Here is a 130285-nt window from a genome sequence, read left to right on the forward strand (position 1 = left end):
TCACCTTTTTGTGCTTCAGTACATAGATTGACACAGACATTTGCCATGTACATTAAATTCTTTACAGTCAGCCATGTAGTTTACAGCAGCTTGATGATTAAAAGAGAAACACAACATGGCATGTTGTATAACCTGATAAGTTGCTATCACTCTGTGTATGTATGTATGTATGTATGTATGTATGTATGTATGTATGTATGTATGTATGTGTGTATGTATATATCTATATATATACATACATACATATATATATGTGTGTATATATAGATACACACACATATACATTATATATACACACATATACATACATATATACATGCATACATATATACATATATACATATATACATAAATATTATGAGAGGAAAAAAGGGGACGTAACTACATTTCCCGACAAGCCTGTTTCGTGAATCGCTTCACTCTTCAGGGGTTTAATTTTAAACCCCTGAAGAGTGAAGCGATTCACGAAACAGGCTTGTTGGGAAATGTAGTTACGTCCCCTTTTTTCCTCTCATAATATTTATCCTGCTCTGCTTCAATGTATTGAGCACTGTTCCACGCGAAAATCGACTTGCAGACTTCCTACATATATACATATATACATATATACATATATACATATATACATATATACATATATACATATATACATATATACATATATACATATATATACTTTTTGGCAAGGCAGGTCTGTTTGTGGCAACCCAAGGGCTGGTGTGAACCTGCAATAAATGTCCTATAAGTCGCTTAAATTAGATTATTTACAATTTACAGTCTTAACATGATTAAAAACAAGGCTGCCCTAAAACTATTGAAAATATGTGAAGACAGGATCTTTCCACCAAATTAATTACAGCTATGACTTGCCATAAAATTCCATTTCAGGGTAGTCCATTTGGGTACAGTCCACGATCAGTGCTTTGTCCATCACCCTTAAAGGAGTTTCTCATCATTCATTTGATGTTTGTTCGGACAATTTTCGTCCACCGCTTTATAAAACTTCTTCTCTTCATCTAATGATCGTCTCCTCTCTTTTCGACGACTATGACAGGAAGACAAAAGATCATCTCTAGTAAGATGATTTATCTGCATGAATACTTTCTTTCCAAACCTAAATTGTTATCTGAAAAGACTTTTTCAGTCGTGTTTCATATACAATTAGATTTGTCTCTATATACATGCTGAGAAGTTAATGGTATTGCACTAATTAATCTATCATTTACCAAAACTCACCAAATCGCATGCAGACACAAGCAGTTTACCACCAGAGAAACAAAAAAACAAACCCCAAGGATGACAGCAGCTCTTAGATTCCAAGAACCTACATGTGACCAAAATTAAGGGACAAGAAAAAATATCAAATTTTAAATGCTTTGTAAAGATAGATTCAATAGTGGACAGACAGCAGCAATTTAACATATTAAGTATAGGGTGCTTAAAAAAAAGCATATCTATGTACCTACCACCCTGTCTGTCTGACTGCCTGTCTATCTGTCCTCCTGTCTCTCTGTCTGTCCGTCTTATTCTTGTTTTTCTTTTTACCCTGTTCCCACCAATAGTGTAGCTCTATCTGCTGCATATAACTCACACACACAACCCAAAATTCCTCTATTTGCTCGGATGAAGGGCTTTTGCTCAAAACATAAGCTTTAAAACTCTTACAGTGGCCAATTTACATTATTAACCCAGTTGATAAAACCAAATTATCTTGTCTGTCTGTCTCTGTCCTGTCAGTATCTTTTTGTCTCTTCATTAGTTCATTGGTTAGTCCATCTGTCTATCAGCCATTTTTTTTCCTTTCATGGTCCATCATAATTTTTTTTACATTTATTTAACAGACAAGAAAAAGTCTAAAGATAAGGATGAAGCCTAAATTAATGAACTTAAAGATCACTAACCCCAAAAAGGTGATGCCCTAGGTACTTGTGTTCCTACAGCACCAGGCATGGGTGTACTCACAGAAGTGGTAACCTCAGTAGATACTGTAGTAGTATCATTGGATGCTTCTTTACACTCTGGATCTAAAATGCAATAACAATAACCAAGTTAAAATTAGAGCAACTTTTGTATCCTTTTTACATAAAACATGGAGCTCCAAGCCTGATTTTTTTCAAAATTATCATTAGGGGACCAAAATTGTAAACAGGTCAGGAATGAGATAATTTTTCTTTCCAGAAAAAAAAAGCACTTAATTTGTGCAACTGTACACAAAACTTGTCACTTGTTCTGGGAATTATAGCTTGCATTTGTTTTTGGAGATTCACCCAACATCTCAAGGCATATACCAAGAAATTGATGAGAAAGAGGGAAATTTTATTGCAAGAAAACAAAGTTCTTGACTAATATATCATGAAAACTTTTATCAGACCATAAAAATGTAACTGTAAAACCTTTCAACTTGCTCCAATGACCGCTGACCACAAGTTGCCAAATTGACGACTGACACTGCTAACATTGTGGCCAAAATTTCTCTAGTCATCATGGCAACCAAGGCGGTCATAGCCTGGAGAGCTGAAACAACACTTTTAACACTAGTGATCTTAGAAGTACATACTAGATGAATGAATAAAGGGGTAAGTTTCTAAAGAAACCGTGGTGCTGCGTAAGTGGGAGAGTATAGCAGGCAATTTAGTGTTAACAACTGGGTTGAAAACGCAAATTAGCCATCATAAAGGGTAAAAAAGCTGACGTTACGAGCGTTAGCCCTTTGTCAGAGTGATTATAATCGCTCTGACAAAGGGCTAACGCTCGAAACATCAGCTTTTTTACCCTCTACGGTGGCTAATTTACGTTTTCAACCCATACTAGATGAATGTTTGATTCTTTAGGAGGCACTCTGATTTTTTTTCTTTCCCCTCCGTTTTAGCAAAAATCAATACCAGTAGCATCTATCTTTGGAAGTCAAGATATTGAAAAAATAGCAATAAAAGATTCTGTGTTCCCAAAAACACTGCATCCAAAAATCAGCCAATTGTTTCTTAGTAATTTCAATGATAAATTTTTACGTTTCTTCACAAATCATTCAGGAAAATTTAATTTGAATACAGTTGTATTTTACCCTCAGTTCCTTTACAGACATATATTTCCAGTTTCATGTTTGCTGTGTGACAGTGTCCATTTCTGTTATTTGTCAGAGAACTGAGGGACCCATTAGAAGTAGCTGTAAATACAAAGTGGAGAAAAATTAGTTTTCTTGGTCAAAATACTTTGAAAAAGCATTAGGGTCACATTACGTATGATTTTTGATGGACAACAACATGGAGAGGGGAGGGGGGTGTCATGCTCACCCTGAAAAATTTTAAGCAAATGAAGGAGGGTTTGCACCGTTGAAAAGAGTTCAAAGTGAGATCAAAGCACACAAGGAGTAAATCATAATTAGGATTTTAAATTCATTTTATAGGGACCTGACTATAGCAGTAGTTTACCATCTCAAAATTAACAGTTTAAATCCAAAATCTTAAAGGAGTGAGAAGTAATGGCTTCAGCCTGAGAGCGTAAGATTGAATTTGTTAACAAAGTCTCATGCTCGATGCATGAGACTTGAAAGCTCTGCAAGCATAACACAAGATGTAAACGGTTCGAGCCTGAGAGTAATATCATGTAATATGATTGCATTCCCAGGCAAGGGTAGAATAAGAGCAATAGTAGGCTAATGGTAGGCCAAATTCTTTCTGTTCCAATAGTCAACAACCATCAAAACATTGACAAGAGGTTATTGTAAAGTGAGTCTGTCAACCATCAGATAACCAGTCTGGTCGCTACCAGGTACTTTTGCTACCGGTCTAATCGCTACCCATGACGAAGTCCGACCGCTATCACTGGGAATAACCAACAAAAAACATCAATGAAACTTAGAAAAAGCCACAAAGATTTATAAAATAAAATTTCTGTTGCATTTTAGAACATATATTGTACGATCATTTCACAATACGATCGATCAAGACGAAACATCGTGCTCACTGGCTTCCATACCAAGTCCGTTTCTACCAATTTGGCTTTAACGAATCTACTTCTTCAAAGACAAACCAGTATAAAAATGCATGTTAAGGAGTTGTCGCTAGCTTTATCATTTCTAACTTGTCACAGATTAGAATACCTTACATTTAAAAATCGATCAACACAGCGACGCCATATTGCTTTCATGAAATTAACAACCTCCATGTCAAGTCGTTTGCACACGTTTTCTTCATTTACAGTCTTTTCACAACAATTTAAAACAAATTTATTTAGTACCTTAACCTGAAATAAATTGGAAACAGTTTTCTCATATAAACGTCAAAAACAAAACAAATGAGCAAATGAATCGAACTCGACCCAGATATACTCAATTAGCCAAGAGTCCGTTCGCTACCACTTAAGTTTTAGTCTCAGCAAAGTTGGTTGTATGATATCACAATTTTATAACTTCTTTGAAGCCAAATCAGTGTAAAAATGTTTATATAGGAGTTGTCGCTTAACTTTGTCATTTCAAAGACAAAAATAAATAAACAAAAAAAAGGCCCTTATAACAGCCAACACATCACTAAACTCAATGACCTACGAATTATGCATTGAAAGGTATGGTTAACTTTGCTTCTTTATTTATTTTGAGTCCCTCGAAAACCCGGTATCGAACGGGGTTGATTCTTTAGCTCATTCGTTTAGTTTTGGACGTTTAAATGACACAACTGTATCCAATTTATTTCAGATTAGGGTACTTAATCATTTCGTTTTAAATTTTTTGTGAGAAGAAAAAAGAAAACGTGAGCAAACGATTTTTCACGGAGGTTGTTGATTCCTTGAAAACAATATGGCGTCGCGTGTCGATCGATTTCTAAATGTAAGGTATGAAAGCTAAGCGACAACTCCTTAACATACATTTTTATACTGGTTTGGCTATGCAGAAATAGATTCATCAAAGCCAAGGGGGTAAGTTTCTAGAAAAACTGTGGTGCTGCGTCGGTGGGAAGGTATAACAGGGTAATTTAGTGTTATCAACCGAGTTGAAAACGTAAATTAACTACCGTAAAGAGTTTAAAGGCTGACGTTTCGAGCGTTAGCCTAACGTTCGAAACATCAACCTTCAAATTCTTTATGGTGGCCAATTTACGTTTTCAACTCAGTTGGTAACACTAAATTATCTTGTTAGGTTCATCAGGGCCAAGTTGGTAGAGATGGATTTGGTATGGAAGCTAGTAAGCACAGTGTTTGTTCGCGAATGGATTTTCGTCTCGATCGATCGTAATTTGAAATGATCACTCAAGATATACTCTTTTTTCTCTATACTCGATTTTCTTTGTAAATCTTTGTGGCTTTTTACTAAGTTTCATCGATGTTTTGTTGGTGATTCCCAGTAGTAGCGATCGGAGAGTCGTTAGTAGCGGTCCAACTGATAGCGAAAGTACATAGTACCGACCGGACCGTACACATGAGCCACGCGACACGGTGAATTTGATTTACGGCATAAAATGAAAAGATAATATAGAACCCCGACATTCTGGTGTTTTCGTTACTGGCACCATAAACCCTGGTGTTAGTTTTGGTTGGGTAAAGACTTCAATTTATTTGATTTGGGAAACTATTCATGTCTCTTGGGATGTTAGAAGTTTGGCCAATCTGAATAATATTTTTGCAGACAGATGTATTTTGAAACAAAATATCACAAAATTGGTTTCCTGATGAAAGGCAACCCATTTAGTGTCTACGGTTTCTGTGGTGGCAAGATCTCAATGTGATTGGTTACTAGACAATCGACTTTCCAGGCATATTTTAGATGTTCACAGTCTCTAGATTTATGGTTGGTAATAATGTTGATAAATTATCTGTTAATATATCAACCAATAAATCTACTATGAAAAGTTACCATGAGTACACATGATCAATTCTGACAGGACCACAGCTAATGAAAAATGATATTCTTCTACTCACCAACTACAGACCTCCACCGCAAAACCCTTTACCAGATAATTACAAGATGCAATCAAAACATCACACACTTACAAATAAAATAATAGGTGCTTCCTGGCTCAAATACCAGGGAATTAACAGCACTGAAACGCTGAAAGACTACTGTGGTAAATTGAATCTTTCGAGGATCAGCACACTTTAGTACCATCTTGTTCTCTGCTACGGTAGTATTAACCTCACAAGTCTGGTAGCTTGTGTTGTCAACTCTCCAAACGTTTTCATAATAGAGCATGCTATCTGTGTCATCCATCTCTACAAAGGATACTGCTACATGAGGGCAGATCAGGTTCAGTTTTGAACCTGGCAGGACACTAAAATGCAACTTTCCCTCTTGAAATCTAAAGGAGAGGTTAGATACAAAACAGATCTAAATGACTGTAAGGTTCTGGAAAGTACCACTGTTACAGTTTCTCATATATCCCTAGAAGTAATTAATAGTCACCATTAAGCAAGTGCTGATACATACGTTCAGAAGTGATTAGCAACTACTTTTTTTATTTCCCAGCAACTAATAGATAAATTTATACATCACAAGGTTAATTTCTGACCACTTTGTGGTAAATTGGCTGAAATAAACTATTTTTTTTGGTTTCAGTGTGGTATATACTAAGACAATGATTCACCTTAGCATTGATGAAAATGGTAGACATTTATTTTGCCACATTGTGGCTCAGTAAATATTCACTACTATTCCCCTGCACTTTGGTGAATAATGGTTTATCATAGTGACGTGTACATTGGGTTGCCATACATGTTAGTAATTTCAGTATTAGACATAGATTCATCAGAATTTCATCTGATAAAATTATTTTTGTAGCAGCTAGATCCCACAGACAAAGTGAAACATCTCCAACTAGAGATGTTTCAATTTGGAGAAGCCAAAGTTGCTGGCTTAAGTATAAGGTTGTTCCCTCTTACATATTCCTTAACTTTTTTCTGTTAGTTTTCATGTTGTGCGGATATTGTCCATACTTTTGTAATTTGTCAGTAAGTGGTATTAGATTCTTGGTATTAAATTATAAAAGGATTCTTTTCAGTATCAGGGTGTTACACAAAGTGCTGTCACCATTCCATTTGGAGCACTTTCAAAATGCTGAAACTTTTTGTTTTTCTGCCACATTGCAAGTAGTATTGTAAAAATATCACAAAATGATTGGTATTCCTGTAGTGTGGCGAATAATTTTAGGTCAGTATAGTAGTAAAATAAATACTTCTGGCTTTTAAATGTAAACACAGGAGAGGAGTTGTCCTGTTTTAATGTTTAACCTGCTTGAGGACCCTGGATATACATAGCAAGCACTAAACCTTTCTATGCAAAAATTGTCGTCTACCAAAAGATAATATTCTAATTTTTTTGCAAATATTTCACATATATGGAGCCAATACGACATGGCTATAGGCAATATTTCAATTCGGTAACTGAAGCTATCACTTTCCAAAAGTTTCAGCAAAAATTTTGCGACAACTCACGCCTAACTAGTACAGCGTTAGCCATATGGAATAGCAATTTTCATCATACTTGAAAGTTTTCTCCTTAAACGCAAATAAATTCAGGCTTACAAATGTTAACTTCTCGTTTCGCTTTCTTCAATCAGTTGACTCTCTTTCTAGTTTATCATTTAGTTTAAAAAGATACTTACTGAGGATTTTTGGAATTCCATTGTAACGAAGGGTAAACGACTGCCCCTCTTACAAGAGAACTTAATTCGAAGTCGCTTCGGGGGAACGTCAGTAGCAGGAAGAAGACGCTACGTTCCATATTGTTAAGCGGAATAGCAGGTACGCGGAATTATTTAGGGAGTTACTATATCACGGGCGACGAGTGGGGGATGAAGAAAAGACCGAAGTACGAGTGGTCAGCGGGGAAATAAATTTAATACATCATATAGAGACATATCAGTTATAGTTGCGGAAAACAATAGTGTTGTAAAGCCGAAATATCAACAATATACTTCGCTAAATAAAATGTTAAGCAATTTTTCAAAAGTGTTGATGGTACATGTATCTTTTTCTGCTGTAATAAACAATAGAGGCATCGGAAAGGGCATCGGTGGCATCCGGAAAGGCACCAAGAAGAATTATATTTACGTTTTGTAACTTGCTGCGTGACGAAAAAAGAAAACCAGAACCGTGGACCCCAAATGAATTCTCCCACCTTGCCCAAAAAAAATTTCAAGTTTTCCGCAACTTCTCCTTTACCTATTCGTAGGTCCGGCCAAGCCTTTATGGTCATTGGCTCCCGTATAGCCACTAACTATAGCTTATAAATACAGGTGTTTAGTGTTAAATTGTAAAACTCCCCGAAGAAGTCTACGACAGTTAAACGAAACGCGTCGAAGAATAAAGAAATTTTACAGCAAACGTTCGTAGAGTGCTGCTCACCAGTTTAGTTTGAAAGATTTTTTGTTAAATTTGGTGCGATAGCTGTGGTCAGTTTTTCCATGCAGGTTTTCTGGATGTACCTTTCGCAGAGACGTGGGGGGGGGGGGGGGGGGGGGGGGGAACAGAGACACCAACACAACATTTCACCTGCCGTTCGCTTCGAAAATTAAGTTTTCGTCCCGAATTCATTTGTTAAATAAAATAGGGAAAAAAAAACACTTCGCACGGAAAACATAATTATTTGAACGCCTGGATCTTCTGAAAAAAGGTCTCCTAAACGAGTGGCACTGATCATATTTAAGCATGGTAAACACGTTAGCCTTAACTTGGCTGTTTCTCGAAGCTCAGTGTTTTTTTACATGCCTTTTTCACGTGAAATGAGGCGATTTAATATATATAATAAACACTAAAAGAACTACAGCTGATGGAAATTTAAAATTTCTTATCTAAAGGCTGTGGAAACAAACTTATTAATGACTCTAAAAATATAGAAATCTAGAACGAAATTTTTTTAGAGTTGCTTAGCTTTTCATTTTTCCGGAATCGAAAGTCGAGATTGCAAAATTCAAGTGAAAAGCAAACCGACTGTGATTTATGCCTTAAACAAGTCAAGATACTTTTTTCCGTCATACAACAAGTTACATATCGTAAATATCATTCTTCTTGATGCCTTTCCCGGTGTCACCGATGCCTTTCCCGATGCCTCCATTGGTTAATATAACAGTAAAAATATTGTTCCAGTAAAAGCGTTTGGAAAATTGTTAAACTTTTGAATTAGCGAAGTCTAACCTAGTAACATTTTGGCTTTACAATACGATTGTTTTTTGTAACTTACAAAACGTAAATATAATTCTTCTTGGTGCCTTTCCGAATGCCACCGATGCCTTTCCCGATACCTCCATTGTTTAATACAGCAGTAAAAGATATATGTGCCATCAACACTTTTGAAAAATTGCTTGACATTTTATTTAGCGAAGTATACTGTTAACATTTCGGCTTTACAACACTATTGTTTTCTAGTAAAGTAAATGGTTTGAACCCAGGAGTATCAGTAATTCGTGTAGTGTGATCGTCCGGGTGAGTGTAGTTCTGAAAAGAACTGTTGTTGGTGACTGACGTTTTGTTTTCTGCAACTACAACTGATATGTCTCTATATGAACTATCAAATTTGTTTGCCCGCTGACCACTCGTATTTCGGTCATTTCTTTATCCCCCGCTCGTCGCTCGTCGCTCGTGATGTAGTAACTCCCAATTATTTGTCTGAGTCAGGATTTCAACGATCGTGCCCAGGTTCTCTAAAGATGATCATTACTTCGCAAGGACCTTCAAGAATATAAGACGCTGAAAGAAGATTCCGTGGGATACGTTGACGACTGAGCGTAGCATTGAAAGGAGCTATGCTATTATAGTAAACTACCACGATTAGCTAGTTAGCTCAGTCGAAGAAATCACTGTAGAGAATTTTAGTGACGAAACCGTGTCTGAGTTTTAGTAGTTGAAAACAGCGAAGAGTGGCAGCTCAAAGACCTCTGGATTTTTCAGAAACAAACTGGAACTCGACCTACTGATCTCCTCGTGTTTCTCATAGCTTGCTTCATCCCTCCTAAGAGCAAAAGCTCGGCAAAAACCATTCCATCTCCGCTGACGACGGTTTCCCTCCTTTGAGGACGTATATTTTTAGCCACCGTAATTTGTTCATCAAATACGTCAATAAGTACGAAATGGGTTGTACACTACTGTAGAAAACCTGATAAAGTCATTAATAATATACATGGAAAAATTACTTAGTTCTGATTGGTTAAGATAAATACAGTTTTCAGGTAATTCAGTGCAGAAGAGGGTTAATTCAGTGCAAAGAAAGAAACAAATCAGACATTCTGATTGGTCAATAATCAAAGAAACTCACAGATAGCCTATCAAATGCGAGCCTTGGTTGTCGCAACAAAATTTGAAAATTTGCGAGCGAAACAATGGCCGGTGTTTTAAGGAGGCTTTCTTTCGCCACCGCAGCTGAAAAACAGCTTAAACAACGAAAACACTGTAAAAAACACTGCTGTTTGGTTGTCGGTTTGGAAAAAGTGGTGTTTAGATAAGGGAATTGCCCAGGAAATCGAAAATTACGAGCCGACCCAGTTTAACACTTTGCTCGAGCGATCACACGCCGAAGTTAAAAACAAACATGGTGAAACCTCGGAAACGACGACTCCATTTCATCGAATGTGATTCGGACACTGACTGAACAATTCCTTGAACTGTTTTGGCCAAAATCTGAACTTTTTTGCACCTTAAAGATGTGAAGATATCATTGCATAATTTATTATTGTTTTGATCGTAGGCGGTTGTTTTGACCGAACGCAAGGTTTGAATAAATTATTTTTGCACTTGACGCGCGCGCTTTGCTTATTTTTAATTATGATAAGCCATCTCGTATTTTTCCATGTATATTATTAACACGTAATCACATGATTTTTCTCGTGCAATTTGGAATAAACAAGCACTTGCTAATTTTTCAAAGACCATAAATTGCACTCGAAATCATGTAATTTCCTATACTAATAATTCACCAAATTATGACCAGTCAAAATTTCAGTCACATGTTTACCTCTGTAAAACCCGATATAAATCAACTGAATGAAAGCATGGGGAGGGTTTGAAAAGGTAGCAGGGAAAGGCAGGGGTTGATGAATTATGGATTAGTTGAATTAGCGATAGGATTAATCATCATAAAGATCTCCAACTCCCCTACTTGGTATGTCTAACTTCAATAAAGACGAGCCCTGAAATTCGTACAAAGTTTATTAATCAATTGCTAGTTTGACATATCAATCACTAGCTTAATACAACAAAGAATAATAAATTACACTTAGAATTTCCTCTATCCATTGTCTACATACAATCTAAACGTTTACATGCGTCTTGTCTGCTTTGTTGAGAACGTTTATTACATCCTCTCCTTCCGTCTCACCCAAATGACGGTTAATCGCACAAATTAACATTTTGCTTGGTCACAAACAAACTTGCTCAACCAAAAGTTTAGCCCATTTGGCGACATAAGTTCTAGTGACCGATCAGATCTTTAACATCTTCGCATTTCAGATCGGCCACTCCAACAGCATCTAACATTGCACATGTATTTGCCGCCGCCGCAGCTATTCCTCGAAGACTTTGCTACCCCATTTAGTGTTATATTGTGTTGCTTTCATTTCACAACTAAGATAAAATTTCGCGTCCAACCTTTATGGGCATTTAAACGGTGAGCCGTTTTAAATGCTCATAAAGGTTTCCCGCTCATATTTTATCTCTTACGAAAAAAAAAACCATTAAAACACCACAGCATGCCAAATAAATTCTACTATCTCCTTTATCTAATTAAAGGTACCTATGGCCAACTTGTGTATAAAGCACTCAACCTACAGATGAAACGTTGTCGTGAACTTGTAATTATTGTTCTAGCAACAATGCAAGGTTGCTCTTATTTCAAAAGCTAAGGTTCCGGAAAATTACGGAGAGATCCACAATTATGGTGAACATCCGACTCTGCAGAATAATTAACGTACTTATAGCCAACAAAAACAGCACAAAATAGTATCCTGCGTTTATCGAAAATTCGTCAAATTTAACCGCTGGAATCCAGATCTTTCTTCACTTGTACAAGCCTAATTCCTCTGTTTTCTAATTCTATGTCACGTTTAGTCTCACAGTAGTTCAATATATATTTGCATTGTAACACAATGATCTCTGTTTACGCGGTTTTCTTCAGCTTGTATCTGATAAGTTTTCTGCATCGGAACGAAAATACCCCAGAACACTCTTAATGTGACCGCTAGTTTAGTCGACTGAGTGAAATTAATGCGGAAATGAATTCCAGAGGTTTCTTTTGTCAGAAGAGCACAGGATTATTTTTGTCCGCTTCTGATCAGTCCAGCTACTTATATTTACAAGTCGATAAAGGTTTTACGCACTCCTATTGGCTGGCTTTGCAATTTTTCCATGCTATGAAAAAGAAACCTAGCCGGATTTTTACCGTGGTATGCACAGGCACCCCACGGAAAAAGTCATGAAATCCAAGTTAACGAGGTTCTGGTTTTATGCCTTGTAATGAGCGTGTCATTCCTTGTAAGAGGTTTACAATTTTCGTATTTCCTCTACATCCGCGGTTACGAGAACTATTCCGTGTAAACTAAGAGGAGGAAGTTTTGGAAAATACGTACAGTGCTTGATCATGTGAGGAGCCATTTGTGCCAAAAAATATCAATCAATAAAAATCGGTAATTTTAAAGTGAACCGGTCTCCCACTTGTTAAGCAAAGATAACCCGATCAAGTGTTGTTTACTTTCTTGAAATCTGACAAGAGACATTGACATGAGAATAAAGGTAATAAATCACAATAAAGGTAGTGACAGGAGCCCATTAGAGAATTTGTCAGGTCAACGCGCTTCCTTGATGTATTGAGAGGGACAAAGCACAAAACCAGACGAAGCAAGAAATTTGAGATGGAAAGACCCCCTCCCCCACCCAAAATAAGAAAAAAAAAATTGCAAGACTCTCCTTCAAGCATAGAGGAACATTGTCATGGAGTGCTATGCTAAACCGAGTTTAAAATTGTGAGAGCGTCACATTCAAAAGCTATCTAAAATATATTCATGTGGACATCAATAACTCTACCTTTGAGATAGAAAGCTCATCTATTTTGAATAAGGACAAATGTTTTCATTATTAACTGTTGATTATAGGGAAGCATACTTCATAATATTCGTGATAATTTAGTATATATTTAATATTTACTTATCATTTTTCTTTGTGATTAGACAATTTAGAATATTGAGACCATTTGATATTGCTGAATTTCTTAATCCTTTATATATCTAAACCCTTATCACTTAAGACTAGATTATTTTGCTCCCCATACGATCATGTCAGTAGCATTAAGAGGGTTAAAAATGGCTACATATATCACTGTTACACACCACTAACAAAATGATTGAGATCACTTTACTGTATATGTATATCAGATTATTAGATTTTTATTAGGATAAAGTTCACAGGTTCCCTATTGGCAGCAGCCATAATGCGAACAAAGGTGATAAAAAAATTGCTATAATGCTGGTAGTGCCAAGGGGCAATTGGAAGTGAATCCTGTGTTTTGATTGGCTACCTGAGCAGGCAAGATGGATTCCTTAACACAGGGTGACCACTTAATAGAGGTGAAAATTGTAGTGATTAATACAGGAGGACTGCCTAATACAGGTTTGACTGTATTGACACCTCTCTTATTCATGACAGTTACAACAGGACCCAACAACAGTTCTAACTGTAAATGTTAATTTTTTCAAAAAGGTACAACATTGCAAATGTTTAAATCATTTCTACACAGTACTATACAGTTGAAATTTACTTGCTTAATACTAACTTGGCCTCCCAAAAATAAAACAAAAAAGATTACATGAATCACTCTTCAAAACATGCTCTTACATTAGTCAAAACACAAAGGCCTGTAAGGTGTAGGTATTTACATACAAATGCCAACAATGTCAATTGTGCCACCACTGAAATACATATAAAGGGTTCTCTTACAAATTATGAACAAGGGATTAATTTCTTGAACACTAACTGTTCTTCATAGCTAAGAGTCAATCAATTGATATTTAAAAATTGGATACATGACACAACGATTTCAACCCAATCAACTTCTGAAGCCACTGGTTCTATCCTTGGCAAATAGTGATTTTCTTTTTCTTGATATCTTAATTTACATAAATAAAGTGAACACAATATAAAAAGACCATTCCTATCTTCCATAAGCAGCACAGCTTAGTCTGTCCACATTGAGCCAGTGTCTTTTTAACACTCCAATACAAAATAGTTAAGTGTGTAATGTGTAAGTCCCTTCGACACTGACTTGCAGATTTTTACAGTTTGTTTCAGGCATTGAATATGAAACAAGGAGAGCTTTGAACAATCCCAGTATTGCAGCCAGATACATATTGTTTCTCCCTGTAGGTTTTTATTAAATGTATAGGCTTGCCAAGACACTCAGAGCTTGACTATTACTGAATCAACGCGACACTGTCTAAACTTCGATACTAACAAATTTACTGAGATTTAAATGTGTTACAAACCTGAAACATTTTTTTATCATTATTAGCAGTAATTACTGCCATTTTTTTATCATAAATTTTAACTGATATCTATAAAGATGATATTATATCTAAACTACATCATTTTTGTGAATGAAATCATTACACATGTGTTGGTGTTGAGGGAGGACTGCTTTTTTCACCCTGTTTTGATGATTGTAATCTCGGCTTCCTGAAAAAAACAGAAAGACATGCCTTAGAATATTCTGGTACCCTTTCCACAGAAAAGATAAAACTTGGAGCTCATAGGTTTGCCACCAAAATTGATAACACTTTAAATTACTTACATACATATAAAGGGTTCTCTTATAAAGGATGAACAAGTGATTAATTTCTTGAACACTAACTGTTCTTTATAGCTAAGAGTCAATCAATTGATATTTAAAAATTGGATACATGACACAACGATTTCAACCCAATCAACTTCTGAGGCCACTGGTTCTATCCTTAGCAAATAATGATTTTCTTTTTCTTGATATCTTAATTTACATAAATAAAGTGAACATAATATAAAAAGACCATTCTTATCTTCCATAAGCAGCACAGCTTAGTCTGTCCACATTGAGCCAGTGTCTTTTTAACACTCCAATACAAAATAGTTAAGTGTGTAATGTGTAAGTCCCTTCGACACTGACTTGCAGATTTTTACAGTTTGTTTCAGGCATTGAATATGAAACAAGGAGAGCTTTGAACAATCCCAGTATTGCAGCCAGATACATATTGTTTCTCCCCGTAGGTTTTTATTAAATGTATAGGCTTGCCAAGACACTCAGAGCTTGACTATTACTGAATCAATGGGACACTGTCTAAACTTCGATACTAACAAATTTACTGAGATTTAAATGTGTTACAAACCTGAAACATTTTTTTATCATTATTTAGCAGTAATTACTGCCATTTTTTTATCATAAATTTTAACTGATATCTATAAAGATGATATTATATCTAAACTACATCATTTTTGTGAATGAAATCATTACACAGGTGTTGGTGTTGAGGGAGGACCGCTTTTTTCACCCTGTTTTGATGATTGTAATCTCAGCTTCCTGAAAAAAACAGAAAGACATGCCTTAGAATATTCTGGTACCCTTTCCACAGAAAAGATAAAACTTGGAGCTCATAGGTTTGCCACCAAAATTGATAACACTTTAAAAGCCCCAGTGGTACAAATAAGATTTTCTTTTTCTTTTTCTTGGTTGATCTCAATTTAGGGCCTTTCTGCACTAGCAACAAAGTTGTTTATTGAGACAAATTTTCTGTCATCACCAACATTTTTCAAGAGCAGATGGTTTGTGGTTGACAAATTTTGGCCAAAGTGGACAAATCTTCACATGCACTGCCATCAAAATTTGTTGCGGGTAAAAATTTGGCAAAATAAACTAAATAAACAAAACTGTAAAAAAACTTGACAGTAATTTGTTGTATAAGCTTCAACAAGCATGTAATTGAACTGACATCAGCTCATTAGAGAGGCAAAAATTGTCTTTTGCTGCAAAACTCAAGGATTCTAAAATTTTAAAATGACTTAGGATAAATCCTGGAAATTGGAGGTGGAGTCTTTTAGCAACTATGCTGGCTGGTCTCATGAACAGATCAGGCCCTGACAAAATTTGATAGCTTTGAAATTTTTAATGCAGATGCAACCAACAAAACAAAAATTTTTCTAGACCAAAATTTGTCCCTTGATCAATTCAGTTTGTAATCATACCAGCAACAAACAAAATCAGACAACTGCGAAGCAGGAGTCCAATTTGTTAATCAAGAGTCAGCTGTTACCAACTAATCATTTGAGGAAATCACCCCAATCACACTTGAGGAAATTGTAATGGCTATGATTACTTGTTTCACTGTCTCATACAACCACATAGATTTCTAGACAAATTGCAAAACATTGGGAGAGATGACTTAGGAATGTAAATCTCCTATGAGTAAACACCACTAGTATAGTTGACACAACACAAGATTTAGCATTTTCAGAAATAACAAAAAATGAGATTTATAAAGATGTACCTTGTAAAATTAACAACTGGTTCATACATCAGCGTGCATTCATTGAGATATGAAGCATGCAGGAAGTTTGGAGAGCACAAAAGATGCGTAAGAGTTGCCTGAGGCGTAGCTGAGAGCAACTCTAGCTTCTTGAGCAATTGAATTTGATTAGACAAATTTACTAGCTTTGTTATAAATCAATTTTTTCAATCACCGTCAGAAAGTTTAAATCAATTATCAACAATTGATTAATAAATATGTGAGCAGATTACTTCATACACACCAGAAACAGTAACAGTTGAATCCAATTGAAATAAGCAGAATAATTCCCAGCGAAGCACCAAGTATAGTTGTTCCTGTGAAAAAGATAAACGTAAATGTAATAGAAACAAAACCCTACTGCTCTAAAGGATAACAAATCAAAAGAGAGTTAATTGATTGCTACACTGAACCACAAGAACTTGGAAGTGGTCTAGAAGTTATTATCTACGCTTAAAAGGTACATGCATGCAATGATGTTTACCATTCGTACTGTGGGAACTATCTTTTCCTTTTGTGCTTGCTTCAGCAAGAGGTTGATCTCCTAAAGTTGGATGACCACGAAAACTTGGTTGAGGGGATAGTATGTCAGTTTCAGTGCTGTTAGTTTGAGGAGGTGATGGCTGTTTTGAAGAAGACAACTTTGTCGTTTCCACCCTAACTGTACTTGGGGCTGATGTTGTATTTGTTATAAAGGTTTCTACAGCAACCTGGGGTGGTTTAGTAGTAGGTTTCTCATCAGTGCAGTTTGTATCTAGTAAAAGGAAAAAGCACAAAATACCCATCATTCAACATGTTATAACAATTTTGGAACTCAGAAGTCAAAGTTGGGTGAAAATGAATGAGAAAAAGATACCATTTTGTAATTTATTTACTGATTAATGAACAAGGACTGCTACTGTCTGATTGATAACATAACTAGAAACTGTTTATAAAATAACCCTACCCTCAGGTCCTGTACAAACATATATTTGCATTTTCATGTTTTTTTTTAGACAATGTCCACCACTTCTTCCCTTCAATGAATCATAGGATCCAGTTGAGGTAGCTGCAGGTGTAATACAAGAAAATAAAAATAAAAACATCAGAAGCAAGAAATGAAGATAGTGCTTTTAAATTCAAATCCCAAAGAGCTAGGCTACATGAACATTCCTGTTGTGAAAAACAGGAATCTTGATTTGTTTTTCTTCACTCAGTAAACAAAGTAATACAATTAGGGCAGTACTTCTCTGAAGAAACTGTGGCACTGTGTCAGTGGGAGAGTATAACAAAGTAATTTAGTATATATCAACTAAGTTGATCATGTAAATTGTCCACCATTGAGTTTCAAAGCTTACATTTTGAGTGATAGCTCTTCATCAAAGTGAATAAATCAGAGCTTAAGGCAATTAGGGATAAGGAAACGGTCTACTGACCTTGAATTAAACAACAGAAAAGAAAAACATCAGGTGTGTATCATGAAGAACATCCTCTTAGAGGAGGTAACAATCTTCTTAACTTCCAAATGCTGGTGAGAGATGCTATTATATTTAATGGAAGTACAGCAAGTCCTGCTTGCTTTCCAAGTTTCTTAGTCTGTTATTTAATTTTCATACATATAGTTGACCACTACTAAAAGATAAGTTTGAAGGGAATAAGAACCATTGATTGCATTGCATCTTATATCATTCTCTTGAAAGGCAATTATAATAACGGATTTCCAGCCTTATGAAAGCTGGACTCTCTGATCTACCTTCAAAGGCCTTGATCTTTTGCCATACAGGAGAGAAAGATGGATGATTATTAATTAGGTGAAAGATAGAAGTTTTTTTTAAAAAGAAAAAAAAAATCATAGAATTGACAAAGCTGAGACCATGTGTTATGTTTGCTGAAATATTATAAGACACAAAACACACTTACAAATGAAATAATAGACCTTTCCTTTCCTGAATACTCGAGACGGGTCAGCGTTAAAAGGCTGAAACACAAGTGTCTCAAACTGCATCTGACGTGGATCATCACACGATAAGAATATCTTGTTCTGTGGTATGCTGTTTTCGCTCACATTGCAAGTCTGATAACTGTTAAAATCTACTCGCCAAAAATTTTCGCAGTTAAAACCAGTATCAGTATCCTGTCTCTCCACTAGAGATACTGCTACATGTGGACATATTATGTTGAGCTTAGTCCCTGGAAGGACATTTAAGCGATAATTTCCTTTTTTAAATCTGAAAAATAAAGAAGGAAAATCATTACGATGCATATAACTGGCGAAACTATTAAAATAACAATTAAATCCTAAGTGAGTAACAGGTGCCTGACAACTGTTCAAGGTCCTCACAGTGTTCAGTCCTTTCTTGCTGCACAGTAAACCTTTGCCATAGCTTAAGCAATCACTGCTATCCTCAGGCTGCTACACTTTTGTAACTCATTTTCAAAATGTTTAAATTTGTAAAATTTATGATGCTTTGTTTTTAAGTGTGCAATTGTTGTGCCACAACCCCTAAGCCCCTGAGAGTGACAAGCATCCTTTTTCTCCTTACAATATCACCTCTGAATCTGACTTCAAGGTCTTGAGAATAAAGGAAATGATCATCAACTAAAGAGGCCCTTGATTGTTAAACGAATTCTCCTTGTCAGCATCTTAGAAGATGTTTAGAGAACAGTAAGGAGAATGTGTAAACTGATGTTAGGGTGTAAGGAGTAAACAGCTACAGCAGTTAAACCTATCACACAGTCTTGGCATGAATAACACAAAAAAAGAATGCAAGGGTGTGTAATGAAAAAGTAACCTACCAATGTGAAAAGCTATGACAATTCCAAATCTTTTTCAACAGCTTGAAGGAGCATTATGCAAAAGATCATACGTGATGTTTTCTCGTGTAGCGGTCTGAGTCAATGTGAAGCTTCCAACAACCCATTACATTCAGTTACTTTTATAATGTTAACCTTTTAAAAGGACATTGAATCGTGCTAAGACCACAGAGAGAGATCATTCCAGTCAGAAACAAATTACAATGGAGCAGCCTCATTATGCACAATTGTCTAATAAGCAACTTGTTAAAGACCTGAGAATAATTCTAGGGATCTGCTGGCCAGACATCATCAGCACAACAGAATTCCAGAGGGAGACCGACCAACAACCAGCAGAAGATGAAATCAAAAGGTAAAGATGGAAATGGAGAGGGTACACCCTTTGTCAACCAACAAATATCAGAAGACAGGCCCTCGGCTTGAATCCCCAAGGCAAGAGAAAGAGAGGGTGACCAAGGAACACCTGGCTTCATGACCTCCAGGTTGACATCACAAAGATCAACCACTCATGGAGCCAGTGAAAAAGGATGGTCCAGAACAGAGATCTGTCTCTGGTGGACTGTTGTTGAAGCCCTATGCCCTAAGAGGAGCAATGGACTTAGATAGATAGGCCCTGTCTAAACAATCCTCTTTGGAGAGCTGAAGCATTTTAAGAAGAGTCTGTCATTCTTTGCTAAGATTCAAAGAATCTTTGATGAACATCCTGAGTCATGGAATCTTGGGGAGAACCACAAGGCCTGGTGAAGGCTCATGTTGAAGGTTTCTTATAAAATAGACAATGACAGACAGAATAAAAACAGAAAGAGGAAAGAGCAAGTTATCTTAGAAGGGCAGGGAAAGAAGTGAACTGACTCTAAAATACCTATTACTTGTATTTGATGTCTTTTTTTCTGATAAACAATAAGCTAACATTATACTTTAGGGTATGTGGTTTTCCAATTACAGTGCACTAACAGGCAAACTCCAAGGTTCAGAACCAACCTTGTTGTTTTTTACATGATGTCTTTATTGTGATCATAATTTTAATGGTCATCCACAAGCAGAAACAAAAGATATAGATACAATTTCTCAAGTCACAACTCAGCAACTTGCAAGTTTGAATCCACTCAAAGCAAGTACCTGTAAGTTTTTTGCATGATGAACAGATTTCTCAGTGCAGCCATAAGGTTCCTGTACACCACATATCTTAGAGCTAAGAACCAAGATCTTTCTCAATTAAGAGCATTGGGAAATCGAAACACAAAAGTGCCCTTTGGCAAACATTTTGCAGGATGTGAAGATAATTAATAAGTACCACGTAATGGGTACACTGTGTCAACTCCATTTTTGACAACATCAACTACTAAATTACTGTTTTTAGATGTTAGGCAGAAATGCAAAACGTGATTTAATTTAAAACCTGCCAAGCCAATTTTAACCTATGCTCTTACTTTTATTAACTTTGCAAAGAATATTCAATCACCTCTGCCTCTTGCTGAAAGATAAGAATCAATTATTCTGCCATGATCATAACAATAAACAATAAAGATTTCATGAGTCTGTGAATTCTTATCTTGATCAAAACACCAACTGATAAAAAAGTTCTAAACCAGCTTAACCTTGAACTATGTGACTTAAGATGCTTAAATGCAATCTTTATCCACAGTTGTTTTATTGATTCAACCACACGGGAACAGTTTAAACCCTGCTTCTAAAGATAAAAACATTATCAAATTCTTATATCAAGAGGCCATTTCCTGTGTGTTTTCCACTTATCAGTCCCATAAATGGGATTCACACCTGATTAGTGCTGAGTATAATACCTCTAACTTATCTTTAATATCATTATGCAATGTTTCTGTCAATCTGTTGTTCAACTTGGGAAAAAACATGGGTTGATTACAACTGGGATGGTGTTACACTGAATACATGTAACTGACTAATCAATAGAGTTTGTTGCTTATATGTAACTTGGCTACAACTCAGAAAGGAAAGTCACTGAATTTTGAAACCTTTTAACACTAATTGTATTTTGGATCTTGTTGTGTAAATTGGATCTGGTCCAGTGGCTGCATTGTAGATATTGTTGTTCAATTTCTCTTCTTGATGTTTCAGATCGTCAGATCATTGAAATTTTCAGTTTCCTTTGCTTCAAATTTTGATTGTCAGTGTGAAAACAAGGTAAAGTTTGAGAAACAATTAACAGCCATGACATATATCTAAGATAGTTAATAATCATTTCAAAAAATCAGATACATCCAATGATAAAATTCCAAGACTGAATACTTGGCACCACTCTGAAGATAATTTTGTCAGCTTAGCAAATAAACAGCATTGTTTTGCTTACACATTAGAATATTTCATTAAGTTTTAGTCATTAAACTCACTCTAAATTTATCACTGTTCATGTTCCCAACCTCAACAAAACCAAGAATAGAAAGTTCTACAACATTTATAACTATTAGTAAATAACACAACTATGATAAAGGAGCCCCCATTAAAAATGATGTATCACTTTTAAGAATACTTCAATAGGCAACAACTTTACATATGCCGCTAATGTTTGAAGTCTGCATTCATCATCATCAAGAATAAATAGAAAGGACACAAAGATCTTTTGTACTAATTATGGAGTTTTAATTGTCTATAAAATATTGAGATGAAATTTTATGGCAGAGACAGTTGTCTGTTACAAATATATCTACTTCCCACTGCTGTTAAGAAACAAAAGATAAACAATTTTAAGAAAATGTATAACCAAGTGGAATTAGCTGGCTAACAAAAGCACTGCAGCTATAACTGTTTCGTTTAAAAATCAAATGATATTTCTATTATAATAAGTGCATTGTTTCTAGTTTCAGTCAATGATCATGAAGTCCTAAATAAAATCCTTCAAACAACCTCAAAGTTGGAAGTTGGCTTACTCCAAATATTGTATGATGTCATGAAAAACAGAGTACAATAATTTTTTATTACAAGTCTTTCAACTTTCCCTTTCAATTTAGTAGTTAGGAAAGCATTCCTAATCAGTGCCTAATAAAGCATTACTATTGTAGATACGATTTACACATGTAAGTAAAATGAGGACTTTTGTATATATCCATTCATGTTCCTAATGTATTGCATATATTGAAACTTTTGATTTGCTATTTGAGGTCTACAACATTCAAATACAAAGCACTCTTCCATGTTCTCTACAGAGTGTACTGTGATCGATGACAAAGAAAAGCTACAAAATGTTCTTGAAAGTTGCTCCTAGCACTTTTGTCAGCCACAAGCATGTCCTAGGGGCATCTAGGAACAGGAAACTTTATTTTTGATAAATGAAAGTGACTTCCAAACTGAAACACCTGTCAGTCTGTGATGCACATGTCTGTATTTATCATACATCTAAACACATGCTTGCATTCAAAACTAGAGGAGTTGGAAGAGCTGGGTTATATCTTTGTAAAAATAACATAGCTATTTGTAGATGCATGACGCACAAGCTGTTCTCTAGTTTTCAAAAGCCAGCTATCTTCTCTCACTTTTATTTCGTACTGGAGAAGTTTGGTTCGTAGTGCTACTTGATTCGTAACAGGAGGAACTTTTAAGTTAAATTGGATGTGAGTGATAGATATCTGAACTCGGTTGATTCAAACACTGTCTAAATAAAGCTTTTTTCAGGGGTAAACAAATGAACTTGTTTCGATCAAAAAATTTTGACCAAACGATGTATTGCAGGTTCAGTTTGAAATCCATAAAGGAAAATGATTATTGAAATTTTTATCCCCAAAAATAGAGCGCATTAAAGATAAGTGCTAAAGGCTAGGGAAGAAGGAAGTTCTGACAGTAGTTACAAAACTGCCCCATGCAACGTAATATGACTCCAAAAATAATATTGAGAGGTCTGAAACCCTGCCTATTTACATGGCTATAAGCCAGAATCACGCGGTAGTTTGGACTTGTTGTCATTTCTTCTTATAGAAAAGACACGACAGGCTTTTAGCTTAAGCAAATACACTTTTCCCTTGAAGATGACCCTTGATTTGCGGGTGTCAGCTTTCATTCTAAATGCATTACAAAAAGCCTTTCCCTAGAATAAAAGTTCATTCTCCTACGCTCTAAAGTCGTGCATAAAAAACGGAGTAAAAAAACAAGGACCGTGCGACAAATCGTCTACAGCTGTGCATAGACACTTCTCGGTCATTCGACAAAAAAATCCGTTTGAGTCTTGTACAAAATACTATTTCTTCAAGCACAAGGGAATTTAGTAGTTAATGTAAACGGGAAAGTCTTAAAGTTTAATTATTTTCTCACCTATGGTTCAAAGCCTTTTCAATTATTTGCATGAACGTGTTCTGCGGTTTGTTAGATATTATTCTAGTATCGAGTTCCTTCATTTTCTATTACGTCAAAATCAAGTCGTTAAGATCTCTTATTTAAAACAAAATCAATCGGCCGTCGCTTCACTATGTTCCTATTATATGCTGACTTCTCTAAAGAAGGTGACTGTTCCAGTTGTAGTATTAAAATTAGTCTGGTTTTAATACGAGTAGATACATACAACAGTGAAGGTGTACTTCAATTATTACCAGTACTTACAGGGGGTTTTGAAAACTCCAGTGCAACGATGGGTACACGATGGCTCCACTCACAAGCACACCCAGTTCAATACAAACGTGAACTAACAACAGAATAAGACGATTTTCACGTCCCATATTGTTCCGTGCCAAAATTTCCTTTTCAGTAGTGTCGTAATCCAAGCAATGATTGCAACGGAATTATTGATGATATGTACAAACTAATAATTCGAACACGAAGGCACTTTTTCCGTGAATAAATAACCTACAAATAAACCAAGGGAAAAGGAAATTGTGTGCCTTCTCCGTCTCAAAGGTCAGTCATAATCGGGTGACAACATGTTAACGTTCAAGCATAGCCGTACTCGTGAAGTTCCGTAGGAGGTAACTCGTAATTATCTATTCCTGTCATTTGATTGGGCGAATGTCATGATGTCACATGGTCTTCTCTGGCACCGAAAAGATCCACTACAGCGACTTCAGTTGAATTCCCAGATAATGTAAATTTATCTGTTTCGATCGTGGTCTCTCATTTCAAATCACAAAACAGCTGCTCCTCCGCTCATCGCTCACCCCCCTCGAAAGTGAATGAACGTAGGTAATGTAATCAAACTTCCTTGTTAGATAAGTTTCGATTGTGTCCGACTAATTTGTGAACTCCCGCATCATCCCTTGAGGGATTGCTATTTCCTTGATGTCCCACGTAGGTTCCCTGTCGCCTTGGAAGTGTCATGGTGTTTAAGAAGTATCTTTAAAAACAGCTGGCAACATATGAACTATAATTTATTAACAATTTATGGTTAGTAAGATGAAAGAAGATAACATGAATTCTAAGAAAAATTGCCAATAAAGTTTTATAGGACTGACGCTTTTTAACTTTTTTCAAGACTGGAAATTGGACACAAACTGGCAATAGATTAAGCGAGAGCTGATGCATAACACAGACGTGATAGGACGTAGGTGAATATTCGATAGATAATTTACTTGAATTAACTTCCCTTCTGTTGCGTGACTATGTCTGTTCAAATTTCAATACCCGATGCACGATCGTTTATTCTCTCCTAGGAATTCATTCTAGAGAGCGATTGTGCGTTATTCTAATAAGCAGTAAATCATTGTTGCGACAATTTTTAAGAAAACGAAGAAGATAAAGTCGGATTTTAAAATTTTAACCGACGAAACAAAGGAATAACAAAGGAATAATTTATCCAACATTCGTAGTAAACCTCGGAAATATCCCATTAGATACAAGACGAAAAAATGATTGTGGTTGAGTCTCTGTGGTTGTTGAGTGTCTGCCCGCATATAGCGGCGCTTGGCCAAGATTTATCTTTCTATTCTTGGCTTTCGATCGATCATTGTGCTCTGGGAAACCAACTTAATACTTAGTCTAATTAATGCGCAATTCTCAGGGGGTTATCTGGAGGTGAAACAAAACCCTTCGTTAGCAAAGAGACGACGGGAGCCGGGACAAGTTCTTTGAAAACTAGCGTCCTCTGTTTTGCACATTGTCAATTTGTGAGAAACCACAGAAACAATTACAAACTGCACCCAGTCATTAAGGATGCGAAAAAATAGTTTACAATATTGGTGAACCTTTCCCAGACGCCCTCATTGACCTGGCAAACTAACATCCTTTGGAGTTTGGGCAATGACCCAGTTATCCTCGTGACGCTCTCGCATAAATTCATTTTGACTGCTCAGCCTGCTTCCTTTTGTGTTACAAACACTTGGCTTGGTAGACATTGACGATGATGAGATCTGTTCAATATAATAGATCGCCAGTGCCCTCTCTGCTTCTAAGCTCTGTCTAGACAGCATTGGCTTATAGAGGTTTACGGGTTGAAAGCATAAAGTTGTAATGAATCATGTTTCTTGTCCTTCTATAAAAGAAGGCAAGCAAGATGTAAATCATTGCAGAAGTTTACTTATTCGTATGTTTTATTTATTTGTTTTTTCCCTTCTACAACACTAAATGCTGGTTTAAACTTTCTTCAGACAGAAGCAAAGTTTTCAAATGCTGCAGGAGACTAAATCCTTTCGAGTCCTCATATATTCGGAGCTCTCTACTTCACCTCGAGACGATAAGTCCATCAAGTGATCAGAGCAGTTACACAATTCCTCTTCTCTCGTTACAGCTTGATTTGAGAGACAGCGACAAGTACCCTTGCTTCCACCCGCTGAGGTCATGATCAGATAGGAATGTCCGATACACAATTTACAAAGGGGCGTAGTTTTTTGAACGGCAGATTTCGACTTCAAGGAAACCGGCAATTCTTCACAAATTCTTGTCATGATCTCTTTTCTACATGTTGTGAACTAAGAAGGGTTTATTCTGTTATTGAAACAGTTCAAAAGGCTAGATCCAGTAACATATGGAGCTAAACGGCGTGTGCGTGCTTGAGATAAGGAAAAAGTATGAAGATCTTTACGGACTTATCTTCCCTTCTATCGACAGCTCTTGCAGCATAATGGCTTATCCGGGCTTATCTATTCCAAACAAGCAACGTTCTCCTTTAAACTATCATTTTCAATCGTAAATAGAGATTTAAAAAAGGTTCAGAATTTGAGCAAGAACAACACTCTATCTAAAGTAAAGCATAACATATGTATTTGAAGGATATAGTGATGGCGGAAACGTTATCCACCTTTTAAAAAGTACAAAACAACCAGACTTATCAGTTTTGAATATAAGAATGGCCAGCCTTCATCTCAATCGGCCAACGTAACTAACATACCCTAACTACAGCCATGACACTATTACTCATACTGCTAAATGCTTTATCCGGTCTTTTTATCTACTCCAAACAAACAACAGTTTTACAACTACGCCCTTTTTCATTAGGTAACAAGAATCCTTTATTGTAAGACGAAATTAAGGACAATTGGTATCTGTTATACATCACTATATTGAGTATACTTGACCATAAAATCAACTACAACTGATTCCTCCTAAGACAAACCTTATCTGTGTCTTAGGAAAGATATCATAAAGCTAGCATACACGTCAAAACAAAACAACTAGATTTATCTCAAGAAAAAGAATGGCGGCTTTTTTCTAACCTTTGCCTTAACTAACTTATCCAAACTATCTACGTGAACGTCACAACCTACTACCTTTGCATGTCATGATGCGTGACGTAAATGTCATGGTCTTAATCGCAGCCAGAAAAACTCTACAAATTTTTCACATTCCGTCATCGTTTGCATCAACAAAACAATTGTTCAAGCTCTAGATTTTCAAATGCAAAACAAAACCTTCGTTGAATCTAGCTATTTTCGCCTACAAATAAACCAGTTGAATCTCAAAAGACTGGACTAATTGTTAAGTAGCACTCAAATACAAAACAATCGCTACTCACTTAGCCGAGTGGTTGTGGTCTACGATATCCTTTTTCACTAACGTTACTTGGTTAAATTGTTATAAAAATTGAGACTTGTAAAAAATCAGATGTATATACGATCTAAGAAATCCTAGCTTTCAAGAATGTTATGTATAAACATGGGGATCGTTCGACCGCCTATTCAGTCAAGAACAACTGGTTGACGCTGTCGATGTGCTAACATAAGGCTACTTCGATATATTAAGGAAAGTGTCCGATTAAGCGGAGATACTCCATTTGTAAAAATTTTCACGGTCCACCGCTGTCGCATCACAATACAGATAAGCGTGGTGCATTTCTTTCATGAGTAGCCGAACGGTGCTCGGCCTTTCTTCACCTGACGGGATCTTTGTACATTGCTGAGCCTGCCTCCTTTGGGTGCTGGGCTACGAGAGACCACCTTCACTTCTTCAAGAGACTGCAAAGTAATAATAATAAAAAAGAAAAGCATTAATGCCGAAAAAACAAAACTTCCAAATAGCTGTGATATCAAATAAAATTTTTCATAAAATTATGCTGAGGTATCTCCAACGCTACGCAACTTACTGGAAGAAGTATGAATTACAAAGCATGATCCATAATATCTTCTACTATATCTAGTTGCTTAAAAAAATCATTACATAAGGTAAGAGGGGCATATTTTGTAGCGCCTTTCTTTTAAAACAGACCGCGAAGTGATATAGAATAAAGAGGAGAGAGCCTTTATTTCGAAGGAATATAGCTACATTGCTTGGTAGGATTTAAAATGACGGCGTTCGAAGAAAACGTTTTTGCCACCTTCTTTCTAGTATAAAACACATCATCTTCCCAAAAATTCCTATACTTTTTAGCAAGATTGAAGCTAGCGAAGGGGTATGATCCAGAAACCATAGAATTGTTTTTGAGCACGTTTTCATTTTTTTAAAGACCATCCACGCCTGATGACATTTGGCTCAGAAGATTGCCGAAAAGAAAGGTTTTTTTAGAAGGCCCCTGCAAAAAATGTTCCTGTTTCCTCAGGTATTGAGTTCTTTTCACATAACCAGGCTAAGTCTCTAAGCAAAATCACGTCTGTTGTACAATGAAGGCAGTTGTAATCTTGGTTACAAAGTGACAAAAAGTAAAAAAAAACACAGGAATTATAGAAATCACTGTTACTCACTTTAAGACGGTCCTGGTAAAAGCAAAGGACTTGGTACGTTTGTCCGATGGTCAGACTCTCTGGAAACACAAGGTGAAGGACATTTTCTGGAGATTCAATGCCTAGCGATTTCCCCGACTTGTTTAAGTCCATAGGCCAAAGAGAAGACTCTCGCATACGCTCGGCTAGAACCTCTCCGGGCTCGGGTCTCATTTCTTCGGATGAAAGATAGCGGAAAATGAAGCGTCGGAGTGCTATGGTGATGGCACGTAGCGTAGAACGATCCGCCTCACTCTTACCAGAGAAAAAGGCTGCTTTGGCCAAATCATCTGTAATCTCTTTGGGTATAGTAGCACGATAAGTATCATGCACGCGCTTGGCAGCGGATTCAGCCAGTGTGTCTTCAAGAAACTCGTAAAGGGCGACCACGTGCATAAGTTGGATTGCACTATGGGGCTGTGGGAGTAACTGCTTAGGAAATGGTCTCGACCCGCCCAGCCACTTGTCTGTAAATTCTGTTAAAGGTTCCTCAGGTTTTCCATGTTGATGTCTCTTTAACAGGCATAGGACGATTTCCATATGTTCTAACAATTCCTGGACGCTCTCAAGGCTGTGCTCGCTCTGGCGTACCAAACCACTCCGCAAAATTTCTGTCAATGGCTGTTGAGGAATAAGCTTTTGTAATTCATCCAGGATACCTCGGCATGTGTGAAAAAGCTCTCGAGAGAAGATAAACTCGCGCAATCCGTCGAAAGTCGAAAGGAAAGCTTTTCCTACAAGGAAGCGGGCTGCCATTTCTTTTTCAATCTTTGCAAGATCATAAAACACTTCTTTTCCATGGCCATACTCAGTGTTACGCTGAGAGTTCCTTAAAATGGCATCCGACCACTGGTATTGAATTATTTCTTTCTCACGAGCCTCTTGGACGTGGACCATTGGAATGGAACACTTTCCCTCGTCCCGCTCTAGAAAGATCAAAGCAGACGATTTCCCTGTAGCGCCAATACTAAGAACCTTCTGCATGAAGTCGTTCTGTATTTTCTGAAGTACTTCCATGGCAACACAAAGGAACACTCCTTGATCTCGTTTTTCAACAAGGCAGACAGAAATCGGCGAGCTTTCGCTAACGTATGGAACTTCTTTTTGCAGCTGTTCCTTGAGAAGGGGACGCATCTCCTCAAACGCAGCGGTAAAGTTCTCAAAAGCCTCTTTTAGTTGATCTCTTTCCGCTGGTGATTTGGCTTTTTCTCGAATAACGTCGCCAATCTTCTTGTTGATGTCCTTACGGCTGAGGCGTCTGCTCAAAAGTGAATCAACGATACGACTCCAGGAAACAAGGTGGACTAGGTTTCCCACGAGTGGTAGACGGTCATCAAAATCCAGAAACAAACCCAGCAACGGAAATTTGTCTCTCTCTTTATCCTCAGTTAACATGTAATATGATTTAAGGGCATTGAACGTTTTCGGCAATGTTACTCTAAGCAGACGGGGGATGTGTAGGTTTCTCTCATTCATTTCTGAAAACTGGGGGTTGTCAGTCTCTTCAATCTTCCTTTGAGTTGCTGATGAAGATGCGTCTACAGAACGTTTGAGCAACTTTCTTGGATGAAACTCGCGGAGTAAGGGCCCAATCGATGATGCAAACTTCTTTTCCCAAGACAACCTTTCGTCTGGCGAGCTACAGATATTTGCGGAAGTAAGAATGGAGGAACACTCTTCTAATGCACAATGTAGGAAACGGAGAACTTCTTCTTCTTTAGCATTTAAAATACTACACAGCACCTTTAAGTCGTTTGATATCTGTTGAAAACAAATCTCTGAAGGACTTCCTTCTTTCGGCTTAGTGTTCAAGAATTGACCGAGGGAGCTGTTATCAAACAATTCCAGTGCAAAGCCTCCGTAGAGCGCTGCGTGAACAAACAAGTGAAGGATACGGAATTCCGCAGGTTTAAGCTGCCGAACGCAGAGGGAGATGTCAGAATTTAAAAGTGAGACGTAACCCTTTGATGCCAACATCCCTTCTTGAGCGCTTGCCTCATTAGGTATGCCCTTTTTCTCACTTTCGTTAGGACAGCTTGCTTCCTTGCCATCACCGACCACCACATAGAAGGTGCCACAAGAACATGAAGAGGCTGTTTTCAATTGTCGTGTGACTTCGTAATTCCAATGTCTTTTGAACGGTTGCGAACCACCTTCCCCTGATGCTAAGACGAAAGAATTTACGGAAGCCATTGGGTCAACGAAGTATGACATCATGGCCGGTGTCCCCTTCTTTATACTTGTAAAACTTGAGGCAAGGATAATGCAGAGATGTAAAATCAATGTCGACCTATGCACATCTTCTGGCGATGACTCCGGCGAAACGCAAAGTCTCGGAGCACTAAAATCCTTTTTTCCGGTGATTCGTTGAAGAAGGTTTACATAAGGAGTTTCCACATTCTTCATCTTCTCTATGACAGACGCAATTGCCTTATCCTCACTATCTTTCAAGGCTCGTCTGGAGCGTACTAGAAAAAACGACTTGGCCAGGACAGTTGCCGCTTCAACCCTGATTTCCACTGACTGAGACATTGAGGCTATGACATCTTCAAATGGCTTCATATTTTTCTTTTCGAGAAGAGTTGCCAGTGCAGCTTGAACTTCTGAGTTTTCCGAGAATGATTGAAAAGGATCAAAACTAAGTTTAGTAACTAAGTTGTCATCTTGCCACTGTATCATTTTCAACGCTGGGAGTTTACAGCTTGTTTGACAAAGGGTATAAATCTGGTACATTGGGAGGTTCTTCTTCAGCTCCTTCAGAAAGTATACTTGCAGCTCCGATATCCTGGTATCACGCAATTGATCTGCCCCATTTAAGGTAAATGCGGCATTTAATTCATTCATTAACATGGAAAACTCTCCGTCTTCTACAAGGTGAGAACTGTTTTCCAGAATAAATGCGCAAAAGGATGTCAAGAACGCCTTCAGGTAAGCCACTGCACAGAGAAGATGAAACGCTCCCTGCTCGACGTCTTCGTCTTCTGTTGCGCTCGGTTCAACGTCTTCTGTAGGCTCCATCACAATTTGACAGGCCTTGCGAAAGTTCAAAAGCAATCGATCTTCGGAACCTGAAACCGTCGAGAAGTCTATGTCCGAGAATGCAACTTCATTTATGAGATCACAACAAACAACAGCAAAAGGCGAGTCAAGTTCGACGTCACCAGGAAGAGTTGATAAAGCATAACTAATTTCCTGGAGACCTGGGTTATCACCTATGGTTTCGGGGTGGTCTAAGAGCTTCTCAAAAACACCTGGGGACAACTCTTCTTCTACGAGGAATACTCGGTGAACCAGAGGTCCAGCCAGTTGAATTAGAGACTTTTGTCCACTACGACAAATTCTTGCCAGTATAGAACCAAGAACTGGAGTGTCTGGATTGGAATCGATACAGCGCCCATAGTAGAGCATCAGAAAGTCCTCCAACCTTTCTTGTTGAACACCTCGTTTTGCCAACTCGTCAACAACATTTACAATTCGATCAAAAACATCTTGGGAGTCGAGGTAACCTTCAGAGTTTCCCATTACTCCAAATGAACCTAGCATGTAAAGGGAATACGGTTCGAGAGATTCAGGTAAAACTAGTAAGGTCACAAAGTCGTAACAAACACGGAGAAAGTGGAAGGCAGGGCTTACAACTTGCAATCTGCTGACTGTAGAAAGAAAGAGACTCGTCGTCCGTTGCCAATTGTCAGGGCCTTCAAAGCTTTCTATCACATCGGAAGTTGGAAATAAGGCTGAACACAGTGTCTCTACCAAAATTTCATCAAAGCTTGTTTCATCAATAGCCCCATCATCTGAGATTTCTTCCTCTGTGTGTACGTTCTCTAGGTCACTCTCCTCCTCTGTGTGTTCGTTCTCAAGGTCACTCTCTTCCTCTAGGTCATTTACCGCTTTCTTGTCGTCTTCTACCCTGAATTCATGGTCTTCTTCACCAAGCTCCTCGTTCTTCTTAATGTTTACTGGGATTCCTTCCCCTGTGTCTTCGTTCTCTGAAACATTTTTTTGACCTGTTTTTTCTTCCGCTTCTTCCTCTTCCTCTCCTTCAGAGGTATGCTCCTGTTTTCCAACATGTTTATCGTCAATGGTAATACCCTTTTCAACACGGCCTGCTTCACAGAGAAAATCTTCATCCTCGACCCTGGTTAGAGCTTCCTCATTCTTACCATCACTGACTGACTTTGTCTCCACAGAATGTTGATGCTCAGCAACTTTAGCTGTTCTACTAGGTTCTTGAACCCGAATGATCTCGTCTATTTCCCCACTATTTTCGCCGTTGTCCGCCCTTTCACGACTGCATAATTCTTCGTAGTGATGTCCCTTTATTGAACCGTCTGCTGACGGTAAGTGTTCTTTTACTGCCTGTGTTTCATCTCCTTGTTCGTCCACGCTTTTGATTCCCACGTTTTCTACCAGCTCTTTTTGTTTTTCCATTCCCTTTCCCAGACTGCCTGATTGGCCACCTTTTACTTCTTGAAACTTGTCGTTTCCAAGTTCGAATTTCTCTTGTTCTCCTGACGTCTTCCCGTTGCTTCGTTCTAGCTGCAGAGACACAGTAGGATTTTCTAACAGAGTTAGTGCTAAGAATCCTTCGCCGGTGCCGTGCTCCGATTCAGCGTTTTGTTGTTCATTCTGCACGCTACAACTCACTTCTATCTCTTCTGTTTTTTCGCAATTACTTATACACTGGGCTTCATCAACTTCCTCGCACTGCAATTGAGCCTTGCTTTGAAACAGTATTTCCTCAAACACAGTAGACAGCTTGCAGAACAACTTTGTTAAGTCCACATGTTTGATTTTGGAGCACGTCGCGTAAACCTGAAGTGCTGCCGTGTACATGGTTTCGTTCAACCAAAAAAGAGAATGCAAGCGGGTGATGAGTCGAGCAGGGTCTCCATCAATTCTAAACTTAATATCGTTTGCCATCGCAGACTTCAAAAACTCAATCCTCTTCTCACGAGTAAATACGTCGGAAAAGTGAACGGTTTTCATGTCAATAAGATCTTCCACATAGTCCCCAATATTCTGTTGAAGGTATTCCAGCTCTACTACTTGTGGAATTTTCTCTTTTATCATGGCACTGAACCTGTGTAGCTGCGATTCTGCCGCGACGTCGTGCAATTCTCTGTTTTCATCCAGGTTTTCCTCATTCAAAAGGAGCTGCCTTTGATCTTCAGCAAACAAAGGTTGAATTCGGTCTACTTTATCACAAAATATTGCTGCAAGAGGAAATTTCAGGTGCAAGTGTCGCTCTGGAACAAAGTAAGACTCTGCTCCTTGGTGGTCAGGGATGTCTTCAATGTTGAGGATCTCTTGGTCCAAAATCAATTCCGACCAAACTTGAAGTTCTTCCTCGTCGGAAGGATCCTGTGTGTAGAGAAACTTTGGCCAAGCAGATTTCTCTTCTAAGAAGTAGATGATCTTTGCCAGTGGATGGCGTATGAGATGGCTGACATAATGCTGAATGGCTCCTACTAGATGTGAAGACCTAATTAAAGCTTGACGATCGCATGCAACTGAAAATTGCCAAGTTCGACCTTCTGGATGCTGGAAACTGTTGTCGAGTCTTTTATTTAACCACCGTTCCACGAGCTCTTTGAAACATTCCAAGATCTTCGCGTTGGAGGGCAATCTTAACAGCTGTTCTATCTTGAGAATTTCATCCACTGAAGGCTGGCGAATGGCTGGGTACTTTATTCGAGTGAAGCACCACAGAAATTCGTTTGACGCCACTTCAGTAAAAGAGAGCGACTTGGTATCCATAAGGTCAATGACACTTACGTCTAAACACTCAGTAATGGGCAACACAGGGGGTTCCAAGACATCTATTGTTACTTGCTTCCAACCACTTTGGAAACTAAACTGCCAGTGCTGACTTTCAACTCCATTTGCTTCACTTTCCCTCTGAACATGGATAATTATGCAAACATGTTTGATCTGACTTTGGGCTGTCTTCATTGATTCTTCTTCGTACTTCTGTCTCTGCTGCTCGATAATTGATTTGGCAAGGAGCATATGGGTGGCATCCAACTCTGGCTTGCACTGTAGTACCAACAGCGCATCACTGGATTTCCAAAATCTTTCCAACTGCTTTGTTAAGTGCTTTTCTGACTTAAAAGCGCTTAACTTTTCCGTTTGGCATCGTAGCAGCCCACTAAGACACTGCGCTACATTCACGTGGATGTTACTGTGGGTCATGATCAGCAGTTGAATACCACTGGTGGCATCATCATCCAGCTGTAAACCCTCCAATGAGTGTTTCAAATACTCTTTCAATCCATTGTGTAATGGCATCTCAAAATAGGTCTTGTACAGGGCCTGGACTTCTTCAAAATTCTTTTCGGCCAGGGAAGATTCTAAACTCCTCAAGACACCATCAGGAGATGCTACTAACATGAGATCCGCCTTGCATTTTTCCAAAATTTCGTCTATGCCAAGTTCTTCTTCTTGACTGTTTTTGAGGACAAGTGAAGGCAGGGTATCACTACAGAATCCAACAAACATATCTTCTTCGTGAAATTGGGATTCAAATTCAGGAATTGTGGATATACTTCTCACCCATTCATTCAAACTGCTAATAATACTTCTCCGCTTTCCGTCAAGGACGTCCGTGAAGCGGAGCAACTGCTTCTCGAAACGGTTCAGAAACGGAGGATCTGTGAAGTCAACCCTTCGTTGATCAATCAACACTATGCATCGAAATCCATCATGGACCTGACACATAGGATTGCTAAAGGCACCAAGTGCGACCCGACAGTTTCTCTTCCCTCCAACAACGGTATAATTCTGGTTCAGCATATCATACAGACTGCCATAGATGTTTTCAAGATCTCGGAGAATGAGAACGCAATCCCTCTCCATGCACAAAATAATGCGGCTCAGCATTCGATAATTGTATTCTTCAGAAAGATCTTCTTCGAATCGACTTCCAAAGATGGTGATTTTCTCTTTGTCAAGACTTTGCAGAGTCTGATCAAGGATGCCAATAGCAGCATCTCCATTCGTTATTATCATTAAATGACGTGCCAGTTTGTCGTGCAGATTGTCACGGATGAGTTGAGTAACTTTAAAATGATGAGTATTCTCTACTAAATCCAGGGAGTGGAGTCTTTTCTGAAACAACGTTTGAAAGTTGTTTACGTCACTGGGCACGCCACCAAAATTCCTCTGTAATGCATGTTGGATCCCCTGTGTTTTCTCTTCGATGAGCGGGTGGTGAGAGGGATTGTGATTCCTGTTTGAGCTGAGGCATTTGATAAGGCTGTAATAGTCTCGAAGTCCATGAAAGTTTGCATATTTTTGAGATCCTTGATATTCATGATATGCTTCGGCAAGGCAAAGAAGCTGTTTGTCATCTGGGTAGGTGTCTCTGCGATAGGGGTGTCCTGAACGAGTGCGAGGCACTCCAAATGCAGTTCTCTCACTACCTGCCTCTCTCAAAGATTTTCCAGTGTCAAACAAATCGTCCACATCTGGTTCAGGCCTGGACAGATGAATTGCACGGTTCATCTTAGCTGCATCTAAGGCCCAGTTCGAGATGCCAACTACAGCAACATCAGGAAATGCACCATCGCCTGGTTCCAGTAGACTGTGCAATACTTTCAAAGGGTTGTACTGTGATACCTCAGCCAGACCAATCTCATCAAGAAGAACAACTGGAAGAATATCTCCACTTTTGTTGTGCTCCTTGTACTTTCGCGCTTTCTCAAACACCTTGAGTATTCCATCTGATGTTGAGGACTCTGAGCCTTGGTGAGAAACCACATAGAGTTGTGGAAATTTCTTAAGAAAAGGATCTTTGGTATCTTTTCCTCTTAAGTTGCTGCGGATAATTTGCATAGACAAAGATTTGCTACATCCTGGCTTTCCAACGACGAAAACCGGAATTCGGTTCAGGATACAAACAAGCATAACGAACACATTCTCGCGAAGAGCACCATTCTTAGCGGTTCCCTCTGGCAATTCCATTCTTTCAAGGTAATCTTCTTGCTCTGCTCTAACAATGGCCTCAAAGCTCTGCTCTTTAAATAAATGTTTTTTGTGTTTTCTAAAGCACTCGGCAACGCGTTGTTGGTATCCCTTTCTTGCTTCCGCAGTAGGAAGACGTGATTGATAACAGTGAGCTAAGGCGAGGACAAAGGATCTTTCTAGATTAGGGAACCGACGAGCAATCACGTGACAAGCACAATCACCCTTAAATTTTGTTAGGGGTAAATCATTACGCTCTTTCAATGTCTCTCCAAACCACTTCACAAGGACAATGCAGCGATGAGCGTCTCGTAGGCTCACACAGTAAGGGCTCCCGTCAACTTCTCGGATGTACTGTTGAGAAGTACAGAGCAGATCAGCTAACAAGTTGTCAGTTTTTCCGGTGATTCCTTTTACCATTCGACCAATGTATGCATGTTCATCGTCCTTACCTAGTGATCCATAGTCCCAGACAAAGTCGATCATTGTTTCAGGTAAAGGGTGAACCCGATACACCAGTTTTGAAAATTGGTCTGTCTCTATCTTCTCACTTAGACCTGCTGTCGTAATTTTCCCAGGCGGACGAAGACGGTACGGGTTGCAGGCAGCGATGAATACCAAGTTAGATGTGATTGGTTTGCCTTTAATGCTACGGTGACAAATCACCTCGTTGATTGTGCCCAGATATTCACAAGTGTTAATTTCGTCAAGGAACACCCAAACTTCTTTGCCAGTTTTCGCTTCCGTCTCCCTTTGGTCGATGAAGTCGATCACCTCTTCCTCGGCCACACCTGCATGAAAATTGAAAACGTGAAATGGGACACCACACGTTCTGGCTAGGTATCTTACAAGGCTAGTCTTGCCACAACCTGTTTCTCCCATGACAATGACTGGTATACGTGCCTTAATACGTTGAATAATTAGCACCATCTTCAGGATATTGTCCGGCGTAAGGGCATAATCAAGTTTCTGTAAGCTGTCATCATTTTGTCTTGGTTTTGTTCGAACGATTAGATCAAGTCTTTCCTGAAGTTCTCTGTGATTCAGCTTGGCAAAGTCCTTTATATCTTCACCTTTCTTCGCCTGCACTTTCAACAATTTCTGCACATTGGAAGGCACTTGTGACAAGTCACGGTACAAAGCAGAAATAGTAAAAGCCTCCAGTCTGTGAAACGCAATCACAAGGTGATTATTGTCAGTCCACTGAATCATTCCTTCAACCCTTTCGACCATTCTTTCTGCATCATTCCTTGAGGACGAATGGAGCTTTTTCAAGACTTCGGATGCTTGCTCTTTTGAAATGGCTTCTGACTGAACATTCTTACAGGTTACAACAGACCGTGATGCAAACTCTCTTGACACCTCCAAGAGGGCTTTGAATAAGCAGTTTCGAACATCATGTTGCAGGCCTAGGGCGGCCTGTAAATTGTGAGTTTTGAAGAAAGGACTTTCTGAAAACTGTAAGAGCTGATCTGCAAAAACCTTGAGGAAGCTCTCTACTATGTTGTACGACAAATCCCCGGTTGACGAGAAATGCTTTGATAGAAGCTGTTTACATCGGTCTGATGACAATGGCTTCAGATCGACAAGATTTAGATCTTTGGTTTCCAACGAACCAGACTCGTAGGCATGAAGATACTGGCAGACAACTTGAACGGGACTCAATGGCTCCTGGCTCACAACAAGGTCTCCATACCCAACCAAGTTTTTGTGTAAAGGAGAAAAGCACTTTGTAATTGGAAGCGAATCTTGAAGCCAGTGCCTTAGTGTGTTCGCAATTTCGATGTACACATGCTTGGTCGGGAGATGGAAAAGTTCCGTTCCACAGGACATCATACCCACAACAACGAGTTCGAACATCATAGTGTCCAGAACTAACGGGTCATCCACTTCGCCAACATCAAAATGAATGCATTCGTGAGAAGAAACGCTCAAACCAGACAACCTTTTCAAAAGGTTTTTTCGTGACAAAGGCCCGCTGATTGGCACCGTCAAAGCTTTCTTCTTATATGATGCTGCATGCTCGTGGATAGCCTCTGTCTTTCCCACACCAGGAAGATCCGAAGTGACCATGAAAACGTTGGGAAAAACTTTCTTGAAAGTATCCCGTAGCTTTGGTTCTGACATTCCAAGAATGTTGTGGGCAGCTGTAGAGAACTGATCAGCAATGTGGTGATGAATACCTCCACAACAAACTAGCGCTAACAGGTAGGAACCGTCAACCTTCTTTTGGTATGTTCTTATGGCTGTAACAAGTTCAAACTGCATGTCATTTGAAAGGTTTTCAACGTTCGCAAGGCAGTGTAACTTGGCCGAAGTGGAATGCGTATATGCTTCAAACGAACGTTTCAGAAGTCGCTCAACCTCTTCCCAACTGGTCTCTGAATGACAGAAGAGGACTTGACTAGGCTGAGGAAAAGACCCTGTTGTGCTCTCGAACAGTGACATAACCACATTAGCCGTCTGCTTACTGCCAAGTTCAAGAACAGCAACAAACAATTCCCCTGGCTTGACAGCTCTTTGCAAGTCATGTTGTAGTATCTTTTTCAACGGCGCACCTTGGCGTGGAATAAAGATGCTATCTAAAACCTCTCCAATGGCCTGGAGGTCGATCTCAAGCCCAGAGTCTCCTTTGGGTGCGTTGTAATGGCAACGGAAATCATCAAGCTCTTTAGGTTGTATACTTGGATCCACAAAACGCAACAGGCTGTGAACAGATGACGTCAGCGCAAGTCGGCCCTGTGTATTCGTTGAAGGCTTTGAAAAAAACTTGTGTAACAGCCACAGCTGATCAGGGTGGAAAAAATTGAGGAAATAGTACTGTTCTTGTAAACGTTTTAACAACGTTTCCCAATCCTGCAAAGTAGACTGTAGGCTAAGAGCCTGAGACTCAATCTCGTGAGAGGACGTAAGCTTCTGCCAAAAGCTTATATACTTTGGATGACCAGATTCTCGCAGCAATGTGACAACGTTGACAATGTCAGTAATCATTTCCACTTGCGTTATAAATGTTGGCAAGGTCTGGTTGACAGACTGAACTGAAGCACTGGAGTCATTTAAATTCTCCACCTGTTCTTGCTTCTTATCCGTATTCAAAATTAGGAGAGCTCGGCTTCTCAGGTCGTGAAGTTCTGTCATATTATAGGTCGTGTCTTTTGGTGCACTTTCATTACGACGATAACTAAGTTGGACATCGCTTGAGCCATCAGGGTTAGTCTTAATTACGTAACATCCTTTCTGTACGGCATTGTTGATTATTTCCTTTGTCATCTCCCCACGGTTGGCAACATTCATGTACAAGCCTCTTAGGCTATGAACATTACAGCCACACTCACTGATTTTAGCTGCCATTTCTGATTTCTTTTCAAGCTTTCGGTAACACTCTTTGAGACTAACCAGGAACATCATGGGATCTTTTGGGGTTTCTCGTATTATGTTGCGCAGAAATCCATGAACATCAATTAAATCCGAAACGATAGCTTCCGAGACAAACTGATCAGAATGTTCCTCTACAGCATCAATTAGTATACGAATGTCTTCATTCGCAGTTTCTTTCATAAACGAGATCAGTTCACTGGACTCTTGAAGTGTCTCCATGATGGTTTTCAAAGTATCGTCTAGCTCAGAGTTTACCCTTGCCACGCTCTTCTTTTCAACAATCTCCGACACACGTGTCAGCGTGAGGTCACTGATGGGGCCGGAAGAAACCTGCCTGAAGTCCTGTAGATCCTTGCTGACAGCTTCATCTTCAGAATCTTCGAATCCAAGAGCTGCGTAAATCGACATCAGCTGTTCTACTTTTGCACAGACGAGAGGGAAAGATAAATAATTTTTCAACATTTCGTTTTTCCTTTTAGGAACTAGAGTACCACAGAAGGAACTGATTGCAAATAGCTCTCTGTTTAGAGCCTCCTCGGTATCAATACCAGACAAGAGCATGTGCACTTCTAAACTCTTTGGATCCTTGTTGCTGTCGGTAAAACTGGTACATGCCTCTCTAAATTGGCGCAAGCCATCGTTTTCGAGGATATGCAGCACCTCAGCAGCTTGGTATTCTGGAAGGTCATCTGAAGAATCGGCTTCTTTACCCAATGCTCTTTGAGAAGATGCCAGGTTTTCTTTCAAGCACAAATGTGCCACGTTGGTAAAGATGATACTTTCTCGAACCTTTGTGGCCGTCTCTGAAGATCCAATCAACTTATCCAGTGTGCCCCAGAAGCTAAAATCAAGGGCATCTTTAAGAGTAGCATCATCTCTTACTTTCTTCCTGTTGTTGACCTCCTTGATTATGGTTTCTACATCAGAAATCACGACACATCCTTCACATACATTCTGGAGAAAACGGATTGTCTGCTCTACTTTGGCGAAGCGTTCAAAGAAGCTTTTAGCCCTCTTACACCCCAACGACAGAAGCGCTTTCCACTCCTCTCTCTTATTTTGATCAACTGTTGTTGACTCTTGGCAAGAACCCAGGACACAATACGCAGCAAGAAGACTTATCTCATCGTCATTCAGGGTTATCAAAAACTTCACACGCAGGCTTTGTCTCTGCTGCTCATCTCTTAAGCACCACAAAGCATTCAGGGCTGCCGACACAGTAGGCTGTCGCAGAAGTATACTTTTAGGGTGAACTGCACTCAGTAATGGTAACCACAGTTCACTGCTGGAAATCATCGCCTTTAACACTTTTTCCACATCAACTTTTTTCCCTTCCTCGCCTTGTATTTGGATGAGTTCCACAGCAGAAACCAAAAGCTCCTCCCGGGCCCTGAAAACGAATTTACAACGAGCTTCAATGGACAGAAAATTAACCCAGGAACAGCTGCATCTAGATTCATAACTAAATTAAATTGTAACTCTACGTATATGTGTGAAAAAAAAGTCAAAGAGGTTTTTTTCATCTATTTAGGATGCACTTGAAGTCAGCAAGCTGGTTTTTTAGCTGAGAACATTTTGGCAAGATATGATGTGGATGACAAATACCCTGGAATGCAAATATTCAAAACACTTTTTCAACATCATTTCACGAATCACACTCCTCTCAGACCCACCTATCTAGCTTCTCCTTCTGAAGTCTCTCCTTTCTCTCCTTAGAGTGATCATAGCCGAGAAGACGAATCATATTCTTGTATTTTGAACGACGGTCACCGGCTCCACTTTCCCTTTTAATCGCCTCTCTGAACAGATGTACGAGACGCGTAAAAATTGTATGGGGTCGATTCTGTGCATCTGCAACAGCATTCATGATGGACTGGAAACTTCTCTTTATAACCATTTTTTCTACTTGCTCTTGCAAAGCGAGGCAGAGATTATCGTCGTCCTTCACCGCTTCTGTTTCACACAACATTTCGCAGGCTTCCACAACAGCAAGGATTTGGTCGCTGGGTCTCTTACTAGCATACTGAGCTCTTACCCAGTTCCAAGATATTTTCAATTTGTCTGCATGGGAGAATCCCTTAACCCAGCAGGTGTGCAATTCCTTGGACTCCAAGAGAGTAAGAATCATGGACACCACCTTTTCAGACTTGTGTAATGAGATACTCATAACAAGATGACAAAATGTATCCGCTGACTGCAACCTTGGATCGAGAACAATACTCCTCAAACTGTCCAGTCTCTCATGTATAGAGGTAGTTTCCGACGGGACCTGCTCAACCAACACTTTGCAAAACGGACTAGCTAGTTTCTCTTTCAATTTCTCTGGTACGTCACTCCAAAAACATGGCTGGAGAAGATCGGGCTTCTTTGTACGCTTTCGTGAAGTAAACTTCCCATACGCGTTTGTAAATTCTTCCTCCAAAACGTTCAACAGGTCAGAACTGGTGAATGAAATGACACTATAGAGATTCCAAAGGCATTCTATACTTGGAGAGTGGTTTATCATAAAACAGCAAAATCCTCTACGGCTGTCCGAGTCTTTCACTCTAGTTACAGATGCTATTACACTTAACACTTGTTGATCGAATTGATTATTGGTGAGGAGCGTTGAGGAAAGTTTGTCAGCCACTTGCATTACATAGTTCACATCAAGAAGATTACAGAAAAATTTGATAAAGGCTAAGCATCCAATCGAAGATCCAGCGTTAAAGAGACATTCAGCTACAGCCTTGATGGAGAGTGTGCTGCTCTTAGGCAATGCCTCGTTAGGGTAACGCTCAAGGAATGAAAGAAGTTTGTCAGCTATCTTCTGTCCCAGCAAATTACACACCATACGAGCTGGGGTCCGCGTGCGAGTTACTAATTGGCCAAGAAGAGCAGATAGGTACACACCCTGATCGTCTGTAGGACCACTTTTGATGCTTTCCTCGACCCAATGAATGACAGTTTTGATATCTGCATCCAAATAATTCGGGTGGCCAAAGCCAGTATGTTCACACTCGATCAGCATTTCCTTTAAATTTCCACCCCTTCCTAGCAGGTCATACAGTAGCTTGACAAAGAACAGTTGCCCAGAGAAAATGGTTTTCCTCCAACTTTCGTCTCCTGGTTTATGAAAAATGTCATATTGATCCTTGCCCTTATTGAGCTTGCGGTAAAGTTTCTCATGTAACGTTTTGAGGTCCTTTCCACTCCAAAACCTCTTTATGAGGGATTCAACCAATCCTTCTTTCCATTTGACCACATACCGATAGCGAAATGTTTCGAGCTGATGAGCTGGGACAAATAGCTCGGGGGATTTCCAGTGCTTTTCATTAGGATCGAAAGTTAGGCTCATCGTAATACAGCCATTAAGCATTGGCTTCTGTGTTTCAATCTTTACTGACTCAACTTTTTCCTCCAAATAAAGGTGAAAAACATACCTGAGATACTAAAAGAAAAGAGGAAAAAGGAATAATTACATCATCATACTAACTTTGACCCAAATACTTATCTTTGATAAATTAGCTTGATACAGTCATGTACATAGAGAGGTTAGTCTTGAAATAATCTGAAGCTGGTGCAGTCGTTTATTACAACATTTTGCCATCAACCAGTTTGGAAAGGGGGTTTGTTTAAAATTATCAAAATAAACGTGCGTCGAATGGTTTTTTTTTTCTACTTTTGCGCATGTTTAAAACCCTAAAGTAAAGGGGCAATTAAATGACAGTTAATTTAAGACGAGTTTGTCTTCAATTGAACTTTGAGGGACACAGTAACCACAGCAAACCAGGACCGTGTATCATTATCATTTAAATCACGCTATTTTTGACTGTTAGTTGTCTGTTACTTGCAAGTGATATGTCATAAGGAGCCATGCCAAAATTGATTTCCTTCGCGGTTAAAATGCTACATTTCTGTGGAGAACTCCGTTGATTTTATTAATCCTTTGAAATTGCTCCAAATCACAATATTGCATATCTGACGTCTCTTCGTAAATATGAGGAAAATGGAAAGACACTTGAGCTTATGATATAAAAGGAAGGCATTTTGGTACCTGTTCTCTATTTTCCAATGGTTTCATGGGGCTAACGCTTTCTTCTTCTTCCTCCTTTTCATCTTCTTCCTCTTGGCCTTCTTTGACACCAGAGGGAGGTCTGTTATCCTAAAAGGTATACCAGAAGAAAAATGTTGCAAACACTATTCCTACATAGCTTTACGCTATTTCAATTTCTATGAAGTATGTTCATTTAGACCAGATCTTCACTGGGTACGAAAGCAAAGTTAGTGTGAGGCGGTAGAAAGAGCCACCTTAATTCAGCAATTCAACTTCAATTCAACATCGGGAGTACATTGTGTAACGAGGAGTGTTCAGAATTATTCAAATAAATGCAACTAAGGTCCAACATCTCCACCTTCTCCATTAATTTGCGACCTGCCGGACCAGTATTAGAGAGATCATTTCAACGAAACGGGAACCTAAAGTGGAACGCATCACTTTAAGGTTCGATAGAAGCTTAAAAAAAGTGGATTTAACTAGTCTCTCGAATTCCTTCACACTTAACACAAACTAATACAGCAACGACAAACAAGACTTGACATAGGCAAGTAAGCAGCTGAGGAGGTGCATCATCTCAGGAAAAGTCTCGAATCACATGGTATACCATGGTAACATTCGACTGCTTGTAAGAAAGAAATATTGAGCAGCACTGTAGTCCAAGAGCTGCTGGATAAAATTCGGAAGCTCTCCGACCTTGAAATAAAAGGTTGCTTTATTAGAACTAGGGCAGTCTTTAACGAAATCAAATCAGGGCAGTGAAGGATAATTTTTTAATGTGTTAACGTTGAAGAGCTGCAAGAAATGTCTGATGTAGATCATATTATGATGTAGGATTTGAGGAGGGCTCTCAAGAGCAGTGGGTGTGGAAAAGCACCAGGATAAGACAGTGCACTATCACATCTGTTGGAGTGTGGTGGTCCTATTCTGGAAGCTGTGCTCCTGAAGCCAAACAATGTACTCATAAGACATATTTGCCTCTTTGGGAAGTTTTGGCAAAAATGAAACGGAACCAGTTTAAGGTCAGGAAACCTTTTTCTAGAAAGTTTATTAAGCCTTATTGCTTCTCTGCTGTACTTGAAAAAATGCCAATTTAAAGGCGTGCACATTAAGTTTTGTTGGGAAATTATCCAACTGCGCTGGGAAAACAATTAAAACTGCATCCTAAACAATCCTCAATTAAGCTGAGCCCTTTACTGAAACATTTATTTCTGTGAACAGCATCACGAAGGCAGAAATCAAACAGTGGAAGGGCATTTATCTAATTAAACCCACCATCTTACAAAGAGAGCCAGAGGTTCACTGATTGTGTAAAACCTTGGTTTGGGTTAGACCTCCTGTAAATTAAACCAACCCTAGAAGTTTGACCTAGTTAATAATTTAAGTCAGTTTCTCTACTCTAACTTGTTTGAAGCCAAAGGATAAAATGCTATCACAAATTAGAACATCCTTTGGAGAAATCTGAAGATTGGAAGTTCATTCCTCAAGGAAAAGAGGAAACAGAAAGAACTTTCTATTGAGACCCTCGATGCCAGCCAAAGAGAAAGAATCTTCAGGTTTCGGTTGGAATGTCTAAGAAAAGAGGGTGACATCCTAAGGATGTCTACTCAGGAAGTCAAAAGCTTATCCCAGCAAGGTCATTATCATTAAAATTTTTCCAACTAAATGCCTTCAAAAATAATTTTTCTTGTCAGTAAGGCAGTGTTCCATCTGATTGGTTTTAATTATTTTATAGGTTAAAATCTTGAAATGTGTTGAGAGTAGCACCTTGTTATGCTTATCATGCATACTGATTATAAATGAGATATGGTGTAATCGTGTACAATGTTCTAGTCTATGGTAAATGTATACAAAAGTGGAGCTTGTCTCAAGCCATGTTGTTGCTTGGTTCACTATTTACAAGAGACTTAGCTTGAGTGTATACATTTATTTTAGCAGGTTTTTCTGGTATAATTGCCCTTGTTCATTATACTCATTCATCATACAATGTATAACCTGTCTGGCCCTAATCAATGCAATCCTATGGTAGAAAATAATGAAAGCTGATGTCTGTAGGGCCAGATGCTGATGTGAGCTTGTAAAGAAAAAGCTGTGGGCCCTGCACTCCTGTGGCTTGGTTTTAATAAACAAACATTGCAAATAGAAATGAGAAAATAAGTCACATTTTTTTTGACAAATTGTTAGTTTCCTGCTGACTTGAAAAATAAAGGAAAAGTTTAATTATAGAAAAAAGTTTTTTCAGTCGTTCCATGTGCACCTGTCTATCAGTCATGCTATTAAAGTTGAAACAAAATTTTTGAAATTTTCCATGCTTAGTGGTCAAATGACAAAATTCTTATTGGCTGAATTTGGTCAGGTCAGGCAGAAAATATCTGGTTCTTGGCCATGAAATCCAGACCTCACTGTGCTCAGTCAGCACATCATGACCTCAAGCCAAATGTTTTCTGGCCAAGAAACTTGGGTTTTGAATTACAACTCAGCATGATTAGCATTTTTAATTCCATCATCCAGCAAGCAATAAAAAAATTAAAAAGAGATATACAGTGGAAATTGTGAATATGACTACAATGGCTTATGAAACTTAACTCATTATGGGCAAACCCTGTATCAAAATAATGGGCCAGCCTAACTATAAATTTTCTATAAGAGAACTGCCAAAGCCTCCTAAAGCAAGGTTAAATTTGAATCCAAAGGTGAGGTTTTAGTCCCAAATATACAACATGATTCAGTTTTGGAATAAAAATAATTACAATAATGATTATAATTTTTACCAATAAAACTATGACAAAAAAACATACATTCATTGGAGGATTCCTCTCTTCTGAAGACAGACTTGTATTTCTGAAATGCTCACTTGTCCTGTAACTCCCTGGACATCCAGCAATATAGTCTTCGGTCGCTTTATCTGCATACTTTTTCCAGTCTGTTTTCTGGTGTTCTTTGTGACTGAAGCTGTCTGAAGTACCACCATAATCACCACCTCTCAGGGGGCCATCAAATCCAGCATTTGTGTTACCGTTATCATCTCCATGGCAAAATCCTGGCTGCTTGCCTTCTCTAGACATTCCTGAAGTTGAAATATAAGCACATTCATATGATGAGCATCATCTGTTTCCATTGAAGACCATTATGGAGGGCAGTTTTCAACAGACTAAATACATTATAAAATCAAGGAAATTATACTTTATCATTGTTTCAAAACGGCCAGAAAATGCAGCCATTTGCTTTAATTGATCTGTGCAAATTCCTCCCTCATTTGTCCAGCATGTGCAAGAAAAAGCATTTGATGTATGGCTGAGAGCTGTAGTTGGTAGTTTTTAATTTGAGACCTGAGGAAACACTTACAAACCTGTGAGAGGGGCAGTGTTGTGAAAATAATGGTTCATGCAACAGAATTTAATTCTTAAAAAAGTTTGGAAAAGCCAGTTTTAACTGGTGTGATGACTGCTGCAATAAAATGAGTTGCAGTGAACATTTCCTGAAAGCCAAAGCAAGTTGTCTCAGGGGACTTGTTGCATAATTAAGGGACAGCAAGTCCTCATTTAAACTTCTATATAAATATATATATATATATATATATATAATGCTAGCAGCAATGACTCATCCTAGTAGAGTGCTCAATTTGGACATGAAAGCAAAGCTTTGTATGCCAAAGAGCTATATCTAACTATCTAATTATATCTAACTATATATATATATATATATATATATACACATATAAATGTGGGGGTAGAGTCTACCTTGGCATAAAGTGCTCAATGCTGTGGTAGCAGAGCTAAGTATACATAAGTTAAAGAATTAAAGAGGACGCATCAATTTTCTGTGACTCTAAGTTTCGTGCCTAAGCACTCATCAGACAGAACACTTATGTCTGATGAGCACTTAATCACAGAACTCAGAGTCACAGAGAATCAATGTGTCCTCTTTAATTCTTTAACTTATGTATATATATATATATATATATATATATATTCAAACCAATGATTAGGAATAGATACTTGTAATCAGTGTAGAGCTCAATAAACTCATGGTACTGCATTCATTTTCCATAAAAGTGATGGTATGCAAAAGATAAGACACATACTATACAAAAAGATAAAATCATGCAAGTCATGAAATAAAACATTGAAACATGCGATAACAGGTAATAACATTCTTGAAAGTCATGTGTAGGTCACATGTAAAAATAAATACAATTAAAAAATGCGGCTCATCAGGTCAACTGTAGAATTAATAGACAGGGAAAGATACAAATAAGTTGAATCAAAATGCAGATAAAGATGACTGCAAACAAAATGATTATTAACATTCATACGCATTTAACCTCAAGCATAATCCATTTATAAAATGCCACAAACGATAACTGTTGATTTAAATAATTCAAAGAATTCAAGGCTTCCTGCTTTTCCTAGAAAGCCAAACTAGTTTAAACCAGTTGATATCGTGATGTTCATTCACCTTATTTCCCGGAAATTAAGCATCGTTGTTAGAATATACTTATAAGACTAATTATTTCAGCTGTCTTTAACCTAATTCCCATGATTGACCAACACAGAGTTTTTCCTTACAATATCAATACAATATTAAGCAAACGAGTGATGTGCAAAAAAGAAATGTGTCAATTAGGGGCATTATTAGCTAATTCAATACCAATCCTCCCAACTAAAATCATGAAAATTGTATAGCAGACATTAAACAGAATAACTAAAGAGATCTTGGAAGTGAAAGGGTTCACAACCAATAAAACTTTGGCTGATCTTCACTGGTAAAAGTGTAGGAGGCTAGTAAATTTCCACTCTATAGCACGGTGCGAGATTACTCAAGTTACCCAACCCATGGAAGTTCACAATCAAGAACGATCAAAGAGCTGTTCCAGGACTATTTAAATAGCAGAAACTCACCTTTTCCTAGCCGTTTTGAGTTTTAATTAATTCACTGTAGGTGTTGAGCAGTTCATTCTGATCGATTTTCTTGAACCTGCTAATATTAATGAACTTCCCTAACGCACGACAGCGTTAATGCAAATGCTGCTAGTTTCAGGGAATCGGAGTAATTAAAGCCGGTTAATTAGGTTTAACCATTTCTGAGAAACACACGTGGTTAATACCTTTTATGGTAAAGATGACTGAAAGCGCTGAATTCGTGGAAAGAAAAAACTAACAAACAACCCTTGATAAGCAATTGTTTTTAACGCATTATTCCAATTGTAGTTTGAAGAAACAGTCTAATCTCTTCAGTTGTGAAGGCGTTTAAGTTCTGGCAATTCTTTTTCTGATAAGTCACAGAACAATAGAAGGGACCTTGAATGTGAGCGTTTTTGGATACAATTATATCAATCCTTGAACACGAGGCAGAGAGAGAGAGAGAACAGAATAAACCATTGAAGCGGTAAGGCCGGAATTTCCTTAAGCTTCAAACTTCATTCTTCATCTTCAGGTTAGTCTGCACTTCTTGAAGCAATTTAAGACTTCTTATCCAGAGCTAGACACATTAGTTTCCTGACGCCTCGTTAAGATGATATGCAACGGTACTCGGTTAGTCAACGGAAGCAGTCAGATCAGTAATTATTGACATTAGTGCATGCTGAAGGTGAGCTGAACGAACGACTTGGTTACTTGTGTGGAAATTTATCAAATATTAAGCGAGTGATCGCAATAATAAAGCAACAACACAGTCATGTTATAAAATAAACATTCGCGCGCACGCACGCACGAACGCACGCACGCACCTATGCACGCGTTAAACTTGCGCACCCAGAGTAATAGAGAACCCAGACTCTCCAACTCACTACTGCCTTGCCTTAACACATCTTCCAATAAATGTTTTGTATGGCATGCCTTTAGTTCCAGATCTGGGTAAGCATGATTTGTGATCTGTGCAAGACCAGAAAGCTGCGAAGAGAATTTCCGTCAGATACTGTTACAGAGAAATGTGACCATGCACCTTTGCATTGTCTTAGGGTAAGTTAAAGTATTCCCAGTGGGCTTGTTGGCTCAGTTGGTAGAGTGCTGCACCAGTATCACAGAGGTCATGGGTTCAAATCCCATACAGGCCTGACTTTTTTTCAGGCATTATTTTCACAACTGTTTGAGTTGTGTTTATAACTGCAAAGATCACTTTCATATTCACATCTTTATCCGCAGTTCAAATATATAACTTTCATATATTCACAGTTATTTATATTATTTATGATGCACGGTTCTAGTATGATTCAGCCAACCTGACCACAAATTCTAAAATCTGATTTTCTTGTACCTAAGCAGTGTGTCACAAAGTATGTTGAAAAACACCAGAGGTGTTCTCAATGTCCTCAAGTTGTGAAAACCAGTAATCCACAGTACCGTGAGTATGTGGAAACCCTGGAGAACTTGTTCCCAAAATACACTGCTCCTGATGCCACTACTGAAACTGAGCTGTCAACTTCACTGAAAGGTAGCGAGACAATCTCTGTTGTTATGTTGGGCGGAGACAGTACAGTAGTGCCTTATAGACCAGGCATGACAATCCAAGACCTGAAGAACTTTGTGGAGACCCAGCTTGGACCAGCTCCACTAAAACAGCGGCTGTTGTACAAAGAAAAAGAGCTTAAGGTAAGGGGAGAATGTATTGATCATAATTTGATCATGGTCTTTCACTCTCTCATGAATACAGAAGAAAGTTGTGCAAAAGTGAGCAAATCGAGGTATTTATCATCTTGTGTTTCAGACTGACTCAGGTACAAAACTGGCTACCTTACAAGATTACGCTATACAGCCATTCAGCACCTTACACCTCATTGTTGTGTTGTACGAGATCAACAAGTCCCTTGACCATGCAATTTTTGACTTGTTTTGGGGCTATCCATCTAGTGGACCTGATTTTCTGGATGCATCAGTCCTAGTCTACAGTGGAAAGTATTTCCAAGGAATAGTGGACTTTTGTCACCAAGCCTATAATGGTATTTCCCATTCTGGTGATGTAATGGATGATGCAAAGCGCCTTGGTCACCATACCATACATGTACAGCTGAAGTCTTTACCTAGCAACATCAACAAGTTATTTTTCACCTTGAGTGCTTGGAATTCCCCAAACATTTCAAAATATAAAAATCCCAGTCTGCGTTTTTTTGATGCCAAGGAGCCTAACAAGCAGCTCTGCAGTGATGAGATGGGACATGCCGCATACTCTCAGGCCATCATCATGTGCAGTTTGTCCAAAATTGATGGAGTATGGAAAGTTTTCAGTTTGCGCACACTGTCTGCTGGAAATGCAAATAATTATTCTCCATTGCAGCAGACAATTGGTGGCATAATAACTCAAGGACTGTGTTAATTATTACTGCAAATCTTTTTTAAGTTTAAGTGATTATTCACACTGAAATTCATATAGCTGCCTGTAGGACAGAAAAAGATTCACGGACTTATGTTATTATCGGTAGAAGGACTGAACAGATAACTTTAAGAGCTTAAACCTGATTTAGGCTTTAAGTTTACAATCTAGTTGGACTGTAGATAGTGCAAAAACCTTTGAAATCCTATTTGCCTTTTCCACCAGGTTTTTTACTGGAAACAGTCATGTCTGTTGTCTGTGTAAGGCGCTTTAATTGAATAGAAAATCAAGAGACTATCAACAGAGGAATTGAAGGAGTTTTCAGAGCAGAGGTCAGTTGAACTGCTTTTTCAGGTAGTGGAATAGCCAATATTACAAGCATAATAAAGAACTGCAAAGTTAGTGTTATTATTGTCAACAATTAAAACTAGGTTATTCTTTCAGATAATACATCTGAAATCATTTTGCCCTTAGATAGACCGCATTAAATTGTAATATAAATTGTAATAATAATGATGCAGAGTCATTGTCAACTGAGGATTGTGCTGCTAGCTGGTTTGCACTAGGTAACAAGACGGAATGGTTAACAATTCTAAATAGAACCTAATCACACTGGCCATTACCAAGTGTATGGTTTGCATCAGTATCAATCAGAGAAATGGCTTGCAGAGAATGCATGTGGGATTCAAGATCCACAGCAGTTAGTGTGAATCAACATTGGGCAGAAGAATATCGAGAATCAGGTGGACAGAGTACTGAACTGATGGGTATGTTCTAGAAGAGATAGGTACAGATCAGGCCCTTACAAAATTTTTAAAAAATTTGACATACTTTGGTCACATTATCAAGGCACAGAACCTGTGCAAAAAATTATTTAAAGGGAAAAAGAATGGGAGGCAAAGGCAAGAATGAGCAAGAAGACTATTGTGAATGAGATCAGGCAATGGACAGCAAAGAGGCATCCAGGATGCACAACTTTCACATGCCACAACAGGATGGAGAGAGCTGGGTGATTAATGTCCATAATTATAGTCACTGACTTGGACAGTAACACAATCAAACCAGTTAAACGTTACCTTACAAAGAATTCGTTTTTTCACCCATTTCGAGTGAACCAGGATTTAACAATTTTTGGGCACAAATGTCATTCAAGTTCTCGTGGAGAGTAGCCTGTTCCAGGCATTCTGTGAGTAAAACCAAGTGCCATGGTGAAACAGGGCAATAGTGAAGTGGCAGCGTGATCAGCAAGGGTGGTTTTAGTCGAGTTGGGTTCTTCACCCAACGTTACCCAATTGGAATCTACATTACAAAACAAGAAAAACAAGAGAGCTTAGTTATAATGCTAAGTTAACTAAAAAATGAGGTTGACATGGTTCATATGTTGGAAATTTCATGAGATGAGACTTACACTGATGACTAAATGAAGTTCTGTGTCAGTTTCTTTTGGAAAATTTCTATTGCAATGAGTTCACAGTCTGTACCTGGTCTCTTTTGAAAATAAGCATTTAAGCCCAAAGGGCTTTAGAATCTTTTCAGGCTTCTTCAAAGACACCTATGCCACTGACCTCTTGTAACACGTTTGTCTGTTGCTTACATCTAAGAGGACTAAGCTTACAATAAGAACAAATTTTCAGACTAGTGTTTTATTTTTAAATCATTTCCTCAAACATAAAAAATAACTATTGAATACAGCTGTAGAGAATATAGTGTCCCTTAAATACCATCATATAATTCCAGAGATGTATCACACAAAAACTTAAATCATGTAATTCTCTATTCTTGTGTAATCATACTAGGGACACAAGTCTCTCTATTTTCTACCATAAGACAAAATTTGAGATTGAAAGACAAATTCACATCCATAAATTGAACATAAATGCACTTGATTCATATAAAATACTTTGATTGTATATCAGTTAAATTTTTCAAATCTTTAGTCCTTACTCTTACATATTCCCTGTCCTGTTGCACCATTGCTATCTGCATTCAGTACAAATAAGCCTGCTTTCTTTTTACTTTAAACTAGAATGAACCTCCAGTTACAATTTTTTAAGGTCTGGACAAAATACAAATTGTAACATAACTGTAGAATAGGTTGCAAGAATTTGTTTATATAAACATCAGGGGTTCCCTGACTGGTTCCCTAACTAGATAGCTAGTTTTCAGTCAGCAGGTTACTAGGTCTTCTTATATCAAGATTCTTTCAGTCGTTTTTGTTCTAAAATAAATGAAATCCTATTTTACATGAAGCACATGTAGATATTTCTTACGGAGAACGACAGAAAAAATTAAAAATTAATTATATTTTAAGACTGATAAACCTGCCTATTCCTTGGTAAACAACTAAATTTTTCCTAAAAGCCATGACCTTCCCCCACTACATGTTTTACTGATTGCCCTGCCCATAGAATTTCAAATTTTCCCATTCCCCAGTTTTTAACCTTGCCTCCCCCCCTTGGGTTTCCTTTCAGGAGAATATGGAGGTATGGTTACTTCGAGAACCACATCATTCCAGTGAGCTGCTCACCAATGTCAAATGGTTAGAGACCCTCTTCCCAGAAAACAAGACACATTCACCACCAGGCTCTTTTAGTTTGTTCGCTGAAAACCCACCAACAACTTACTTGTGTGAAAATAAGAGTAATTATCACAATCACCATCCCCACAAAGATTAGATCGAGCATCTAAGCTCACTTCAGTCAACCTTCAGCCATCATGGCTTCTGGTTTTTTAGAAACTTGACACAGGTGAGACAACAGAGCAATAAAAAACACAAGGCCTCAAGCTTTGTCTGCCTTTCAGAACTCAGACGGAAAAGTGAGCAATGTTAGTTATTTAACCCTCCTCCTTGGACAGCTTCCCTTTAAATAAAATTGTTGAAATTGTGGGTAAATTAATGATCGATAGCCAAGAAATGCATGAAGTCTTTCTTGTTCTGAATTGGTGTTCTTGTTGGCCGCCCCAGATCCTTTCGTCCTCCTTTGTTTGTTCTTATTTCTAGGAGCACTGGGCCTTCAAGAGATCTCATGCGTGTGACAGCTTCAGCTACTTCTTCTGGTTGAGTTGCTCTCATTACCTAAAATGAAAAGGAAAATTAACAGAGGCTTTTCATGAAGATATGTAGAAAAAGGAGAACTGTGTAGACCAACAGCAGGATATTCTCCACTTCTGAATAAGACCTTGCTTAGAATTTTGGAGGAGGCATAGGAACCAGCATACTCACTGATCTCCAATGCCTAATAAAAACCCTGACAATGTGATTGATTGATGTCCTATGATCCCATCCGAGGTGGGAGTTAAACACTTGACCCCATAAGAAAATTTGTGATACTGTAACCAAGACTCCCTCCTTTATGAAAAACCAGTGACCTTTTGAGTTGACACAATGATTATTGCAAAATGAAAGACAGAATGGAGGAATCAACATACCGTTTTATACCCACAAGCCTGGGCAATCTTTAGGAAATCAAAGGAGTCACTTAAGCCACTGGTTGGCTGGCCTCCAACAGAGTCATGGCAGCCATTGTTGATCAGGATGTGTTTAAAGTTGGCTACTTCAGATTGTCCAATGGTAGCCATAGCACCCATGTGCATAAGAACAGCTCCGTCACCATCCAAACAAAAAATCTACAACAAAGGTAACAATGAAAGAGGCTCAAAAGGGTTATGTTATCATTAAAATCCTCTTCTAAATGAAAACTTCAACTGTTGCTTTGGTAATGATATACAGATTTCCAATCATTAGTGAATTTAATGCTTAGGGTTGAAAAGTTACATAACATAAGTGCTAGTTACCTAATATACTTTTACAACCATCCATAATATAGCTTGTGCTTGTAACTAAAAATTAGTTTTGTGACTGCACTGCTTAGAATTAAATAGCAGTTACATAACAAGATTCACATTGTTACAAAATCTATATAACCTTTTGTATCAGAGCCTCATTAGGGTAATTACTCATTAGGACTGTGTAAAGGAATCAGTCTCCAAGAGGAAAATCTTGCACAAACTCGTGTAACTTATAATTGGAAAACACTGCCTTTCTCCTCTTCCCTTTTTCCTTGTTTGCTCCCCTCAAAAATGGAGGCAACAATATATTGATGTAAACACAATAAGAAAGATGGCAAGTTTTTTAGCTCAGTAAAGAACTAGAGAAAGATGCTTTTCATCTTGCCAGGAGTGTGGGACAAAGAAAAAAATATAGCGATGTATTTCTAAATTCATAAAATTTAGTAAGAAAATTTAGTGGTGATGAAATTGTCCTAAGTAACCTAATAAACAGTCAATTTACTATACCTGTCGTTTTGGTCTAAATTGAGCAATACCAAGAGCAATGGCTGAGGCATGACCCATGGAACCAACTGTCAAGAAATCCTTTTCGTGACCGTGGCCTTTGGCCACACGGTATTCAAATAGTTCACGTGACAACATTCCAGTTGTGCCTACAACCACATCACGGTCTTGAAGAGAATCAACAACAGATTTTAAGGCTCCCTCTCTATTCAATGGAAAGCTGTAAGGAGGAAGATTTCAGAGTTAAACCCTTAAGCCCCTGTGAGTAACTTAAATCTATCATTTTTTCTTTCAGTATCATCCCTGAATAAAACAAAAGGGACATGATAAAAAAGGAAATGATTTCTAACTTAGAAACCCCTTGATTGTTACAAAAATAGTATCCACATCAGTACTGTTAGAATTATAGAGAAAACAGTAAAGTTTGCTGTTATTTAATGTTCACTCATCCTTTGAAGACCTGAGCTTAACTCCTGGATGATTGTATCATGCAGTGATTGATACTTGTACAGTAAATAAAAATTTTATCTTCATTTTGCTCACATTTCAGGTTCTTTTTCCAGTTTGAATGGCAAGAAGTTCTGTCTTCTCACCAGCAGACAGTATGGTCCTTTTGATGTTTCCATATGCTTTCTAGCCACATACAAGGCCTACACATTTAACAAAAGAGCATGAAATGATTAGTTGCCTTTAAAGATTTTTACAACAACTTTATGATTAGTTAACATGGCCTGGTCTTCCAATTAAGGGGGGTCCTAAAAGGATTGTTAGTCACAGAAAATAATGATGGTGAATATATGAAAATCATATCCATGAACTGCAGATAAAGACGTGAATATGAAAGCAATCTTCATAGTAATCAACACTCCCTGAGCAGTAGTTTGGGATTTAAACCCATGCAGGCCTGCATGTTTGTTTTCAGGCCCTATTTTCACTACTGCTTAGGTAGTGTTCATTATGGCGAAGATCGCTTTCATATTCAAGTATTTATCTGCAGTTCACAGATATGATTTTCATATATTCACAATCATTTATTCATCACTTCACAGGTTTCTTTGGAACCAACATAATGACCAGCTCCCAGTTAGCTTGTTAGCTCTGTTGGTAGAGCACTGCACCAGTATGGCAAAGGTCATGGGTTCAAATCCTGTACAGGCCTGAATTTTTTTCGGGCCTTATTTTCAGATCAATATCAGTATCTGGGCAACTGCCCACCTACCCCTCTCCTAAACCAACAATTTGTTATCAATTGACTGTTGTTGGGTTAGGGGAGGGGTAGGGTGGGCAACTGCCCAGATACTGATATTGATCCTTATTTTCTCTAATGGTCACTTAGTGTTCATTGCTGTGAATATCACTTTTACATTCACGAATAGAAAATAATGTTGGCAAGACAACCTGACCAAAAGTCATTACTTGAATATGACAGGTTGTCGAGTGTTTAGACTCTGTCACCAGCAATATTCATTTTCAGAATATTTCATATGAACGATCACAATTTAAGATACAATACAACTGACATACCACAAGAAAATTGTTTTAGAATGAGGCATAACCAGGAAACAAGTATCTTAACCAATGTGTAGTGAGTAATTGGAATTTACTAGTCAATCTGTAAATTAACCTCAAGCCCACCACCCAGAATTACGATGTTTGCATATAACTCGGTCAAAAAAATGTTGCCTTCGTTACCTGTTCAGCTCCTTCTTGGTAATCAGGCAATACTTGAAAAGGAATTCCACATGATGCTGCAGATGAAATGGAAAAAAGAGACAATCCCAGGAAAATTTAATGGCTTTGCCAAGTAAATGTGACAAATTACAAGCTCAGCTTTTGGGCAACTAGGGGAACTTTGCTATCACAAAAGCCTTGAAGACATAAAACTCCCTGAATCCTTAGAAAAGAACCTCCAGTCACGTTACCAGTCTAATAGCACAGTGTTAAAAATTTTTGGCAAGTCACAAATAGTGTTGGGAATCCCTCTGAGAAGACTCTGAGAGTCACAAGGGTGTGCAACAGAAGATAACCATAACAACCTGGTGAGCAGCCACCATCAAGCACCATTACATTTAAGGATCTCAGTTAAAAAAAAAAAATATATATATATATATATATTCTGCTACTTGCTTGGAAGAAAGAGGAAAATGGGAGTACAGCAGCTTTGACAGGTGGATGAGATAAGCAGAAGCAGAAAAATAGCTTGACACCAAACAGAGCACTGTAAAAAGACTTAAGCCAAGAGAGAGCCTTCAACTGACAAGCTTCCATTTATGCCCACAGCCAACTCTCAGCACTGTCTAATTAGTTTACCTTCACTTTTGTAACATGTAGCCACAATAAAATTCTCACCACAAAAATTTAAATTGTAAATTACACAAAAAGGTGTCTTATTTACCAAGTATTCCAGGTGTGGCCTGCCCCTGTATCATGTGCTGTGGTTCATCTCTCTTTCCAGGCTCTCCTCTCCATCCAACTAAGAGTAACATGGGTATGCTGTACACACTTGGCACAGCCAATGACATCAGAGGATTAACAATATTACCCAATCCAGAGTTCTGGTGGATGCAAGAAAAATGAAAAAAACAAAAAACTAAAATTAGTTTGAATGCATTTAAGTAAGAAATAATTTGAAAAACATTACACAAAGTGCAACTCTCTCCAAAGACCTTTTCACACACCAAAACATGTAACTTGATAAACTAGCTAATACAAAGAAAATAGAGAAAAAGTTGAAATCAGACAAGTTTGCTGTTTGGAGAAACTGTAAGCAAATCTAGGTACTGACAAAAGTAACCTTCTCCATTAATATTTATTTTTGCTAGCTAATCAGTCTTGGTAATCCTTCTTAAAATGAAACATTTCTTTTATTTCATAAAGCAGATGCCTAGTTCTAATCAAATTACAGATGATTCTCACAGCTTGAGACAAAAAAGGAAAGGAAAGAAGAGAAAAACTTAGAGTATTATGAGTCTATCATTAGCAATTAAAATGTAACTTCTCCTTACAATAACCATACATTGTACAGCAGACTAGATATAAGAATACTTCAAGTTATCAGGTAGTTGTTATCTTGATCTAACACCACATTTTTACCACTTATTTATAAAGAAATGTGTAGCAGCTAGAGGGGATACTTGATAATCAGATCTTAGGAATTGAAAGGTTAACCCTTTAACTCCCACAAGTGATTAACATGTAACTTCTCCCTGTAACATCCACAGATTATCCAGCCAACATGTAATGAGAATACTGAAACTTATCAGGTAGAAGTTAGTAGTTTTGATCTAACACCAAATTCTCATGACTTATTTACAAGGAAATATGTAGCATCTAGAGGGGAGAATTAACAATCAGATCTTGGGAGTTAAAGGGTTAAAACAATAAAATGAGTAACTAAACCCTAGAACATACATTATCTAGAAACTACTCCTTACAATATCATAACATTATCCAAAGAGAGGGTAACGAGATAGATCAACTTAAAATTTAGAGGGTATAATGTTGAATTACTATCAAATTCCTTTTTACTAATATTAACTTAAGGGAAACTTAAATCAATTAGAAGGAGGAATAAATGAGGAGATCACAAGATTTGGATAAATGAAATCTAACCAAATTAATTCACTTACCTGGAGATACACAACTCCAGCTCTCCCTGTGGCCATATGATATCCAGCAGCAAGAGCAATAGCTTGTCCTTCATTGGCTGTTATAACATGTCGTGACTTAGGCGTCACTGATGTTACATATGCACAAAAATCCTTCAGTAAAGAGTCTGGAACACCACAAAAATAGTCCATGCCATGGCTACACAAGGCATTGTAGAAGTCTTTGGGGTTTAAAAAGTCTCTTACTAACTCTGTGTATTGACCAACTTCTTCATTTCGTTCTTTTTGCTCAGAGACCTAAACAAAGAGCTCATATCACAATCCTGTTTACCACAAACCCTTGAATAATTACCCCAATGAATATTGAAGCAAGTTCTCTATTAGACAAAATATGAAAAATGTCATCCCTCCAATGAGGTTGACTGACCCTCCTCTCCTCTCTCAAAATTGATTGAAAACTAAAAATAATGATCAATATTATATTACAAGCATTTAATATAGGTGATTGATTTTTCTCACTCATTACAGAAGAAATTAATGTTATTTTCCATCAAAAGTAAATAAAGCCTTGCCACTACTATAAACATCTTTTTAGCTATTTAAGATATTCAAATACCAAAACAAGAACAGATTTCATGACTAAACTGCTAGACAGGACATGGAAAGATTTCTCTCTCTGCAACAAGTTCATATCTATAATACCTCTAATTAACCAAATATAACTAAGAATCTTAAAAATGCCCGCTACATGTGTCTGACATTATCTTTCAATATTCCAGCTATACTGTTAGTTAAATGTACACTTTTCTCCTAAATATGATGTCTCTATCTAACAAAGCTTTGGCTAACATCTCTCTTCTAAAACTTATGCAGTTCTTATGGACAGTTGTTGAATTCCTATATTTTAATTCATTCTGTAGAAAGCCTTTCTTGACTCGTGGACAAAAGAAATTAAAAGAAGTGCTGGGAGGTAATCAATTTGAGAATTTGCATTTGAATTTCAAGCTTATTATCATCAACCATCCTCAAGCTACAGGAGTCCAACACACTTAAATAAATTCACATCCAATGGCATGCATCTGTAGTGCACTAGAAATTTGTTAAGTGAGCCCCAACAGTTATTGGCAGAAAGTAAAGATTTGTTTGCTTGTTTAAATAGTTTTTCACTTATCTTTCAGACAGAGAATATAATCATCATGCTGGCCAGTTTTCCATATGGAAAATATGTTGCATATGGACTACTTTTTAATGGTTGAATAGTGTTAAATATCACCACTGCCGATATGAATTTGTTGTCAGTCCAATATAAAATCCACATTCCTCAAAGTATGGAAACAAGATTAATATCAGTGGCTACGTTTATTGAGCCACATAAAACTTTTGAAGTAAGACATTCATTCAACCGCAAAACCTTTCGAATCATATCAGAACATTACTTGCTGCATAGCGCTTTGATTCATAACACTGATTTGGAACATTTCGCATAAAAATTGCCCTTCATTTCAAAGTAGTCTCCCTTTGAAGGATTTTCGATCAGAAAGGTTTTAGAAACACAACGTGCTTTACAATACTTCATTCATGCGTTTAGCGCTTCGCAAGACACACCAATATGGCTCTGGGTGTACAGTACAGATAAAGTGTTCTTAATCACACTTGTTTTATTACTAATATATGTTAAGTACGAATTTGAAAACTCTATAAATCAAAAAAGAAATCAAATAAAATCAACAAAAACATATACAAGCAATCAAATAATGTTAAAGCCAATTTCCTTTGACTAATGGCTGATAATGTGAGCGTCTCTTGGTCCGAATTCAAGAGGTTATCGAAAAAATGCAACGGAACTTTACGCTAGTGTAGATATAAATATGCCGTGACTCCCAATTGTATTCGCGTAACGCGACAGGAGCAGGTTGCAATTTTACAAGAACTGCTAGAGGGAAATCAGGAGATATTTAAATGCCTCCGTTTATAGAAATTCTTACGGTTTTTAGTTCTATATATATATAACTGAGAGATAAAGACTAACACATGAACATAAAGACAAAAAAATTAAAATTGTCTGACGAGAACATTTCAGCTTCATTCATGTCGGCCACAAGGGCGTTTTAAATTACGTATATTGCTTCAATATCGTTTCGGATTGAGGTCAGCTATGCAGAAAACGCGTTTATGTTCATCTTCCTTTTCTATGAAAGATATACTAACCGGCGAAAAAGTTTGCAAAATAAACGGGGAAACTTTCTTGACAATCTATATTCATTCAAGGAAGCTCATCACTAAAACGAAGACAGCGTTACATTTCACTAGGAAGACGTTTGAAACCCACATACCTGGTTCTCCGGATTGACCGCCTGTAAAAAAAATTAAAAAACAGCGTAAGATTCAGAAGATAATTTATTGACTTGTGGATAAAATAAAAAAAAAAAAGACTTCGCTTACATCTGTGAATCTGAACGATCCCAGCGTCAAGCGTCGAACATCAGACAAGGCCTGTTAACGGAAATTGATTTTACACTCTATTTAGTATATTTCAAGAAACGCGTACGAAAATATTTATTTCTTATTTCCTTCGCGGGTCCTTACTTGGGGGTTCAAAAGAGATTTACAGCGGCGAAAAAGCGAAGAGAACACAGGATTACTCATTATCGTGATCGTTGATGTCTCAAAGTGATAGTCTAATGGCAACCCGTAAAATTACGACACGCTCTAATAATTGCGCAAGAGCATAACAGAAGGTTAGAACGAACTGACCAATCACAGGCTCGTTGCCAGCGCGACGGTTTCCTCGGAAATTTTCTTTTAAAAAGACGGAAACATAACATACAAACAATCCAGGATCAAACGATCCCATAAAGACTCCTCGGCGAAATCATAATGTGCAGCGTCTACTTTTGTTGTGACTGTTTTATTGTAATATCATAATATTAGTATCATTGAATTTTCAGATGTGATATGCTATCGCGTAACCCTGCTTGAACAGTTTTGATAGTGGTTACCTGGACAGAAAGTTATTGCCAATAGAACGATGTCGTAATATGAAATTTGAGTAGTACTATAATTTCGCAAATTTCGACCCCAAATAAAGAAGCATCGATTGAAACACGTAGGCAGGCTGTAATTATGCTCTTGGCGTAAAACCACAGTGAGGTTTCTAAGGAATCTCTTTGGTTTTCGCTGTTTATACTCACTGAACGTGTAAAGAAGCATGGGACTGAGCCGAAACTTTTTCTTTTTTAATTACTTTTTCTGAGATTGTAGAAATCAACAACAGTAATTCTAAGTTAGAAGTAAATCGGGGTGCGAAATATTAAAACCAAACAGGAATTGGACGACATACATGCAACAACAAGATTTCAGGAATTCCTTTTTTTCCGTTCCAGAAGACGAAAGCTTGGAAGCTTTTTGTTCTCCCCTTATTGATACAGCTAATTTCAATAACATTGTTAAAAAAAAGAAGCTTTATTCAAGAAGTAAAAACTGAGGAAAAAGGCAAATAAGAATTTATTTGTAGCATAGAAACCTGTCTTCGGGCTGTATGCCTGCCAGCAGAACAATTTCACACAACGTTCCATTTTCAAACCTCTTGAGAGTATCAGATGCTGTTTAGAGAATTCAAGCGATTCCTAAAAATTGAAAAAATAAATGATATACCCATGAATTATGCTTATGCTAATTAGTATTCGAACTTGGCATTTCTATGACAACATCACTGATGTATTTTATAAATATTCCCTTACTGCGCCTCTTCCCACATGAAGTCCCGTAAACCTGCACACACTGTCCGTCGTGAGATCTACCCGGTTCAAAATTAGCGGCTGTGAAGTTCACAGGCTCACGCCCCTCGTGTTTTTCATGTGCTGATCATGATACCAACTGTGTAAACATTATTGTGTTCCTCTTTCATTGTGTCTTTGTTCCGCGAAACTCAGTACAATGACGATACTCCTCTGTTATAAATTTTTCCTTGAACTTCATGAACACGGGATTATGGCGTGCTTGGAGCGGAAAAAATGACAAATACCTTCCTGATTCAAACCCCTTTTTTTCCAATTAAATTCAAAGTTCATAATGTGCTATTAATCAGTAGCAAACAAAAATCAGAACGAAAGAAAAAAAGTTCCATATCTTTTTTTAGTTTGTTTAAATTGATACGTTCTTTGACCTTACCTCTGGTCGTCCAGGTGAAGAATGATACTCTTTCTAATTGTAATTAATAAAACAGTCCGGTTAAAGAGTACTATTTTTAGAGAATGAAAATTCATTTGTTCAGCCAGCCTCGGACTGGGTTAAAGACATTTCAGACATATTTGACGAGGTCAAGTTGGTAAACGAGGAAACTGTGGCTCACTGAATGAGCAACGCAACACTGTCAATTTGATCGTTGTTGGCACTTTGTAAGCTGGAAACCATGGAAATACAAAAATATTTTTGATTTGATCTCCATTAATTTTCAAGTATCAATTCACTGAAACAAGGGTGGTTCTAATCTCGTACCCAGATCCTACCGTTTAACTGGAATGTAGGCTTGGCCGTGGAAGGTCTGGGTACGGGACTAGAGTGCTACATACCCCGCGCCTTCCATTGTTCGTCACCTTGCGTGCGTGCTCATGCCAAGCACTAATGAAAATATAATAATATAATTTTTTTGTTACTTACTAACATTACAAGTCAGTTAGAAGAATTCAGTTATCCTGCAATATTTCAGGATTGAAAGGATTTTATGAAACTCGACGGAAATAGCTGAGTCATTGAAACACAGCAGTAATTGCCTGGGATTAGGGTCACTCGTATCTCGATCAGTTCAGTGCGAATGCAAGATTCGTGGCGTAGCCTCTTTCACCACCTGGGCAGATCCTGAGAACATAAATTATCGTATTTTTCTCCACTTATCACGGAACTGTTATCTGTTTCCATATTAGGAACTGTGTCACGCACTCTGGTCTTTTGTAAAAACATCTGTAATAAGGAAAGATGTTTTTCGTCTTGTCACGAGCGTGGGACAAAGAAAAAATTCTGAGTCCCAATGAGGAATCGAGCCTCAGACCCTCTCTCTTATTTCCATCTACAAACATCTCTAATATTACGTTTAGTAAAGGTCCCTGATAGGCGAGGCATAATTAATGTTTGGCGAAGCTGTGATGTTTATGTTGTAACGGTCTAGGACTTTTTCCGGTCATATGACGAGTCGTGTCGATTGTTACTGGGGAAGAGGAAGAAGGGAGAATGAAAATATGACTGGACGTGTTCACCGTCTATGATATCGCTACACCCTTACTTCAGCATAACGTAGGTGAGCAGGGTTGACTTAAAAATAGCCTCAGACTATGCGAATTTTGGTGATTTCACGTTGTTGTTTTGCAGATGTACGAAGTTGTAAACGCTCGTGCTGAGCTATTGTTCTGCTCGCCAGATCTTGTGTTTCGTAACCTCCTCGTCACCGTCGTCCTCGCGTGGTTTGCTTAAGGTCCCTTTTAAGTAAGTACTACAATGTTAATCCTTTAACTCCAAAGATCTGATTGTTAACCCTTTACATCCTAATACCAGTATGCATGTTCTCTATCCTTTGTATCATACATTTGTTAAGATGCTTAAAATGAGAATTTACAATTGAGAGTTTCTTTAGTTGGTGATCATTTCCTTTATTCTTGTGACCACCATGTATGATTCAGGGGAGATATTACAAGGAGAAATTAGATGTTAGTCACTTCAAGAGGTAAAAGGGTTCATTTTCCGCTCTATCTGCTACACATTTTCTTGCAGATTGGTTTCGAGAATTTAATTTTAGATCAAGGTAACAACTTCGACCTGAATTAACTCGCTAAGAGAGTCAAATGTGTAAAGCATACGTAAGAGTTCGTCCTGTAAATATTACTTGACTAACCGAATTATAATCGTTGCGTACATGTAAACATTATTCGATCCTCTCTTCTAGTACTGTGGTTTGTGTTCTCGATAATATCTCGTTATCAGGCATCGGTGAACTCCTGGACTTGTATCAGTTGATGTGAAAGTATAAAGGTAAGAAGGTAATGTTTGGAGATGAAGTGATTGAGCTAGCATACTTTAAATGATTTCAAGTCTGAACCCTAACCCGAAATGAGAAACAGTTATTGTGTCGACTGATCACTTTTCATACGAACATAAATTGAAATTATTACTGACAAAGCTTAGTCTTGTTTCCAAATCTTTGCCATCATTTTCAAATATGATGCCACCATCAAGATTATTGAGAGGGAACCACCACGATTCGTGTTGATCACATTTAATGGAGCCCTCGAAAGGCTTTGAATGAGGCAATAAAATGTTGAAATAGGATGTTGTTCATCTGTTTTATTTAAGTGCTATTCCTTTCAATCGATCTCTATTCATTTAGCAAGATAACACACTCGTGATCTGTAATTTGATATTTATTTAGAGTAATCAATGTAGTTTTTAAGGGGAATTTTTTCCCAGAATAATGAGTAACGTAATCCACTATATGTAACAGATGAGCAATTGTTTAAAGAAATGAGTCGCTAAGAGGGTCAAATGTGTAAAGCAAACGTAACAGTTTAAAACATTCCCTGTGTCTTGGTGTAGTTGGTGTTCCAAAAAAACAAACGACACAGTATGTATTTTGCGATGAATCCGAAAACAAAATCATTTCCGCTTGCTTCTGTCATTGGTTTATCATGTGATACCACTTTCACTTTCAATCGGGAGTTAAATACTCCTTAGTTTAACATTATCTTGTGTGAAAACTAAATTTTTTTTAAAAATAACTAGTAATCGTGTAATGTAAATATTACTTGACTCAACGAATTATAATAGTTGCGTACATGCACTCATTTTTCAATCCTCTCTTCTAGTGTTGCGGCTTGTGTTTTTGAGGTAGTATTGCTGTTAGCGAGAAACAAATTTGACCTTTATTTCGGTGTCGCGTTTGCTACACTCACCTTACATTAATATGATTTTACTTAGGCAAATAATTCGGTATTAGTTGATCAAGCTAAGGTTTATTCTGAGATGGATAGAGAAGACTATTTATGTGAGATCTTTTCTTTCTATTTTAAAGCTTATCGAAGACGCTGTCTGGGTACATTTTGCTGTAGTCTGACCTAGTTCTGTTTTTTTTCTTTCATGAGACCCTTTTGCTGTATGAAGACCATCAAACGGTTTGTTCGTTATACGGCCCTATGTCCAGTTTTAATCCTTTTATGGCGATTGTATAGCCTCATCGTGGATGGAGTAAACATTCACCTTAGCGCCACTGTAATCATAATATTGGTTGTGACTACTTTAATTGGTATGGTATTTCTGCGTATTGCTAGGTACCTGGTGGCACGGTGTTTGGTAAGTACACTAGAGGAAGGTGTTCGGACTTTGGAAAACTGTTAAACATAATAAGTTCCATAGGAATGAATTAATTGTTTTCGCTTTTTTTTATTTAAAAAAAACTGATTTTTTTTCAAGAGTTAGGGTTACGTTCTTATAGGAATTACGGCAACAGAGGGGGCCATGAATACAAATTCACCCTTTAACTCCCAGTTCAAATTTGTAATTCTCCTTACTGTCAACCATACAATTCTTATAATGTTAGTTTAGAGAATATAGTATTGGATCAACTAATTATCCCCAAATTGATATTTTTCTTTACTCTCATCACCTGTCTGGTTGATATTGTATCGATATTGTAAGGAGAAATTCTGTCTTGGTCACTCACGGGAGTTAAATGGTTATCTTAGGAGCCATAGGGGATCCAGGTGCTGCTAGAGTTTCAGTCAAAAGAAGAGAGATGTTTTGAACTGAACGAACAACTTTAATTTTTGCAAGAATACTAATAATCGACAGTCGCTTCAGCGTTGCCTGGCAATATACAGAAAAGTAACATTTGAAGTGCAATTTAAGTCATTAAAAGAAGCTGACTTGGCTTCAGTGTGATGGAAATCATATTTACCAGGAACTTAGAGATTACCATCTTTCGGGGAAGGATACACCCATGTTCACCCCTACGGGAAACCATCTTCGGCTCTCGTTTCAGCCCCATATTTACAAATCGTGGATCCACCCCAGAGGACAAGTTACAGTTACTATAGTGACTTTGAAACACAAGGGTCGATGTATGTTTTTCCTTGCAGAGACTTTGCTTCCCTGTCACTTGTGGTCACAGAAAGTTAGTTTTCACCGGAAGAAGTTCGGAGACTCTTAAAAACATCCTAATGTCAGTGGACAATGATGTACCCTCCAGTAGTAAAGTTGAAGAGTTCCAAAAAAGAAACACTCTACCCTATCTGGAAGATTTCAAAAGTTGTCTAGAGAAGTATGTGGCAACAACAACACCATTCCATTATATTTTCACAGGGAGCGTAGAAGAGAGATTCAGCTTCCCGCTAATGATGGTAAAGGATGCTCGCTGTGTTTGTGGATTGTGTCCATCCTATGACATTGGCCCTTTAACATCAGATCTAGACGTCATGTTTTTCTGTGGAGAACATAAAGCTTCATTTGCAGGTCAAGAAGATATCTTCGTCGAGTATCTTATTCCCGAGAATAAAGGTTTCACTGGCTATGCTAAACTCACTCAGCTCACTCCTGGCTTCCAAGAGCGTGTTCTAAGTTCTGAATTTGTCATGCGCAGAGCAAGAAAGGCCATTCTTAATACGCGTGCTCTCAATCTACCCAATATTAGAGGGTGTTGTGGATTGAACATGTGCACTCCAGTAACACTTCATTCGAAAGGCCCAGCGATGAAATTTCGCATGCTACCTGTTTTCGAAGCTGACATTACAGTTTCTGTCCAGTGCCCCGAGTGGCCAGCTTTGAGTGACTGGGGCAACCGAGCGAGATTTTGGCCCAGCATCGCTGACGTACACAGAATAATGTCACTTGGCTGTCATCTGGTGGCCAAACCAGCACCGAGTGATAAGAATAAAGTAAGTTGGCGATTCTCATTCTCTTTAGCAGAAGTTGAACTCTCAAAACTTGTCCCAGACACAGCAAGGAAATGCTTCATGGCTATGAAAATAATCTTGAAAGATCATCTTCAACCAGTTTGGCCAGAAATCACATCTTACCACTTGAAAACCGTATTCCTAAATACTCTGGAAAAGGTTCCAGTGGGTTTCTGGGTTGAGAATAACATAGAAGAATGTTTTATGACGTTGCTAGCTGAGCTTCGTGATGCTTTTCATTCCAGGAATTGTCGCCATCATTGGTTCAATTCCGTTAATTTGTTCGATGGAGGAGGGTCTTCCTTTTGCTTTTTTTCCAACGCCAAACAATTCCAAATCTTGGGTAACAAGGTAGAAAGAATCATGTGCAACCCTGCGCCATTCCTTTTTGACGATGGTTGTTGTTGTCTCTCGCCATGTTGTCTCCGAGTGCCACAAAACAACTTCACCCGAAGAAGCACTGAGCAGCTGCTTGCTGAGTATGAAGAAGTTGCCTTTCCTAGTGATGTCCAATGTTTCGCTCAAACTCACGATCCCGTCAGCTATTCATTACTTGGTTCCTCGTCTCCCAGGTCTGAAGCCTCACCTCACCTCAGCAGTCAGTGCACTGATGATCAACAACAGTTGAACACAACTGGGCCAGATCATGTTGTCATCTCTCTTCCTCAAAAACACCTTCATGAGGAGGACCACACTTCCCACACTGGTTGTGATGAAGACCGAGAGTATTTGGTTCCCGTTTTAGACGTTTGACATCATTTGAACATACTTACAAAATACTGACGACAATTTTTTTTAAATCAAGGAACACATAGGCTTGATAAGAATTTAAGTAAGTATTTCAAACAAGTAAGATAAATCGGCAAGTTCAGACGATGTATAGACCTATTATTCGACAAAGCAAGCAACTAGCAAACACCATTTACTTTTACATTGACATTAATCTGCAACTTACATGGTTTTAACATTGATTTTTTTATTTTAATTTTGTATTCATTTTTGTCGAGCATGGAACAAAGAAAATCAAAATGACATTATGGTGAACTCGTGGATATGCTGCAGAATTAAATCAGAATATACTGTCATGTTACTAAAAGCTAAGGAGAGTTTGCTTAGTCAATCCAAAAATGTTGACACCTCTCTTGCTGTAGCTTCATTCATTTTAATATTTTTGTGATTAATTATAATAATAGTAATGATGATGATGATGATGATGATGATAAAGATTTTGTTTCAGGAGGGTAGTACTTAATAGCCAAAGACCAATAAACTTGTGGCCTTACAAGTATTAACAAACTTTTACAAAGGGCCAATGACAAATAAAAACTAACTGAAACAATCGATCTATCTACAATTATATCATTACCCATTACAAATAAAAAATTAAAACAAATGAGAATGCATTTTTTTATTGGTAACATTGATTGCAAAATACTTAGAGAGTAATACATGGGCGCGCGTAGATATGGAATTTCTCTTCAAATGCTCAACTCGATAGCTCACGAGTGAGCGCAGCTATCGAGTTGAACACGAGAAGAGACATGAAAACCATATCTACAAGCACCCATGTTTATTTTGTTTATCATATAAACACAATGTAGCCCTTAACTAACACGGAAAGTTTATTGAAGGATGATAAATAATGGATCCAGAATCCCCCCAAAAAAGTCATAAAGTACGTTGGCGGTAAGGCTCTACATAAAAAGTACGTTGAATCATTGCAAAACAAACAACGGGCGTAACTTTCGTTTACAAAATTCTCATTTATTGACTTTTCCTCACCGACAGAAGAAATCTTTTCAGGAACGCCGCCTGTGGCAAATCTTCCAGTTGTCGATTTTCGTTCTCAGCCGCGAGAAATGCCATCGCCAAGGCCATCGAACGTCGCTGTCAGTAAGCGATACGAATTTTCTGTGTTTTAGCAGCCATAATCCGGATTGAGATTGGTGAGGGCTTTGACAGAGTTGCACGAAAGACAAGTGACTTATCAGCAGCTGATTGGCGGTATCAAACATGTCAAAAACTATCGTATCTTTTTCACATGTATTGTTGCGGCTTTTCTCAAGGATGGAAATGCTTGTATAACACCGCAGTTTACATGACAATATCAATCGCTATAACACATTACAGTGAAAAAACAAAAGTAACAGGCCCAATCGTAATTTCTAGGGTTTGACTGTGATCATATGGAAATTTATAATAACTTGTTGCTAACCAAGCGCGATGGCCGTACAGGGTAATATTAGCCCGAGCTCATGGCAGTACAGACCGCGCGCAGCGCAAACGACTGAGGACCAATATTCCCCAGTTCGGCTCGAGCAAGCGTGGTTAGTAAGTAGTTTAGTACATGGCGACCAAACTTGTTTATTTTGAATCTGCTGGCTTTCGAGATATAAAAAATACACTGTGGAAACGGTCCGTATGGCATAGTTCAGACCAAGAAACAACCAATCAGAACGCTCATATTTACCTCAAGGTGATAACAACAATTACTGCACGAGAATAGTATCAACGCCTGCTGTTTTGGTAGCAAGCCTCTAATCCGTGTCATTTGGGAAAGTATTACGCATTTAATGAAAGCATGAGATAACATCAGATTCCTTCGTCGTCCGCCATTTCGTTAAAACTAGCTTGAAGGATCCGCGGTTGTACGAGATGGTCATTATTTCTGACTCTTACTTACAGACACACTCATGGAAGTCATCAGAAACGTAAAGCGTTGACACACAGCTTAGAAACACAACAGATGAAGGGTTATAATTCATTATATTTCATCGTCCTATATTTCAACGACTTTGCCGAGTGGTCAGTTTTAGGGCGCGCGCTACATTTTAACATCTAAGTTCAAATCCTCCTTAGCTTCTAAACAAACTTTTACTCTGTTTCCCCGTTCGTTCTCCTTCATAGATAGCCAGCCTTCCTGCCAATCTACCTACACCACTCGCTCAGACGAAGGACTAACGCTCGAAACGTCAGTTTTAAACTCTTAACGGTGGCCAATCTACGTTATCAACTCAGTGGAGAATACCAAATAGCCTACCTACCTACCTACCCCCAGTTGGGTTCGTATGTTTCTCCTACCCTATTTGTTTCTCACAAATTCATTGATTCTCAATTAGCCCAGTGCTGCATAAGATAATGATACTTAAATTTCATCATTTCATTGACATAATTACTTTCCTTTATTTTCTTATGCACAAAATTGATAAACTTCAATACCAATTGAAAATGATATTCAATTCCTCGAAAACTGACGGCCAGTATGCATGATGTGGTTCTGTTTCAACCTCACCACCAGACGTAAAGATTTTAATGATGTTGCTTGGGGTATGAGCTCATATCTAAAAACTATCTTTTTTAATTTGCTGGATTCACACTTTGAAAAATTAAGCCTTGCGTCTCTCTCTTTTCGGCTCGCTCAACGCAACGCGACTGAATGATAATCAATAAAGGTGGATGTTCAGTTTGATGAAGAAATTAAAAAGGAGTTAGAATTATTTTTGTAATGCGGTACAATAATCTGGATTTCTTTGTCGAAAATAAATCCATATTTCAAGGAAAAAAAAAAGAAGACATTTTTTCATCCTTGAGGCACACTTTAATCATTAAACCTCGCCTTCAAATCCTAAATAAAATCAAACGACTTAAAACTTTTTGAAACGGCTTTTATTATCAATGTGTTATTGTGATTATAAAAAATAGTGAAGGGAGTCGACTGTTTTAAGGCAGTTTTTGCTTTTTTCTTAAAACCTCTTCGAGTCGTCTGTGCTGATATAATTGGAATCTCTCCCCAAAGAATGAAATCTCTGGGCATAGGCAACATAACCCTACGCTGACTGGACCCTAAAAAAGAATTAAAGACGGATTACATTGGTGCATGAGAGAGGAATAGACTAGTTGGTCAAATGTCACATGTGAGGTTACATATTCATACAATAGCTATTAACACACAATAACGAAAGCAGAAACACACAAGAAAGAAAAGAGGCTTAAGTTCAATACAAAAACTTAATAAACACATTTTTATAGAGGAAAAATCTGTAGATCAATTATATGCAGAATTCACGCACATCTGCGCCAATGAGTAAAAGTAAAGTTGGTAGGTTGGTAAATAAATAAGTAAATAAGAACATGGATAACAACACCACTAACGATGTGAAAGAAGCTCAATCGACCAATTATTAGTTAAGGGTACAAAAAGAGACTTAAAAGCAAGAAGTCAATTTCTTTAATTTTTTTCTTTTTAACAGTAATAAATGTGTTTTAACGTAAGCATTTGACTTAAAGTAACTTACTCCTGCTTACTTTAGCGCTGATATAAATTTCTTGTGTAGCTTAAAAATTAGTGATTTAAATTTTCATTTCGATAGGGTAGTTTTTGGAAGCTACGTGTTGACGATAAAAACTATGCTATTTATTGAACAGTAGACTTAAATGACGGAAAAAACATATCAAACAATAAACTAGTTGATATTTACCTCCTCGTCCAGTGGGTAAATGACTTCGCTGCTGGAGGGCTCGACACCAGCATACCTTTTCTTTTCTACTGTGTACGGCGACACACTTCTTGATCGTCCTTCGGCCTCTTCTCGACACAAACTGTTTTCTCGAGTATCCCATTCCCTCTTTGGTTGATCCTCGTCTGTTGAATCGACATCTGTTTCGAGATCGCGAAGATCGTCCGTTGAAGTTGACACAGATATCATGGCAGGTACTTCCGGTGAGGATTTACCTTCCGGTTCTGACGCCCTCTCTGTTTCCGACGTCACATCCGTCAGGTTCTCAAAGTTAAAATTTGAATACTCCAGGTCTGTGTGTGCTGGTGAAATCGTCAATTCCCGTGTCGTAATTTCCTGTGATAATCCTCTAGATGACGTAATTTCCGGTAAACTGAACGAAGTGTAATGCGTCTCACTTTGATTTTTTACTCTTGCAAGGTTCCTGTTGTCCGAAGCACTGCATCCGTCTGCAATTCGTCGCTCGCGCAATAGCATCAAAGCAGTTTTATGTTCCTCAAGCATGCTCCTTCTCGCTTCGTATTCATATCTCTTCCGCTGAATCTGAAGCTGCGCTCTAAGTTCATCAAGTTCTCTCTTTAGTGTGGTTGTTTCTTCGCAAGCTTTGATATGAAGCTTTTGCGTTTCAAAAAGTCTCATTTGATAATCTTTTACACTCGACTGGCTCAAATGATTCTCACTTTGCTGTGCCAGGGTCCGGTAGTAAGTTGATGTTTTACTGATGGTTTCTTCAGTTGTTTCTGAAAAAGGTAAACGCATGCGTGTTTTAAATAGCAATATGCACATTCAAGTGGGTTCGTCCATATTTAAGGCCAATCAGAACAAAGCAGTATCTGATTGGTTGCGAAGATGGCGCAAGGTTTTGTGGACCAGTCATAGATATTATAGGTAAACAATTCTATTCCAAATTACTTTCGACACTCACTTGAAACTGCTCTGATGTTACGACACTAAAGAGAGGTTTGCTTTGATTTTAATATTGAATGACTCCCTTACAAATTGATTGATACCTGTCTTTCACAGCTAATGTGGCAGTGCAATCATTACCTGCATTACTATTACCTCAGTACGCCCCTTACGTTCTAGGGACCCTATGTACCAGGAGATATTCCCAAGTATGTGCGGCGTTGGGGCGAACTTTGCTAAGGTATTCAACGCGCTACACAGAAAATCGGAAAAGTTGATATTTATATTTCGTACTTTGTTGGGACTTAAATAACAAAATATTCAAATTATGAAAAACCTCAGCAAATAGCGCTGACGGTCTTCATATTGCTCTGTCTAACTGTTGGCCTGTGCTTACAATTCAGACCAAACCAGCCCCTTGTGATACATACGTTTTTTCGGAAACTACTTGAACTCGATCTGAGAAAATCATGCTCAGCGGCCCTTACTTATCAGTAGGAATCTGGCTGTTTTTTTCCTCCCAAATCCTCCGTCACTATCTAAGAAAAAAACAAAGCCTTACCTTTAAGCTCAGTAACTAACTGTTTCGGAACTGGAATTTCTTTGGCAATTATTTTTTTAAGTTGTTGAATTTCGTCATGATATCGTTTAATAATTGTGTCTTTAGGATCCTCGTTGATCTTGGGTTTGTTCCTGATGTCCTTTGCACGCTTTGCGTACCTAAGAGTACTCAGCGTTTCCTCGTAGTTGTTCTCTCCCGGACTTATACAAGCCACCATTAACGTTTTAGAGTTTCCTCCCAAGGAATCCTGTAGAAGCCTTGTGAGCTTAGAGTCTCGATAAGGTACGTATTTACACTTCCCGTCCACTAAAGCTGATATGACATTCCCTAGCACAGACAGAGACAGGTTTATCTTAGTAGATTCTTTAAATCGTTCACCAGTGCAGCCAGATTTGCTTTGTCGCTCACTTCCGGCGAGATCAACAAGATTGAGCTTTCCGGTTCTATACACTTCTGTTTCTCTCGGATGTGAACGAAGACACGATTCTAAATCAACAGTGAAGATGGAATGCGACCGAGAAGAATCAGAATTGAGCGCCGTTGCACCAACTGATCGATGTTTCCCTCCTGACTCAAATATCTCCTGCATATCTTCATAGCTATCCACAGTGATACTGGACAAACCTTTGACATAAATCCCCTTGTCAGGGTGTTCTTTGATCTCGGGCTTGTATCTGCACTCTTTGACAAGTAGATCTCTGATTTCTTCATTGTAGATCTCAAGGTAAGAAACACGCAGTAGATATTTAGGAAGTTCATCAAAGCTGCGTTGCCGAGTGACGCTCAGAATATGTTCACAGCATCTAGGAATGATACCCTTTTGAGCAGAGGGACTTTCAATACCTTCCATTGTGAAAGTTTTCCCGCACGAGGTTTGACCGTAAGCAAATACTGTACCATTGTATCCATCAAGAACGCCATTTACAATCGGACGAACAATTTCAGAGTATATCATCTCAGTAGAGCTTGAAATTCCATACACTCCATCGAAGGTAAATATTTTGGAGCACTTAGAATTGTCCCAGGGTCTTTTAATGCTACACTGCTGCAATGAAGCATTTGTTTCTACGACAAGTCGTGTTTTCATTTCTCGCTCTTTTTCATTCAGTGGTCGACAACGAACAATGACTTTGACACTCTCGCTCATAATGCGCCACAGGGCGGGAGGGGTAGGGATTTTTTTGATCACCGAAGAATTGCTGCAGTTCTGTGCGGAACTGATATGATCACTTTCCGCGCCAATCCAATCCGTTCACCAGGTTCCATTTTTCCCTTTTTCGTTTAGAATTTTTTAATCAAGTACCTGGTTAATAAAATAGAAACAACATATCAGAAAATATTTTTATATTTGAGCAAACAGAGAAAGGATGGTTGAGGGAAAACTTCTCGAAAAAATTTCAGAAAATTGAAATCTTGGAAGATCAAAGTTTTGATGGGATTCGAATCAGTACCTACGAGAAACTAATGAATAGCTACTTCTAAGAGAGACACGTTAGAAGTGAAGCAATTTTTTTTTTTATGAATTTTCCTCTTCATTATCTTACGAATACCCCTCCCTAGACAGTGAAAAAAGCATCATAGAGGATGAGATATGTATGGATTCATTTTGCGCATGATCAGAAAGTCACACTATTTGCTACAATTCTCCCGAACGCTTCTTGTTAACCTTTTAACTCCCAGAAGTGATGAACGTGTAACTTCTTGCTATGATATTCATTCGTTTTCTAGCAAATGGTTTATGAGAATACTCAAACTAATCAGGAAAAAGTTTTTATCTTGATCTTACAACAAATTCTCGTAACTAATTTACAAGGAATCGTGTAGCAGCAAGAGGAGAGAATTAGCAATCAGATCTTGGGAGTTAAAGAGGTCAAGTCATTAACCTAACAGCGTCGTGGTTGATATCTTGGTGTACCAATCCTGTTCGTTGATTTTCGGATCAGTGCCTTTCCTAGAGTAAGCGACTCTACGAATAAGCACCCCACTTATAACTCTCGACTTAGAACAGGCTGTAAGAGACGAAAATATTCCCACAACTTCCAAAAACTTAATTCGTGAGATGAAATAAAGAATTCGACACTTTTCCGAGATTTTGAATTTTCCATTTTGCACAACTAATACAAGAACTGCGCACAGTGAACAAGATTCTAATCGTAAAAGTCACATGATTCGATTACGTAATCCGATAAAAGAAGGGTACAAATCGCGTGCAAAATCCTATATTCAAAACAAGCGTCTCATCTACATCCGCAGTTTTCATTAACGAATACTGAGACAAAAAAAAAATAAAATTAAAAAAAATTGAACAGCTTGTGCAGTATAGGACCTGCACATTTATGAGTTCAAACTGTGCCGTCACAGTTTTTTTGCCTCTTTTTTCCCCACAGTTCACCGGCACACAATTGTGTTTCTGAGTGGAAAGAAGCTTTAGGATATTAAAATTACTTCTCCAAGAACGAAACGCAATGATCCTAGTTAGGTTTCAAACCCGAAAATTTCGATCTTGAGTCCGATATGCTAACTATAAGCCCAACATGTCTCCCAAACTTGAGGCTTAGGTGAAGACATAAAAAAAAACCTCAAGTGAAATGATCCGAAACGCAGGTACCCGCACAAAGAACTAAGAAGATTAAGTAAGAATGGCATCTTTCAAATTTTCCTTTAACTGGTTTGATTATCACACTAATCTGTGTGTTTCGGAGAGATTTTATGATTGTTTAGGTTTTCCTCCAGTTCTCTATAATCCTAGCCTCAAGGTCTTGGTTTGAATGAATTAAAAAAGGAGTGTCAAACACTTGCTAGTGAATAAACACAAATGATTCAATAATGTTCCTGAAATTAATTGTATTTTGTACTTTACCAACAGGCCAAGTACAATTAAATAATAGTGAATTTGACAGTTAGCAAGACTAGAGGATGTTAGAGCTTGAAAATGGTGATTTTTAGCTGCTTGCAGATACAAAATTACGAGAACAAAAACTTTCAGCGAAGTATTTTAGCAGTAGATACTATAGAATATAAACCGCAGCTTTCGTGATGTTTCCCTCGAAGATGTCTCCTGCAGGGCCGTAGTGTAGCAAAACAATACAAAATCATAAAACAAAAAGTTTGAAAGTCGTAAGTTATAAAATAAATAACAAAATGATTCAAAATTTGGATGTTGCTTTAAATTTCCAGCAGAGGGGTTCCCGGTGGTATCGTTTTGCTAATATCAATGGTTTGGTACCGGCCGTATTACACCCGCTGATATTAAGTTCTGTTGTCTTCTTGACACACCAAACTTTACTTCACGTGTGAAGATCAACGAGTCTGTGTATTTACACTAGAGGCCTTGACAGGAACCTTTGAGCAAAAGTTAACTAGTAGAGGCCATAACTGACAAATTCATGCCAAAAAAGCCCATAAAATGCAGGCGATCCTTCCCTGTGTGCTAATGAAAAATAGTGCAAATCGCCTAACGGACAACAGAATAATTAAAACCTACCTAAATCTTTGCAGGTTTTGAAACAATCCATAAATTTCAGTCAAGATTTGCCTCGTACAAGGATTTCATCCCTAAAAAAATTGAGAAGGTAGCGGTATTGTGCCAACGACTCCCCAGGAAGACTCGAGAAATCAAATATTCTAAGAGTCTATGGCCGAGTAAGTCTTGTTGATCTTATCGTTAAATTCCTTGAACACTTAATCAACTGAACTCAGTTAGTCAAGTGTAATGTTCTGCAACGCTACACTTGGTTATCAACGGCCGTTGCACAAACAAACAAATAATTCAGGGTAAAATCGACCCAAACCATCTTCAATTAGTCTCGAAAACCATAACTTTGCTGAGAGTTCGAAACTTTCGGCGAGGAAACCAGAGGATACGTTACTGCGACCTTCAAAGGTTTACTTCAAAAGCTTAACAGAATAATTTCTTCAAAAATTTACCTCATCAGCGCTGAATCAAAAAATGATAAGGTCTCGTTTCTGGCTTAAAAAAAAGGCAGGAATGAGAAAAAAAATAGTCAAGATCATTTTTATATACAAAACGGAAGTTAGAATAAACTCTTTCTTCTCAACTGTTTCGAAGTTGTTGGGTTAAATGTCAGCCAAGTTTGAGGAACCACGCCTTCACAGTTGACCTGTAGGTGACATCAATGATGTAATCTTTTCATGGCTTGTGGCTGGGATGTTTCAGCGATGAGATCTTCTTGCTACGCTTGCTATGGGCCCCTGAGCACTAAGCTCAGGGGCAATAGTTTAATTTCACCATTTATGGAATTTGGAAGGAAAAACATAATCTTCTGTTTTGGGAAGCAACAGGCAAAATCGCGCGTTTCTTTTACGAGTGAGAAGTCTTTTCGTTCTACCTCTGCAAACCTCGACACTTTGTAGGGATGTTGACAAAAAAATCAGCACTTTGAGTGACCTTATCATTTCGTTGTAACACTCTGTGACTAGCGTCACTTGATATTTCGCACCTATTAGTACTTAACTCTCATGAGTGACCAAGAAATAATTTCTCCTTACAATACCAATACAATATCAAGGAAACAAGTGATGAGAATAAAGAAAAATGTCAATTAGCGTATAACTAATTGATCCAATAACAAATTTTCAGAGCTAAGATAATAAGAATGACCGGGTATAGCAGACAGTAAGGAGAATTACGAATGAGATCTTGGGGTGAAAGGGTTAAGACGCCGGTATGACCCCGTGTAAGATTCGCACTAACACCGCGTCAATTAAGTTTTAGAAGCAAGTATAGCTGAAAACTGTTAAAGAGAAAATAGAACATTATAGATTTGCTAGACGCAGTGGGAGGTGGTGAAGTCTTCGTAACCCGGTTAAACCATGCGCTAAATCAACAACAGGTCACACCATGCTGCGCTTGATGGAACTGAGTGCTGAAAACCCTCTGAAGAGCCCCCCTCCCCCCCTCTAAGGAGGGAAGGGGGGCTTTTCAAGGAGAGACGTATCAAGAAAAGCGGATCAGCTTAGATTACAGCAGGCTTTGTTAAACGATTAACAATGATCGTATATGGCTACTTTGGAACAATGGCGGAAACAGCTTCAAAGTACACGTGGGATTTTTCAAAATTTCCTATTATCATACGAGCGGCAGATTTAAACCATCGGCAAAACTGACGATGAGACAAATCCTCCCCGTGGGGGTGATTCTGGTAGATTTTTTAGGATGCAAATAGTCACGGTGGGGTGGATGGTGGGGCGACTGTAGCTTTCGTATCTGAAATAAAGAGATGTCACTGTTTTTTCCTTTATATTACTTAAAACTGGCGAAAGATATATTCAATTAGAGGCTCACTGTGCGTTGCAAAGGTAATGAGAGCATGTGTGACCTGGTATTAGCGTCCGAAGCCTACCGCGCCGTTGAATCACGTAGAAGACTATCGTCATTTGCTCGATTGTTTAATGTGCGTGTGTTTAAATTGAGGAGTGGATCATATCAAAAACTATACACGAGCCAAGAGATTATAATCTCGTGATAAGAGATTTAAAATGCGAGTAATTATTTTTCTTATAAACAATCGTCTAGATTCATTGAAATCCAGATAGAGAATGTATTGTAGCGTTAGTAATCTTCGATATTAAAAAAAAGAAACTAATACAAGCCTTCCAATGCCAGTCAAGTCAAGCACAGTTTAGTATTTCTCTTTATGGAAAAGTCAACTGGATACGATAATGTAATGTGGTAAAAATCTCCACCCTGTTTCTCCACCTATCCCCTGAGACAAGTTCCAATTGATATCTTATTCAGGAGCAATATTCTTTTCTCTTCGAGGAACATGCTGATGTTCTCTTGCCTTTGTTTAGTGCTTGGTGCGCGTAGTTCTTACATAATTGGCCGACAATCACGCGCAGATACAGCTGTCCAATCTCAAATCTTTGGTTAAAAATAATAAAAAAAAAAAAGGAACGGTAATTGGGCGCCAAAGCCATTAGCACATTAATGGTGTGTAAATCAAAGAGTTTAATAATTGTGCTCGCATTAAGTGGTCATGGCTCTGTAAGGAGGAAATTCTTAGCAGCCGTCATATTTCATGAGAGCAACGGTGTGGAAGCAACATTTTAAAGAATCTTGTGAATTATGAACACAACCAGAATCAAAGTCGTGGAATCTCTGTTAAAAATACTTTTCCCTGTTAAACAATAATTTTGCTGTTTCAAGATAAAAATGAAAAATTGACAGAAACAAATTGAGCCAGTGTTTGAACATAAGAACTAGTAGAAAGAAACTTTACCAGCCTTTACCAAACTAATTGGCCGCAACTAAGTTGAGAGAGCTTATTTACTCCAAATTGCACTATAAATCATTTCATAATTTTTTAAAAAAACACTTTTAATCTCAATTTCCCGCACTTAAATTTCACTTCCTGTAGCGCTTGGGATTGATGGGCGTTCTCTCAGCCAATGAGCTAGCGGAAAATTGTTTTTGTATAATTTTCAACCAGTAATGTTTCTATAAATGTGATACAAAATTACTTTTGCCATCATTCCATGATTTGTTTGATCATTTTTGGGTAAATACAATTATGAATGTGATAAAAGTTGGAAGTAACCTATAACATGCCATAACACGTCAGAAGTCTGTCCAAAAAAAAGAGATGAAATCTGTGGCGTTTGTTGTCGTATTTCTCGTAATTCAGAGAGGTCAGTGAGTATGCCATTTAAGAATTCTCTTTGTTACTAATGAAAAACAATTTAAAAACTCCTCAATGATTTTTACAACGATCTAGTTGCTTTCAAACTACATAAACAGCTTCGTCGATGTAGCAAGTTCTCTTTTTTTGCTATACTTTGAGATACTTTAAACGTAGCTTACGGTTGACAAACTTAGCAAGTTTTTTACACTTGCTGTAATTTGCGAATAATCTGCCAATTTTTCCTTGTGGTTCAAAGTTTGAGAATTGATTCAATGTATGATAAAATGTTGGTTATAACTTACCACTCTCTAAAGATTCAACTTTCGCAAACCGAGCACCAGATCAAATAAAAAAACTGATGCTTTTAAAAAGCCATTTCCTGCTCTGTTCATCAACTGGTTGTTTAGTAGTCGGATGCGTGCAAATTTTCAGTTGTTATCTCACCATGAGGGCGCATTGATGATTACATTTAAGAAATTTCTTACATCTGAGACATTTCACACCAAAGCACGCGTAGTTCTTTTTCTCCAAGAAAGCCTGTGTCATTAACTGAATGACAAACATTTTCACTTCATATTCAATTTCATCCTGTTCCGATGAAGATTCAAACGTGCGATTATGTTCATTTGGTCTTGTATTCAATGAACACGCTTTATAAACGTTACTGCTTGACTTGATCACACCATTTCAATCATTCGATTTTATGTCGATGTTCTATTAAAATCTTGTTGCTGCAAATGCCTTATGAGCCGTTTTTTGTCTGTTATTTACAGCCTCTGCCCTCAGATGTTATGACTGCAAGCCTGGCAACAACAGCGTTGCTGGTTCAGCAATCACCTGCAGCAAACCAGTTCAGACTGTGGAGTGCAGTTCAGGCTTTGATTCTTGTTCGATCGTAAAAGTTACTAGTGATGAATTAGACATATATTACCTCGATTGCTTCTTGAAATCGTTTTGCAGTGAAGCGCAAAAGAACCTCTGTAAAGTAAGCACTCAAGGTCTCCATGGTGCTAGATGTGATAAGTCATGCTGTGAAACTGATTTGTGCAACAAACCCAAAGATTCCTCGACCTCAGTTACATCGAGCCATGTTCCAGCGAGCGCCGCCATATTTGTGATTCTGAGTGTAATAGCAATGGTACTCGTGGACATGATTTGAAACATTTTGTTAAATATTAGCTCAAAGAAAAAAAAAACTGAAACTACTTGCTAGTGATTGCCGATTTCGGGTTAGTCAAAACTTATCACAATGATTAAAGACGCTGCGACTTTCCTTAAGATAAACTATGTAATCATTAGTGAAATAAAATTATAGATTCGAACTCCCTCATTGATTTATGTCTCTCCATTAAAACTCAGGCTTTTTAGAAGGAGTTTTCCACTATTTCATTTTAATTTTTCATCCACACTCCTGAAATTTACGTAACGTGAGAAAAACTAGAAAACGGCGCGCCAACTTCGAATTAAGATTGAAGGTGTTACTTTAGGTATAGGTGTAATTTTTTACGTTTATTTGGAAAGGAAATTTCGATCGAATTTCTTGCCGCGTTTCACTACCGTAATTTCTTGAAACGATTACAATAGTAAAGAAGGCGAAGGCCTCGTTCAACCTTCAACTTACACGGGTGACCAAGAAAGAATTCCTCCTAACAATATCAATACAAAAACAAACAGAAAAGTGATGAGAAGAGAGGAAAAAATATCAATCAGGGGATTTTTAGTTGATCAAATACCAAATTCTCCAAACCAACATCATAAGAACTGTATGGCAGGCAGTAAGGAGAATTACTCTTGAGATCTGGGAGTTCAAGGTTTAATCCTCATCTAGGAAAAATACACATCTTACCGAAGAAAACGCAAATTACCATCAGCGCTGAAAAATATATTTCTATATTTAAAATAATATTAACTAGATACACGGAGCACAAAATATTCCTTGATAGGAAAGTTACCCATTTCCAAACTTAAGGTTTCAAGGCTCCGATAAAGTGTCGGCAGAGACAAACGGACAGTTTATTTCGACCATTCGACGAACAAAAGGAAATGAAATTAAAAAAAAAGAAACGCACCATAATTGAAAAGGAAAAAGGAAAATCTACCTAACAACTCAGAAAAATACACATCATGAAAGGAGGTGTGCAAAGATCAACTATTTCCATAAAACAAATGGAAGAAACGAAAGCAAAGAATCAGTCGAACCAATAGAATTGGTAGAAGCAATATGTGAAGACTCTTAAAAAAATTTGCTAACCGCGTTTGAGTATTTATAGTAATGATAAAACCACAGAGAGACCATACCAAACATGAATAATTAAGAATGAAGGAATCTTCGCTGTTAAATGCTACGATATTCACTTTGGATTTCTTTTCATATTTTGTATAAAACTATACGGGATAATTTGACAGCGAATCAAAGCTTTAAGTAGCATCGACATCTCCTCTTGAGAGCTACATACAATATATTGATGTCTCAAAAATAAATCGGATGATCATGAGAATTTAAGTAGAGTAAGTGAACTTTCTCCTTCATTTCATTTGCTTCTTATGCTTCAAGTTCACAGTTGAACATGCTTAGAGCCAGACTTCGAGCTTTCTCTGAGGGCAAAAAAAAGGAAACAAAATCAGAAATCATTAGATATTATCGCTACTACTTCGCCTAACGTGGTACTACGCTTCAGCAAAATGTGAGAAGACACTCCACCCAAGCAAAGGGAAGGGTTTCTCGGCTATAGGAACTGCAACACCAACAGTGGTGTCACAAGCCAGCGTCAGTAGATGCAATGACGTCAAACCCCAAGATGTTTTATACTAGGGCCGCGATCGCGGGTTGTGAGCTTATGTCAGTACAGACGTGAGCTTGGGCCGCCTGTGGTGTCAGTATATCACTACTATTTTAACCTTGAGGTTGTTAAAGAGGAATCGTTTTCACACTATCACCGGCCTTAGTTGTTTTTTTTTGCTTTAGCCCCGTGCAACATTCCCTTCAACTTGAGTGAAACTAAAAAATGTTAGTTTAGCCAGAGAGATAAACACTGAAAAGGAAATAATCAAAGCTACTTGAAGATCGCAAGTTGATGCGGATTAGCGATGACAAACTCGGACGGGTAAATATGAATTGTTTAACAATCTCAAACTGTGAAGGAACACCTTCTTGTCCAAACCGTTGACATTCACCATACCTTGTAGACCTCGTGATAGGCGTTTCTGAGCAAAGCGTAAGGAAAACACGATTCTAACACGTCCATTGTAAGGTACGGACAGTCTTTGACGATCTAAGCACAAATATAAACGGGAAAACAACAATGTAACAAAAATCAAAACAAAGACTCTCTGAAGAATCACACACAAGCTGCGCTAAACTGTAGAATACACAATCACTGGGGAAAAAAAAGAAAAAAGGTACTGCTTGAACTGATGCATGACATCGACACAACCAAAAAAATAACTTTACAAACCAGGTCTAACAGCAGATAAGTGGATTCCCGCGCCTTCAGATCCTTTTCTGCCTCGATGCCAAGCTTCAACAAACTGGAGGACGCGATCTAAAAACAAAGGTGACAGCATATAAGCACTACAGAGGTAACAGAACATACCATGCCCACAATGAAAGTTGAGAACCAGTCTTGATCTATACGATATCCATCTTTAAGACAAATGTCAAGATCTTGCAGCCAAAGTGCCAAGGCAGAGGTTCTTAACACTTTTCTTTTCTCCAATCTTCGCAAAATTTAGTTAAAGATACATTACCAAGTCATTTCCCTGTTAGCTGACAACTTTATCAACCCTCTTACCCCTAAGAAAGACTAGCATCGAATTTCTCCTGACAGCATCACAGCCGAGTCACACATGAAGGTCAGGAAAATAAAGGAAATGATCACCAACTGAATAAGCCCTTGATCTTCAAACAAATTCCTCTCGTTTGTATCATAGGGAATTTATATAGAACAGTTTAGAGAACATTCCTGTTAATTTTTTGATGTTAAGGATTATTAGCTTCCGGTGCCAATTTGTCCAAAGCTGGGTTAAAATAACCCAGGGTTAGTGTGACATCTGATTTCAGATCTAGCTTGAAAAGCTTCGAAAGAAAATTCAATATAATTCTTTTGGTCTACAGTTTGATGATTGGATGCTCTGAAGCCGGATTAAAATTCAACATTGTTTTAATGCTAATCTACCTTCCAACAACTGGACCTAGGCTACTACAGACGTTTAAAGAGAGCAGCTCATTCCCAGTACTTACAGCCAAGAATTCTCTGAGTCTTTCCTCCGCACTATCTCCATTGTTGAAGCACAAGGCGCCTGCCACACGACTGATGGACGCTGACATACAGTGGGCGTTGTTTTCATGCGCTGAAAGAATAGAAAAATTGCTACCGAATAAGTAACGGTTTCTTCACTCATGCAGTAACATTTCAACTTCGAGATCTGATGAGTAGTAACACATTCTTGTTCATTAACTCTATACATTGTTACCTTCCAGGTCAGCATTATAATCAGAAGAGTCTCTGTAGGCCAGTGATGGAAGCGCCACAGCCACGAATACCTACAAACAGCCACAAAAACATTTCATTGGTGCTTTAAATAGAAAACCAACCTTAAAAATTTGTGGTCAATATCGTAGATCAGAAAATTTACCAATACTGACAATATTAATGAAGACTCCTAAGAAAATAAAAACAGGATGGAATCGAGTTATTACATAGTTTTTTACCAGGTCTGCAAAGAATTGGCTGAAGTCGAAGTTGTGTTGGTACAAACAACAAACGCAGAGTGGAAACCATCATACCAGACAATCGTTGTTCGTTCCATTCCACTCACATTACAGATTTTGGGAAAAACTGACCGAAGTAAAATCTAAAAAAAATTGCAACACAATCTCTTCTCCAAGCTTTAAGCTTTTAAGACAGAAGACTTACCAAGAACAATGCCCAAACCACAGAATCTTCATCGGACTTCTTTTCTATAACAAAAAGAAAAGAAAAATACATTAGGCAAGTCACAATGAAAAGAAACTGGACTCATACAATTTATCAAGAAAAAAGGCGTGGCTAATTTGGGGAGCCGGCACTATAGTAGTGTTTTCGTGAACCACTTCTCTCTGGTTCACTCACGAAATACTTCCTCAAAATCGCCAGCTTTGCAGGTAAGATGTGACTGAATAAAAACTTAGTTATTCTGGTAGTGTTATCAATACCTCAGAAATAGTATCAGTCGAAAATGGTTAAGAGGATGAAGGGCAGCACAGAGATATGAAATCTCAACTCATGACAGAATACAGTCTTGAACGAAACAAATAAAGCCTTTACCTCCTCCCTGTTTCAGTTAAGCATCCATTACTGAGGACGATTGCTATTATCAGTAGTCAAATATAGTAACTGACGTCATGAATGGCTGTATAAGAGTATATACCTTACCGTAACACTGCACGTATATACAACCACGCATGACTTATCTGTAAGTAACGCGTTCACAAAAAAAACCTCACCTCTGTGGACGCGAAGAGCTTCGCAAAGGACTGGGTCTAGCTCGCACTGGAGGCCAGCTGATGTCGCCATTTCCTCTACAAGCTTAAACAACAAAAACTTGGAATATAGAGCTGTAATAATCAAGATAATATCAGTAAAATGTTGGCAACGAATGTCATTGATAGTTAAATCAGTTAAGCAAAACTTCACTTCATCGAAAGTATTTACATGTAAAAGGAAACTTCAAGTTTTGGTTCGGTCAGAAAGAAAAACACAAAAGGGGGAATAATGAACCAACATGAAAGTATAATAAACATCTTACTAATCTCGTTTTCTCGGTCCGTGCTGTAACTTACGGTATCTCGTTTTTGGTCCGCACTAGGTCCGCATTAACAGTGCAGATTTCGAGCTCGGTTAGTAAGTGGCATCACTTACCGGGCGATCATTGTTTCCGTGGGGAAAATGTTCTTTGAAATCCACGATACAGTTCATCAAGAATGGCACTCTCTTTTTCAAAACCTAATCGTAAATATTCGATAAATATTTATAAGGTATATAGTATAATATGTATAAGTATATGTATATCCTATCTGTCGAAAACATAACATCTAAGCAAGCATAATCTGAAATAGTTTTTGAAAAATTTTTCGACACGTTTAGCTAAATTCTTATGAACGTAACAAGATACAAACGTACAGTTTCCAAAGCTTCTTGTGTCAGAGATCGGAAAGTCAAAATCACTCCAACAATTATCACTCGGATAATCAAATCTTCAATATCTAAGAAAAGATAATTACAGTAACTGGTTAACAATCAAATTTCATCGGACCTGTGTGCCTAAACTAACATGTCCATCGCATTGCGAAATGAAGAAATCCATCAGCTGAGCAGAGACGTACTACCCGATTTTGGTGGGTTTGGCAAAAAGTCGCAAAGCTCAAACATTTTAAGTGACCACTTTAAGAAACACGCGGGTGAGATCAAGAGTTTCATTGACAGCCGTTTAGCGGCGGTCTCTTGTCAGCTAAGAGACCTCTCACTGTCGTCTGTTTAGGATACGAGATCTCTTTTTGATGCCTAGAGAGTTGAAATTATATTTCTGATCTTCTCGAATTCAAACTTTTCCTAAGGGAACATGCCCCTAGAGCCCCCTAGGGGAAGAGGCCTTTGTTTCCCAACAGAGGAGAGCACGCGTAGTCTCGTCCGATGAAAACCAACCAGTTAACGCTTTAAGAGGGTACGTTTATAAAGAATTCGCTCTGAAGAAGGGCTTCCACTCGAAACGTCAGTTTTGAAACTCTTTACGGTGGTCAATTTTCGTTATCAACTCAGTTAATGATACCAAATTACCCAGTCTACACTTAACTAGTAAAAATTTAACAGATTTAAATTTTTTTTCGCTACTTCAAGTAAATGCGGCTAGAAAATGGACATTATGCCTAATAGTTGTTGATTGACAGTTCCTCTTCTCTTCTGGTTAGGACAGATGCCGAAGAATTAATTGGTTGTTTCTTTGATCTAATCGGGTTAAGTTATGACTGATCACATGACGTACTTTTAAGCCTTCTGACGAGCTCCATACACTGGTCAGGTTTGTCAAAACTTGTCCGCAGGCTCGTCAACACATCTTTGTTTAGAACGACCAGTTTCTGTTTTCAGAAAGGAATGAAAAAATTACAAAAAAGATTCTTTTTTTTCCGAGAAAAAAATTGAAATATTCATGAAGGTTTACAACAGGTCTATATCACTAGAAATGTTAAAATGGGACGGACACACCGTTAAAGACCCATACTGTGTTTGAAACTTGTACATGGCAAGCCAGTGGTTCGTTAACGGGCTCTGCTTAACTCATCTGGTCAAAAGTACCCATTGTGAAATCAAAAATAGTTGGAATGCCACCGGCGCAACTCCAATCCAAGAATTGCATGACAAAAACCGGCTTCGAAGTAGACATCGCTTTGCCGAATATCATCAATATTCAAAGCACCCCCTGATCTTAACTGGGACTCTAAATGGTCAATGATGACTCTCTCTTACTCAGGTGGTGAGATATTGAGTCACAATCATCGTCACACTGACTGAGGTTTTTTCAGGACTGACCTAACCCGAACGACCACAATTTACAACGGAGTGATTCTCAGGCCCTTATTCGCAGCATTTATGGTAAAACGTGGATCAATATCAGTATCTGGGCAACTGTCCACCTACCCCTCCCCTAGCTCAACATAAACCCTAACTTGTTATCAATAGACTGTTGTTGAGTTAGGGGAGGGGTAGGTGGGCAGTTGCCCAGATACTGATATTGATCCTAAAACGTTAACCATTTAACCCCCAAGAATGATTAGTAACTAATTTCTCCTATCAGTATCACCCCTGAAACAAACATTGAGGTCATGAGAATAAAGGAAATGATCACCAACTAAAGATGCTCTTGATTGTTAAACATACTCTCCTAGTCAACATCTTAGGAAATGTATGATGAACAGTACAGAGAATATGCATACTGATATTAGGGTGTAAGGGGTTAATAACTGAACCTTAATCTCTCCAACTTGACTCGCAACTTGCTGCATCATTTTCTGTCCCAGATATTTCATGCCATACGCACCAAGCAGTTCAGCAAGAGCTTGTAATTCTGAAAGTAAAAAATGACATTCGATTCCATTGCATCGTGTGGCTGTCAAGTTTTGCAAAGTAATAACATTAAACGACAAAAAAATGGTTCTACTATAAACATTGCAATAATCACTCCGAACAAGGCACGATTGGAACCGGCAGCTTTTCCCAATCTAAAAACACCTCAATGGTGCTGATCGGGTTATCCGAACAAAAGCCCTGATTTTGGGTCTATACAGCCAATCCATCTCCATGCAGGACTGGGTTAGGGTGGGTAACCATTCAACTCCCGGAGGTGATCATAATATCACCTCTCCCTACACTCTTAATACATCCTCCGGTTAAACAGGTCAGGAGATAAAAGAAACTTAACAACTATAAAGTGTTATTGAGATATGACACCAAATTCTCCTTTAAAAATGATAAGAAAAGGAATAGCAGCTGTAGAGGAAAATTTCAGTACGGATCTCGGAATTAGATAGTTGATTTTAGAAGTGTTCTGATTAAGAGCCAAAAACACGAACTCGGGCATGTAACGTATACTGTATATCAGATTGTTGAAGATAAAACAATCACATCACGCAGTCCTGACAGTATGTTCTAAAAGACAATGAAACTCATTCACTTACCATTGACGTCCGTGTACTCCTCTGCTCTGAAAGACTGACCAGGTCTGTTGACGAAAGCTCGACGGCGTGGAGAGAACACAATGTTATCCGTCATCACACGACGCAAGAAAACATCAAGGTACCTGATGACGGAAGATGTTCACAAGAACTTCAGTTTGTTTTGTTTCTAACTCTTTTCCATGACTCAGGTGCTCCATAAGAGAAATGAGTTTAAAATTCCGGGTTGTTCGCGTTCATTCATAGATCGTATAATAAAATTATTCTGGCGTGACCTAGATGATGTTGTTTTAGTGCAAATTATAAAACAAAACAACAGTTATTTACCATGTAGCATACATGTTGGTGATAGTTATAGCTCCTTGGCTGTCTTCAGGCTGTGTTTGTTGTAACAAGACATGATTGAACAACCGAGCCATGTCTACACCAGCTGAAAGAAACGAACACAGCAATCATTATCTCTTAGCAACCACAACAACTACTGAAATGATACTTGGATGCGGTTATAAACACCAAGATGCAATGGGACATCTATTATGGGGAGACCCCGGGAAATCAAAAACAGGTCCTTTATAATGGTCTGGAATCCTGCCCAGGGGGAGTAGCGACACTTCTGGTCGCCGTGGAAGCTGGGATAAGCTCGTGACAAATGTTTGTGTTTCTTGAATGGAGGCTTCCCAAAGGAAAGGTTCCAACTCATTTCGATTTTGGAGCAAGGGGAGTATAAAAATAAATTGCAAGCAAAAAATCTGGTGTAAACAAGCTGTCCCACAAGTCATATGATGATGTTTGGTTTTCTTTTCCTTTGTGTCCTATATAATGAGCTTCCTTGAGTCACGTTCTACTTATGAATGGAATCAACAGGTTACCAAGAATTCTACAAAGTAACAAACTCACTGTGGTTCTCAAGACCCCTCAAGGAAGCCATTGTTGCCTGCGAAAGCAGAAAATAGAAACAAAGCAATGACATCAGTTCTAAGAATGTCACAAATGTTTTCTGGTCACGTGATAGTAAAACGTCTGCACGTTCGCAAAACTGTGTTTCGCATGCACAAAAAATTATACTGATTAACCAACGTGGGCGACACTTAGGGCCTGATTCCAACTGGATGCCCGTATATGTGCATACTAGACCCTTCAATACCAACAGAGAACGAAGGAAACAATTTTGACCAAAGTTCTGAATTGAAACCATTACCTTAATGTTGCTTAGGACCTCCGAGGGACGTGCAATCCTAAGGTTATCAGAATCAAACTGTGCCATAGTCACCACAGACCTACCAAGACGGTCATTGATTTTTAGCAAGAAAGGAGTACAAGTGACTCAGTGAGACCCAAAATAGTGTTGAAATTGCAGAAGTAACTGATGGGTGGATATGAAATGGAGGGTTTAAACATTTAAATGAGAAAAAAAAAAACCTCAACGGTAATCGCATCCATCTTAAAGTTCACCTTAAAAAATCCCAGTAAACATCATCCCCGGGTGAGTAGGGTGGGGATGGGGTTGAGACGGAGGTTTTTGGGAGGATTACATGGTTTCCTAGTGGAAAGGAGCGGGGATCAGTCGTCACCAACAGAGTATAAAGGGGGACTATAGTACAGAAAATTGACTGCTAAATTAACTGAGAGTGAATGGAGGGTTTATGGTAGTAATAAAACAGAGAAATGGGGAGGGTTAAGTGAATTTTATATCGAGGCACAATTAAAATCCTCCCCAACCCCCCTTCCCCCCAGCGATTACTAACGACCGGTCCCTAAAGAGCCTACACGTGTACATGTATCCAACCTTACACAATCGTTATTCTCTGAAGATAAACTCACTTTGTAAAGAACTCCTCCAATTGAGAGTTGAGATATTCCCGAGGAGCAAAGATGTGTTCCCACACTGGAATAGCTTCTGTGTACGTGATCGCTCGGCAGATTTCGGTCAAAGCAATCAGTTTTCCATCCAAACTGCAAAATACACGAAATTACTGTATAAAACAAGAAAAAAAGACGATGAAGATTGCTCTGCAGCAAGGATGGATTGAAATTCATAGTTTTTTTCCAGTTATAAAAAATTTCATTGAAAATTTATGATCAGATTCCTCCACGGGAAATCAGAATCCTTTAAAATGTGCTAGTGTCCAACTAGTATCTGAGAGACATGGGTTCGAATTCTATTAAGGCCTTAATTTTTCAGTCTTCTTCTCTGCAATTGCTTCTATTGTGGTTCAACTGCGGGTATCATTGCTTAACCTGAGTATCCACATAACTGACGAAAAACAGATTAACGAGTCTTTGAATACTCCTAACAGCGCCTAGATGTGTACCATAGACGACAGATAATACTCACGCTGAAAGTTTTTCTCTGCTCTTTCGGAAGCTCTCGCTGCCGGGTGGAGCGTACTCGTTCTGCACGTTCTTCTTGTTCTTGTCCTTTTTCGGTCCGGAAGATAATTCTGTCATCAAACTAACGGCTTGCAACTGCCATAGCTACAAACACAACAACAATAACAAAAACAACTACAACAACGATATTTTAAAATACACTGAAATGCATTAATGAATTAAAATGCAAGTAAGAAACTAACTGTAGCATTAACTTGCAATTTGAATACGTCTTCAGGGGTCTGAGTGACTTATTCCATACGCGGCTGCGTAGTAAGCGGCTGTGCCTAAAAATGGGGCCGCCGCATAAGGCAGGAATTATCGTTTATTATTAAGAACACATTTCAGTCAAACGACTGAATTACGTGAATATGTACAATACAATAAGGCGAATATTAAAATATATATATATATATATATATATATACATACAGTGGCTATTTTTTTCCAGTTATAAAAAAATTTCATTGGCAAAAATGCGAAACCCAAACACGAGAGCCTGCACGCAGGCAAAAAAAAAGAGAAAAAACAGCGCTAATAGGTCCTAAGGCGGTGGTAGACCGCCGGGAACCGGCTTTTACTGAAACCGCTGCGTCTTGCAGAAGCGTGTGTTTTTTTTGCCTTTACCCGCTCTTTCTTACGAACCTGCTGATTGAGGTGAATATGATCAGGACACAGTTGGCTCAAGATATTCCTAGCTTCCTTTGCCATGGATTCCAGAAACAGATTCACCGCCGCCAAACTACGATCCCCTATGGGATGGCGCTGTCATTGATCAAGAAAATGAAAATAACGTTGCAAGATTAAACTTCATGTTAAATTTACTAAAGACACGTAATCGTGGGAGATACATTTCTCTTATACATAACCCGTTGGAACCTTTTTTTCTCTGATCTACATCGGTTCTTTGTAATACTGAAAATATGGAAGTTTTGTTTTGTTGTCTGAAAACAGTTGTTAATAAACACGTAAAAAAATGAGAGTTTAAAAGTCAAGTTTTGTTGGATTAACACGTGGTAGGGAGCGTTGATACTGAACAACAAAAGCATCTTAAGTTTGAGAGAAGGATGGCGCTGAGGTACGTACAGTATACATTTTCTCCACACTGTTCTCTATACATTTCTCATGGTACTGACAAGGAGAATTTGTTTAACAATCAAGAGCTTCTTTAGTTGGTGATCATTTCCTTTATTCTCATGACCTCAATGTTTGTTTTAGGGGTGATACTGATGGGAGAAATTAGTTGCTAATCACTCTTAGGGGGTTAAAGGGTTAATACATAAAGTAAGATCGGGGCTTTGAGGTCAACTTTTTTAAAGCTGAGGGGGGGGGGGAGACTGAAGAGGCTTGATAAAATTTAAATACAAAATACAATAAAGGCTTGCTACATTGCACTGTACCTCTTCTGGGCAAAAATCACTTGTACAAGACATGAAGTGGCCACAGATCAATGGAAATGCAACAGAAAATCTGGCAAGAAAAATAAACAGTGACTAAATTTGGCAAACTGACTTGGGAACATTGTCTTTCGTTTTAACAATTACATACTAGCCTGATGTTAATCTGAGTACCTCTTGCTGGGTGGTAAGGAAACATTTGAGCAGGACGCACAAAGTGCAAAAGCACGTTGTACGGAGGGAAAGAAAGATAGTAAATTCTGGCACAATAGTTAAATATAGAGAGCAGGGGACTAAGAAGATGTTAAATACCCTAACAGGACTCAAACTGGGTCACTTCCTATTTTGCACTTGGATGCTCTACTAAATGAACTGAGAAAAACGTATTGGCAAAGGGTCCTGTGTGGAGCTTACATGTTCTTTGTTTTCAGAGAGGCATAGAGTGAATTTTCACATGTTACATTGATATGAGTATACTTAGTTTGCAAGCAGGTTCACAGCATTACAGCTGCTATGAGAGTGTGAGTGTAAGAGGAATTTTTATTACAAAATTCTGATGATTACGGCTGCATCTCTCACAGGCAGCAACAAGCACAACCATGTAACTCTCGTGAAACTCACACACCACACTTAAAAAAATTGGCAATGGTGCTGTTGTTACCGTGAATACTTGTAATCCTCCACACACTTCAAAAATGAATCCTCAAAAAAGCTGGGATAAAAACTAAAAGAGAAAAATTTAATTACCAATTGAAAATAGATTAATAATTACCTCTCTACAAAGTGAATTTAGGTAATGGAAATACATTACACACACGAAAAAAGATGTCATCTGTGCGTGGGTTGAGGATACCAGAAAGTAAAGACTTTAACTCAGATTTCAAGGGAGGATAGCACCAATGTTTCCAAGATCAACCCTGTGAGTTTAAGTATTTTGTGGAGAAATGATCAGATTTTAAGGATTACCAGTGATTTTAAGTGTAGGAAACTATCAATGACAACATGTAACACCTTACCAGAAAATGGACAGATCAGAGATCTCATTCAAAAGCCTTTCTGGTGTATCAACCAGTTTGGAGTGGAATGCCACATTGTTCATGAGCACTGCCAAGTCTCGGTTATCTTTTAACTCTGGTGCTGCTCCACGAACACTGGTATAAGCCTATAATAAATGCAAAAACAGTGTGGGAGTGTTGCATTAAACAGCACCACCATTTGGTATTATTTACAACAGAACCTTTCCAGAATGGCTTCCTTGGCAACAATGGGGACAGATAGCAGTTGGCTCCTCTCAGATGTGGTTGTTAAGGGGAGATTGTGGTGTAATATCATGACACTTGTTTTCTTCAGAAGCTAGTACACAATTTTTTCACTTGCATAAATTCTCACCAATGCTTTTTTATACCAGTTTACATGTCTCAATCAGAAGTTGATGTTTAAATGAAAAATGATGACAAAACAGGATAAGTAATGTACAGTGAGTCTATCAGTTTGTGGAATGTTTGCTTTCAGTATTGTGAGCATCATGTTCTAGGTCTAACAGAATTAAACTATCAAAGATTGTCCACTAAAGCAAGTTTTCATACATTTTGCAAAACCTTTTGTCAAGGATAGGTTATTCTGGCATTTGGGATGGGTTTTAGAGGCAGTGCTATTGTAGAGAGGCAGCTGTTGATACAAATTCTACTGTTTTATGGTGTAATGGGTGATTCCTATTAGTGCTAGGATTTGACTGTTGACTTTGCTACTGAACTGTACAGTCATGTGGTAAAATACCTGAAGACGCATCCAGTCCAATCGAAGACTCTCAAAATCAAACGTGTCTCCTGCTTCAACTGACAAATTAAATTCAGAGAGCAAACTTACTTCAATGACCACCATTACACAATCTCATAAAAAACCTTTAGTGATAAAACAAAATCCTAATTCTATGTTACTATGGTAACCGGTATACACCTAAAGCACTGTATCCTGTTAATTCGTAAAATCTGATTGGTACAGTAATTATCTCTCCAGATGCTGAATCCATGTAAATCATTTGAGGGAAATTTGTGTTACAGCAAGACAATGATCTTCTTCCTCAAAGATTGTCTTCAATTCCTATAACTTGTTTGCTGGGTTTAATTGGATTTTTTCATGTGGAGAATTTAAAAGAATTAATCAACATTTCATTTCACATTGATCAATTCTTGTATTGAAAGGGTAAGACAGTCTGCAACATTCTCTGCAGATAAGAGACTTGTACCTTGTTTGACATTCAGCAGTGTAAGATCCTCAATAAATGATGTCATAATAATGGAGATGTCATCAGAACAGACTGAAATTTTCTATCAAACAGAAAAGCAAAAAAGATGCAGTGTCAAAGCTTTTATGCACAAACTTGTGCTTACAATTTACAAGTAAATTGTATACATATATCAACAGTAAATTATAAGAATGTTGCACAAAAGATATCAAAGCAAAATTCTAGTAACAGATAAGACCCCAAAGTAAACCTTGCACGTTATAAGTATATTTTCATGATGTTATGATTATATTAACTCAAGTCATCCCAAACATTCTTTATTTTGCAAAGCTGTCAAAAGAGAGGACCATTCCTGTGAGGAAGAGAGAAACCTTAAACCTTTCACCTCTACAAGTAACTAGCCTCTAATTTCTCTTTACAATATCATCCCTGAATCAAACATTAAGGTCATGAGAATATAAGAAACGATCACCAACTAAAAAAAATCTCTTGATTGTGAAACAAAATTCTCCTTGTTATCACCTCAGGAATATTAAGAGGAAAGTGAGGAGAATCTGCACACTGATGTTAGGGTGTAAAGGGTTAAACTAAAGAAGTAAGATTATGCTTTTTTTTAAACTACTATTTGAAGCACCAGTTAAAATTTATACAGTACTAGTTGAGACTCAAGTCAGTAAAACAAACCTGTACAACTTCTTTGAGCACAGCTACATCAAAACCACCCAGGTACTGGACAAAATACCGCTGCAATACTGATACATATTTCTGGATTATGCCTTATAGAAAGAAAAAAGATTAAACCCAATTTAATGACCTTGTTTAACTCTCAGCCTTTCATAAATTTCTAAATGAATAAAGGAGTAAGTTTCTAAAGAAACTGTGGTGCTGCGTCAGTGGGAGAGTATAGCAGGTAATTTAGTGTTAATAACTGAGTTGAAAACGTAAATTAGCCACCACAAAGGGTAAAAAAAGCTGACATTTTGAGCATTAGCCCTTCGTCAGAGTGATCGTACTTTTAACCCTTAAAAAAACTTTAAGATGAGAATCTAATTTCTCACAACAGAAACACCCCTGAATCAAACATGAAGGTTATGAGTAAAAGAAAATTATTTAAAACTCAAGAAACTCTTAATTGTTGGACAAATACTCCTATTTTAAGTACCATAGGAAATGTACAGAGAACAGTAAGGAGAACTTGCATACTGATGTTAGTCTACACAGACAAGGATAAAGTGACCTGATTTCTTACCTCTTACTTCCTCCACATAAAGCAGCAACTGAGGTAATTTACTGACACAGAGAGGAAGTGTGGTAAAGATAAAACATAAAAATTAGCTACACAGAAAAACTAGCAAAGAGAATGATAAAAAAAGCCTGCACTTTTACTAGTGCTTACACCTGTGCCAGTACTTGCAGTACAAGCTGCTTTGCCAAGCTAATGATAAAACCAACTCAGTCTTAACAAGAAGTTTTCCACTTGCCTGACCCATAAACCCCTCACCAGACTAGTCTACGTATTGCTACCAGACATTATTTACCCTAAAGGTCAACAATTTAGTTCAGAGCATGGTTATTGCCATGCCTGTGCAAGCTCTAGGAGCTGTAAGTCAGTGCAGGATGTTACGCATGAATAAGTGTATATCACCCACTCAATACAGAACACAACCATCTCCAGAGGCAGTCTATTGGTTTCCAAACTGTCTAGAAATGTGACAGTTATTTTCATTAAGTTAGTACTAGTTTTTTTCTCACTTGTCAACATAGTCTTCTTGGTTCAACTTTCTCCCTTTTGGTGGTGGATTACAGGTGTGCCTCACAAGCCACATGATCTCATCTCTTGTCATGCTTAATGCTTGAAGCACAACAATGATCTGTTGACAGAAAAAAAAATGCATTTCAAAGAATGCAGGCCTTTGTTGTAGAGGAGACTGTCAGTATCCAAGGTGATTAACTTTTGCTTCTGCTGGGCAACTCATGAATCTTTGCCTCTACAAAGTCTCTTAAAAATGGACATCTAAGATTTCTTACAATTAAGAGTTTTCAGGTACACTGTTAATCTTTTCCAAACAAAGCTTGGAAATAAGATTTTTTTTCTTGCTAACACCAAATTCTATCTAAATAAACTAAACTGTAAGTAACAATATGTAATCCTAGGTGCAAAATCTACCTTGGGTCCCAAAAGGCCTGGTTGATCAGAAAGAATTAGAGACATTTCTCTCAATGCAGTTCTAAGGTAGTTACGACGTTCCTTGTGAATTGGTCCTCTGTCAACAGGAAACAACACAAATATAATGAAATAGGCATAAATGCAGTACTAACAGGCACAAGCCAGAGAATGTTGTTATCAAATATTTTCTGTTGTAAATGAAAATAATATTTAAGGAAATAATTATATCTGACAACAGTATAACAAAGTTATTAATCAATTCATGATACCCTGAGTAACTGAATACCTTAATGCAGATAATAAATTTGCTTTGTTAAACTACACTCAATTACCTTGTTGTTAATGCATGTGTCATAGCATCTTGAATATCTTTGACACGCTTGCCATACCTGGAAAACAAAATTAACAGACAGTAAAAAGCATATATTCTCATTGGGTTAAACCACTTCAGCTTGCTTTCTTTCCTTTGTCTAAAAATTATAGAAATGAATCAGCAAAAAAAGAAAATCCTTATTAAATTGACAAGTTAAGAAAATTTTCAACTAAGAAAAATTTGGGAAAAACACTCGAAAAGAAAAATTGTCACAACCCCAAGATGTGAAAGACTGTCATGAAGATTTCCAAGATATATATAATATGCAGATATAAATCCTGTGTAACATAATGCTTTGAGTGAATTTTGATCTAACATGAAATTCTCCCTCTGTTTCATAAGGGAATACAAGAAAATTTGGAAGGAGAATTTGGCAAGCTATCACATGCCACTTGGGGCTTTAAAACCACACACTCCTTCAATTCTTTGAGGCAAAAAAAGTTGCAGATCTATTTATCTCACCCTTTCATCCCATCTAGTAAATTTTGAAACTCCTTGTGATACATAATGATTTCATCACGGAACAAAGTAACACAGTAACCATCTTGTAATGCAATCTTCCAGATGTCTGTCACACCAGGCATGGCAAGTTGCTGATGACAAAGTGTGTATCCAACTATAGAGCAAAAAAAAAAAAATCATACACAATTCCTTATGACAGTCAACCGAACATGAAGACATTCCAGCTGACCTAAGATTCAGCTCCCAAAGGAAAAAAACCCATTTCAATTGGTGGGACTTTCTAATGAAATAAAATCATTTGTGTAGACACTTACACAATATCCACTTCTGCATTCTGTCCAGTGAAAGGTACTCTACTGGAGGCTGCAAAAGCAAAATGTCATGTAAGTTGTAGATCCAATGTGACCTCAGTATTCAACCTGGTTTATTAATTGATTTGATAATTATTTCATCTTACACTTGTTGTTCAACCCAATTTGATTTGTAGCAAACCATGTACTGTATGATTATGTCTTCAAAAGGTATCATTCAAAAATTCAATTAGTTGTCATTCACTGCCAATTAAGATCTGACAATTATCTGTCTGTTAAATGATGATCATAGATTCCTTTGTCAAGTGTAGCTGAGAATTTGGTGTATTTACAGTGTCAGTAATGATGCCTAGTTCATATTATTTCCATTGTCATTAAATGTCTGCTTGTATATCAAAATAGTTAAAAGAATAATCGCTTTTAATGTTGTAATGGTTAAACTGGATGAAATACAGCTGAGACATGTGAAGAAACTTAAACACGATACTTACCACATCACTGGTGACTGGATTGAGCATCTGTAATGGAGCACTGATGATGCTAACAATCTGTGTTTGACGCCACTGAGGATTTAAATCAAAACCTCATTCACCCAAAAAATAACTAAAACTTTTAACATGTGTATCTGAAGCAATTCGAGCAAGAATTCTCCTCTGCTCATTAACATCATTCCTCCAAATAAGACTCACCTGTTCTCCTGGAGTATTTCTCCTCAAATAGATCTCATGAACTGAGTGGAGGGCAGTTGACACTCTCTGCAACAGATTAAGAAAATGTTTTGAGCCTAAGAGTACCAGTTACAGTGTAGTAAACTTTCCAAAACAGTCACTTAATATAATCCATCAATCAAAAAACCCATCACTCTCACTTGAATATCAACAGAATGAAAACACAGCAATAAAATTAACACTAGAACGAAAATATTTTTACAGTAGACTTGAATATGTTGGCTGGTTTTAAAATAAAGATCATCAATATCTAACCTGTTGATGCGGAACAAATTGCTCAGCAATTTTTTTCAACGGACTTTCATATTCAACAATCATAGACCCCAGTCGTGGAAAGGAATCTTCCCTACGAAAAAGTGTACAATAAAATGAAGTAAGTTTAAACTAGGCAAGTTAATGACTATGTGAGGGGAAATCACCAGTTGAGTATTTACATGATATTTCCTGTGCCTTAGGCATGTCAATTAATCATTAAAAGTAAAACAGATGGGTACACTAAAGTTGTCACAAGTAATAGCCAATTGTTTTTAACAATTTTCCTTTCCTTTCATTTTCCTTGATTCTGTCCAAAAGACTTATCAGGCATGAGAAGTTACAAGTTGAAATGATTTTTGAAAAACAAAGTTTTGAGTCTACACCCTCCCTCTAGCTGAGAGAACATGTACACTGTACCTGCTGAGTGTCTAAATCTACCTACCCTCTGCCATTCTTCATTTCATAGGCATGATTAAACAGACCCAATACAGCTTTGCGATCATCCACTCGGGCAACCAGCATCATAAGTGCGGCATAGGTAACAATCACATCCAAATAAGCCTTTGTCAAGTCATAGTTTAATGTCTACAAAAGGTGACATTAAAATAGTTTAACCCTTTAACTCTCATGAGTGACCAAGACATAATTTCTCCGTACAATATCAATACAATATCAAGCAGATAAGTGATGAGAATACCGAAATTGTATGTTTGACAGTAAGGAGAATTGCAAATTTGATCTGGGAGTTATTATTATTATTATTATTATTATTATTATTACCATAAACATTTACCTTTTTTCCAAACAAGGAAATGGGTTGAAGCTGATGCACTGAACATAAACTGTGCAAGATTGAGTTGTTGATTTTTCAGTAACATAGGCGATGTGTACTTATACAAAATAAATTTATGTCCCAAGAGTTGACATTATCCTTAACTTCCACAAATCTCTTTTCAATTACTTTGTGTTTGTATTGAAATATAGCAAGAAAAAAATGCATTGTCAAGAAAACAGGAGTAAAATATTGGAAAAACTGAGAAGGCACTTACAATGTCAAAATGTACAAAACTAGCATCAATCTCTGTTAGGAGCTCACTGGTGTTATCCTGAATCAAAATGAATTAAACAATAATTAGAATCAAACAAACAATAATTTCGTGGCTATGGTCATCAAAATGATCATAGAATTAAGTTATTGTTGTTGATAATAACAGCAACAACAGAGTAGCTATGTAAGGGAGGGCTACTTTGTATTTCATTTGTGTAAACTTGAAAACACTGTCTACAGATGTTTATGATACAGTCATTTCAAAATTTGATTGAAATGATTATGAAATGATCAGCACTCAAAAGAATTGAGGATCACTGTTGTCTAAGAAGTTTGAAATGTGGCTTTTTCAATTGCACTCTGTCACTGCTTGTCTCCTTTTTAGCCAATATTTAAGCATGTTGCATATGCTAGTTGATAAGCATCAATATATAAAGCATCAGTAAAACTTACTCTGAATTCCATAACATCCACAAATGTATAATAATAATTAGACAGTCCTTTGATAACCTCATTCTGGATGCTGTGAACTGGTTGAAGTGCAACACTCTAAACAATAACAAGAAGAATAGAATTCTAGTTTCATGGAAACATCACAAAAAACCTTAGAAAATTCTATCAATTTGAACAATACATGCATAAAAACTTTCTCCTCAAAACTAAATGCAGTACCTCTAGTGGTTCTAAACTTAAATAACTTTAATTTGTAATAATGGAGAAGTGTACCTTGGTGTCTGTTACGGGAAATTTCTTAACAATGGCCTTGATTGCTGGATCCAGTGCTTTGTCAGTCAAAAAGCCTGGCCTTGATTTTGAATCAGAACATGCCTTGAAAATAAAAAAAAGAACACAGAAACAATTACACAGACAATAACTACGTACATCAAGGGTTTGATGCCTGCAGATCGCATACAGATCACACTTTACTCCTGCAACATCAAACACTTTTGTCAAATTTCCAATCCTTGGTGGATATTTCAATTAGCAAGCGTTAAAGTAGAAGAGGGTATTATCAGCTGTACACGTTCAGCCTAAACAGTAAGTTTGCGTCCTAATCTTGGATGATTTTGTGTGAATAAATGAACCATCACCTTAGGAAAAACATTCGTGATAAGCATCTTTTAAAGAAACAGAAAAGCTACGATAAAAGCCGGGAGGAAATGTTTAACCATGGAACCAATTCAAAAGCACTCAATTCACCACAGGCGAGCTATAAACAACTGATCTTGTTCAATGTTTGTCAGACATGAAGCTCTCAAAGGGGCTCTAATCTGCTCTAGTTTGTATAGCAGCATTTATCAGGAGTACATGGGCAGCAAAGTAAGGTTAACTTAGAGAACAACGTGCTATTTCTGACCCTTACTTTCTTGATGTTGTAAATTCGAGTGAGCATTCCAATTCCACGATCATTCAAAATCGTCAACTTTTCTGCCAGCCTCTGCTCTGTTACCGAAACTCCCCGATCCATATTTCAATTTTTTGTAGACTTTAACTTCTTTCAACCTTCTTGGATGTACTTTCAGTGGATCATTACGAATTTTAAACTGTTTTGGAGTATGTTTATAATGAAACGGTAGGAATGTTGTGACAGGGAGGAGGAAGGGATGAAACCAACCCTAGAGCCCGCTATACCGATGCGGTTAGTGTTAGCTTCCTGTACAGCGTCGTGTAAAATACCGACCATATCGCAGCTCCCGATGGGTAGAAATCGGTGGCGACCATCTACCGACTGTGGACGACACATCGATCGACGAGTGGACGGTGATTTATTCTAAGGCTGTTACGAATACCCATAATACTACAAGTGACACGATTTTTCCCTCCTTCATGATCTTATGCATTTCTGCAATCGATACTGTTCCAATTACCCGCGGCCCAGTGGGTCTCTGGTCCTCAGTCAGCTGGCCCTCTATCTAGGAGATCGGAGATTTTAAGAACACCGTCTCTAATACACTCTTAAGCGGGATAAAAAGAGACTGTTTCTTCACGTGACTTCTGTATTTATTCATTCTCAAGGCTTGACGCTTCAATTCTACATACAAATAGGGTCCAGGAAATTCACTCAATCAAACGAATGAAGAAATGAAAACTAGCGCTTTGGGACTTACTAAAATTCGGGACGAGCGCATAGGATTGTTTTTGGTTTCTTTTTTGAAACTCTGAACGTAACTTCGGATCGGATAACATGGGACTCATCATTTGAAATATTAAGACTGTTTTGAACAGAACTAGATCGACAGGGATGAGGTCCTTCCACTAGTCATCTAAGCTTGAAGGCGAAATTCAGATGAGTAGATGTTTCTGAACGGCTTTTTGCTATTGCCCTTGCGGCTATCACGTGCATCTTGTTGTAATAAACATTTTAATAACTTACTTAGGCTACAAAATTGCTAAAATTCAGCATTCCTTTTCATTGTAAATTTGTTTGCGAGGTTTTCGCGTTTCCTCTTTTTCGCGAAATGGGGAGAAATAGCAGACCAATTAGACATAAAAATATGGCTCCACTTGCAGCCACGAAAATCACCGCCGGAGTAACATCTGGAATCGAATCTTGTACCGAAGCTGAAAAATGTAAACAACAAACTAAGTCAATACATCATTCTCACCGTAATAAGACATTTTGACTATGAAGAAGCTGAATGACATTTTTTGTACTTGATGAATACAGTGTTACTTACTCACTAAGTTATAGAGAATTTAAAGAAGTGGATATTAAAGGAAGAAAATTGCTAGCTCATTTGTTGATGAATTATTAGCTAAGAGCGGTGAAGTGAAAGAAAAGTGAGTGAAAGAGAAATAGACCGTGGTAGTTTCGCAGCTGTCGCCGTAATCTCCGTCCTTTATAATCTTCTTTATGTTTGTTTTTTTTTTCGTTTGTTTTCATTTTCCTTTTTTCCTTTCCTTTTTTATTCTTAATTTGTCACATTCGAGAGCATAAAAAAGGAGGCGGGGCTGAAGTGGGGCCTCTTGTCTGTTTTTGCTATTTTTCTTGTTTGGGGTAGAGCAGCCGTTTTAGTTTGGCGTGTGTCACTGTCTTTAAAGGGAAATTCTCTCTTTGATTTTCTTTCACATCATTAGCCAATGTAATTTTGAAAGTTCCAACCTTAAAAGGCCAGCAACCTGAACCTAATAACGATTTACACTCATGAACATGATTATACCTTTGGTGGATTTCTTGTGCAGTGCCTGATCATGTGTTTTGTTCCCTGTTGAATTCATCGCAGTGGGTTCCACTTTACTCGCTGCAATATCATCTTGAATTTTAACAGTGTGTATACTCCACATTCCGTTTGGGTGAACGTAATATTTCGCATCATCACCTGGTAAATCGTTCCCCTCTTTTCGGTGATTACTACCTGGAATGTCTTGTCGAGGAAAATTTTCCCCGCCTTTAATAGGCCTGTCTATTAAGAGTTTTTGAGCTGGTTGAGAAGTGGGTTTGATAAGTGAGATGCAAATTCCTACAGGATGCTGATAAGAAGCACTAGCTAAATTGCATTTTAATCCCTTTGCACAGCGGCCGACGACATAACCCTTGCCACCACAAGTCTGACCTGCAAAACACAAACAAATGAGCTGTGAAAAGATCTTAAACATTCATTTAACCATTTTTTAAAAGGCGAACGTGTGAAGTTTGTCACTGAAGTCCAAAACAGTTCATTGAATGATACAATCTAACACCAAAAAGTAGGAAAAGCCAGCTGATCAAAATTTGTTTTGAGGCACGATAAGGGTTAATCCACATTAAATTACCATGACAACGTACAGTTTTTGTAACACTGAACCTTAGTGTGGATCAGACGAGTTTTCAGTGAACACCCCGGCTGGTTTCAGGTTTTTTATAATCTGAGGTTTTTCACCAGAGAAAAAAATTTGACAGGACTCGTTTGCTTTCCTAACGCACGGCTTTTAAAAGCAAGATTTAACTACGGCAATATATATGGTATATATATATAGTCTATTCCAGGCCTTCAGCTAGTTGAGAGGAGTGGAAATGCAGGCACACGAAAAGTGATACGCAGACGCGTAGAGTGCGATTACCTGGTAAACAGCTGAACGCAAAAACCATAATTCGCACATTACTTTTTCGCTTATCTCCACTAACAGAGAGATAAAGGAATAATTTTTCGCAGACTTAAATGAATCCGGCAATTTTCCTCTCATTTTTTTTTATAGATAATCAAAAATCGCCGCAAAAACGTCTGAAGGAATAGCTCCATTGATGTTTAATTTGCTACAGTTGATCAACATTCGGTCATAGATTTGCTTGTGTTTGGAATTCCAATTGAAAACACATTCTCCAGAATGTCATACCATAATTGGAGACAAAACCTACCGTTAACCCGAAGACATTTGGTACAACAATTACAGACGTCCATAACGAAACCAAGAGGACAGTTTGTTTCGTTTTTGCAGTCATCTATTGCGCATGGCTTGCATCCCAGAATTCCTCCACCCGTGATTACCGCTTCAGAAATCAAGATCGAGGCGAGACTAATCAGAACATGACCCCATACCAGGGCCAAAGTAGCCTTCTGATGGAAAATGAAACAGTAGGAGATAAAGTTTTACCAGAAAATTCAGTGCCTTTTTACTGAAGACACTGTGGATCAAATGGTGGTTTGGAAGTTTTAATTACCCTCAACTGACAACATTTTAAGTTGATTGTCAGTTAGTTAACCCCATTCTCCCATAAGTGATCAAGACATAATTTCTCCTTAAAGTATCAATACAATATCAACCAGATAAGTGATGAGAACAAAGAAAAATATCAATTTGGGGATAATTAGTTGATTCGATATTAAATTCTCTGAAGTAACATTATAATAATTGTATGGTTGACAGTAAGGAGAATTTTATCTGGGAGTTAAGGGTTAAGAGGATCAGGTAAATTTTATCGTCACTCGACAATTATTCTTCGAACCCTCCCTTCCCCCCCCCTCCCCGAGCGGCAAATATTGACTGGTCGAGTCATTAGATGGATATCAGTATGTCAATAAACAGGTCAAATATTTTCAAAACTGTCTGAACATGGAATGAGGCAAATATTACCAACGGACACAGATTGAATGAAAGCCCATAAAATATAAACTGTCGTGGTTACAGACGCAAAAGAAAAATTTGGATAACACGCGAAAAAACCTGAAGAAGGATTGTGTTCTTCATACAATCGCGTGCCGGAGACCTGCTGCCTGTACCGTTATTAAAAGTCGTAACCTGTTACACATACCAGGCATCAGTTTCGTGTTTTTTTCTTCAGCCCTAACTTAGTAGATTTACCCCCAAAATATTATAGAAGAGGGGTGAGGAGGGGTTCCTATCTTTTTTCAAAAGCCGCAGCTAAAAAAAAATTGTAAAAGACTAAAGGAAAATGGTACGAGAAAAACGAAGATTTAACCCTCTCGTACTTCCAGTAAACGATATTTGGGAGCGACACCCAAATAATGTTTTATAAAAATAATTTCTTTGTGCGTTAATATTTGCTAAACTTTTATTTAAAAGAACACGACTTATTGATCGATTTTACTACAATTGCTCTCAGCCACTTTTCTTTTAGTTCCAGCAGTGATGGGTCATGTTCACCGATATATCTTAAAAATCAATCAAATTTTGCAGGTGTGTCTCAAAAGAGCAAACAAAACTAAATATGACTAAAGAGGTATAAATCAAGGTAATTTTCCAACTTAACACTATGAATTTCATTTATTAAAACTATTCTTTGTCTCAGCTGGCGCAGTTGAGATTCATTCAGTTAAAATAATGTTGTTTCATTGCAAACTGAATTAAAACCAGTTTGATATCAAATCTCGTCGCATTTACCCTATTTGGTCCACAGTGAAAAATGCCCAGACATTTACTGAATTGCAAGTCCCAACTAATGCAAAATGCAACTTAAAAAGCTCAGCCTCTGATAATTTCTAAAGTATATTTAACGCTTGGTTTTGTTCTTACCTTGCACTCCACCGTTGTGTTCGAATGTTGTAACCCACGACATAAACGTTGTGCTGGTTACAAACGTCGAGGTGTGGTTTGTGTTTAGGTTCCTTGGAAGAGCTTTACCCCTCACTTTGAATCAAAGGAGCCTAACAGGAATCTTTAAGTCACTGAACAACTTCAACAAGCAAAGCATAGCGAGGACTTTATTGGTAAGAACTGTCCGCCCCTTTCCTGACGGAGCGAGGGATTTTCCTAGCCAAAAGCCGTTCTGGAGTGACAACTGACAGGTTGTTATGAAGAAACACAATGCATGCTCAATGGGCATGACAATTTATTGAAACTAACAGGTACTATGGGGATGAGATCATCGTTTGAAGGAAGCAGCTACCTAGTCACTGTAAAGCATTCTTTCGCTAAAGTTACAAGCTTGGAGAATTTGGTAGTTTTCGTTGGAGATTTGTGGATATCTTTAAGACCTCGGCGATTTCTGCGCACAAAATTGCTGATTTTGTCGTGACACTCAACCCTGAAAGTAAATACGCACACTTTATCTCTTCGACGCCTAAGATCTCCTCTCAATTTTCTTTACTCTCTGGCATACATTTGTCACCATTTTACTTCTGAGTATTTGAAGCTAAATCAAGCAATTTTACCAGTTGTATATGATTTCCTTCTCACCACCTTTCCACTAAACAATTTGATGATATTTTGTAAGCGAAGATCATCGGTCGCTTCGCGGAGTTCTAACAAGAGGTTGTGTTGCTGTTTTTCTTCTGTCACGAGAAGAAAAAATACGAGTTTAAAAATACGAATCTCTGGAAACGAAAACATTGCTTGTCAATAGGGTAATTTTATTGTATAAACATTCAATCATCGTCGTTTTTCGCTAAATTATGAAACGTTCTTGTATTGCCTGGTCATATTTGATCTCGTACCCAGACCCTTATTGCGTGTAAAGTGTACCTGGCCAATTACGTGACTCGAAGACTGGGGGCGAAACTAATGACATAAGTGGGTAATGAGTACAGATTTCCGCCAGTGGTCAGCCTAAAGGGATATCTGGTCTGCAGGTTATCAGATTACGTGAACCTGATAATAACAGCCAAGGAGACCTATTCCCAAAACCCAACAAAAATGAGGTATACCTTACGAGTTAAAGCAATGGATTGGCGAAAGAAAACCGTAGAGACATTTCTTTGCGTTACTGCAGCCTCTTCCCTGGTCCGTTGAAAACTCGGACCACCTTGTCGACCAATCAGATGTAACTATAACTTTATCACTCCAGGGTTTATCCGTAATCTAACCTACTCCTTCACGTCTTGTGATATTGGCTGCTGTAATTACACTCTCAGTACATTGAGCGACGTAATATCAGTGTGGTTGAAAGGTGTGCAAGACACTTCTAAAGAACTAATCTGTACTAATCCGGTTAAATCTGGATTCAAAGGGGACGATCTTACAAAAAAACGCTCCGAGCCAGAACTCATTCACTCAGAACCTGTGAAAAGTCATATTTTATCGTTTTTGTTACAGTGGTTGATCAAAAATTTCAAAGGTATTATTCAAGCAATTTCCTTCTTGCAATTTTCCATCTTGCTGGGAAACAAGTACACCTATACGTGACAGTATTGATCTGTTTCTCATTGGATTTCGGCATTATATAACGCTGCCTTCTGTCACGTTTCCGGTAAACGTGCGTGCTGTTTAGTAACGCTAGCAAAGATAGCTGACCATGTGAGCAAGCGCGTGCTGAGCGCTGGAAGAAGAGTAATCAAGGGCGACTTCCATATGTCCTAGTCAAAAACACTTCCTGTAAAATGACTCCCTCGTCATATTTCACTGTTATAAATGAGTTCAGAGAGACTGCGTTTTGGTTTTTATCAGCATGAGAATTAAAGAGAAATTAAACAGTATGCCGCTTACTGGCGCAGAATAGAAGAATAACTCACGAATTACATTGTGATCTGAACACGCGTTAAGTTATACAGTTTCAATCGTTCCGCATTTTTCGTTTTTTTGTATCACAGCATAGCATCTTTCCCTACCAAAGATCAATCAGCGGCTATTTCTATTGCTCACGAATCTACCAAAGCTGGTTCCCTCTACAAATTTTAAGTTTGTGAGTTTGGTTAAATCGGGAGGAACGAACATTTTTTAAAAAAAGTTTTATTTCCTCCATAGGACAACAAAATGAGTTCTAAAAAGTCGTGTTTGGAAACAAATAATCTTCGTGGGATAGAATTAACCCCTCCTCAGTGCCAGCCAGTACAAGCCGAAGGTATTTTTTACCTCATCCAGCGACTTTGACCAGAATCAAAGTCCCAACTAGTATAATCTAAGGGTAACTTTTCGCGAGAAATCAGAGATTTTCTTCAAATTACGAGCGTCAGAAAGTCAACTTGATTGTCCTTATTGTCTCGTCCATGCATCTTCGCATCGCACACTCGGAAAAGATCAGTTGGTGTTGATTAGAAACTGACTTCAACGGTAGAAAAACGTTTATCCTTTTTTGACCTTCGGCCTATCTAATATCTTGTCTCGGTGTCAGGAAAAGGAGAGCAGTGAGTGATTGTCAGCTATCAAAACATCATGATAATTTTGTCAGCTATGTCAAGTTAAATTGAAAAATTCCCAGAAAATATCATGCGAAAAATGCCGTCCCAGCCAGGATTCTCTTGGAAATTTGCCAGCCAGCTCAGCTGAAGGTGGGGAGCAGCTATTTTCAGGATTGGGTCTGTCGAACTAAATAGAAAGCAAAGATCCTAAGATTATGGGACTTGAACCATTTGCGAAGCAAGTCAAACAAATCTTTATTTGCTAAATCTAAATCCCAACACAGATGAAAATGAAAACGCAAGCGCGCGGCCGGTAAATGGTGCGAACGTCACTTCCCGGTCTTCCCTTGGGGATCTGATATGCCCTTTTTTCAGCTTCCCACTGAGATAATTTCATTGAATTTTCTATTCACTGTTTCAAACCTATATTAGTAGTCAGTTTCCCATTCCAGACTACGACAAAGGCCTCTTAGCCCCAATGTTAATCAAGGCTCTCGTCCAAGAGAAGAATGCAACTTTTGTTACGTCACCTTACAAAAAATTGTAGAATATCGATCACCGCTAAAGGATAGTAATCTTCTTCCTAAGCAAACCAACAGTGAAGGTATTGACGAAAAGGGGAAAATGACGCAATTTACTTTGTGCTGCGCCATTCAAATCGAAACCCGCTCTACCCCACCCCCACCGACTCGTAGCATTGTGTATCGACAAGATTAAGTCACGAATAAATCCTTTAGGCTACTAAAGGCGTAAGCCGAGACCCAGAGAGTGAATAACTTCACGTGTTGCTTACACTCAAAACTCCGAATTCCTTGTAATTCGCTTTTCTCAAGTACCAATTTCCTAACTAAAGGAAAATCTTCGCACCTACTGGTACACAAATTTGCGTCCAAATTGTCTCACATCTAGCCCCTCCAACCCCGCCTCAGGCAAGTCTTCCACACCGTACCCTGCTACGAAGCTTTCCTTACCAGTTCGTAGTCGATCAGAAGAAACATGCAAGGATTTATAACGTAAAGTATTTCTTTATTCGTTAGTATTCTTTTATACAAACCGTAACGACGCAGTCCAATGAAGGACATACAAACATCATACGAACAGTCTCGGTAGCAATCGATCGCGCGCGTGCATGTAATGTACATGTAGTTGTAGTATTTCATAAAATATATACTCTTATATGACATCTTTTAAGCGCTCCTGTACAAGGTTTCGTGAAAAACTGGGTTTGGTTTGAAATTGCTAAGAAATTTACACGTGAAACTCTACCTCACCCGAGCCAACTTTTTCGCTCTTCTAACGACAAACAATCGAACAGCAGTATTCATTCACTATGCCTGTCACTCGCACTTCATCCACATTTCACCATTATTCGGTGCCTCAGTAATTACAAATTTTCATAATGAAAGCGATGACTAGCTAAGAACTAGATAGAAGTGATTGGTGTGCCAAAGTATTCTACAAAGAAACACTGACTATGATTTTAGGTTAATTGCTTTCGTCTTCGGCTGAGTTCGCACTCGATTCGAACGTCGCATCGTGTGTTTGGCGTCTCGACATTTCTGGCAGATGAACACGTCGGGAACGTTCGATTTTCGTATCTTTGCACACGACAAGTGAATCCACGTTAGACACTCGGAACATTCGATCATGGGTCGTCCTGAAAAGCAACGAAACGAATTAAGTCAACAATTTGTCGTTCATGTATGACCAGCTTAAAAATGAACAACAATTTACATTCATAACGATGAAACGATGCTTTTACAGAGTCCATACAACAAAACACTTTTCATAGACATCATCGAAAATCCGCAAGGTACAGATTTTGAAATAAACTTGAGTAACTTAAAGCTATGCTTTTAAAGAAAACTCTACTCAGAAATGCTCTTGAATTGACTTGAAGTGGAAAACTCGACCATGAAACTGAGAAACGTTACGCGACTGGTGAAAGATGAGTGACACAAAACATCGAAGATACTAGTTAAGATTTGGAAAAATTTCACCGTTCATCGTAACGACGGAAAGAAAATAAACAGAAAACCTACATTTGGTTCGCTATCAATAAAAGTATAGAGAAGTTGGGTAGTCTATGGTTGGGTGTGAATGGCATTAACAGACCGTATTGCCAGACTAGATAATTCTCTCTCGCGCTTATCGATCACAGGAATATACATTCACATGTAAAGAAGAAAACGAAGGACACTACTATGATTTGAAACTTATTACTCAGTTAGCCTTTATCTCAGCGAAGAATGCAGCGTGAGGTACTCCGAATTTCACATACAGGTTCAGAAAACTGTCTCTGTTAGCTCAACATACATAATTTTCCTCCCACCGTTCGCTACTCGAACTGATTTCACAGTAATTACTGTTTCGTTGGCAAGATAAAAAGAGGAAATACCGTTTCCAGAAGCTCAGACATGCATCAGGCAGAATTTAAAGAGTACGTGTAGTATTTGCATGACGAAAACCAGCGAATGAATAACATGTAAGCTAAATGAATCGATGGTTTGTTGTACCGACGAGGTTTCAAATGTTATGAAGTTCCGTTCTGTCTGTGTCACGTATTACACTGGAGTAATAAAAGACTAAAAGGAACGACTACTCAGGGATAAGTATCTGAATTAAAGCAAAAACAGTGCTTACCTGCGAAAGGTTTTTGGCAGTAACATGTGATTTTGTTCCACGACTCGTCATCTGCGAATAATAAAAGAAAGACATCATTTTGGCGACCTCTGCACGCCTTCGTTAAAAAAGCCAGAAATCAAAGAAAACGCACTTAAGAGTAGAAACTTCCAGAATTCCATTTTCAGGAGAAATTGAGTGACGATAAATGAGTTGCAATTTCATAGTAACTGTACTTGTACCCACCAGAGCTGTATTCCTCATCAACATCGTCGAGTAATCTTTCATCCCCACTTGAACTAGCCGGTGAAGAAGCTGTTTCACTGTAAGCCGAATCCGTACTCGACGACACGCTCTCTAGCGAATTTGGACTTCTATTGCGCTGACGAACGTCCTGAAAACACAACAACATGAAGAAGTCAGGCAACAAATTTATTCAGAGAACACGTTGAACAACGTATGTGTCATGAAGCCGACAAAAATTTTAGTGGGCCAACACAAAGAAAAATACGCTGAAAAGCGCTTGGTTCGACGAAGACGTTACTAGTAGGCAGTTTTTGTTGTTTAAAAGAGGAATGACCGGGATGTATGGACCAAACTTGTAAGAGGCACATTGCATGATAAGCTCTATTCTATCTCACCTCTTGCTTTCCTTCGTATGCGAGGATTAGGCTACAAAATGTGTTGAAATCTTCAAGCGTTCTCCGTTTCTTCGTTTGCGGAACAATCTACAAATGTAAATTTGAAACTAGATCAATCGACAAGAAATCTTTGCAGGAATATTGAAACAGAGAGCTTTGAAATTCAAGCAACGAGAAGTCGCGCTTCTGTTTGAAGTGAACAACAATGGATCGACGTAAAAATGAAGCGTTCGAACTCAAGAAACCAAACAACGCTACTCACTGTTCTACCGTCTTGCTCTGGCGGAGGCAACTTTCTTGAAACTGTTGAAAGAGAAAAGAAGCCATAGAAAAAATTAGAGATTTCAAATACCAGGCGTTTTCAAAGCTTGCTGAGCAAACGTTTGAGTCACAATCGAACGTTCGATGTGCCTTCTAACGTAACAGTACTGCATGCGTTAAAACGAAGCCACAAATCCCAAAAATTTCTACCTTTCATGGTGCCAGAGGTCATTTTCGTTGACTGTACCATAAAAAAACTTCGATTTTGTGAAACCCAGCTGATTGTGCAGCGTTTAAAGTCTCCCTAAGAAATTCCAATTCCTACACCGATCAGACTACTCGAAGTACACATCCAAGAAACTTCCCAGACTCCCTTGTGATCGCACCGAAAACGTCACAATAATCATCGGACGAGAGTGCGCTCTGATTGGCCGATACTTACATTCGGAAGCAGGTCAATAACAACACGTGACGAAATAGACAGGCTAGATTACCGCAAATTTTCTTCAAACGCGCGATAATTGTCCTTAAAAGTAAGCGCTACTTTTAGTTACGTCTTCAAGAAATATATATTTGCACGGATTAAAATGAGCTGAAATTTCTCTGCGATGATTACTTATTGAAATAAGCCATAAATGAAATAATTACGAACTCACAATTCAGATGTTGTCGCTTTAGTAAACAAACCGCAACAGCCCCGCCGAGACATAATCAGTGAAGCGTTCCCTAAACCCCACTACTGCTCAACTCCTTTAGGTAACCTGAAAAAGTAGCAATCGAATTATTAAAACCAGATTAAATGAGAAAAACACATTTATCTTCAAAGTACAATTTTACAGTATTGTCTCTTGCTGCGATACATAACTCGAGCGACGAAAATATTTCAGTTCTTTGACATAATACATATTGAATTTCAATCATGCGTGAGGCTTTTAATTATGAATGCCAACTGGTCTAGAATTGAAAACAACCAACACACACAAAGTCTCGCAAGTTAAAAGTTTCGAGCTACAAAAACAATCGTTTAAGTTTACCTGGCACAGCCTTGGTGTTACTATTCGATCCAGCGAGTCTGAAGGTTGTCACCGGCATTATGACACATCGAAATCTTTCCCGTTTACGAAGCGTTAACTTTATCTTATTCATGACGGTATTATTTCTCCTGCGCATGCGAAAAATAACTTTCGTATTTCACGCTGGCTCGTGGCCTGAAAACTATGGCTGGTTATCGGAAAAGAGGTTGCATCGTTGAAGCTGTCGAATTCATCTATCGCTTAAGAGTATTCCCACCAAATAACTTAGCTTTGGAGACCTTTCTCCCTCAGACGGGAAATATTTCACGTAGTAGACGCCGTGGTACTCCTTGATTGAACAACAGCTGCATACGATTTGGGCTTGCCTTTCACGCCGACATGCCAGCTGGTTATCAAAAAATTTAGCCAATCAGAATGATGTATGGTCTGACCCGCTCTCGTTCCCAGTTTTCCACTAAACGTCAGGCTCTATAGGGGTTAGTTAGTCTTTTTATTATTAGTCTTGTTTTTTTCTGCGCTCTTTGAAATTCGTTGCGCTATCGAACTGAACCGCACAAGAGAAATGAGGTAAATGTGGTTTTAAGAGGAAAAATAATTCAGTGTTCAAAAAATGTCCAATGTCCTTAGACAAATCGGGAACGAAGCAGGAAGTAAACCATTTCTTCCTGAGGTTCAGTTCTGCTGTAACAGTCTCCGACTTGGGTTTATTTCCTTTGCCAACTTTTCTCTAAAACAGCCGAGGGTAGACAACGAAAGATAGATACTCGTTGAAGCCTTAATGTCGTTTATTGAATTATCATGAACACGATCATCATTATTGCTATTATATAATTGTTGCAGGATTGTTATTATTATCGTTATCGTCATTATCATTTTTTTTCTGCATGACTGCAAACGTATTCGACTTAATGCTAGTAAGGTTGTTTGGATTATTTACAGTAGCTTCATTTTCTTTCTCGAGAAATGTAAAATTCCTTTCGGAGATTTTTACACTCACTGGTCTCTTGGATGAGACACAGCGCATCAAGCGTGTACAACTTTCATTTCAACAATAATAACATCTCTACTGACTCCTACAAAAAAATTGACATTTGGCGTTGATTACAGAGGGGGTTAAGGGAAAGCTCCCTAATGATGGAGGAAATCATTATGTAGATCATTCAATAATCAAATTGCAAGCAAAAACATTTGAACTGAATTTTTATTTTAAAGCCTTCAGACCTGCAATCAAATTTCACACCAACCATGGGTTATCTTAACCCAGCTTTGAAGAACCCGGGCCTGGTGAATTATTTCTTTCGGGAAGCAGACCCATGCACCTACTCAATATCCGTGCCCTGTGGAGAGATCAAAGACTAGACTAATGAATTCAGCACTTTTTGTAAGGTCCTTATGCACATGCCCAGTGAGCCTCCAGACATCTTTCCCACCTTTCATCGCTCAACTTTTATATTCATGCAGCATAAAGTGGCATTGGGTTGTTTCACTTATTTCCCATCATGGGTAGAAGACTCGTGTCACATTTTCAGAGTTAGATTCTCTTTTTCAAATTTCTCATTCTGTATTTAGCAGAAAAAAAGTACTAAAAGGAGACTGCAAGGACTTTTCAAGAATATGCTTTATTTACTACTAATGCAAAATAATAAGCTCTCAGAAAAAAGGTTAAACATATGATACAAGCTGAAATTTTGCTCAGTCCTCATATCTTTCATAACCAGTATTTGTAAAGTGCACATATCAAAAAGAACTTTCATAGTGTTTTCATCACCCTACAGTTCTAACAAAAATACTACTACTATTCAATATCCTCCTATGTCCACCTATGTCATATGTTGTTCAGCAATCCAATGAGATGTAAACATTCTACTGCTACACATATATTTGTAAACTTAAAGAAGGTTTTTTTTTCACTTCTAAATCTTGATGAAGTAAAATTTTAGTACTATCATCTGTTGAAATGACAATACAAAATTTCACTCTGTTCTGTGTCTGTGGAAGTGTAATATCTGTACCTTTCCTTTGAAGCTGCAGTCTGACTCTTCTCTAACAGAAATCTCTTAATTTTGCCAGATACATGAAACTGATTTATGCAAAAATGTTAAGATCTGCATTTACAATTCAAAATTCAAACATATTACACATTTGATAGTCTGATAATAAGAGCCCAAAAAATTTTTAATTCACCTTCAATATATGAGCAATACTTTAAATCAAATCATAAAGTTGTATCTCCTCATAATATTTTTTGAAGAGTCCAAAATTACAAACAGAAGATTCAAATTTAATGTTGTTAGTGGCATGCTTTAACAATTCTTACAAGGACGATGTATTCCTCTACATTTTTTTTGCATTGCATAATATGTATTAAGTCTAGGCCAGGTATTACTAGTTTAGGGTTTTATTACACTGTAGAGCAAAAGTACATCTTTGTAAAGTTAATTGGAGCTTGAATATTTCTTGCCAATATTCCCTTTTTACTTCATTGCCTTCTCTTCTTGCAATATAAATTTCCACACTTTCAAACAATAACTCAAACAGGAACCTTTTCATTTTCTCTTTGAAGATTTGAGTTATTGGAAGTCAAATGTACTTCATTGTTGAGAAATGATCATCATTCCCCAATTTTATCTTTTAATAACAATGGCAAAACTGCTTCCTATCACCACATTATCAACTATTATCATAACATGCTTAGACTTTTAAAAAATGCATGTTCAGGGCAAATTTGCTTTTTTGAGTGACCATCTTCAAGTACTTATGTGACTGCAGATTTCTGTTCACAATGATCATGCACATAGTTATTACTAATAATTACAGTAATTTTGCAGTAATCCAGTAAAATTTTGGGAAATGAAAGGTTTTGTGCAATCAACTTCATCTAGTTTGATTTCAACTTTTCTAATGGTCTTGGCATCTCAGTGATAATTTGATACTACAGGATTCATATGTTAAGTGAAAATTTGGTGCAACAGGCATTTTCAAGTTTGGCTGTGTATAGTTTGGTCTTGATGAAAATATATGTTTTCTTGATTGAAATACCTTTCCAAGTGAAAGTAAATTATTCCTGCTGTATTGGCCCTGAACTGGACATGCCTGACTCATTTGTACAAGGTAAAGAAAAAATTAATTCTACCCTGAGTGTAATGTTGACATTTTTCAGATGACTAAGATGAAGTTTACCTTTAAACAAATAATTATTTTTACCTTAGATTCAATACACACTCACTTACATAGGAAAGTATGCTATTAGATGGATTGGACCTAATTAAATGATCATAAAAAGATGTTTCAAATGAGATTAGAAGTTTATCAACATTGTCATCTTCCAAGAGAAACACTTGCAATCTTTACTCAGAAATTTCCGTGACTGAGAATTATTTCTAGAAGCACTAATTTTTTTTAATAAGTCATCTTGTTTCAGTTTTACTTGTACATTTCTATAAAATTGTAAAAATGCTAACCAATTTTGGCAATTTTACAGGAAAACTTCAATATTCTTTTAATTTTTTTGTCATCTAAGTATTAGCAATGAAATAGTGCTATTAAACCTTTAACTCCTAAGAGTGACTGGCATCTTATTTCTGCTTCCTGAATAAAGCATTAATATCACAAGAATTGAGGAAAAGATCACCAAATGAAGAAGCTGTGGATTGTTAAACAAATTCTCCTCCTCAGCACCTTAGGAAGTTCATGGAGAACAGTATGGAGTAATTTCATAAAAAGATGCTTCAATCAGCCCACAAGGGCAAAAAAATACCACAACTGTGATTAACATTTCATCTAGCTTTGTTGAGATATTCAGACTGAGATGTAATGTAAAGACGCAACTTTCAGACACAGTGTGGTCTGTCTGTGGTCTCACATGTCAACATACTCATTTTAAGGTCCATTTGTGCTTTATTTACAATAACAACAAAGGAAAGAGACTGCATTATAGGCTTTGTGAAAAATATTTTATTTGCTGCTATTTCCAAAAAAAACCTCTTCTCATAGTACCAAGGTCATCACAGAAAGTTGGACATTCATCATGGCAAAAAAAAAGTTTATTATCATATATCTGAATATGTGACTAATTGACTTTATTAATGTCAGCATTCTTAAAAACATTGCAGAATAAACATTGATGCTTATACAGGAAAGGTTTGTTCCAGGATCCATTTTCTGGACTTGTGTTCATCTACTTATTTACTATTTATCTACACCACACGCCAGTCCAGATCAAAACTTACCCTTTCTGTTAGTACTCTTTTTACTGTTGTTCAAAAAAATGTCCTCAGACCTCATCAAGGCATTAATTTGTTCTGTATTCTTTGGATCTTTATATTTCAAACTCCTTTTTAAGCTCTAAAATTAGTTTGGCTTCCTATAACAATAGTATCACATCTGTTACCTAGTTTCACATGCATGGCAAATTCTGAAATAATTTTGAAATAGATAATATCTATGCTGAATTTTAGATCCTTTCATTCACCACCCAAATATATACTCCATTGCTTTAGAGACAATGTTTGCATCTTTCTGTGGATTCCTGGCTCCATTGGAGACAACCTGCCAACAAAAAAAATACATGTTTCAGAATCTTACATTTTGTTTTTTCCCCAATTAATATTTAATCCAATAAATGGTTTGAACCTAAGGCGCAACATGTAATGGTTTGGTCTGATTATCCAGGTGAGTGTAGTCCTGAGAAGGACTGATGTTTTGACAACTTGAGCCAAAGTCATCATCTGAGTAATGAAAAGAGACATATGCTCCAGAAACAAAATAATATGTCACTGCCATAAGAAAAAAACAACAACAAAACTACAAATTGCTTACAAGTAAGCTTAAAATTTTAGCAACTGGCTTCACTATTTTAAATGTAATTAAAAAAACCTGGCTATTAACTTGTGATTCTGTTTCAAGTAAAGTTTGTCTCATATAAAGACTTCACTCAGATTACCTGATGGTCACTTCGAGCTGCTTGGTAAGCGGCAGTCAATGGTCGCACTGGAACAGGTTTACTCACTGTTGGAGATGTCATCATGGTTTCATTCCTGTTTGACGATAATGGTGTGCTCATATTCTCTTTCCCAAAGGTTTCCATCACACTCTTTAACAGTAAAAAATGTAGCAAGTGTTAAGATGTGCTGCATTTCTTACTGAGTCAAAGTTCAAAGAGCTGCTGAATGAAGATTACACTCAATGCAACATCCTTTCTAAATGCTCAATGACAGAGAAATTCAAGGACTGATCATTTAAGATCTGTGAGACGTAGGGGGTGGTATTTTTAAATTTATAACTCTTCCCAAACCCCTACCCCCTCCCCCCCACCCTTCCACTCCTCCACCGAAAAAAGATCCAATCAGAGGATTTGACCCACCAGCTGAACCTGATGCTTAATGCTGGATATAACCCTTTTAGAAACTGCCAGCCCCTCAGGGAACAGAAGCTGGACCTAAAATAGTAAATTTAATGTATAATTTATCTGGACTTGGCAGTGGTTGATCTGTAAAATGCTGTAAACACCAAATCTTACCTTCTCAATACAAGGCATGACACCAACCATAATGTTACTGCCATAAATCTTTCCATTTTTACTGAGAGCCTGAAGAAAACAAATAGTCAGATCTTTAGATATAAGTAATCCTTGCAGCTATGAACGCTACTGAACTAGTAGTTGAAATGAGACCTGAAAAAAAATTTCATGCCCATACAGGATTTGAACTCATGACCTCTGCGATACCAGTGCAGCGCTATACCAACTGAGCTAACAAAATTTTCATATAATTATTTCCAGTCATTAATCAGATCTTGTTGTGTAATTTTATGCTGTAAAAGTCATTTTCTAAACTTCAAACAAACACAGGCTATCATCAGGATTTTTCATGAGAGGAATGGCACATGTTATAATGAGGGAGAAAAGTAGATGAAATAAATATTCCAGGGTTCAATGAGTACACTGAAAAAATGTAAAGATTACAGCTGTAGCTATTTTGATCCGCATTTTCAAAAGATCAGTTTTTAAAATGCTTTGTGTCTATTCCAAAATGTAAAGTTGTTTTTTTTTACTTTCATCTTCTTTGGAGATTTATTGAAAAAGCTTTGTTTTTGCAGGAAAATTTATCCAAATAAGTGTATAAAGAAGGTCTTACCATTTGAAACAAGTTACTTATTGGGAAGTAGCTGTGCCTGACATGTGCTATACAGCTGTAAATGGTTAGATAACTTAAGAATCTTAGCAATAGTTTTTTATTTTACTCACCTTTTTGGCTTGAAGTTTTGACTGATACTGAAGATGCAACCAGTTCCCTTTGGATGTCTAAATAAAATTTTGGAATCATGATAGTTAGTTTTAAAATACTATCACATCAAATGCACTATTTACATGCATCTATTATTTCATAACTAGTTCAATTCTGGAAAGGAGAAAATTGACCCGACCTTCAAGTTGGATCTTCTAAGTGAAAGCTATTAACCCTTTAACTCCTGGATCAAATTTGTACTTCTCCTTACTGTCAACCATACACTTGTTATAATGTGAGTTCAAAGAATTTAGTATCGGATCAACTAATCATCCCCACATTAATATTTTCTTTTTTCTCATCAATTATCTGGTTGATATTGTATTGATATTGTAAGGAAAAATCCTGTCTTGGTCACTCATGGGAGGTAAATGGTTAACGACATGTACTTACAATAGACTCAACCTCTTGTTCTGTTTTAAGTGCTGCTGCTATGAACACGATTTGGTATTTTTCTCACTCAATTCCAATTTTATATCAGCAAAATACTGATTGTTGCTGCATAACATTTCAAAAAAAGTCTAAATTTCTTGAGTAATTTCTTGTTTAGGTTACCAAGGTGAACCTTAGTAACCTTTAAATAAAAAGTTTCTCCCCTTTGCTTGTAACATAAATCAAACATCTGGGTCACATTCTTCCCAGTCTACATTAACTCTGTCAAATAACTTTTCAGGTTTTCAGACCTTAAATGCTCTTGAAAGGAACTATTTTTGATCCTTGTGATGATCTGAAAGTCATACTAACAGCAACCTCAGCAAAACTTACCACACTTTTCATGATGTTACCATACTGAGAAAATTGTTGCAGGATAAATGAGGAAGCAGCTGGTGGGAAACTGATTAAAAAACAATGACAAATAAAAAAATAATAAATAGATAATAATAATAATAATTACAATAATAAATAAACAAATTAATAATTAGGAACAAGATTACCAAAAAATTAAAACAAATTCATTTACAAAAATTAAGAAAATGTTAGTCAACTTATGCTCTTTTATATTGGAATTATTAAAAAAATCTACTATATTAAGTAATAGATATATCTTACCCAAATACTGTTACCCAGCATTCATCTAGTATGTCATCACTTGATATCGCCATCCTAAAATACATGTCACCAAATTGTACTCAATTTTTTTTTAAATTCTCGTGGGTAGACTTTCCATCTGATTTGTCTTCAACTTACTCTGTCTGTACTTCAGTATCAGATAAGGGTAAAATAATCACCATATTTCCTTGAATAACCACCCACAAAATCCAGCATCATGAACCCCTTTGCCACATCACATCCATATACAAGGTATCACATTTCACATTGATCACATAAAATGTGTAAGAATATCTTATTTTATCACAATTGGCAGTAATGTCGCAATCTGATAGACCAATTCACTGTTGTCAGTAAGAGTACAGACAAAACCACACACATCAATGTGTCACGCAATGGCTGCGTGCCATGGGTTCACAACACTTTGACCACTGTGATGACAAATATCTTTCACGATCAGAGTACAGACCATGCTAAACCACTGTGGATTTGTTAGATAGAAATGTCTATAATTTATAAAAGTTCACTAACCCTTGAGTGTAGAATGGATCAATCTGTGTTGGTGAAGACAATGGGCCATGCTGAGGACTGAAATGTTGTGAATCTACACCAGACATTGTGGCATTACCACCTGGGGTAGAATATCCAGAACTCTTTCTAACAGATGTCATAACAGCAGTGGCCATGGTCACATCCATTTGCTGTAGAATAAATCATAATCAGCAGAAGTAATCAGAGATGAGTGAAGCAAATTGGATTCTTATTTCCAAATTGTTCAGAAATTTCAAGACAGTTGTGTATGTTTCCAGGCTTAGGATCACCTTGTTCAATATTCATTGTCAATTCTATTAGCTGTATAAACAGAATTTTTAACTTCTGAAAGTGACTTGCATATAATTTCTCCTGAAAGTATAACCCCTGCATCATGCAGAAAGGTCATGGGAATAATGGAAATGATCACCAACTAAAAATTATCTCCATTGATAAACAAATTCTCCTTGTCAGCGCCTTAGAAAATGTATGGAAACAGTAAACAGGAGAATATGAATACAGGACATTTCGCACAAAAGACTTTCCACACAAGTCTTTTAGCACAAGTTTTGGACCGTTCGCACAATTCTTAGCGGTCATTTCGCACAATAATTATAAGTGAGAAACATCAATATAAAAGGTATACTAATTAATACTGATAAAACATTTCACCTGCACATGTCACTTTCAATAAGATCCAATGGCGAGAAGGTAGACATTTATTTACATAATAACTTCAACTAGATCGAAATGCTTGTGAACACGATCACTATTCTTACTTGAAGAAAGGAACAAATCTTTCTCTATGAAAATGTAAAGAACTCCCTATTCAAATGATTACTTCTTTTACTTTTCCTTTGTTAAACAAAAAACCTTTTAGTTTTGACAGTATATCATCCACTACAAACAAACGAACATGACGACCCAACGCTAACTGCTGTAAGGGTGTAAAGGGTCACTACTTGGCAAATGATCAAGTGATATTCCACCAGAGCAAAAGGCGCAGGAGATTATTTCATCATTCAACAAAATAATACTAAGATGCATAGATGACATCAGCATTTGCTTTTTTTTTTTTTATAAGATAACAATATAACACAAATAGATTGCATGCTGCCATGGGTATGTACAGTAAAGTAATAGATCAAAGAAGGCTACAAAATATGGTAAGAATATCTGTGACACACTTGGCTGCAAAATCGTATATGCATTTTTGTTTTTACCACATTTTGAGAAGGGAGCAGTGATACTTGTAGTCACTTCATGCTAAGGAAATTGGGATAAGTTCCAGCTTTGGGGGGGGGGGGGGAGGGGGGAAACTTGGCTGAACAACACACTTCATCTTTCACCTTTTTTTCTGTAGTACAGTGGCCATAGTTACCTGTTCTCTGTTGAAAGGAGAATTTGTGAAATCTGAACTTCTCGCATCGTAAAGTCCTTCAACAGGAGGTGCACTGATGGAATCTTTCGGAGTACAATCCACAGTAGATGATCTAAATAAAAAGACAGAAATAAAGTATTTACAAAACAGGCAAAATGCATGATTTTTCATATATGTTTGGCTCAAAGAGAGGAAAAGAGAAAATTAGCCACAGTATGGCTGCAAGATGTGAGGTATTTGTTTTACTTTGTTCTGTTTTTATTTGGTTTGTAATAATATACATGAAAAAAAAAAGCCTGTCTGATTAGCTGAAAATTAGTGGTAACATGTGTACATATAGCATGTGTGCACTGCCAAAATTTTGTCACTCTTGACTATCTGTGATGTGTTTTACATGAAAGTATTAACAAGTAACAACATGATTTCTCATGCAGTTTGGTGTAAATAAGCACTTGTATTTTTCAATTTTTTGTGCAATTTTGTTGCTTTTGATATATTTACTTGTGCTCATTTAGACCAAATTGCACTCCCTATTAAATTATTACTTGTACTTATTATCATTTCATTAGTCTACCTATTTCATCCCTGTCCCTCCATCACTGTAAGTAACATACTAATACATATAGATTTAGCCAAGCCTAAAAGTGGAACTCTCATTTTTTTTTTCCTGCACGTCTCAAGGGCACAACGCCTTGCCCCGGCCAGGACTAGAACCCAGGTCATCTGACCACTGGACTACTGGACAAAGCGGTGGCATTGGCGTGCCCGCAGTACACTTGACCATGCATGTTAAAAGTAGCACCTTGTATGGTCATACAGTCGTACAGTTGTACAACCAAATTTTTTCGGCTTGATGGGTTACTAGTATTTTGTATAGTTATGGGGCTACGCTCTGCGAGCTCCACTATTAGTTATGAAAGCCCATACTTCATAAGTCCTATGGTTTTTTTGGGCTTCCTTCCCATTTTCTCCAACCTGGTTAGTACAGTGTTTGTGGTTGTATGGCGGGAAAATAAAATTGCTGAAATTATATTCTCAATTATATTTTGGGCCTGTACATTATTTAAGGCAGTATATAACCTTGCAGGTGTCCTGTCTAATTTGTTTCCAAGTCCTTGGGATCTAAGTGGTGTTCCAAATTGATGCTGGTACTGTCGTGGTGATGAGAATGTTCCTGCCTGACCAGGGCTTCCATTGTATGATCCTATAGAAGAGCCCAAAGGTCTTGCTCTTGGGAAGGGCTGTGAAAACAAACAAAACTAAGTAAAATGCCCATGGAATTTAGAATAGGTGATGACATGACTTGCAAATTGCTCTCACCCTTCGGGCTCATACAATTTTGTTGTCTTTGAAAAATCACCTTGTGCTTATCAACACCAAATTACAATCGAAATCAAGTTACTACTTGTTAATAATGTACATGAAAAAAAAACATCACGGAAAGTCAAGACAGACGAAATTTTGAAAGCATCTGCACGCTCTTTGTAATTTGCACTCATATTACCACCTTGCACTCATGCTACAACTTTGCACTTGGGTCACATGAGAATGACCTCATTTTAAGCCAATCAGAAGCAGGTAATTTTTTCATGTGCATTATTATCAGGGTTAAGCAGCCTATTGGTAAATTATTAACAAGAGATCTCTCACAAAGTTACTAGGTTCTAAATGATATGCTGTATTTGGAGTTCTTTTTCTCTGTGCATGTCTGTCTTTCACCAAATGACACCATCGTTCATTCAATTTATCATCCTAGGACAAGGAAATTGATGAGGAAATTTTATCACAAATCGCCTTGAAAATTAATAAATCAAAAGGGTAGTCAAAGGCAAGAGTTCGTTGGTAGTAAGTAGCATTAATACGTAAAATATGGCGCCAAATTTAAACAAATTACAAATGATAATGAACAACTCAAGAATAAACGAATATTTTTCTTAGAGAGGTACATAAAAACAAAATCTAAGCGATCAGTGTTCATTAACAAAACAGCAATGAATCGATCAAAGATTTAAGTTACTCTTGAATCTAACATACCGAAGCAGCCGGCGAATTGCCGCCAAGGAGATACTGCGGCAAATAACCAGGAGATGATGGAGAACTCATGTGATGTTCGTGAACTGAATAATCAGAGAAGAAAAGAAACGGTAGTCATACTCAATGTTTAACTTGACTGAGCGATCTAGTGGTGTTTTACCTTGATGATCCATGGCGAATTTGCTCTTTCCTGAAAATCGAATAGATGCCGATTCACCTTGCACAGCGGACTTTGTTAGAGAGACAATCCAAGATAGAATAAGTGACTTAGAAAATGTGGTTGCGCGTGCGCAATTTGCATTGATATATAGGCTGCCATTTTGATCGTGAATCGTGAAGGTGGTCAGCTTCATTGCGGCGTGCAGTTGCGTGTAAAATGACTTTCCTAAACCGTGCCAATCAAAGTTTTTTAACCCATGCTCGCCTCTGGTATCTTGTAGATGCGAAGGATCAGATCAATGGACGCTTAGCTTCGTATCTAAGCCAAGTTTTGCAAGGAAAGACAAAACCTATATACCATCATACAGATGATGTTGGTGATTACGTTGTGGTGATCAACACGAGACATATTGTTTTATCTGGTACCAAGTGGAAAAATAAACTTTATCGTCATCACACTGGTTATCCGGGTGGATTAAAATCTATAACTGCAAGAGAGCTGCACAAGCGAGACGCTACAAGGATCCTATGGAGGGCTGTCTATGGAATGCTTCCGAAAAACAATCTCAGACCTATTTGGATGAACAGATTGTTCCTTTTTGAGGACAATGAACATCCGTACGCGGAGAATATTTTTGCCAAATTGGAAGGCCCAGCCCCCTTACCCAAAAGACTGGAAGAATTCACAGTAGAGGAAATCGAAAACTATCCGAAACTCTTTTGATCAATATTTTGGATGCTAGCCCTCATTAACTCCAACCATCATTGCCTTTTCAACTGTGAGAATGTAATTTTTGCAGAGATAACATCAAGATGAAAAACATGATGAAAATTTTGACTTAACATTTTCATGAGTCAATGGATGACTTTAGCCGTCACATGTGGTGTTTGGCTCACTAGTTATATGCACATGACATGAAAAATAACAAGTACAATTCATCATTTCATGGTCAACCACTTTATCCCATTTACCTAGTAATTTCAAATAAACCGTGTTTTTTTTTTTTGAGGCAATGACACAATTAAAACCATGAATTAACCATCAGTTGCCTATTATTTCATTTATTTACCTCTGTCATTTACTGTATATTTTGTAGTTACATGTAAGCACCTGATGTCCTTTACTTTACTTTTTGTGGTTCTTGCCACAGAACTCCGAGGTGCTATCCGACTTTCTTGCCATAACCCTTTCAATTCGAAGATCTTGGTAGTAATTCTCCTCACTGTCTGCCATAATTCTTATGATGTTATTTTGGATAATTTGGTTATCAACTGATAATTTATATTTCTTTTCATTCTTACTTGTCTGGTTGCATTAGAGGATTAAACAGTGTGTAACATAGGAAGGTTCAACAACCTAAAAGTTTCTTTCTTGTAATTTAAAACAGTCTTAATTACTCCTTCAAAATGACTTTATCAGGTCTTGAGTAGGATTCATAATTATGGGCCAGATTAGTCTTATTTCTCCCCTATGACTTATTTTACCTGTCTGTGTTGATGAAAAGTTCACACAGGAGCCTGTGTATGTTTTCAAGTTGCTGATGACCCAAAAAATAAACTGTAAGGCTCAATGACCACCACCCTCTCAAGTCCAGTCCAGGTAGTAATCTGTAACTGTGAGGGGGGGTTGGAAACTGCCACTGACTTCTTAAACTGCAGCTATTAAACCAAATTATGTTAGCATGCGAGGCAAGAGAATTTCTGTAGTGTTTTTTTTTTTAATTTGCTGATTAGAAAAGCTTTTTCCATGCTTGTCATGGGTGATTCCAATTCTTGGAGAAAAAAAAACTTTAGGCATAACAATGAAACTCCATAAAATTCATGTAACTAAATGCATTGTTTTCTTTTTCTTGTCAAAAAAAGGGAAAAATTAGTGATTACATACCACCTTTTCAATGCCTAAAAAGTAACACAATAACCGTTCATGCAAGGTTTGTGCTTATTTATTGACAATCCCCATAGGTAACTGGTCAAGTTGCCTGGAAGTCATCTCACCCCAAGTCAAGAGGGGAGGAACCTTAGTCATGTCACCTGAAATTTTAGTCATGTCACCCAAACACAAAAGTCAAGTTGCCCAAAGAAACAAATACTTGAAAGAACAGACTTTCTGACTATAAATAAGCAATAAAGTTGAGAAATCTTTATCACCGAAGTGATGTTTGTTTCCAATAACACCATGAAGATGATGGTCAGAATAGAAATATGTTCCTCTGACAACTCTTAAAGTGTTGTTCGCTTCTGACAACAAAGGGAAGCTCTGTTCATTTCTAATAACAAAATCAAGCATTGTTTGGTATGTACTAGTTTCTTACTCACAGATGTTTCGTAAACTTGAGAAATCTTACCTTTGTTTCTCACAATACCATGAAAAAAACCCTACAACTGTTACAAGAGTATTGTATGGCTCTTTATTGAGTACACAAGTTCACAAGTAACTGGAGTTGAACATACTTTCCCAGAAAATTAGTTGAGCCAACACATAATACGTGTATGCTCCACCAAAACTGTGCTCTCTTAAGTCTAGAATGGGTCACCCCTTGATTTGGGAAGACCAATGCTTTCTGTACGAAGTTTGGCTTTATTAGTCAAAGAAATACCTTTCACCGTTCAATATTCATCAAGCTTTTTTGTCTTAGAGTGAACCATCAAAAGTACCGTTTGCAACATCTACCATTTTGGGGAACTTTGCTTTCTTGGTGTCCAACTCTGTTTGCGCCCACAACAATAGTTTTAACAAATTAGACAACTTGGGTGAGGTTTCTCTGTGTTCTGCTTCCAGAATGGCAGCATTCAATTCACTAGCAACCTTTTGTCTTTGTGAAGTACACAGCAATTCACCAAACGGTGAATCCTCAGGGTTATCAAACGCCAGCAAAGCCATAGTTCGCTCTAGTTCTTCCAGGAACTCGGGAGATTCGTTGCCTTGCTCAGCAAGCTGGTTTTGGGCAAAATCAACAGCCGATTCAATGTCTTTTTCACGAATTAACTCGATAAGGCGTTGTTGCTGAAGATGAAAATACAGATGCGGTTTGCAGTCGAGTATCTCCGGGTTTAACTTGTTCGTCAGAGCGATTGCTTCTTCGATGTCTCCACGTTGGACAGCGGCTCTTATTTTAATCCTTTCGTCGAGATTTTCCAGCGGAGCACAAGGCTGCGTGCCGGATTCCATTTTAAATTTCTCGGCAGCCTCCTTGAAGCCCTCTGTAACAAGGTAGTCCATAATCAGACGGTTCATGTCTGCTCTCTGAAATCGCATGTCTGTTAACTTTGTCATCCACTCCTCTCTATTTCCTTCTTCTCCTTTTTCTGCCTGGTTCATCTGAAAGGAAAAACAGCTTTTCTTCGCGGTACAAAAGTCAGAAATTGTTTGAAAATACAACACTTCATAAATATTGTTTGGACAAAATGGCGGGTTGCGTTATGCTAGTTACTGCGCATGGGCGAAGCTAGTTTCAAATCGAGGCTACTCTCTCGTGTCCTCTTTCCCTCTTTGCTCTCTCGCGATCTGAGGTAGGCGAAATAGCATTTGAAATCGTCCACCATCCTAACTTTAAAGCAACCATCAGACGATAAATTTCATATGAAAAGATTCTTTGATAGTATTTGTTTCCACTTTGCTCCTTTGCCTTTTTATATTACGTTTATCTTAGATTCAAGCAATGTCTGAAGTTTCTCGGTATCAGGAAATCTTTACAAGTTGTTATTATTTCAACATTCGAGCAGTGAATTTGGCTTGGTTTAGAAAATGAAATAATTAGTGATTTCAAGGTCATAGTACTATGTGAGAATATGCTTCACCATACAAAAATACAATGGTTTCAGAATTTTTTCTGTCGTGGTGCACGTTTACAAATTCTGTATCTGTTCATCATTTTATGTTCGGAACGGTACGAGTTAGTTGAATTGTGTAGCAAGTGTTTAACATAATCTAATAACGGGTTGTTCTCTTCTAACGTGTTATACAAGAACCAATAATAACTACTTCTATTATTGACAAAAGCTACGCTACATTCTGTGTCGTTCCTATATCAATCTCAGTGGGATGACAGCAATGAGCAGATCACTTCAGAAATTTTTATCGATATAGTTGTTCTGCATATGTGAAACTTCTGCACAATGAACACAAGTGCATCACAAAAAAGTGAACAGACGAGCATCTTGGCATTCTTGTAAAGGTGAAAATGTGTCAAACGTTCTAGAAGGAGATGTGAAATGAGGTCTAATTGTGGCATAGTCTATGACTACTGTCTTTCTTCATTGTTTCATAAATCCCACTACCCAATGTGTTTATTTGTATGTTCGTTAAAAAAACTAAGTCTGTGAAGAAATTATTGTTATTCTCAGATAGATAATAGCCTTTAACTCTGTCTTTAGGAACACCAATTATGATAATTAAATATTCAGTCTTATGGTAGATCAATTACAAGGTTTTGGGAAACCAACTATAGTATTTGTGGGGCTTATTTGTCAGAGTCCTACTGCAATGGTTATAGTTTTACCCTCGATTTCAAAATATGACATTGGGCACTGTGCCAAGCTTTAGCCCTTCAAATTCTAAGGTCTGATTGTCAATTCTCCCCTCTAGCTACTAAACATTTCCTTGTAAATAAGTTGCGAGAATTTGGTGTTAGATCTAGATAAGAGTAGAGTAGAGTAGAGTATTCTCATGACCTGTTTTCTGGGTAATGTTTTGTTATTATAGTGGGAAATTACATGTTGATCACTTTTGGGAGTTTGAGGGTTAAAATTCAGTTTGAAGTTCTCATGACTACCTTGCATTCTGATTGGGAGAGTTTCTGTTTTTGTCATTATTTACATGGAAGGTTCAATGTTAGATGGTTCTATAAGTTCACCATAAGGGAGATTTTATACTTAAAAAATTTGAAGTCCCAGATTTGAGCCATGTGTTGCTCAGCATGTATCATATATGTGTTAAAATTATTGTATCTTTGAATTCAAATTTCCAGCTGACCTAGGACAAAATGGGAGCATACAAGTACCTTGAGGAGCTTTTCAAAAAGAAGCAATCTGACCTTTTACGGTTTTTACTCCGTGTACGATGCTGGCAATACCGCCAACTCAATGCCATTCATAGAGCCTCACGACCCATGCGCCCTGACAAAGCTCGTCGTCTTGGTTACAAAGCCAAGCAAGGGTATGTGGTTTACCGTATCCGTGTAAGACGTGGTGGACGCAAACGCCCAGTACCTA

At 37.8% G+C, this 130285-nt stretch overlaps 13 protein-coding genes, 1 long non-coding RNA gene and 1 other non-coding gene across 17 annotated transcripts; 5 read left to right on the forward strand and 10 right to left on the reverse strand.

Annotated features, from left to right (window-relative positions):
* Positions 1 to 497: 497 nt before the first annotated feature.
* On the reverse strand, positions 498 to 7778 carry LOC131777368 (ephrin-B2-like). Its single transcript, XM_059093662.2, has 6 exons — positions 7590 to 7778; positions 5983 to 6287; positions 3062 to 3163; positions 1902 to 2024; positions 1237 to 1324; positions 498 to 1045 (listed from the first exon to the last, which is right to left on the reverse strand). The coding sequence occupies exons 1-6, from the start codon at positions 7706 to 7708 to the stop codon at positions 937 to 939; spliced, it is 846 nt and encodes a 281-aa protein (XP_058949645.1). The 5' UTR covers positions 7709 to 7778; the 3' UTR covers positions 498 to 936.
* A 5553-nt stretch (positions 7779 to 13331) lies between these two features.
* LOC131777357 (ephrin-B2a) lies at positions 13332 to 24223 on the reverse strand. The gene is made up of 7 exons (XM_059093643.2): positions 23853 to 24223; positions 18396 to 18703; positions 17443 to 17544; positions 16981 to 17250; positions 16741 to 16813; positions 15449 to 15514; positions 13332 to 14640 (listed from the first exon to the last, which is right to left on the reverse strand). Exons 1-7 carry the CDS (start codon positions 23966 to 23968, stop codon positions 14571 to 14573), a joined length of 1005 nt encoding a protein of 334 aa, XP_058949626.2. The 5' UTR covers positions 23969 to 24223; the 3' UTR covers positions 13332 to 14570.
* Positions 24224 to 24286: 63 nt separating this feature from the next.
* Positions 24287 to 26593, forward strand: LOC131777324 (uncharacterized). The gene is made up of 2 exons (XR_010716938.1): positions 24287 to 24428; positions 25829 to 26593. It is a non-coding gene; the product is annotated as an uncharacterized lncRNA (long non-coding RNA).
* LOC131777323 (uncharacterized) lies at positions 26425 to 48773 on the reverse strand. The gene is made up of 6 exons (XM_059093598.2): positions 48653 to 48773; positions 46550 to 46818; positions 43752 to 43859; positions 41389 to 43145; positions 28355 to 41105; positions 26425 to 27631 (listed from the first exon to the last, which is right to left on the reverse strand). The coding sequence occupies exons 2-6, from the start codon at positions 46814 to 46816 to the stop codon at positions 27515 to 27517; spliced, it is 15000 nt and encodes a 4999-aa protein (XP_058949581.2). The 5' UTR covers positions 46817 to 46818; positions 48653 to 48773; the 3' UTR covers positions 26425 to 27514.
* Positions 48774 to 48893: 120 nt separating this feature from the next.
* Positions 48894 to 51467, forward strand: LOC131777399 (uncharacterized). Of its 2 annotated transcripts, none has more exons than XM_066163750.1 (4): positions 48894 to 49139; positions 49595 to 49711; positions 50015 to 50341; positions 50457 to 51467. In XM_066163750.1, the coding sequence occupies exons 2-4, from the start codon at positions 49613 to 49615 to the stop codon at positions 51060 to 51062; spliced, it is 1032 nt and encodes a 343-aa protein (XP_066019847.1). In that variant the 5' UTR covers positions 48894 to 49139; positions 49595 to 49612; the 3' UTR covers positions 51063 to 51467. The 2 variants fall into 2 exon arrangements, with proteins under 2 accessions (XP_066019847.1, XP_058949675.2); XM_059093692.2 differs by having other exon boundaries at positions 48895 to 49187.
* Trnat-agu (transfer RNA threonine (anticodon AGU)) lies at positions 49734 to 49806 on the forward strand. Its single transcript has one exon. It is a non-coding gene; the product is annotated as a tRNA-Thr (tRNA).
* Positions 51468 to 52686: 1219 nt separating the features above from the next.
* Positions 52687 to 61656, reverse strand: LOC131777374 (phosphonopyruvate decarboxylase). Its single transcript, XM_059093667.2, has 10 exons — positions 61547 to 61656; positions 61403 to 61453; positions 61294 to 61314; positions 58982 to 59257; positions 57748 to 57907; positions 57045 to 57100; positions 55896 to 56002; positions 55356 to 55572; positions 54489 to 54686; positions 52687 to 54135 (listed from the first exon to the last, which is right to left on the reverse strand). Exons 1-10 carry the CDS (start codon positions 61604 to 61606, stop codon positions 53953 to 53955), a joined length of 1329 nt encoding a protein of 442 aa, XP_058949650.2. The 5' UTR covers positions 61607 to 61656; the 3' UTR covers positions 52687 to 53952.
* Positions 61657 to 64010: 2354 nt separating this feature from the next.
* Positions 64011 to 69270, forward strand: LOC131777375 (uncharacterized). Of its 2 annotated transcripts, none has more exons than XM_059093668.2 (5): positions 64011 to 64253; positions 64325 to 64438; positions 64896 to 64981; positions 66088 to 66295; positions 67081 to 69270. In XM_059093668.2, the coding sequence occupies exons 4-5, from the start codon at positions 66101 to 66103 to the stop codon at positions 68644 to 68646; spliced, it is 1761 nt and encodes a 586-aa protein (XP_058949651.2). In that variant the 5' UTR covers positions 64011 to 64253; positions 64325 to 64438; positions 64896 to 64981; positions 66088 to 66100; the 3' UTR covers positions 68647 to 69270. The 2 variants fall into 2 exon arrangements, with proteins under 2 accessions (XP_058949651.2, XP_058949652.2); XM_059093669.2 differs by having other exon boundaries at positions 64011 to 64249.
* A 2313-nt stretch (positions 69271 to 71583) lies between these two features.
* On the reverse strand, positions 71584 to 77472 carry LOC131777388 (kinesin-like protein KIF17). The gene is made up of 4 exons (XM_059093681.2): positions 77363 to 77472; positions 73879 to 75181; positions 72372 to 73150; positions 71584 to 71736 (listed from the first exon to the last, which is right to left on the reverse strand). The coding sequence occupies exons 2-4, from the start codon at positions 75023 to 75025 to the stop codon at positions 71614 to 71616; spliced, it is 2049 nt and encodes a 682-aa protein (XP_058949664.2). The 5' UTR covers positions 75026 to 75181; positions 77363 to 77472; the 3' UTR covers positions 71584 to 71613.
* A 4919-nt stretch (positions 77473 to 82391) lies between these two features.
* LOC131777377 (nck-associated protein 1 homolog) lies at positions 82392 to 102190 on the reverse strand. Its single transcript, XM_059093673.2, has 38 exons — positions 101949 to 102190; positions 101312 to 101413; positions 101039 to 101134; positions 100587 to 100643; positions 99980 to 100122; positions 99538 to 99628; positions 99244 to 99309; positions 99046 to 99117; positions 98558 to 98606; positions 98244 to 98397; positions 97741 to 97797; positions 97409 to 97505; positions 96994 to 97112; positions 96491 to 96531; positions 95926 to 96017; positions 95242 to 95323; positions 94773 to 94831; positions 94013 to 94158; positions 93658 to 93720; positions 93000 to 93069; positions 92245 to 92364; positions 91565 to 91704; positions 91051 to 91182; positions 90428 to 90506; positions 90127 to 90163; positions 89557 to 89659; positions 89233 to 89354; positions 88525 to 88622; positions 87543 to 87636; positions 86684 to 86766; positions 86423 to 86506; positions 86008 to 86089; positions 85439 to 85482; positions 84996 to 85065; positions 84763 to 84872; positions 83978 to 84064; positions 83702 to 83794; positions 82392 to 83117 (listed from the first exon to the last, which is right to left on the reverse strand). The coding sequence occupies exons 1-38, from the start codon at positions 102051 to 102053 to the stop codon at positions 83094 to 83096; spliced, it is 3363 nt and encodes a 1120-aa protein (XP_058949656.1). The 5' UTR covers positions 102054 to 102190; the 3' UTR covers positions 82392 to 83093.
* A 398-nt stretch (positions 102191 to 102588) lies between these two features.
* On the reverse strand, positions 102589 to 106733 carry LOC136279857 (uncharacterized). Its single transcript, XM_066164228.1, has 4 exons — positions 106538 to 106733; positions 104922 to 105120; positions 103747 to 104139; positions 102589 to 103147 (listed from the first exon to the last, which is right to left on the reverse strand). Exons 2-4 carry the CDS (start codon positions 104962 to 104964, stop codon positions 102996 to 102998), a joined length of 588 nt encoding a protein of 195 aa, XP_066020325.1. The 5' UTR covers positions 104965 to 105120; positions 106538 to 106733; the 3' UTR covers positions 102589 to 102995.
* Positions 106734 to 110082: 3349 nt separating this feature from the next.
* On the reverse strand, positions 110083 to 113127 carry LOC131777396 (PHD finger protein 23A). Its single transcript, XM_059093689.2, has 6 exons — positions 112812 to 113127; positions 112603 to 112643; positions 112341 to 112427; positions 111946 to 112093; positions 111721 to 111771; positions 110083 to 110734 (listed from the first exon to the last, which is right to left on the reverse strand). Exons 1-6 carry the CDS (start codon positions 112849 to 112851, stop codon positions 110550 to 110552), a joined length of 552 nt encoding a protein of 183 aa, XP_058949672.1. The 5' UTR covers positions 112852 to 113127; the 3' UTR covers positions 110083 to 110549.
* Positions 113128 to 117660: 4533 nt separating this feature from the next.
* LOC131777312 (nucleoporin NUP35-like) lies at positions 117661 to 125175 on the reverse strand. Its single transcript, XM_066163815.1, has 11 exons — positions 125076 to 125175; positions 124916 to 124998; positions 123962 to 124122; positions 122882 to 122993; positions 121501 to 121670; positions 120970 to 121023; positions 120685 to 120754; positions 119880 to 119936; positions 119154 to 119222; positions 118578 to 118727; positions 117661 to 118183 (listed from the first exon to the last, which is right to left on the reverse strand). Exons 1-11 carry the CDS (start codon positions 125086 to 125088, stop codon positions 118103 to 118105), a joined length of 1020 nt encoding a protein of 339 aa, XP_066019912.1. The 5' UTR covers positions 125089 to 125175; the 3' UTR covers positions 117661 to 118102.
* Positions 125176 to 125229: 54 nt separating this feature from the next.
* Positions 125230 to 126674, forward strand: LOC136279750 (large ribosomal subunit protein uL13m-like). Its single transcript, XM_066163816.1, has one exon. It carries the CDS (start codon positions 125292 to 125294, stop codon positions 125796 to 125798), a length of 507 nt encoding a protein of 168 aa, XP_066019913.1. The 5' UTR covers positions 125230 to 125291; the 3' UTR covers positions 125799 to 126674.
* A 684-nt stretch (positions 126675 to 127358) lies between these two features.
* LOC131777391 (glucose-induced degradation protein 8 homolog) lies at positions 127359 to 128484 on the reverse strand. Its single transcript, XM_059093684.2, has one exon. The coding sequence runs from the start codon at positions 128391 to 128393 to the stop codon at positions 127707 to 127709; it is 687 nt and encodes a 228-aa protein (XP_058949667.2). The 5' UTR covers positions 128394 to 128484; the 3' UTR covers positions 127359 to 127706.
* Between the last annotated feature and the right edge of the window lie 1801 nt (positions 128485 to 130285).

Source organism: Pocillopora verrucosa, chromosome 3, assembly GCF_036669915.1.
Source record: "Pocillopora verrucosa isolate sample1 chromosome 3, ASM3666991v2, whole genome shotgun sequence".
Taxonomy (NCBI): domain Eukaryota; kingdom Metazoa; phylum Cnidaria; class Anthozoa; order Scleractinia; family Pocilloporidae; genus Pocillopora; species Pocillopora verrucosa.

Coding starts and splice junctions, on each gene's coding strand:
- LOC131777368 (XM_059093662.2), bottom strand. CDS start 7,708: ATGGAACGTAGCGTCTTCTTCCTGCTACTGACGTTCCCCCGAAGCGAC. Junction 6,288..7,589: donor TGGAATTCCAAAAATCCTCA/GTAAGTATCTTT, acceptor CCTCTCCTTTAG/ATTTCAAGAGGGAAAGTTGC. Junction 1,325..1,901: donor TAGGGCATCACCTTTTTGGG/GTTAGTGATCTT, acceptor GGTCACATGTAG/GTTCTTGGAATCTAAGAGCT.
- LOC131777357 (XM_059093643.2), bottom strand. CDS start 23,968: ATGGGACGTGAAAATCGTCTTATTCTGTTGTTAGTTCACGTTTGTATT. Junction 17,545..18,395: donor AAAGGTCTATTATTTCATTT/GTAAGTGTGTTT, acceptor TTACACCTGCAG/CTACCTCAACTGGATCCTAT. Junction 16,814..16,980: donor TAGTTCCCACAGTACGAATG/GTAAACATCATT, acceptor TCTTTTTCACAG/GAACAACTATACTTGGTGCT.
- LOC131777323 (XM_059093598.2), bottom strand. CDS start 46,816: ATGTCTAGAGAAGGCAAGCAGCCAGGATTTTGCCATGGAGATGATAAC. Junction 43,146..43,751: donor CATTGGAAAATAGAGAACAG/GTACCAAAATGC, acceptor CTTTTCTTTTAG/TATCTCAGGTATGTTTTTCA. Junction 27,632..28,354: donor TTTACCAGGACCGTCTTAAA/GTGAGTAACAGT, acceptor ATTACTTTGCAG/TCTCTTGAAGAAGTGAAGGT.
- LOC131777399 (XM_066163750.1), top strand. CDS start 49,613: ATGATTTGTGATCTGTGCAAGACCAGAAAGCTGCGAAGAGAATTTCCG. Junction 49,712..50,014: donor CACCTTTGCATTGTCTTAGG/GTAAGTTAAAGT, acceptor GTACCTAAGCAG/TGTGTCACAAAGTATGTTGA. Junction 50,342..50,456: donor ACAAAGAAAAAGAGCTTAAG/GTAAGGGGAGAA, acceptor CTTGTGTTTCAG/ACTGACTCAGGTACAAAACT.
- LOC131777374 (XM_059093667.2), bottom strand. CDS start 61,606: ATGAGTAATCCTGTGTTCTCTTCGCTTTTTCGCCGCTGTAAATCTCTT. Junction 57,908..58,981: donor CTGGAGTTGTGTATCTCCAG/GTAAGTGAATTA, acceptor TGCATCCACCAG/AACTCTGGATTGGGTAATAT. Junction 54,136..54,488: donor AGGCTTGTGGGTATAAAACG/GTATGTTGATTC, acceptor TTTTCATTTTAG/GTAATGAGAGCAACTCAACC.
- LOC131777375 (XM_059093668.2), top strand. CDS start 66,101: ATGAAGACCATCAAACGGTTTGTTCGTTATACGGCCCTATGTCCAGTT. Junction 66,296..67,080: donor ACCTGGTGGCACGGTGTTTG/GTAAGTACACTA, acceptor TTTTCCTTGCAG/AGACTTTGCTTCCCTGTCAC.
- LOC131777388 (XM_059093681.2), bottom strand. CDS start 75,025: ATGAGCGAGAGTGTCAAAGTCATTGTTCGTTGTCGACCACTGAATGAA. Junction 73,151..73,878: donor GTTAGTTACTGAGCTTAAAG/GTAAGGCTTTGT, acceptor TACCTTTTTCAG/AAACAACTGAAGAAACCATC. Junction 71,737..72,371: donor TTTACCCACTGGACGAGGAG/GTAAATATCAAC, acceptor ATTCTTTTTTAG/GGTCCAGTCAGCGTAGGGTT.
- LOC131777377 (XM_059093673.2), bottom strand. CDS start 102,053: ATGGATCGGGGAGTTTCGGTAACAGAGCAGAGGCTGGCAGAAAAGTTG. Junction 92,365..92,999: donor GTGATTTTTGCCCAGAAGAG/GTACAGTGCAAT, acceptor GATCAATGACAG/CGCCATCCCATAGGGGATCG. Junction 83,118..83,701: donor CCTATCACGAGGTCTACAAG/GTATGGTGAATG, acceptor TTTTGCCCTCAG/AGAAAGCTCGAAGTCTGGCT.
- LOC136279857 (XM_066164228.1), bottom strand. CDS start 104,964: ATGGACGTCTGTAATTGTTGTACCAAATGTCTTCGGGTTAACG. Junction 104,140..104,921: donor CAAATGTCTTCGGGTTAACG/GTAGGTTTTGTC, acceptor TGTGTTTTGCAG/GTCAGACTTGTGGTGGCAAG. Junction 103,148..103,746: donor GCACAAGAAATCCACCAAAG/GTATAATCATGT, acceptor TACATTTTTCAG/CTTCGGTACAAGATTCGATT.
- LOC131777396 (XM_059093689.2), bottom strand. CDS start 112,851: ATGGTACAGTCAACGAAAATGACCTCTGGCACCATGAAAG. Junction 111,772..111,945: donor TGATGAGGAATACAGCTCTG/GTGGGTACAAGT, acceptor TATTATTCGCAG/ATGACGAGTCGTGGAACAAA. Junction 110,735..111,720: donor CTGCCAAAAACCTTTCGCAG/GTAAGCACTGTT, acceptor GTTGCTTTTCAG/GACGACCCATGATCGAATGT.
- LOC131777312 (XM_066163815.1), bottom strand. Junction 122,994..123,961: donor TTAGACAGGACACCTGCAAG/GTTATATACTGC, acceptor CTTTTTATTTAG/ATCATCTACTGTGGATTGTA. Junction 118,184..118,577: donor CAGCTCGAAGTGACCATCAG/GTAATCTGAGTG, acceptor TTTTGTTGGCAG/GTTGTCTCCAATGGAGCCAG.
- LOC136279750 (XM_066163816.1), top strand. CDS start 125,292: ATGACTTTCCTAAACCGTGCCAATCAAAGTTTTTTAACCCATGCTCGC.
- LOC131777391 (XM_059093684.2), bottom strand. CDS start 128,393: ATGAACCAGGCAGAAAAAGGAGAAGAAGGAAATAGAGAGGAGTGGATG.